The sequence below is a fragment of the Ambystoma mexicanum genome, chromosome 9 (assembly GCF_040938575.1).
Source record: "Ambystoma mexicanum isolate Mex_15411 chromosome 9, UKY_AmexF1_1, whole genome shotgun sequence".
Lineage (NCBI taxonomy): Eukaryota > Metazoa > Chordata > Amphibia > Caudata > Ambystomatidae > Ambystoma > Ambystoma mexicanum.
Genome location: NC_090931.1, coordinates 1252312639 through 1252456817, shown reverse-complemented (window position 1 = coordinate 1252456817; position 144179 = coordinate 1252312639).

Below are 144179 nucleotides of genomic sequence, written 5' to 3'. Positions count from 1 at the left end.
TGCATTCTGTTCTGTCACCATGTGGTGCTTGTTGTGAGTGGGTATGGAGGTAGACTGCATGGGAATGTCGGAGTGACAAGATTGCATGCGTGGTTGGGGTGCACTGCACTCAGGGTTTTGGGGGTGTATTCATGCGCACTTCAACTCTACGTAGCTGTCCTATGGCTATGCTTGTCTATCCCCTGTCATTCATGCACTGCACGTGCAGGGTCATCTAGGCAGCACTACGGTTCAATGGATGTAGGCCTCACTTATGGGTGTATGCAGTTCCTCACACACAATTCATCAGAATTCATTCACTTAGGTTCTGCATGTGTGGTTCTTTCAGCTGCATGCATTCGGGGGTGGGACTCACCTGCAGTTGGATCGATGCCAGTGTCTGCCTTTGCTCCGCCAATGCCCTTGATGGTGCCAACATCTATCAGGGCACACAATTTCTCCTCCCATGGTGTGAGATCGGGTGGGGGCGGTGGTGGCCCGCCTCCAGTGCCCCTGCTTGCACTCCTGTGCTGTGACAGGATGCCATGGACTCGCACGCGCAGGTCGTTCAGGCGCTTGCGGCAATCCTCCCCATCCCAGGGCACGTGCCCCACAGCAGTGACCCGCTGGCTGATGTTGCACCAGTTTGTGCTCTGCGCTGGCCACTTGTTTTGTGCTGCTGCAGCTCCTCATGGTGTGTCTTCGCCTCCTCCACCAGTACAGCTAGCTCCTGGTCAATGAATTTGGGCTTTTCAACCCTGTCCAGGGCAGTCTTGCCCTTAGTGTGCTCCTAAGACATGTGTTGGGGTTGAATGGCGTGGATGGCTTCCTGGGGCTGTGATATCCGACGGATTGTGATTTCCAAGATGGCCGCTGCTTTGTTTCCCGTTCCGGCAGTGACGCGTTTCCTGCGCGCGATATGGCGGCATCGCACGGTGCACAGAATTTAAAGGTTTGCGCTATTTGCGATAACGCCATGGACCGGGGCGCATGCATGATAAGTCGTGATTTGGCGAATTGTCCGCCGGGGACCTTGGCGTTAGCGCTATTTATGTCTGGCGGACAATCCGCCGCATTACCGCCGAAGTTGTGATCAGGCCCAATATGTGGAATACATATTCCACCTTCTCTTTGAAAGTGAACTAGCAACTCTGTGTTACGGAGTTGAACACACATTGAAAACAGATTCCAATGTTCTAAACATCTCTGCTACACAGCTACTTCAAAGGGTGCAAGAGAATGTTTTACGGTCAAGTATTACAAATCTCTTGGCAAACATGCGTGGTACAAAAGAATACTGGTTCTGATGTCACACAGATGTACCGTGTATGTTACACAACCGTGGCCCACCCACATGGTTTTTCACTTTAAGTTGTGCAGAGTATGCTTCCATCATCACTTTATTGCCATGCTGCACTTCATTTGAAATAAAACAATTGTTCTCTTTGGAGAAGTGGAACACTTCTTTTGGAGAAAAGAATATCAAGCGAGAGGAGCACCACACATCCACATGCTTTTGTGGATTAAAAATGCTCCTAAATTTTGTCAGGACAGTGATGCCGCTGTTTTGCAGTTCATTCACAAATATGTCACTTGCGAAATCCCTTCAGAAAGTACACATAGTGACCCACATGCAAACATTTTGCAGATTCAAAGACAAAGTGTGGCAAGTATTGTCGATGCAAATATAAAGAGAAAGGCAAATACTACAACAAATGCCGCTTTGGTTTCCCTAGACTTGTTTCTGAAAAAGGACAAATAAACAACTTCATGTCTTCTGTTAGACACAGTGTGAAAGGCAAATCGCCTAAGAACACATACTACATAAAAAAAACAGAACCATCAAAATGCCTCGATTACAATGCAATCAATGCCCTCCTATGGAATGCAAAGATAGATGTGCAGTACATTGCAGGCAATTCCACTGCAGTTGCATGGTATGTCACAGCCTACTTAACCAAAGAAAAGAAAGCAGAGCTGCAAGACCTCTGGTATGACATATCATCTGACAAAACACTGCCATTAATATTGTACAGTTTTGGCATAAAAATGCTCTCCCATCGAGAATGTGGCTGCTACAAAGCCACAGACCGTTTAACCGGCACCACCTTGTATGGCAAATCTGAAAACATAGTGTGGCTAAGCCTTGGCCCGGCACATCCAGAAAAAGAGTTCTCCAATCATACCAAGATAGAGAAACAATAGCCAAAAACGAAAAACATGCAGAAAAGAAGAAGATTTATTGGACACCCATATCTCCTATGAAGATGCTTTCAAGGCAACTGAAAGCACTATAACAGATACAAACTTTACACAGTACAAAAACATGTTGGATAATGAATGCCAACAACAAGAAGAACTCCAAGCAGAACTAAATGTAGGCACTCCTGAGAGCAGTCAACCTTCTCTGACAGGAAGCCAAGAACCACTTAGACAGCCACTCATAGCAAATGAGACAGAATTATCCATGACTGAAGTAGAAAACACCATGTGTCAGGATGAGCAATCTGCAGAAAACTGTGCTCTACTAAAATCACAACTGAAAAATTAGCAGCGTAGCATTTTCCTAGAAGTAACTTAAGAAATTGAACATGGTATGCAACACCAACTAAAATTTGTACCTTTCAAAACTATAAACCTGTGCTCCTTTATGCAAGTCGTCAAGCTGGTTCAGGCAAAACAATCTTGATACAAATTATCAGCAAGTTCCTCCATCAATTGACAAACAACAAGCTTTCAGCTGTTGTAACTGCCCCCTCAGATTTAGCTGCCTACAACATAGGTGGTGTAACATTACACCGATTGCTACAACTTCCAGTAGTGCACCAAAATACATTAGACTACTACAAACTTTTAGCAGAAGCTGCAATGGGGCTACACAGAGTTTTGAAACAAATGAAAATGCTCCTAATAGATGAGGTGAGCATTGTCTCCACCTAATGTTGGCTTTAATTCACCTCAGAATGCAAGAGATATTTCAAACAGACTACGAAGAACTCTTTGGAGGAAAACACATTATTGTTTTCGAATATCTTCTTCAATTACCACCAGAAAAACATCAACCTATATTTAAAACCTTAGGACACAAACTGTGCCGTAAAACACTTGGCAGCATAGGACATGTAAATCTCTGGCAACATTTCCAATACAGAGAACTAACTGAAAACGTGTGTCAGTCAGCAGACCTCACTTATGCCAACATTTTGAAAAGCATTTGCATTGGTGTGGTTTCTAAGGAAGCACAGTCTGTCTTAAATATCAGTCACATCATGACCTATACACGCATAACACATGTCCTACTGATGTCCTGGAACAATTAGCACACACAAATGTAAACTGTATGCCATTAATGCCAACCCTAGCAACCTGTGCACAATTCAATGAAACAATGTTGAAAAAAGAAATGCAACAACTAGTGCAAATTTAATCCACAGACAAACTGGACATGCACGGTATCAAAGTACCTATCTGTCAGCGAGCCACAGCACGACTAAATACCTTACAGAACTCTATCTCTAACACAGCTGGTTTGGTAACCTTTTTAACATTGTGCTTAAAATGTAGAGTAATGCTAAAGTATTACCTTGACGTCAAACAAGGTTTAGTTAATGGAGCATTTGGTACAGTTGTTGGCTTCCAGACATACCCACATGACAACAGCATTCAGTTTGTCAATATTCAGGTTGCCAAACTTTCAGAAATTAAAAAGATAAGACACCCAACAGCCCGATTCCTTCTTTTCAAAGACATGTATTTGCGCAGAGAACAGTTTTCTCTGTCTCTAGCAGACGCAGTCACTATTCATAAATCACAAGGTCTAACCTTGATCAAGCATTGATTGACATTGGCAGCACAGTCTTCAAAGAAGGCATGAGTTACGTAGCATTGTTACACCTACATACACTTGAAGGAATATGTCTAGTCAATTTTGATGTAAGTAAAGTCAAAGCTGACATTCTTTGCATTATAGAGTACAACAGACTACAAGCACTCTACACACCCCATCTCAAAATGTACACCGTTCTTCAAAAAGGCAAACTTTGTAAAAGAAAACTAGAGCAAACACAATTTATACATGTTCTCCCCACAGTACCACCAAAGAAATTGAAAACAGCTGGTACTCCATCAATTACCACATCCACAGAAGGATGTACTGAAAAGGCAAATACATACACAACTGCACAAAGAGAACTGCCTCTTCAAAGAAAGCACATAGACTTCCATCAAATGACTCGGACACAGAACTGGCTGTTCCATTCAAATTCTCCAATAAAACTGGTGTAAATAGCTATGCAAATGTAGCAATCAACGTTCTTTTACAATAGCCACCAATTGTTGTAAACATTTACTTAAACGGCATGTACCAGTTGTGTTTGCAAATGCTACTCCTTCACGGAAATGCAACAGACAATCCAGAGAACACTAACAGTGTCTTGGGAATAAGGCAAGAATTGGACTACTGTGTGGGAATGGCGAGACTCACTATAAACACACAGGAAGATCCATAAGAATTTCTAATGTACTTACTACAAGTACTGGAAAGCAAAAACATACCTATAAATGTAATCTACCAGATTTCATACATGTGGAAACATACATGCACTCTCTGCAGCCATGTTGTGCAGAAACAAATCCCTAACAAGCGCTTTGTGTATGTATCTATACCTAACTGAGAATCCATTCAATTTAAGCAGCTTGTACAAAATACAAACCATGGCATATTATGTACTACTTGCAATTCTGACAATCGTTCAACCTTACAGATTCAATCACGTAGCCAATACATAATAGTAAATCTGGTACGATACAATGCAGATGGTACCAAAAACACCTGCAAGCTTACTAGCTTCACAAACGAACAAGTATCACTTGGCAAGAAAATCTTTACAACATTAGGCATAATCTACCACACAGGTGCCAGAACCAGTGAAGGTCACTATACTGCGTACATTAAAAAGAAATATGGATGGTTCAAATGCAAGGATAGTTACATTACTCTGAAGCAGAGATTATCAGCAAATCTTGCAAATACCTACTTAATAAAACCAAAATGTACTCACTGATCTACTGCCCAATACCCACCATCATGTATGAGAAACTGTAAACAGTTAGAATATGCCAATTGTTATCTAACTACAACCATAATACTGCAATATTACTTCCAATTAATCCACCAGCAAAAATGAAAGTTCTTCTGAGGAAACCCTTCAAAACTTATTAAGTATAAACAACCAGCTATAAACATACCCTCAACAACTTTCAAACTACCCACATTTAGAATACGCCAACAGGTATCTAACTGACCCCACAATCCTGCAATATTATTCTGCAATACCAGGGTACTTAGAAAACATCAACAGCAAGCAAATGCATAAACACATACTGCTAAAATGAGAAAGTAAATGAACAGTTAGAATATGCCAACTGATATCTAACAGCAACCGTAGTACCACCACTTCCAAAAGGAAAATCATGTACCGTTTCAATTCCTCCTACTGCAACAGTGCCTATAACCACAATACCACATAGATATGCACCTTAAACATTACTGTATGCAGTGCACACGTCACTGAAACAGAGTGTTCCACATAACAAAAAATTAATCTAGAAATGTTTTTTTAATCCTTCATGGATTGTTTTCCCCAAAGACCCAATGATTATGCGAAAAAACACAGGAACAGGGCACACTGCACAGTACACTTGTTCAAAGCATATTACTTGTGAAGAACTAATTATGAGGGTCCACAAAGTGCACAAATGTCTGCAATGCAATGGAAAACGACATTACGAAGTACTTACTTTAACATGTTATGTTTTCTTTTATCACAGACAATGAAAGATTGATTTCTCCTGCATTTCCACATACGACATTAGGAAAATCTGCTATTGGCGCTTGAACAGTATTCTCTAGTGCGTGCAAAAAAGATGCACAGGGCATCAACAATACATGCAGTGAGTATACAATTATTGTGGCATATTTCTTTCTAATCTGCAAATTGCATTCGATACACATCTTTATACAATCCATATGCCACAGTCAAAAAGTTGAGTGCATGGCTGTATTATGCTGCAGCGGTTGTGGCCAGGGCTGTTAGGCAACATTTGTATGCAGTACCCTCTGGGACCACTAAATACAACTATGACTACAGGTGTGTGCAAAATCAACCTTTGGTATAAGTCTGTACCACACAGTTTTTGGTAGCGAGCTGAGCACCCAGGCTTATCTCAAGAGGGAATGTGAGCTTGTAATGAGGTTAGACAGAGGTCTACAATCACAAGTATTTAAATAGACACTTATACTCAAGGTTTCTTGGTAAAACATGTATTTAATTATTACACAGTCAGTTAGAAAAAAATAACTATAGGGGGCAATCAATATTACACAAAGATATACTACAGTACTTTACCCTATCTGGTTCTGAGGCATTTAAACTACTTTAAAGGAGGAGCAAAATGGCATTCAGAGCATTTGAAGTAGGAGCAAAAACGCATAAGTTAATAAAACGAATAATAGGGTTACTCTTAAACAGTGCAAATAGTTTGAGTTCACCAGAGGAGTTGTTCCAATGCAATAGGTAGGCCAAAGTTAATGGGCTAGAGTTTTGTATAAGTAAAAACGGTTCTGGTAGTTAAACGGAAAAGTCTTTGCCACGGTTTTCCGAAGTAATTCAAAGGAGAAAGATTCATATGTCGGGTCACAAGCTGACTAGGACTGCAAGTTGCCAAAGTTTCACGCACTTTTGCAGTTAGAGGTAAGTACTCTCGGTCGGGTTTTCACAGTACCTTAGATTGAAGACAAAAATGCAGCTGAGGACTTCTGTTCCTGGTAGTTCCTGCAGATCTCGCTGTTCCTGAGCCTCAGTCGTTGGGACAAGAGGAAGGATGTCGGTGGACTCCTGCACTGCACGGGGACTTGTCAAAAAGCTGGCAAACTGGCAAATCTTCGATTCCGGTAGCTGTCATCAAGCACACACACTGGTGTCCTTCTCCCTGGCTATTCGGTTTCCTGCAGCACTCTGAGGAAAATACAACTAGCTCAGAGAATGATGTCCAGGTGGCTTATGAGTTGATTGGTCCCACCAACTTAAAGGAAGATGTCGTCCTTGAAGGGCTTCTCTGTCGAGATGAACTTGGCGATTGGGACCTGCAGCAGGGCTTCACCGGGCAAACCAACTGTCCAGAGTTGCAGCAGCCATCCTCTTCCAGCTCATTTTTGGTTCTTTCGTTCCAGTAGTTGACTCTGCCTTCCAAGTCAAGAGACTCGCCTTTTAAACACTTTTCTCCCATTCATTCCAGCCTAGGTGCCACTCACCCAGCAGGGTGGCTGTCCTTGCTGCACAGTCAGACAGCCAATCATGCCAGAGTGCATTTGCATATGTCGGGTCACAGGCTGACTAGGCCTTCAAGTTGCCAAAGTTGCCAAAGTTGCACACACGTTTGCAGTGAGAGGTAAGTACTCTCAGTCGAGTTTTCACAGTACCTTAGATTGAAGAAAAAGATGCAGCTGAGGACTTCTGTTCCTGGTAGTTCCTCCCGATCTCGCTGTTCCTGTGCCTCAGTGATGGGGACAAGAGGGAGGATGTCAGATAACTCCTGCACAGCACGGGGACTGGTCACAAAGCTGGCATACTGACCAATCTTCGATTCCGGTAGCTCTCATCAAGCACACACACTGGTGTCCTCTCTCTGGCTATTCGGTTTCCTGCAGCACTCTGAGGAATATACAACTAACTCAGAGAATGCTATCCAGGTGGCTTATGAGTTGATAGGTCCCACCAGCTTAAAGGAATAAGTCGTCCTTGATGGGCTTCTCTATCGAGATGAACTTGGCAATTCGGACCTGCAGCAGGGCTTCACCGGGCAAACCAACAGTCCAGGAGTTGCAGCAGCCGTCCTCTTCCAGCTCGTCTTCGGTTCTTTCGTTACAGTGGCTGACTCTGCCTTCCAAGCCAAGACACTCGCCTTTTAAACTCTTTTCTCTCATTCATTCTAGCCTAGGTGCCACTCACCCAGCAGGGTGGCTGTCCTTGCCGCACAGTCAGCCAGCCAATCACGGCAGAGTGCATTTGCGTCTCCTAGGAGACTAAGCACAGGATGTTTCGGGCACCTCCCTCGCTTCCTGCCCACCCCAGACACTGAGGCGCCAGAGGCGGTCTTCAGTCCTGAAGCCCACCAAAGGCGAAGGAACAAAGGGACTAAACCTGGTTTGGCATGCAGAGACAAACTCTAGAAGGACCTGTTCAAAAAGAAAGGGTGAAAAATGAAGACTGGGACCCGTTTAAATAAAGGAGGCTCAGACACCATCTTGAAAAACATGGCACCAGTGATTTGACAGTACCGGTGTTCGCAGTCGGTAAAAATCATGGTAGTTTGTTGTAAAACCACTGCCACCAGCCATTTCAAGAGAAAAGGGTAGCATTTGACTGCTACATGAGTTTATAGACATAGGGGATACTTGGTAACCTCTCCAGCTTTCTATTGTAAGATAGGGTGTGCTGGATCTAGGAATTTGAAAAGACTATTAAGGTCAATTTCACTTTACTTTCTCTTGGAAACACTAATTCATCCCAGAGGAGGTATTTAAACCTTGGGTCAGCCTAAAAGGCTTCCCCTGTATCACTGTACTGAGGATGCTGCGTGACACACATGAAAAGATTATGCCTATGGAGTTGTCTAAAACTCCATAACCAAAAGAAATAAACACAGAAAACAAACAGAATTAAAAAGTTCAAAAGCCCCAAAGTTTAGCAAAAGAACTGGAAGGCTCTAAGGTGGGAGAAATTGGCACATTTTGAGAATGCTCCCTAACAAGGGCCTAGACTCCTGTGTGCATAGCCTATGGCCTACGGCCTTCAGTCATGCAACCGAGAGCCTAGGCCCTGGCCACAACCACTGCAGCATAATAAAGCCATGCATGCAAACATCTGGCCACTTACCACAACCCACCCATAACACAGACACTGGAGTCCATTTCCACTTCAGTTGACATACTATTACAGTACTTCCAGCCAGTGGAAAGACTCTTGTATGCATGGCCTCTGCACCCAAGACTCTTCTAACTGCCCACATCCAATACAGCATAATACAATAAACTACCCAAAAATATGCCCAGTGACCACAACACAAAATCATAAGGCATCCACCTGATGCCCTGTCTGCTTCTGTACACATAGTATTCCAGTACATGCAACCAGTCAGCACACATTTGACTCCAATAAGCCAACCATCAGAGGCCCTGTCCACTTTTCTACACATACCATTACAGTACTTCAACCACCTCTTGGACTCTTGAGTGCATTGCCTCCGGTCATGCACCCACGACTCTACTTGCTAATCACAATCACCACAGCAGAATAGAACCATGCACCCAACAATCTATACACTGGCCACAACCCACACACATAAACTAGCCACCTGATGTCCTTTCCACTTCTTTACACATAGTATTCTAGCACGGGGTACCACTCAGCACACTCTTGTCTTCAATAAGCCAGCCACCAGAGGCCATGTCCACTTTTCTACACATACCATTACAGTACTTCAACTAGTGGGTGCACTCTTGACTCTTGAGTGCATAAATGAAACCTGCCTGCAGTCACTACATAAGCCACTCGTCTGAAGACCTACCCACGAAGTACCACAGAGTACTTGCAAGCATTCACATTCCACTCCCCTACCCTAAACCACCTGCAGTCCTGTACACTTCTCTACACATACTATTATAGCACTTCAACCAGTAGGCAGACATGCACCCAAGATTCTAGTAGCTGGCCACAAACACCACAGCATAATACAGCCTATACAAATACCACAGCACAAAACAGCCTTTACAAACATCCTCATATCATCTATATTCCACTCCCCTACCCTAATGAAGCTTGCCTGCAGTCAGCACATAAGCTGCTCGCCTGAGGATCTGTCTGCGAACTGCCACAACACAATCTTCTTTCACCTAAACAAAAACATCATATGAGCCATCTTTCACTCCCCCACCCTTTCCAGCCCCTCTTCCAAACACCAGATACCCCAAAACATGCTTTCAAGTACTGTTCGCCGCTGAGCTATCTGCGAATATCTGGGTATACAATGTGGCAGCCGTTTTTTGAAAAATATGATGCTCATCACGCTTCTATCCACCCAATCAGCGGGCACGTTGTATGTCCGTGGATATCACGCCGCCCTTCAGGCCAATCAGAGTCTGGTCCGTGGAGTAAACACGGAAATGAGTCCGCGGTGCAGAAGTAGATATCACACATTGTTTTCCACCTACATTTTGCCTATTTAAAAAAAAAAAAAAAAACACTGGATGGATTTTCACCAAATTTACAAAAGCAAACCTTCGGGACCAAGCTGCCGCTCCTGCCACACATTTGGTGAAAATCCATCCAGCGGTTTGGGCTGTAGGCGAGAGGAAAGTTTTTTTTTTACATTCAGTCTATGGAAAAGAAAAAAAAAGTGGCACACCTGTATAACTTTGCCCCCCACCCCCATTGATGACACCTCACCAAACTTACAAGAAATATTCAAAGTGGGCCATATACTTTTTTTGCAAAGTTTGGTAAGGATTCGTCCAGGGGGGAGCGGAGTTATAAGCCGCCCAAAAAGTGGTCTTCCTATGGGTTTAGCAACTAACCATGACTACATGGCTGCTACCGCAGGCCGTGTCATTACCTGTAATAACATAATACATTACCAACGTGATAACAGCTGTGCAATGTCTACCTCCAGTGCTCTTGGTCAAATGGCAAACAGATATTCTAGAGGGAGGAGTGTCAGCGTGTTTTTGGAGTATGCTTATTGATCGACATTGATTGAATAGGCATGAATTTAAGACTTAAATACCCAAACACCAGGAAATACAGGCAATGCTAGACTGTCATGTGGGTATTAATTGTGCTCATTCTTGGATTCTCCTAGCTCTAGGACACACAGAACAAATCATTCAATAACACAATTGCACCTAAAGAAAATAAAATGAGGTGCTGCAAAATTCTTACTTAAGTTTACTGAAGGTTTGGAGATTTTATGGGTATTGTGATCTGCCAGCACATAGAGATAGTTTAGATGTTCTTGAATACAATTGGGACATGACACAGAGCTATCGCTGTGCTCCAAGGACTTGAGGCATGCTGTCTGCTGGTTATTCTAGACTGACTAGAGGACCGGTCTGTAAGCAGATGGTAATGTACACTGTACCAAGAGGTGGGCTAGCCTGTGAAAACATGCGCTGCTCCATTTCAGTATGTTAAATATGGAAAGGTGACTGCATTAAGGCGATGAATATGCACCAGAATGACTAGTGAATCCCTTTTCCGATCCGTTTTAAACATGCATTTTAAGCCGCGGTTAAACCTTCCAGAGTTAAGAGTGTTAGCTGTTCAATGAACACGATGACGACATTGAAGCTATGCTACTGTGCTGATTCACCCAGAAAGAATTAATTTGTGTTTGTCGCAATTACACTTTGCATTCAATTTGCATTAATATTTCCTCAGAGTTCATCAGTGGCTGAATTCTGTCAACAGCAATTCCATGCAGCTTATGATGATCAAACTGCTCAAGTGGCTTTTCAAATGGCATGACATTTCTCTTCACTGATTAGGGTCAATAGTTCAAGGGAAAATCAGCACTGAAATTGACATGTCCTTCTTGGAATTGGGGGCACGCATACCGTATTCACTTTGTTCTTTACAGGATTGCCCATTAAAAGTAAAATTAGTCTTACACTTGATATACTTTCAAATCCCAAGTTAGCATGTGGCTTTATGAAAAACATTATTCCTAAAATCAGTTGAAGCAAATATTTTCCATAGATGTTAAACTTTTGGCGAATATGAACTCTAATCTGAAAGGAATATTAAATGATTTAGCGCAAAACACTTTACAGTATGTTTTTTTGAAATCTGTGAAACACAAAGAAAAATTGTCTGTGAAAAAAAATGGAAATGGAAAAAAGTAAGTTAAAAACATAATTTGATTCAAAGAATGGATGTCTCCATATTGCAAAGTAATTGGTTAATATCAACTAGCTGCATATGCTATTAGTGATAACCCAAATTCTGAATTTATTTAAATCTGGCTTTTGACCCAGACATGGAACTGAGACTTTCTTTGTCGCAGTCTGGGATGATTTGCTGAATCATTCTGTTCAGGTCCATCTTCCCCTTCTGGTCATTTTGGATTTACCTACTGCTTTTGATTCGGTGTACTATGTAAGTTTACTATGCAAGCTCTCCGAACGAGTAAGAGTCACTGACCCTGTCCTAAACTGTTTCCAGAGCTTTCTCTCAGACAGAACTCAGAGTGTAAGATTAGGATCTATCACCTCTTCCCCCTCTCTTGTCCCATGTGGAGTGCTGCAAAGATCATCCCTCTCCCCCCACTCTTTAATATTAACATTTTACCTCTGCTGTCTCTTATTGAGAAATGTGGCGTCTCCTATCACTCACATGCCAATGACATGCAAATATTTCTTAAGGTATCAATCCCTTCTGATAAGTTTGATCAGCTCCAGCTCTGTCCTGAGGACATAAAAGGCCTGATTTTCAATAGAACTTTGCCATGTTAAAGCATTTTTGTAAATCAGGCCCACTGAGGGCTAGCTAATAATAAACTGCAGCTCAATCTAGCAAAAACATAGGTTATCCCATTGCATCCTAAACATCTAATGAATGACCCTGCTCGCCATCCACCTTCTCTCCTACTATTCGGTCTTCCTACAACCTTTTGGATGCTGGTAAAACATATTGGTACCACCTGGGACCCTGAACTCACACTTATCACACAAAAAAACGTGGTAGACAAATCATCCTTTTTTTGCCTTTGTCTCTTACTCCTGACCCTTCCTTTCTTTCCTAAATCAGGTCATGCTACTGCAGTTGCTGTGTCGGAATAGAAAATATATCGTGCCTCCTACTGTGGAAAATATATTTAATATTGGCCTATGCCAAGCTGCTCGAAAGTCGCTTGCGAGAACATCTGCGTTGCAAGGTCCTGACCTTTAATCCATGTAGGTCGCCATTTAAGGTCAAACCGTCATTTTAGGATTTGTGTGGAAAAGTCACCCTGTGAGCTAAAATTAAAGTTAATGCATACGCTTATTGTTACATGTAATAAAAACAAACCAGTTAGATGCGGTTATTTGGGATTCGGCAACGAACACTAGAATTGGTGATGTATAAAATGGAATATTAACCCGAAGTGGGGCTGGACATAGTGCCCACAAAATGTATAAAAAGCGAATGCATTCTAATGTACAGCGTCTCTCACTGAACACACTGAACCACGCTGGAGTTCATTGTGTTGTACTGAGGGCCGATAGCTATCTGATTTTGAACTGTTTTTGTAATTGAATTCAGTAGCGAATAAAGTACTTTGTACGTTCCTTTGTAACCCGTGTTCGGTGTATTTCCTTTTGGGGTACTCAGCCTCGATATTTTGTTTCTGTTTTCACAGCTGCTTTGATTAACTCTTTGTTGGACTATGCTAATGCTTTATATGTAGGTCTGCCAAACATTCTTATACACCATTCGCAAATACTACAAATGCAGCCAGTTATCTTATCTTCCATCTTCCAAGACACTCCTTTATTTCGTCCCCCAGGTGTTCCCTTTACTTGCTGCCTGTCAATCAGTGCAGTACGTTTAAGGTAATTTGCCTTGTATACAAATGCATCCATGGTTTAACACCACAATGTCTTGCACACAAAATCACCCTACATCACCCTTCACATCCTCTTTGGTCAGCTCAGCTTCAGCTGTTACCTTATCTAGGTATGTTACTTTAGGGGATCAACACTTTTCTGTCTCTGGCCCCCACCTCTGGAATAATATGCCACTTCAATTTCAGTCCTCCATCTCCTTGATGGCCTTCAGAATTTATTTTAACACCTTTCTGTTTACATGTTTGTCTCCTTTATGTCTCCTTTATGTATGAGCTGTGCCTAGATACGGGATAATCCTTCTCGGTACACCTATGGTGTTTTGCACATTATAAAATCCCCAAATAAATCAAATCATGGTGTAATGTATGATCAATATTATTTAAGACAGCATGCAATCCAGGATGATCTTTACTCTATGATGTGGGTAACATTTATGAAAAACCTAGGGGTCTTTCCCAAACAACTCCCCATGGATCATCTACACAGGTGACTAGGGGCTGGAAAATCACTTTTGGATCCCAACCCTGGGAGGACAAGAGAGGGAGAATCCCCTGGGTTGAGGGTCCTCCAAGATTGTGGAGCAAAGACCCAAAGGCGAGACATGGTATATCCCCCCTTTATTGATAAGGACCTACACTCCCCCCTCTCAGCCTTCACATGAATTATTCAATTACTTTCTTCTCTTCCCCTAAAAACAACTCAAGTAATGGGACGAAGAAGAGGAGATCAAGAGGAGTAGAGATTTCATATGGGAGCCACAATCATAGTACTGAGAGGAAGAAGATGCAAATCAAAGCAAACAACCTCTCCCTTTTCTATGTCCCATTAACGAGGCTAGGCAAAGTCAGGCAATTGACTTTAAACATGCCAACACATGTGGAACCAGTATGGGGTCAGATGAAAGTCGCAGCGGAACCAGAGTATCCCAGGAGCAGAAGTCAGAGAACAGGGCGCTGACACACGGGATGCTGATACACTTGCCCCTGCAGAGCAAGGCAGGGAGGAGGAAGCATGGTGAGGGAGAAGTGTATCCAAGTAGCCAAAGTCAAAGAGTGAGAGGGGAGGCAATTCCTGCAATACCCAGAAGAGCGCTTGTTCCCCTGGGCGGCATGAGAGGTAACCCAGGAGTGTCTTAGGGACAGGCGGCGAGACCTTGACCTCAGCCGTAGAAGCAGAAGCAGCTGAAGCAACCCCATGACCAGTAAGTTTCATTGCATGAGAGAAACCAAGAACGCGAGTAAAGGTTGCTAACATTACAATGTGTCCGGGCTAACAGCACGCTAATGGAAAAACTCTTAGTTCAAGTGAAGCAAATTAATGAAGAGTTGGACAAGTGAAGTGGGAAACAAAGTAAAAGAGTGGTTGTGGGCAGGGGTGTATGTAATCGAAATACACTTTCATTAAAGTGGAAGTTCCTGTGAGAAAAGGAGAGCTGTATGCAGGGCTGAAAACTGAGCAAAATATAGTGATCCCAAAAAGGAGAGCTGTACGAAAACCGAAGTGGAAGCAAACTCACGAAAGTAAAGAAAAAAGAGGCTTTCCATAAATATGAGAGTATTGAGAAGCATTGGGGTGGCCCTTCAGGCAGGGGACATATCCAGGAGGGCTGCAGAAACCCCACCAAGAGAACAGAAGAAATGCTAACAAAGTAAGGCACCTGGTTGCATGACCTGTAGTGGGTGGACCGTGCGGTCTGACAACTGCACCACAACCAAGGGAGTGTTATGTGTGAAAGAAAGCTGCCGGAAATACAAAGGTGACAAACCTCAAAAAGGACTTGGTTCAGAGTGGGGAAGGGAGTCCCACCAAGAACCAAGGGGAAGAGTGACACCCTGCTAATAAGACTGTTTGAATTGAACATTTGTTTTTACCAAGGAACAACCTAAAAGCAATTGAGTATTTTTGAACAGTCCAGAGGGTCTAACTCTGAGCAAGGGAAGCCCAAGGATCCAGTTGCTGAGGATTACATCAACCAAAGAAGGTATCACAAACTCATTTCAATGAAGCACTTGAGGATGTGTGGAACGTAAGGGCCACTAGGGTTGGTTTGACAGTTGATCCAGATGCTTGTGACTGGACACACAGTGCAGGTTGAGTGGCTCAATGTGGAGTCCAATTGTTGCAGTTGAATGGGCCACCAGGGTCAATTCAACTGGTAATGAAGATTGGCAATAAAGATGCTGGTAGGTCGAAGGGCGGTTTGAATGTGGCAAATGCAAACAATAGCTCTGAGTTCGAGCAGAGGCAATGATCCTCTCAGCTAGCCTGTTGTGTGAAGACTGGTTTGAACATGGGGTTCTGATGTTTATAGAAAGGATGAGAGCCAAAGGCAGCTGCAGAGGGTCCTGCTCGTTCAATGTGGTCAAATAGGATAAGTTCTCTCACCCATGCCACCCAACAGCACCACTAGTGGGTCCAATGGTTGCTCTAATGTTGTGATAGCCCTGATGTGAGCGGGGATATCTTTCCAAAAGTATTGCACTTTCTGACATGTCCACCACATATGAAACAAGGTTCCTGCCTCAGGGCAGCCTCTCCAACAGGATATTGGGTACAGGTGATTCATTTTATTGAGCCTATCTGGGGATAGTTACCACCTGTAGCACATTTTTAGGTAGTGTTTTTTGTGTTGTGTGTGGTACAGTGAGAGGCCCAGTGGTTATGTTCCCATAAATGCCTTTAGGAATCTTCCTCAATTTGTCGACCCAGATGACATTCTCAACTCAAATTATATGAAAGCTGTTCCTGGGGTTCAAAACAATTGGGTAATTTGTAGAGTCAAGACTTTAGCCTTAGTTAGATCCACAAGGAATGTGAGTTCCAATGTATATAGATCTCTTCTTGACCTCTGAATTTGAGGCTCAATGAAGCATGACATAATTTGGTATATCTAAATCTCTTGCTTGCTGGCAACTTGAACACTTCCTTACAATCCTCGAACATTTGCGGGATAGCCTCATTAAATGGTTGCCTTCATTCTGTTAAACCACAATTTAACCTCCTGGCAAAATCCTGTTTTCGAAGTACTGGAGTGAACTCTGGTTTGGCAAAAATGGGGGAAAGAGTACCCAAACCCAGAGAAACCCCCCAAATTCCAATTGCTTTGTTCCAGCATGTTGGAGAAAGTTATGTAGATGATAAAAGAGGGATGCTTGATGAGTATTGAGCTATATTTATGAAGAGCTGTTTAGAGAGTGGAACTCAAGTTGAATCTTTTTCTATCTGAAGCCATCTGTGACCAGGGGACGGCTGACCCCAAGTGAGTACTTGTGCTAACTGTGAGGCCAGGAAGTAGCAATATATATCCGTGACTCCCAGCCTCACAATCCTCGGTTTATTAGTAACACTTTCCTTGTATAACAAGCTCTTTGCCTTTCCAAATAAATGCCAGCATTTTGAATTGCAGTTTATTAAACTTGCTAACCAGGATGTGATCAGGTAGTTCCTGGAAGGATAGAGCAGTCTGGGCACTGTGTTCATTTGAACGGATGCTATTCTTCTCAACCAAGAGATTTCCTGAATGGTCCATTCTCTAGTGAGTTCTCTAGATCTGAAATTAGAGGGGGAAAGTTAACTTTGTAAAGAGCCCTAATATCTGAAGGTATTTTAACTCACAAACAGCTAATCACATTGTGATTTCAATGTATTGGGCACACAGTAGAGATTCCATCTTTCTCGTTTGGGAGAGTGAGATCACTAACCCCTGTGATTTTGAGTAATTCACAGAGAAAACCAATACCTGCTTAAAGCTTTTCAGCTCCTTCGTAAGGGCTATGATTGAATTACCTACTTCCGTTAAAGTGACAAGGACATCATCTGTATATAGTGAAACATTATATTCCTGTTCCTCATCTGGTAGCCCCATAACATATCTATTATTGCTAATCTGGGATGCAAAGGGTTCTATAGCTAGAGCAAATAGTAAGGGGGGATAATGGCCTTTTTCTCATTCCTCTGGTGACCATAACTGGGTGTGTGGGTTTAACATTCATCCAGAATTTAATTATAGGATTCACATAAATTGCTAATATATATTTCTGAAAAGTGGGGCTTACTCCACGTGACTGCAAGAGCAACTTGAGAAAGGACCAGTCAAGTTGATTGAAAGCTTTGTGGACATCCACTGCAATAATCCCTGATCCTTGTTCCTTCTTCCCCGCTGTCTCCACCAAATTAATGACTGTTCTAATGCCATCTTGTGTGCTTCTCTGGACAATGAAACTAGTTTGATCTGACTCAACTAGAATCAGCAGTCCCCTCATCAATCTGGTGGCCAAGATTTTCTAATAGATCTTAGCATCATTGTTCATTAGAGTTACAGGGCGATGAGAGGTGAAAAAGCTAGGGTCTTTGTTTGGTTTTAAGATCCAAATGGTTGCTGATTCCTCCATCGATGCTGTAGTTCTCCCAGTTCCTGGGAACAAATTATAACACTTGGTTAAATGTGGAACCAGTAGGGAGTAAAAATGTTTTAAAAATTGGGAGGTGAACTCATCTGGACCCGGTTTCGAGTATTTTCAGGGATTACATCATTACCTCTATCTGCTCTTCTAGGATAGGTTGATCCAGTTGGTTTACTACCTGCTGTGGGAGGACTGGAATCTTCATGCCCCACAAGTATACCCCCAAGGAGCCTAGAGTCTAAGGGCCGAAAAGCCACAGTTTCTGAGTAATATTGGTGAACCAAATCAATTTTACTGGCCACATCCTGTTGCAACACACCCGCAACATCCTTCAGCGCTAGTATATTGTTATGAATTTTTATTTGAGCTAATTTCAATGTCAGGAGTTTATTCCCTTTTATTTCACTTGGTGTAATAATATTGTTTGGTTTTTAAGAGCGTCTTTGAGGTTATCTCAGCTAAGTGGCCTTTTAAAAGCGACCTCGCCTTTGTAAGTCACTGCATGTCTTTTACCATACCCGAGGATTTGTATGCTTTTTCCCCATTTTTGACCTCCTCCTCCAAGTTCAACTTGATATTTTCCAAATTTATAGAGTAGGTTGACGTAAGCTTTATTATTTCCGCCCCGATAACCGCTTTCATCGCATCCTAAACCCAGCACAGACGTAAACCATCATTAAGGTTAATCTCAAAACACCATGTGATGACTAGTTTTAGCTCCTGGCATATAACCTTATCTTTTAATATTGGATCATATAGCCTCCATGGTCAATTGACCAGAGTCTCAAGCCCATAGACAAGGAGAGTAAGAATAACTAGAGTGTAAGGCAAGTCCCGATCCAAGTATCAAAAATCAATCCAAAAGAGCCAAAAATGAATTAATAAAATATGAGAAGAAAAACATTTATTATAACTGCCTAAGCAAGGGAAACATCTACAAAAGACATTTCATTTTATTCTGAAAAATGGCTGGTTTCATACATGATTAAATGTGCTTAGCACTGTGCCTCTAAAGTCAGCACTTTCTGTGATAAGAATAATCTGGGAGTGCCAACCACATGCAGGATAAGCCCACATATATAGCATGACTCATTTACTTTCACATTGCTGATTGTTTTCCTGAGGTTTTAGCACACATTGCTACCCTCTGAATGAATATGCTAGTTACTTCCTCATTCAGCTGTCATGTATGCATTCTAAATGCAAGTACAATCTCTATCATTGTACTATTCTGCTTGGTACCTCTAGATCCTAACTTCAGCAGTTCCATCAAAGAAAAGGAAAGAAGAAGAGAGGAAAACAGACAACATATGCCTAAAACATATTCATAACATTTCCACAATTCGTTTCTTTAGTTTTTGCAAATTGATTGCTGCACTTGTTCTGTTGTGCCCAAATAGCTTCATTATAACTTTGTACTTGTTTCACAATTTAAAAGTATTGATCAACTTTCGCTGTTGCTCCTTTGTGTGAGTCCCAATGCCTGTTGATCCTCAATGTTGAAGTTCTGTGCTTGTGTTATTGTGTAGCTCGGTGAGGTGAATCGAGGCGCAATGATTTTTTCAGCTTGGCTGCAGTCAATATATTGCCTTTTCTACCTCCTGGGAATTTGTGAACTTGGGTTAATTCCATTTTTTGATGTGCTGTGTGGCCTAGACTCAGTCTCCTGGTTGTATTTGAAGAGGTTCTCTGTTGTGATGTTGTATTGATCAGTTGGGGCCAGATGGTGCTCTTTGATTACTATCTCTGAAGAAATAAACTTTGCACAGGTTTACATATTCTTAAGATAGACATTGAACTTTTCTCCCGAAAAACTCTGAACCCCTGTGGGAATTAGACACTGTTTGTGGGGACACTGCATTCTCCTTCCTGTCACTACCTCCAGACCTCCAGGGGCGTAAGGTAGTGGTCCTTATCAGGCTGATTACATTAAATGAACAGGGCCATAGGTAGGTAGTGTAGCCAGCTACTTTTAAGAGTATTGCAGAGTTTAGCTAATTTTATTTTTATAAAGCAATTCATCCTTTCCACCACCCCATGCCTCATTCCTAACAGTCAGGGAACCTCGCCTAGAAACTCATTTACAAAGTGGGGCCCAATATCAGACTTCAAAGTGTTGCATATCCCCATCTGGGGAATACCTGCCTTACTAAGAACTTGGCTGCAGATTTAGCATCTGCATTGATGCATGGTCCGGCCTCTATCCAATGGGAGTAAGGGTACACTACTACTAGTACCTACCTGTAGGTGTTGTATCAATACACAATATTGATATAATCAATAAGGAGTTCATTGAATGGCTCTGTGGGTCAAGGCAATGTTGCCTTCAATGTCTTCAGTGTTTGTTCAGGATGAAATGTGTGGCATGCGATGCAATTTGCCATGAAGTTGTCGGCTTGCTCGGCCAAATTATGCATGAACCAGTCCTCACTTATGTCAGAAGGAATATGCTGCTTAGGTGCATGTGTAGTAAAATGGAGCAGCTCTAGTGCAATGCTCAGTAGCTCTACAGGTATTGCTACTTTACCTGTAATATTTTGTTTCCAAATGATATCTGTGGGAGACTGTGTACAACCTCTTTTGACCATAATGCTTTTTCCTCTGTTTGGGCTCTTTCCTGAAACTCAAGTATGTTTTCCTTTGATAGTGTATTGTAAGCTTCTGGTAGTCTTCCATATAAGCTGCCTGGTTGGCAGCTGCATCTGCAGCTGTCTTTCTGTGAGAAACTAAATATTTCACTTTGGAGTGTGCTGTGCACTTCACTATGGCCACAGGCAAGGGACTTTTCAATGCTTCATTTAGTCTAGCTAACAAGACTGCATGCTGAACTGGTGACCCATCTCCTCGTCTGTAACCTCTTCTCTTCCACCTTGATAAACCAAGGGCACTGTGGAGGACATATAGGCTAATTAAGTATATATGATGACCTCTTCACAAACTGAGACTTATAGGGCTTCTATAATGCTACACCTTCTGCCGCTTGTGCTGAATAGTGTGAGGGTAGTCTTTGTTGCATCACTACTTGGAACTCTTCCTCTTGATTCTTTACATATTTTGCAACTTCTGCTCCTGCACATCTCTGACCACTTTCTTGGTCTATGCTTGATTCCCCATCTACACAGTACACTTCTCCTACATCTTAAGCATATTCGCTGATTCTACTGTATTTATATGGCTCTCCTTCATATACTGTACAGTCATGGACATTCTCCTGAGGCTCAGCCGGTGTGTCAATGTATTCCGCTGGGTTAACTTTGTGACACCTCATTATGGTAATGGCTGGATTTGTTAAAAGTATCCCATAACCACATATTTTCTTTCTGGTGAGTGTTGATGTGTGCCTCTCTAAAATAGAGAATACTGCATGTTCAACATACAAAGTAAATGGACACCCCATAACTATTGTGGCACATTTCTGTACAGCAAATTATGTGGCTGTTAATACTTGCTCACATAGAAAATAGCCTTGCATTACTGGGTCCAAGAGACCACGATAGTATGTTAAAGGCTTGTGTTTTTGTGATGATCGCTGTGTGAGAACTGTTGTCATGACTTGTCCATTTGAATGTGAAAATAGAAACAATTACTTATTGTAATCTGGGGTTACTAGCAGTAGTATGCTGCTGATTGTTATTTTTAGGTCTTCAAAATGTTCTGCCATATCTTCTGCCCATACAAGTGTTCCTTTAATTTGTTGTGCTTCCTTTAGCACCTGCAGTAAGGGTCTGACACACGTTGAGTAATCATATGCTTGACAGAAATTGTATAGGCCTAGGAATTGCTGGAAGGTTTTGGGCTGTAGTGTGTTCCTCACTGTTGTGGCTCTGTCTAGGAGTATCTTTCTCCCCTCCGATGTTATGATTTGTCCTAAATACACCACTTCTTTCTGACAGTATTGTAGTTTGTCTCTGTCCACGGTGTAGCCTTTGTCTGCAATTAATGTCAGGAGTTGTGCTGTGTTGCCTATTGGACCCCTCCCCTGCCTTGTCAGTTATTGTCTAGCATGTTCACCCAGTATTTGGAGGGTCCTGATTGTTGTTGCACATCTGTAGGGTTAGTTACTACTGCTCACTCCACACTGATTTTCGCTAGCTTCTTTTGTACTAGTTTAGCTTCTGCATTCTGCAGCTTTTCTTCCACTGCCTTTCCATCCGTGCTTGTATTTACAAAAATGCACGTTGTGTGTCTGTATCTCACCCCACCCTTTCACTTCCATGCCCACAATTCTATCTAATTCCACTTGCACTTCAATAGGAAGACCTTTTCGAAGCACATGGTAGAAAAATGGTGCATTATTTTCCCAGGTTTCCCCTGTTTCCTCTTGCTGCATTTCTTGAATGGACTGGATATGCTGGATCTTCATCATATTTCATTATGCACATCATTATAGCACCTACAGCAGGTCTATCTGCGACCATTCTTCTCAATGCATCCCTTAAACGGGCCCAGCAATTATTACATGGAGCAACATCATGTGCATCACTTTGTAATCATACTCCAGGGTACCTTGCTCATTCCCAAATTGTGTTTGTCTGAGCTCCAATTATGCTGGCTAATTGACTTTTCATGTCCCCAATTGCTAAGGCAGCCCTGTCGTATGTTTTCTACTTTACTGATCCACTTATCTGGTCCTGCTGTAGGAAGTGACAACATTTTGATTACATTATTCTTATCCATATGTGGCCATGGTATATATTGTGATCTGCCCACATCCTTCTCTATCAATGGGAACTGCCATTCTCATTTCTGTCTATACTGCTTTCTAGCCTTTTTCCTCCCTTTGACCTGGGATGAGTCCTTAACCATCTTTCCCAAGAAGTCTTCCCTTAGTTATCATCTTCAGTTTCCCGATTCTCCTCACTCTCTTCTTTCTTCAATCACCTCCAATTCATAGTCTACATCCTCATGTGCTGGCTCTTCAGTTTCTACTTTTACATCTTTAGTTACTGTTTTGTGCAATTTCAATAATATTTCTACTGCTGTCCATGTTTCTGCATCTACCGTATTGCAGGGCCCCTCCCTTTTCCTTATCGCTCTTCACAATTCTTCCTCTGTTTTACATATCGTTGCTTCTTAATCTTTGCATTCTTTATTTTCTAATTTCACTATTGCCGGGTATCGTTAATCGCTTGTTGTAGGTTATGTTCGGAATATGCTTTGGGTTCATATCAGAGGTTTGTATATCCTGCAGCTGGTTTTAAGGGATAATGGCCCATTGTGAGCAGGCACTTGAACCTGTGCCAACTGGGTACCTTTCTCTGCACCCGTCTGAGGTATCGACTGCACAGGCATTGAAGCCTCTGTCATATTTACGCTACCTGACAAGAGTGGGGTACATACACCCTCAGCATTCTCCTTTCCTTTATTATTGTTTTCATCTTCCTTATACAGCTTCCAGAGTTCTAATATACTTTGCAATCTTTATAGGTGGATAATGAATAGGTATACATGTACTCTATGATACTCTTGTCAAGCTTGCCGTTAGCTAGCCAAGCTGTAAACATGTTTCCTTCCATTCATACAACCCACTCTGGGTTATGTATATATATTTTTTAACCTTTACAAAATGTCTGCATTGAGTTTTAAGAGCAGAGGAGAAGAAACAAAAGCAAGCTAACCAAGTTAACAAAGTTAAAAATGAACATAAAAAATATAGATCACTTTAAACTACTCAATAAAAAAGAAAATTAAAATCGCTAAAATGTATATAATATAATATTCAATTACTTGTACATCGAAATGAAAAACATACAGTTTTTGTTAAAAAACACATAATAAATAGTGATTTCATACTACAATACTGCAGTATCTAGCACAGTATTAGTGTTGAGATAACCAATGTTTAGATTCAAATATTTAAAGAAGGAAGCTACAGCTAGAGTTTCAGAAGTGTTGCATCCACTCAAACACCGGTGCCATATTTGTTCTTCATTAGCCCATTGGTGATTAGGATACATTTTTGCCAAGTAGGATTCCCGTTCTATGTTCAATTCCTTGCAAAAGGAGAAAAAGTGTCTTGTTGACTGAAACGATCCGTCTTGTTGGCAAAATCGACAAACCAATTCTTTAGGCTCGATTAGACCGCGTTGTGCAAGAATTTGTTTCGTATACAATAGATTCCAATGCAATTGCATGAAAGTTCGCCTGTAATGTTTGTCAAGTTTGTCAAGGAACTTAGCAAGGTATGGAGCAATCACACCTCATTTTTTATATTCATGGCTTATATGCGACATGGAGGGATAACTATGTAATTTCTCTAGGTTTTCAATCCAATCAAAATCTAATAGTTTTCCTTTATCTGGATTTGAGATTAAAGTCTCAATATTCAGATTAATTTGACCACGGATTTGTGCACAATGCGTCCCATTTGACATTACAAAGTTAGGTTTTTTCCTGTCACATGTGATCGGCATAGTTTTATGCAAATTCACATAGAAATAATCACCGGAAGACAAAAGTATTTTCCTGAATAAAGAAAGCAAGTCCACTCCACCCTAACAGCAATGGAAGATAGGCCCAGTGCAAATTTTATAGCCCCGAGCGGCACACATTTGGAACTCCTAGTACTGCCCTCCACAGCTTTGCTTCCCATACTTTTAAGCATTTCAGATTTAAGTTGTAGAACAGTTCCTGGCCATAAATTAGTTTTGGAACTGCCTTGCCTAAGTAAAATTGTAGGACATTATATTTATTAATCCTTTCCCTATAGGTTAGTAGCTCCTTACACAGGTGCTCTAATGGAGTACTCCTTTCCTTCGACACAGTAAAGCACAATTGATCCTAACAACTCTTTTGCACACAAATCGAAATTAAAACAATGCCTTCAAAAAATCTCATAGCTCCGCCCCTATATGGGGCCCCCTAACTCACTTGAAAAGCCAAAAAGCATAAATGTCAATTCAAAACCAACCTCTGAACACAAAAACACAGTGCGCCCATGCATATAAACAGAAATGTTCAAAAACCACACCCCCTCCCAAACACAATCTCCACCCCCATATTTTCCCCACTAAAAATCTAACCAACACATGCATCTGATCATTCACCAATATGTAAAAATATATACAATGCAAGAAAGAAATCAGAGTTCTACAATTTCTACTGTTTTATGCCTCCCACCCCTTACCACAGTTGGAGGGTACACTCCTTGTTAATGCAGGACCTCACACTCTTATTTCTAAAGCAGTGCTCTCCCTCTCTCTTCTACTGAGGGGATGTGTACACCTCACTTACAAGGTTTTAATGTACATGGCGCCACTGCTACTCGCTACAGGAGCCCTCTTCAATTTCTACTAAGAAAGAAAAACAAAACAAAACAACCCATGTGGCTCACACTGTCATTCACTCAACTTCCGCATTTCCCGGCTGGAGTTCTCAGATCAGGTGCACTGGCTCATTATGGTCATCTGAAGTCCTCCGGGGACGCCTCTCAACACAATGGCCTGCACTCAAGGGGCGGCCCTGGGGCGTAGACTGATCAGGGATGCCTTTTGGGTAAACTGAGTGCCTGCTACCTCCTCATAGTTTTGCACAGTCTTCTGCTCTCTCCAGGCGGGCCTTGTTTCTCCCCAAAGTGCGGCAGAGGAGCACACAGCTTTCTGAAAAAACCTGGATCCCTGCATTCGGGCCACCAAATATGTAAGGCAAGTCCCAATCCAAGTATCAAAAATCAATTCAAAAAGGCCAAAAATGAATGCACAAGATATGAGAAAAACAACATTTATTATAACTGCTTAGGCCAGGAAACATCTACAAAAGACATGTATTTCTTTTCTGAGAAATGGGCAGTTTTATAGCGTGTTATAGAAAGCAAAAGACAACAAATGTTACAAGTTAAATACATTTTCCAGGCTTCTGATTCAACCGGGTGGATTGCTCTATAGATATTTCCGTACATGTGCTAACTCTATTGGTTTACTGTCTTCGTGATTATGTTAAATTATTAAAAAGCTTAACTTATTTGGATTGAGCTCAGCTTCTTTCTCACACTTTATAATTGGATGGCTCTTGTATAAACAAGTATCAACTAAACACAACAAGCAATTGGTTGCTTCACAAGAGGCGTGAGTGGAGTGAATGATTATGTACATTTCAACCAATCCCTATGTGAGATGGTACAGTGTGATATTGAGATTGTAACTTGACATCCTTTCCAAGCGGTTTGGCAACATCATACCATTCCCATCATTGTGTACATTTATCTCTGATATACTTTGCGACTCGTCATTGGAAACATTGCTTGCTTGGCTTCCTTTTCTCATGATTTCATTAATCCTGTCTCTGACATTTCATGCTTGTACTTAGCTTGCTTGCCAACTTCATTCTCTTACAATTACAAGGATATGTTTATATATTAACATGCTTATATGTGTGTGCATCTATATAATTTGTGATGTCGTGAAAGTGTCTTTATTTCTATTATATACATACAGTGAGGTTTATGTGCGAGCATCTAGGGAACACAACAATTATTCCTAATCAATTCCACTTCACGTGTAATTGCATTCTGCATGACTTCTCCTTTAACAAATGGCACCTTCTTGGTGTGCTTTATCTTGCAGAGGGCAGTGCTGTGCCTTATCCACCCTGTCTCAGAAGACGTATCTTCCACTAGTTATTTCTGTGCTTTCACTGGTTTTGACCTCATTGAATTACATTCAGGAACATAATGTACATATGCCTTCCGAATGGTTGCCTGGGAACTCAACTAGACCACTATATTTTGTCCTTTTAGCACTGAGGTCTGCAATCTCTTTGTTGCTCTCTCATGGCCTCACTATCACATTTCAAGCATGGGAACTGGTTTGCCTCCCTTGTCTTGGCCAATCACTGCGTGGCATGTAACTGTGCACTCTGTAAAGGTTACAGTTGAGATGGGTGTGTACTCCCTTGCAAAGGTTTTGGCTGATATTTTCTACTGTGTGGTGAGGGTTTTCATTTCTATGAGGTAGCTAACTAGATTTCGAGGACTACATGTACTGCATGCTCAGTGTAATGTAACGCTCAACTGTCATTCATTATTATTGTTAATGCGTCTTATCTTTCCTGAATTCATGTTAAATGCAGCTATTTTCAATATGGCACAGAGTTATGTTCAGCTATAGGTTGATTATGTTATGGTTCACTGAAACGGCTGCTCGTGTTTTGTTGGGCCCACACAAGAGGATATTATTTGGGTGTGTGTATGCAGCTGCTGACTACTGTGTTGTGTGTTCCTTTTACAAGGACTTGCACAGCTTGTATTATGGTGCATGTTTAGGGCACTGGATGGACTCTCCAATGCAGCTGTAATCCGCTATATTATGATACACCCCAACATGAACATGGTCTGAGAGGGTTATCATTTCTAAAGTTACATCAGGAATTGAAGCGACTACAAGTGATGATCCTAAAGGCACATCTATTCTAGTGAAACCTCTAAGTAGATGTGGGAAAGGTGTGAATTCTCTATTTGTTTGGCATGCCGGAATCGCCAGATAGCTATGAGTTCCATCTCCTTAAGTATTTGCGCAAAAGGCGAGAGAATTTCTAAAGTCAACTCCCAAGGCCAGGAATGTTTTGTCCATTGAGGGGTGCAGAGCTACATTGAAATCCCCCCACCCCGCATAGCCACAGATCCCTCAAAAATGGTTTGTATCTGAAGTAGAAAATCCGCAAGAAAGCAGTATTGTCTTTCATTAAGGGCATACGAAACAAATGTGAATGCGTGTCCCACGAAGTTACCCTTAATGCATATGAATCACCTATCAGGGTAATTCAAAAGTCCTGCATTTACAAATGAAATCGATTTAGCAAATAGAATAGCTACCCCACTTTTTTCAACCTGCTTGAAGCAAAAAAGCCTTTAGAATAATTCCTGTGTGAAAGCATTCTTACATCCACCTTAAGCAAGTGAGTCTCTTGCAAGAATGCTACTGAAGGCACCAATTCACAAATCTTTCTCTGGACAGATTTTCTATTGAATGGAGAGTTCAGACCTTGAATGTTCTAGGTCAACATCCAAAGTGAGTCTTCTACCTTAATTTCAGGGGGTCTGCATTAGTTATCCATCCAGTGCTAAATAAAGTTAGATAGTTGCACCTGAGAGCAGTCCAGCCTGTAACTACATGATACACCGGCAAGGTAGAATTGGGAACAAATAAACTTTCAGGGTAATTCATAGAATTTCGCACAAAAGTGGCGCACGCGGCTGGCGCACAGTGTGCGTGTGCGAATGTCTGCGCCAGCCGCGTGTGCTAAAATCGATTTCCGCGCACAGCGTATTCATGGATTTTTGCCTCCAAAACCAGCCGTGGCGCAGAGTGGTGCTGTGACCCTGCAGCAGCACCAGTTACGCCCCCAAGAACGCCCCTAGGGCAAGCAAAAGCCATCAAAATCCCCAATCCAGCGCAAAGGGCTGCGCTAACCCTGGACCAGTTTACAGGGCTGCCAAACAGCAAACGCCAAGCGGGGAACGTGTATAACTGGGGTTTGCGGGAAGTTTCACACGCGAAAGGGCCTGTGCGAGTGGGGTACGTGTATGACTGGGGTACGCAGGAAGTTTCACATGCGATTTCAGCAGGGTACATGTATTACGGGGGTGCGCGTGAAGTCTCACACGTGAAAGGGCCTGTGCGAGTGGGGTACGTCTATAACTGGGGTTTGCGGGAAGTTTCACACGCGATTTCAGCAGGGTATGTGTATTACGGGGGTTCGCAGGAAGTCTCACACACAATTGGATCTGGGTACGTGTATTTCGGGGGTGCGCGGGAAGTTTCACACGCAAAAGGGCCTGTGCGAGTGGGGTACGTGTATAACTGGGGTTCGCGGTAAGTTTCACACGCGATTGGAGCAGGGTACGTGTATTACGTGGTTCGTGGAAAGTTTCATACGCGAAAGGGCCCTGTACGAGCAGGGTACGTGTATTACGGGGTTCGTGGAAAGTTTCACACGCGAAAGGGCCCTGTACGAGCAGGGTACGTGTATAACTGGGGTTCGAGGGAAGTCTCACATGCGATTTCAGCAGGGTACGTGTATTACGAGGTTTGCGGGAAGTTTCACATGCGAAAGGGCCCTGTGCAAGCGGGGTATGTGTATAACTGGGGTTCGCGTGAAGTTTCACACGCGAAAGGGCCTGTGTGAGTGGGGTACGTGCATAACTGGGGTTCGCGTGAAGTTTCACACGCGATTGGAGCAGGGTATGCGTATTACGGGGTTCGCATAAAGTTTCACACGCGAAAGGGCCTGTGCGAGTGGGGTACGTGTATAACTGGGGTTCGCGTGAAGTTTCACACGCGATTGGAGCAGGGTACGTGTATTACGGGGTTCGCATGAAGTTTCACACGCGAAAGGGCCTGTGCGAGCGGGGTACGTGTATAACTGGGGTTTGCGTGAAGCCTCACACGCGATTGGATCCGGGTACGTGTATTTTGGGGGTGCGTGGGAAGTCTCACACGCGAAAGGGCCTGTGCGAGTGGGGTACATGTATAACTGGGATTCGTGGGAAGTTTCACACGCGATTTCAGCAGGGTACGTGTATTACGGGGGTTCGCGTGAAGTTTGACACGTGAAAGGGTAACTCCCGTGCGCGATACATCACAGACGCGCTTACGCGCTAAGGGCCTTTGGTCCAATGAAATCGTGTACGTGTGCTGACCCGCTTACGCACTAAGGGCCTTTCCTCGAATTACACGCTGACGTGCACATTTTTCACATGCCAAATCACTCCGTATCAAACTGGCCACGCATACACACACGGAAGACCACGCTCCTTCTCTGAAGGCCATTTTCCTGCCCCCCCAGGGCCCCGAGCATGCTCCCACCTGCCATCTGCTGCTGCCTGACTGTCTGCTGCCCACGTGCCCTGCTATTTGGTGCCTGAACATCATCCATCTGCAGGGGTCCAGTTGCTGTGTCCACCCCTGCTGGAACAGAAGACTCTCGACTGGGATACCATTACTCCACAGCCCAGCCCCAGGACCCAGTTGCCCACCCACTCCTGCCTCTGGGGTTGCCATGTCGGGCACATCTCCATCTGGCACCACTGGCAACCCCCAGCCAGAGAGGCAGAGGGCCACCAGCTTCACTGCCACCCGAAGTTGGTGTCCTGGTGTAGCATGTCCTGGGGCATTATGATGCCCTCTCCGGAACATCACGCGCCAACAAGGAAGGGAGAGGATCTGGGATGACGTAGTGGTTGCCATCAACGCGGAGGGGGTGGCAACCCACGACATCAAGCACGTCAAGAAGCGCTGGGAGGACTTCAGGTCCAGGACCCTCCACAAGGCCCGGTGCCTCACGGAGGGGGGCCGGGCACGCATGAGTAACATCCAGATGAGGGTCCTGGAATGCCTAGGCCCAGCGCTCCATGCCCAGATCATTCGGAGGCAGACCCGTCCGGAGTTGAGCGGTAAGTGGCCAAGCATTGCTGTGTGAGACAGGGCATGTTGCAGTGTGCTGGTAGTCTGATGCTTGCCTGTATGTGTGACATAGGCCATGTATGGATGTGTGTGTGCAGGGACATCATGGTCATGGACCAGTTATGTGTGAACCACATGGTTGGTGCATGTGTTTTAATGCAACATGAGGAGCTCTATGCGGAATGCACACATGAAAGCATGGCTGTCTCTGTTCCTGGACATGAAGGGGGGGTGAGGAATGGGTGCTGATATTATGTACATGTATGGTGCACATGTGTGTGTGTGTGCCAGAGAAGTGTGTGTGTGACTTTGAAACGCCATGGCTGCATGTGACTTTGAAGGCAACATCTTGGTTTACAGGGGCCCTTCTACATGGATGTTGATTGCAGGCGCCAGGACTGTTTCTGCTTGTGTGTTGTGTGCATTCACCCATGTGTTGTGGAATGACAGGATGGAAGTGACATTTGACAGTGCCACTCATGTGTTATTGCTTCCTGTCTAGGGTATTTTGTACTGTACCCTGATGCTTGTGTTCTATGTCTCCCTCTACGCAGCGTCAAGTGAAGAAGAGGGCGGAGACGGCGCTGTGGAGCCAAGCGGCGGGGATGCCTCCACTGGGCGGCGACGCAAGGCCCAGCCACCCTCCCAGGAATTACCATCATCCAGGACCGAGGGGGCTGGTGCTGCGTCTGCCACAACGGCTGTGGTGGAAGGGCTGGGTGAGCCCCCACAGGGGCTTCCAATGGCGGAAGACGGTGTGGAGACATCCAGGTTGGTGGTCTCCACAGAGGAGGAGGAGCCCGCTACTGAGCCGCACATGGGGCCTGGTGGGGGTATTACCACTGATGCAAGTGGTGCAGTCCAGGGCCAGGGTCAGGAGGCAGCACAGGTCACCGCGGAGGGGCCTGTGCATGTCGCTGTCCCTGATCCTGTGAGTGCACCACCATGCACCAGCAGGGAAGCCCCGTACCAGGCCCGTCCGCAGGTAGGGGAGAGGCCAGAGGGCAGGAGGACCCAGGACTGGAAGTGTCTTCCGTGTGGCAGCGGTTAGGCCATGTTATAGATGCGGAGCGGCAGCGGGCAGAAGAGGCACGGCTCACGATGGTCAGGGCGGAGAAAATTCGCAGGGAGTTGGAGGAGAACATGTCGTCGTCCCTGCGAACCCTCTGGGCCATGGAAGAGGACCGCCACCAGGACATTGAGCAGGAGTTTGATGATGCCCTGGCCCAGGACATCCAAAAGTGAACCGTCAGACTAGCCCGCTGCCCTTGTAAATAGTTTTTAGTGTTAGGTTTCCTTTACGTTATCCTTTTATTTGTGGTCAATGTATATAGTTTCATCATGTATTCATTTTTTTTTTTTGTGCATTATGGACATGGAGCAATGGATTTATTTTTTCAGGACAATGGATTGTAAATAGTTGGACTATGGATTGATTTCTCTTTTTTTTTATTATGAACATGAAACAATGGATTTTTTTTTTTACATTTCCTTTGGATTTGCGTTGTTGGGGGTGACTTTGGACTTTTTTTCTTTCAAATTTATATGGATTGGTCATCATTTTCATTCAATCATATTTTTCACATGCTTTTCATTTCATGTTTCATATTTTGGTATGCTTTCATTTTATTTTTGATTTCATGTACATAATACATTTTCATTTATTAGTTCCATGTGTGGGATTCGCTCATTGGGTTGATGCATTTGAAAATGTGGGTTTACACAAGCAATGCCAACCAGTGTATGTGTGTGACGGACATGTGTTGATGTACATAGTTGACTTTTGGTTTGTGTCATGAGATCAGCATTTCACTGCTGGGGGGTGGGGTGCAGGGGGACATTAGTGGGACATGAGTGGGGGCCTGCTGGCAGGTGCCCTGCACTGCTGGGGGTGGGGATGCAGGGGGACATGAGTGGGACATGAGTGGGGGCCTGCTGGCAGGTGCCCTGCACTGCTGAGGGGTGGGGGTTCAGGGGGACATGAGTGGGACATGAGTGGGGGCCTGCTGGCAGGTGCCCTGCACTGCTGGGGGGTGGGGTGCAGGGGGACATGAGTGGGACATGAGTGGGGGCCTGCTGGCTGGTGCCCTGCTCTGCTGGGAGGTGGGGTGCAGGGGGTCATGCGTTGGTGATCAGTAGTTCAAGGTGACATGTGGCTTGGCTGGGGGGCATGCCATGGTGGATGGGCTGCCTGCGGGACATGACCAGGGATGCAGGGTAGTCCCCTGTGGTGTGGGCTGCCTGCAGGGGCCGTGGAGGGTGTAGAGGGAACACCTGGGAGGACCCACACTGCCAATTCACGTGTAGGACTCCCCTGCACCCCCGAAAAACAAGTACTCTGCTGAAATTTCATGTGAGACTTCCCCCAAACCCCAGTAATACACGTACCCCACTCGCACAGGGCCCTTTCGCGTGTCTACCGTACCTCTTCTGCACGCTGCCGCTCCGCATCTATAGCATGGCCTAACTGCTGCAACACGGAAGACACTTCCAGTCCTGGGTCCTCCTGCCCTCTGGCCGATGCCTGCCCCTCCGATGTTGATGGCCCCGAGCCATCATTGCTCCCACCTAGAGCCTGCTCCTGCTGCTGCTGTCCATGTGCCATGTCTGATGGTGCCTGCACATCCTCCATCAGCTGGTCTCCAGTTGTGGTGTCCATCCCAGCTGGGCCAATGAAGGTCGACTGTGGCAGGGATGTGTCCTCCACCAGCCTGGCCGCAGGGTCAGAGGCAGCTCCACAGGGTACCCAGGTGATACATGGGTGGGAGGATGGCATGGAGGATGACTGGGGCATAGGGGGTTCAGTTGAGGAGGGGGTCGGAACAAGGTCCAGAAAATGGAGGAATCCGGCCCTGGTGAGCTGTCCCAGTAGGTCAACGTGGTCAACGAGCCATCTGAGAAGATGTGCAGTCTCCTCATGAAAAGACTGCAGGTCACCTCGCATGGCCTGTTGACGCAACGCCATCCCACCCAGGAAAGGCTCAACCAGGTCCCGGATAGCCACGTCCGCAGGGAGAGGAAGGCCAGTTGTTGTAAGCGGATCCCCTACCTGAAAACGTGTCTGGACGTTTGCACCCCTGCTGGTGCCTGATGATGCAATCACAGGATCGGGGACAGGATTACACACAGGCACCTCTGCGGTGGCCTGTGCTGCCTCCTGTCCCTGCCCCTGCACTGTACCACTAGCACCAGTGGAGTCCCCACCTCCAGACCCCGTCTCTGTCCCTTGAGGGCCTCCTCCTCCACCAAACCCCCAACCAACCTGGATGACTCCGTGCCATCTTCCTCCGTCAAACCCTGTGGGGTCTCAGCTGCCCCTTCTGCTGCCGAGGAGTCCAACTCCGACCTCCGCCTCTTGGACCTACCCTCGGCAGCTGTGGCCTGGGACGTGGCACCGGACTCCTCACTTCCCGACGAGATCACAACCTGGGAGGGGAGCCGGGCCTTGTGTCTCCGGCTGGCGGTGCGATCCCTGCCGCTGTGCTCCACAGCACCCTCTCCGCCCTCTTCATCAGTTGACACTGCAGACAGGGAGAGATAGGAGACAGGCATCAGGGCACTGTACAATGGACTGATACACACATGACAGTTCCACATGAGTGGCAGTGTCAAACTTCAGACATGGCATCACAATCCCCAACACACATGTCATTTCAACTCACACACATGAGCTATTCCACAGCCATATCACAACGGCCAGCACCATCCATACACATACAACAGCATGAGCAGCCAAAGGTGAGCCAGAAATCACATGAAACACAGGGTGTGCACTAGACATGCACACACGCCACCACACTTACATGCATGTCTACATCTCCTGCAACTGTTTCAGTGAATAGATCGCCATACATGTCACATCTGCCATTCATCCTTCTCCATATCAGTGTCACATGCATCCATGATGCATCACATTTGCACACTTGTCAAATACACATACATGCACATGTACACAGTGCAGATACATGAATTATGAACCACCATCCGTGCCACAACCATGCCAATGTACATACGGAGAGATAGATTGAAACCTGTGTGCTCACACACCTGCATATGCCCAGCATGCTTACCAACACATACACCATCAATGTGTCTCACACCTGAGAGGACTCACACATGGCAGCCACACGCCCATGTTCATACACATCCCTACATGGCCCTACATAAACACATGTGCAACCTGCACACTACTGGCACAACACGACACGCACAGCATACCATCAACATGCATGTACACTTACTGCTCGACTCCAGATGGGTCTGCCTCTCAAGGATCTGGACGTAGAGCGCTGGGCATATGCGTTCCAGGACCCTCATTTGATGGTCTGACAGCTGGCCCCGGCACCCCTTGGCATCCGCTGCCTTAGCGAGGCGCCAGGCCCTGTTGAGGGTCCTGGACCTGAAGTCCTCCCAGCGCTTCTTGACGTGTTGTAAGTCGCGGACTGCCACCTCCTCCGCATTGATGGCAGTAACGATGTCCATCCAGATCCTGGTCCGTCCTTCCTTGTCGGCGTGCAAACTTCCAAAGAGGGCATCATACTGCCCCAGGACTTGCTCCACCAGGACACCAACTTCGGTGGCACTGAAGCTGGTGGCCCTCTGCCTCTCTGGCTGGGGGTTGCCAGTGCGGCCAGATGGTGTAGTGCTGGACATGGCAACCCCAGAGGCAGGAGTGGGTGGGCAACTGGGTCCTGGGGCTGGGCTGTGGAGCGAAGGAATCCCAGTCGGGAGTCTTAGGTTACAGCAGGGGTGGTCACAGCAACAGCACCCCTGGCTGACGTGCAGCAAATGACAGGGCACGTGGGCAGCAGGCAGTCAGGCAGCAGCAGATGGCAGGTGGGAACGTGTTCGGGGCTCTGAGGGGCAGTAATTCGGCTTGATACGGAGTGATTTGGCATGTGAAAAATTGCACGTCAGCGTGTAATTTGAGGAAAGGGCCTTAGCGCGTAGGTGCGTCAGCATACGCACGCGATTCCATTGGACCAAAGGCCCTTAGCGCGTAAGCGCGTAAGTTACATTACGCGTGAGGGCGTTTCCCTCATAGCACTTGATGACAGAGCACACGTGGAAAAACTGCACGTCCGAGTGTCATCGTGTGTAATTGGAGGAAAGCGCCCGTGTACACGCGTATCTGACGTGTACGTGTGGGCCGGTTTAAAAGCGACGTATAGGATGCCATTTCCTTGTATGTGCTTTTCGTGGAGAGCGAGTGGGTGAAATCTGTACTTCTTGTCGGTTCACACGCGATTACTTCCCAGCGTTTCTAGTTCGTACTCCCTGTTACCTCTGACAGCTCTTTTCTGATTTTTTGTTGGGCCTGTTTCCTCAAACAGAGTTCACTTCTCCTTTTGTCCTGTCTTCTCAGACAGCGTACAATTTTTCTTTTGGCGGGGGTGTTGCCAACGCGCACACGCGCGTATTTTTCACATTCCTTTTCCAGGCAGACGGTGAGTTCTGCACGTACTTAGCAACTGTGCTTGCGCCGTGTGTCGCGTTCCCCTTCAGAGGTCATTGTAGGCTGTGTGTATTACGCGTACGCTTATTTTTGTGTTTCTGGGTGCCACAGCGTAGTGCGGGTTCATTTTTTCATGCACGTGGTCTACGAGGGGTTGCGTGCACGTTAATTTTTGATTTTGGGCTGCCTGTGCGTTGCGTGACCCGTCATCTTCCCGCAGGGGTCACAGACAGCCTTGTTAGAGCACTAGGGTACAAATTCCATATGGTATCCTACCACTTTGACCCCCAATTGCCCAGGACAATAGTTTACTGCAACTCCCATACGCACAACAACAACAGTGCCATGGTTGGGATGCAACCAAGCGGTATGGGAGGCAAAGGTGGCCGACCCTCTAAAGGTGGGCGTGGTGGGCGTGGTAGGGGACGTGGCCGGGATTTGCAGGGTGCCCCTATACCCCCATGTGTGGAGGAACAATCAGGGACACCCATGCCCCCCCCATGGTTGAGGGAAATGTGGCTGACACCATCCAAGCTCAGCCCCTGTTGGACCAGCCCATTGTGGCACCTGACCTGGCACAGGATGACTCCCTGGTTGACTTCCAGGTCAGCAAGTCTAGGCCACGTGTGGCGGTGCAAGTTGTTGTCACCAATCCACGTGGATCTGGGGCAGCTATGTCATCTGCTGCCCTAAGTATGCAGGGTGGGGAGGCTGCAGGGGCAGCTGCAGCTCCATCTGCCCCAGGTCTGACTCTCCCAGCCAGGACAGTGTCAGTCCCGGTCCATCAAACTGACGTTTCCCCTGCCAACATTACCCTGCAACCAATGCCTGCATCAAGACCTATGGTCATTGTGCATTCCCACACTCCTACTACCCAGTCCACCGGTGATTCTGCTCCTACTGACCAGAGCGACGTAAGCCACTCTGGCTCTGCTCCACCTTTAAAGAAGCGGAAGAAGGGTGCTCTGGAATGACAGGCTGAGACCCCAGATACGGCTACACACTCTGGTACCTCAAGGAAGCCTTGCTTTAATGATCCAGAACTTGATGCACTTGTGGACTATGTGTCGGCTCATAGCCACGAAATGCTGGTGACTGCAGGGTGCAAGACCACACCTGGTCAATGTAAGGCTCACTGGCAGACCATCGCCGACCGCATAAGTGCCCTTGGATTTGTGAGGCGCACAGCTGATGATTGCTACAAGCGGTGGAATGACCTGAAACGCAGAACAAAGAACAAGCTGGCCTCAAATCATGCTGCTACTCTGGAGACTGGTGGTGGGTCTCCACAAGAGGACAACAAACTCACTGAACATGAGTCTGTTTCTGGGGCCTTCGTCACAGAGGAACAGATCAAAGGTGTGGGAGGACTACCTGATTATGATGCATTGTCCGGTGAGTGCCCATGCATGTGTGTGTAATGCATGTGTATGGTGTTTGGGTGACGGGTTCTGATTGAGTGCCAGGTGAGGGTGTGTGTGCCTGAGTGGTATGGGTCACCCATGTGCTTCATCCAAAACATTCAGCGGCCTTGGATTTGGGTGTGACAGTATCCCTTCTGCCCACATTAGTAATTTTGCGCAACATTATGGCAGTTGCCCTTGAAGTGGCATCTTGCAACAACATTGTATTTTTCAGTTTTCGTTCAGGCTGTTTGTTTCAATTCTACCACTTTTGCTACGCATTCCTCTGCCCTATTGTCACATTTGTGAAAAGCTTCTGTCATTGATGAACCCCACATTGGCAAACATGTGTTACCTTGTTAGGTGAATGATTAGACCATTCAGGCTGATTGAGTATTGGCCTGATCACAGAAATTGTTGGGGCCTATTTGAATGTGGAACATGATAGTTGTTTCCTGTCATGTTGAAGTGCACAACCATTGATGTGTACATCGGCCTGCAATCACTGTATTTTTGTGCACTGGATGTGTTGCAGTCTGTGGCACATGCCTATTTTGTCACACTATGTAGCATTTTTCATCTCATCATGTCCATCTCACATGGATGGCTGACAGCATTCATTCACTGACATATGGATGTACTTGTGGAATGTACCATGGCTATGGTACATGCAATCTGTGTGATGGCATGTGTCATGTATGTGTATTGGTCATGCCACTCACAGGCCAATGTGTGATGGCAGTGCTACCCAGCATGCAGCAAATGTGTTGCTCTTCCACCTTGGTGTCATCAGTGTCTGCCTTTTGCCTCCCCTTCCAACTCAGTGCATGCATGGAAGGGTTATAGTCATGTGGGACATGTGTAAATCATTTACTGGTTCTGTAGCTTGTCAGGCCTATTTGTGTGCTATGGTGCTAATGCCTGTTTCCATTTTTTGTCTTTCATGTTTTTGCAGGGGATGACGCACTTGATGCTGTTGAGGTTGTGGAGATGGTGCAGACCCAGAAGGAATCTCAGGCACGACCGGGCACCAGTGGGGGATGTGGTATGGTGGTGAGTGAGAACCCAATCTTGCTGCAGACCATTCTGTCGAGGGGTGCCTCTGGGTGCACCTCTCCAGACCTCTATTCAGGTGCTGATTCGGATGATGAGACCTATGTGCCGTCGCAGGTAAGTGTTTCTGGCAGGGATTCTGTTCTGTCCAAACCACCTGCACCAGGGGTAGAAGCCTCTATGGGGATGTCAGTGTTGGTAAATCCGCCTTTGGCGGTTAAGGATGCAGGGTCACACTCCACAACATCTGATCCTGTTCCTGGGCCAGCAGATCACAGGGGGAATGCAGTCGTGCAGCCTCAGGCAGTGCCGGCACAGCAAGGCACAGATCGCCTTGCCCCAAACAGGTGTGGTGTCTGCCGACGCGGTGGCTGTACGCCACCAGGCAATACCGCATGGGAACAATCCATGTACGGTATGGCAACCCAACAGGCAGCATCAGTTGAGATGATGGCTCAAGCAATGGAGAGGGTGGCCACTTCCATTGTCCCCCTTGAAAGGCAGATGGAGCAACTACAGCAGGCAACAGACTCCATTTGCCAATCACACAAGGAGGACATGTTGGCGTCCAACAGGGACAGATGGGCGGCACTGGAGACTCTACGCCAATTGATCTCAATAGAGTCCCAGGGCCACAGGGAAGCCCTGAGGGTAGAACTCCATCACCTCAGGGAGACTCTTGTTGCCCTTGAGTCTTCCACTAACTTGAGGACAGAACATCAGCTGGAGCGGCTCACACATTCGCTCTCAGCTGAGATGCAGGCAACTCGGGAGGAGATCCGGGCATCACGTCAGGTGCTGCATGGGGATCTCCACACTATAATCCTCCAGAACGAGACCTTTCACACCCAAATGCTTGCTGCCCTGGAGGACCATACCAGGGATTTCCGTGGGCTGCCTCCCATAGCACCACCACCTCCTGTGGCAGCAGCAGAGGGTGATGAGAGCGACAGCAGCAGTTCTCCCACATTGACATAGCCGTGCAGGCCATGAGCCCATGGAGGTTTTTTTCCCAACATCCACACAGTTGGGTGTTGGTGTGCACCCTGTCCTCGGACCTCCTGGGTGGCCCTCCCCCCCGGCCCCCACATGGAAATTTTTGATTTTTGATTTTTGATTTATGATTTTTTAATTTTTTTACAGTGTGTTGCCTTGTGTGGCTCCCGTGGGTATCCACTGTATTCCGGCTGGGCACATGCAGGCTTGTCCTGAGTTTGGGTTAGATGCTTGGGTTCGTGAGGCACACACCCCTCCTGCTTCCCGTTTCCATGGGCTTGCAAAGGGTGTGCCCAAGTGACAGTGACTTACACAGTGACATAGGACTCCCATGAGCTGTGTGGGCAGTCTGTAGTCAATACTGTGTATACATTCCTAGTGGATATTGTTGTTGTATGGTACACTGCATGGTGCATTGCTATGTGCTTGTGCATCCATGTCTTTCTCCTAATTTGCAGGTTAATTCCTCATGTCTTCACAAGGCCATCTACTTTGGAAATGGAGTTCATGTTGTAAGCAGTGCACTTAGACATTTGCGTGGCAGCAGCACTGTACAGTTGGAAGTGGCCGATGTGCTGGCATGATCAGGTTGTAAGACTACCACTACTTTAACTTAGTACTGTCATGTTTATGCTATGTTTGAGGTTTTGTAGCTGCATTTTATTGTTGGCAAGTGTTTGGTCATGTGTGTTGTTAGATCTACATTACTGGGAGCATATTGTGTGTGGGCAGTTTCCATTAGGGACACTGTACTTTGACACTTGTGTCATGTTTTGGGGATTGCTTTGTTTGCTCTCTCATAGCGTGACATGCCATGGTGTGTTGGGTGGCGGTGCTGTGGAGGGGTTGGGTGACATGGCACTGTTGTCATGTTGTATTTTCCAAGGGGTAATGATTTTAGCAGCATAGAAGTGTGTCTTTTGATGACATATCATTGGTGGTGTTTGTGTAGGTAGGGATGCACACAATGTAACACTTCCAGGTGACCAATCTCAGGCTGGTATGGTTGTGACAGTTGACTGTCCCTTATGTCATCATCATTGATTGTCAGCTGGTATGTGCCAGGGCTGTGTGCACTCCACAGGGGTGTGATTGATTTTAGGTGAAGTAATTAGCCACCAGCTGCGTATGGGCTGCCTCACCCCGTGCCCTTTCCCTTCCCATGCGCAGCGGGCGTACATGTGGTTGGGGATGTGGGGGCACCACCAAGTCCACGGGCAGGCCCCGGCGTGTTGCAACGTTGTGCAGGACACATGCTGCCACTATGATCCTGCACACTACTGAGGGAGCGTATATCAGCTGCCCGCCAGATCGGTCAAGGGAGCGAAAGCGTGGCTTGAGCACTCCGAATGTGCGCTCCACTATGCCCCGGGTTGCAATGTGGGCTGTGTTGTATCTTACCTCGGGTGGCGTGGTGGGGTTCCGAATTGTCGTCATCATGTGGGTGCTCAGAGTGTAGGCACTGTTCCCTGGGGAGAAGGTGATGGGTATCATTAGTGGGGTTGTGACATTGCTCAGTATCTGACATGCATGCATGTGCTGTGGCATTTATACTCACCGAGCAGCCATGTATCGCCATGCCGACCAGCTTCTAGGTCCCTGTTTAGGGTTGACATTCTGTAAATAAAACTGTCGTGGGTGGACCCTGGATAGTTGGCATATACTGAGGTGATGATTCCCTTGGCATCACATACTACCTGGACATTGATGGAATGCCAGTGCTTGCGGTTTAAATAGATGTGCTCAGATGCTCTGGGAGGACGTAGAGCCACATGGGTGCAGTCAATGGCACCTAGCACTTTGGAGAAGTGTGCCACCCCGTAAAAATCCTCTACGACAGCCTGCCTTTCTGCAGGTGTTCTGGGCAAGTATATGTGCCTGCGGACTAATGGGCGTGCAGTCATGATGGCCAAGACCTGGTGTAGCCAGCGTGACTGCGTGGCCTGTAACACCCCCCCACTATAGCAGTTGTCAGCTGAAATGATCCAGTGGCCAAAAAGTGCAGTACATTGAGGACCTTATGCAGGGGGCTGAGTGCTTGGGAGCACAGGGTGGGTGATGTGAGGTCATCCTCCCATACACCTGGTCATCAGGCATCCCAAAAAGGCTGGTTCTGGGTGTAAAAATTCTGGGCCTGACTATCCTCCTCCTCCTCCTGCGGTATCCCATGACCACTGCTGCTAGGAACGGTATATTCATCCTGGCGTCTGTGCTTGTTTGTTGTTTGCGCACACTTTTATGCTGCGCGGGTCCACGTACGCCTGCTTCCTGCTGGCGTACGTGTTTCCTGATTAGCGCATCTTTTTTGGCACACGCGTTAGCCCCGTTCGATTCCATGAATACGTGTTTGGAACGTGCGTGTGGGTGTTCCGCGCACTTGCCTCCGATACTTCCCCCGTGACGCCCACATTTTCACGAGTTGTTCCCCATTCCGTGTGTCATGCCCCCTGTTCCTCCTACTTTTGTTGTGTGCACCGCGCTATGTGCGATTTCGCTGTGCACGTAGCGCATGCTGTTTGGAGACGTGTGTGCCAGCGTGCGCCACGCAGAATTTTGGCTCACATCCTGGGATTTACACGCGCACGGACTTCCATGAATTGCTGTGCGCGGGTTTCACTGCGATTTTCGCACTGGCACTGCGAATCGTACGCTTGCACTGAAAATTTCAGCACACACTAATTCCATGAATCGGCCTCTTTATAGGATAGGCCAGCGCATCAAGAGCACTCAAAGCTATAATCGAGTCAGAGTGTGCCTCGTGCCCTGTTGCATCTTTAATTGGTAATTGGGCCAACCCGAATGCTTTCTCTAAGATTTTAGTATGCCTTTAAGAATTAAAAATCACAAAATAAATCAGTGAAGGGAATAAACAATATATTTCAGAAATAAAAGGTATTTTGAAAAGACGAAGAATATATCATTTAATAGCCACCAATATATTAGAGGTATTAATTGGAGCAATGAGAGTAAAAACAGCCTTACCCATCCACAAGGAATTATGTATAGAACCCCAATGAAATTATTTTTATATGAAAGCATTAAAGCATTTGACATTGCAAATATGCTTAGGAAAACATTTTAATGAAAGGATTGTGGCTTACAGTTTAAGGTTACACTTCTGAAAGTAGTTACATTTGAAATCAAAACACACGAGTTACTGGAGCTTGGGTTACTAAAGGAGTATTCTGCTTGAGGTGTCCTAGGATCAGGTCAGCATAGTAAAGGAATGTTGAGTTGAAATAATTTCAAAGCAAGAGCAGACCCTGCTGGCAGGCAAAACAACATGGCTGTCTTTTAATTAACATGGTGGTCTCTGATGATGGTTTACTTGTTCAAGAGAAATCCTGTTTCACAACTGGAATTCCTCAGTAAGCCTGAGTGAACTCATTTGTATGAACACCAATTCACCTGATGTTCCAACGATGCGGCCAGCCGATACTAACCCCTACCTCTTTCATTATTTTCGCCAGGTGGTTGTGGCGAGTTTTGCCTTAACATTTATATAAAGTATGTACACATTGAGCTCTTTGCATTGACTTTGCTGAGGGAGAAGTAGAAAAGTAAAATTAGGTGGGATGATTATTATTTTTTTAAATCTCAATGTTGGAGTCAGGCAGGCAATTACCAGTTAATGCTTGTTAGTGTGTTGCCATCATTTGGAGACACCTAACAGAAACCAAAAAAAAGGAGTAGTTAAAAAAAGAATTGGCTCATGTTAGACATTAAAGTCCCTGTAATTGAAGTCCCGATTCTCGTGTGGGTTAAGTACCAAAAAGGTCGGAAGAAGCGTTACCGGCCTTCTTCGGTAGGACCTATTCTAAAGGTGGCGCATTCTTTCGATCTGAATGCGTCACTTTTGGAATATATATGGCGGTTGCTACATAGGTTCGAAACCAACCTAGCAACCACCACATTTGTTACCTGCCATTTAATACGGGTATTCTTGTGGCACTCCATCACTTTTTAATGTGCGTTAAAGTGGCGCACATATACGGTACCATTTCAGTACCGGTATTGTGAAGGAGTGCCACAGGAAGCCGGTTGCAGTGCAGGTGGGTGGGAAAAGATTAATGGTTGGGGGTGGGATGGGTGGGGGGCTACTTTGTAATATAATATTTGGGTAATTGTGAGTATTGGCATACAGCTGGCACATTGTTTTAGAGCATGTAAATAACAAATATGTCGTTATTTAAGGTGTTCTCTGTGCAGCACTTTTGTAAAAGAACAATTATATTGTTATTTAAGGAAAGTGCTGCCGAGAAGTTCTATTGCCCCCTTTGTCGCCAGAAACAGGCACAATGAAGATGGTGCACTGTCATGCACTATGAGGACGCCTAGGACCACTTGAGAATAGTGGTGGAGCCTGGGCATCCATATTTGATACAGTGATTCGTGCTCTTTAGAACCAGACCCTGAATTTGTAATTCATATGTCATCTTTTTTCTACCTAGTAAGGGATGGAGAAGCCCAGTGACCCACCATCACCTTACATGACATACTCACAGGCAACATGTGTTAAAATGGACCAAATAGCAGTGCTGGTTGGCGGGACAACCCATCTTATTATGTGTCGGGAAGAGAGAGTTCATGTGAATACGCTTTCTTGTGGCATGATTCTGAAGTGTTGGTGAGCTGCAGGAGTATTTAACAAAGCTATTGAGTCCTAAACACGAGATGCAGTTCAACTCACATGCTTAAGCAAGGAAATAATTCATGCAGGATTTTTCATTAGCCTTTGTGTGTTATAAGCCCAAACTAAAGACACTTTATTTTTTTTTATAGTGGTGGAGTAAAATATGTTCCTCAAATGGGTGCGAGCATGCACGCATTATTAGGGGGCCTCAAAATACCCATGAAGTTTAGCGCAAGGCAGGCTTGTACATACATTTGTTTCTATAAGTCATGAGAAATTTACAACTGTATATGTGGGTGAGATTATATAAACGGCATAGGATGTCCAGGTATTTATATAGGGCAATACGTGAAAAAATAAAATGAAAAAAACACTGGATGCAAAGTAGACAGCAATATATATGTGTACCGCATCACTAACATAGTGCCTAAACAGTGTTACACTATGACTGTAGAAACTAAGACTGTTGTTAACATTGTGCCAAGTGATTCATCAATAAATGTAAACCATTTTACACGTTAAATAAATAGATCTTGTATAGTGTCCTTCTGCCACTAACTAATTAATAACATGCAATAAGAACTTCCAGAACATCTGCAAATAGCTGGCCCCACATTCCAGGTTATATGTGAATGTTCAGCTGAATGTGCCAGTGACTCGGTTTATATTTCACATATGTCTATCGGATGTAGTCATATCAACTGGTAACTACAGGACATCAACTCTGAAATATAAGTTACACTTAGGGAAGATAACTTCACAAGTCATATCAAGAGTTGTATGAGAACACTTATCCATCCATAACAGCAGTCTTAACAGTTACCACAACCTTTTGCTAATCAAATACGTTTTATCTGAAGGACGAGGAACAGAGATCGAAATAAATTGAAGATCGAGACAAATGAGGAGCACAGAGAGAAAAGAGAGGTACAGGGGAACATGATAATACTAGAGAAGGAAAAGAACAGCAGCAAAAAAACAAAGAATTGAATTGAATTGATATTTTATTTGTATCACGCACATACAGCAAGTGTTTCAGAGCGCAACAAGGCAAGGGAGGGAAACAGGGGAGAACAAAAAAACGATCTTACTAGGCCCAGTGACATTGAGAACGTGCAAGTGCATGGGGGAGGGGAAAAGTGCAAGGAAGGGGGTGAAGTGGAAAGTGCAGAGCAAAAGGAGAACAGAATTAATAATAAATACATAAATAATAAAAGCAACAATAAAAAAGGTAGTGCAGCCAGAAAGTGGCAAGTACTTAGTTTAAGGCAGCAGACAGGGTAGGTCAGATAACTGCAGGAAGAAGAAAATGGGGTGGGATTTGTATGGGCACAGATACAGACCCCAGTGGAAGGGGTGGCCTGGAGGTAGTGTGGGAGGGTGGCAGGGTGAGCAGAAACCTGGGCCCGGAGGACCGAGGGTGGCCAGGGGCACGGTGCCAAGAGAGAATAGATCAGCGGGCGAGAGGGGGGGCGAAGGCAGAAGCAAAGAGGAAGGTCTTGAGGTGCTTCGGGAATGGGAGATGGTTCGCCTCAAGTTTTAGAGTGGCAGGGAGGATGTTCCAGAGGGAGGCCCCAGCCAAAAACAGAGCTCTCTCCCCAGCTAATTTCTTTGAAAAACGACTGACCCTGGGGGAGTTAGAGGTAGAGGAGGGAAGAGCTCGAGAGGGGAGGTATTTGTGCAGGGATAGCTGAAAGTATTTTGGACCCAGACCCCAGAAAGCCTCGTGGACAATGCAGAAGGTTTTGCATTTAATCCTTGCATCCACTGGGAGCCAATGGAGAGATTTCAGAGCCGGATAGATATGATCCCAAGTTTCAAGGCCAAGGACAAGTCTCGCAGTCCTGTTCTGGATTAGTTGCAGAGGGCGGAGAGTAGAGGCAGGCAGCTTTAGAAAGAGGCTGTTACAATAGTCCAACATAGAGAGAACCAGAGCTTGGGAGACAGTGAGCTTCTGGAGGAAGGAGAGGAAAGGCAGAGCACCTCTGCAGAGGTGCAATAGGAAGTTTGACTTTTTAGACACATCAGAGATGTGAGCGGGGAAGGAAAGTGTGGAGTTGACTCCAAAGTTCCTAGCCTCGCAGGTGGGGGTAGGTGGAGGGCCAAGGGTGGCTGCCCAGAGAGTGAGGGGAAAGGATGGAGAAGGTGTGCCGATGAGGAGGATCTCAGTCTTGCTGGCATTCAGACAAAGATCATTCACAGCACACCATTATTGAATGGCAGTAAGGCAATCGTAGATGAGAGAGGGAGAGTAGGTGGCCGAGGGCAGCCTGAAAATGAGTTGAGTGTTGTCAGCGTAGCACTGGAGATTTGAGCAGAAAATGGCAATGCAGTGGGCAAGAGTTGTCAGGTATTGGTTGAAAAGCCAGGGTGAGAGGTTAGACCCCTGGGGAACATCACAGGTAGAGAGGGGGATAGATGATAGGAAGGACCACAGTATGATCTGGGAGGGTCGATCAGAGAGGAAAGAGGTCAGCCAGGACAGAGCCTGATCAGTGAGACCGAGGTTATGATGGAGACAGTTGAGCAGGATGGTATGGTTGATCATGTCGAAGGCAGAAGAGAGATCGAGTAGTATGAGTACAGAGGGAATGTTAGAGTCAAGGTTGGAGAGCAGATCTTCACAGATTTTCAGGAGAGCAAGTTTCAGTGCTTCTGGCAGCTCTGAAGCCAGACTGGTGGTCATGGAGACAGCCAACAGAATCAGAATGTAGGTTAAGCTGGGAGATGGCCAGCTTTTCCAGGAGTTTGACCAGAAAGGGAGTAATGGAAATTGGGCGATGGTTAGCTGGACAGAAAGGTTCAGCCGTGGCTTTCTTGAGAAGAGGATGCACAAGGGAGTGCTTAAGAGGGGAGCGGAAGGATCCTGAAGCAAAGGAGTGATTGCACAAATCGGTAAGGGCATGAGCGAGGGTGCCAATGTGGTCCTTGATGGTTTTAGAGGAACTGGGATGAACCTGTTTTGACAAGGCATTCATAGATTGGACTTGTCTGGTGACCTCATTGGGGGAGAAAAGAGGAAAGGATGAGAAGGGGTGTGGAGGGTGGCTCAGGGAAGCACAGATGGAGCGGGGGAGGAGGGGAAGGAGTAGAGAGGGTGGAAAGGATGTCCATGGTTTTTTAGATAAAGTGAGAGGCAAGGGCATGGAAGAGCCTGGGAGGCAACAGGAGGGGTAGAGACTGCAGCAAGGTTAGCCAGCTCCTTGCAGATTTTAAAGAGGTCAGCCGAGTTGTTAGATGCCGCCGAGACACGGGCTTGAATGTGGACTCTCTTCTTGTTGAGGACCGAGTCGGTATTGCGACAGGCCAGTTTGTCCGAGGATGAACAAGAAGCCCTCCATTTCCTCTCAGCCACCCTACACTTACCTTTGAATGTGGCTAGGTCAGAGTCATAACAGGAATTGCACTTGGCTTTGGACTTCAAGCGGATTCTCATGACAGGGGCAAGAGCATCAAGAGTATCAGAAATAAAAGAGTAGAGAAGGAATAGGGGTGTCAGGGTGTGAATCAGCCAGAGGAGGAGGGGGAGAGAAGGTGGCAACGAAAGCCTAAACTGACACGCGCTTCATGGGCCGGATGTCCGAGAAGGTAGGTGGCAATGTTGGGGTAGGTTTGGTTTGGGGGTAAGAGGGTGAGAGAAGAGAGGAGAGGAGGCAGTGGTCACACCAGAAGAGAGGAGTGGTCAGAGGGATTGTGAGGGGGAGGCCAAAGGAGATCAAGAGTTCAAGCGTGTGACCTGCAGAATGCATCGGGCCAGAGGGGAAGATAGAGAGAGAGAGAGAGAGAGAGAGAGGGAATTGCAGAGGTTGTGAAAGAGCAGAGATGATGGACAGGGAGAATCGAGATGGATGTTTAGCTCCCCAAAGAGGAGGAGTTGAGTGGTTGAGGCCAGGAGGGAGTAGGAGAGGTCAGCCCACTCAGAGAGAAAAGAGGTGATTTGACCAGGGGGGTGATAGAGGGTAGCAACAGTAAGAGAGTTGCTAGGAGAGATTGAGAGCCTGCAGACAAGGCATTCAAAGAGGGGTAGGTCTGAGTGGGAATGATAGTGGCAGAAATCCACTAAGGAAAGATCAGGGCTACACCAACTCTGGGCTGGGTGGATCTGGGTGCGGAGAGGATCTTGTAGCCATCAGGGAGGAGAGTGTCAAAGCTTATAACAGAGCTGGCCGTGAACCATGTCTCAGTAAGATCGAGGACATCAAGGTCCAGTTCTTCGAGGAGGTGGCAGATGTCAGAGGAGTGTTTGACAGCAGAGCGAGAGTTAAGAGTGGCAAGATGAAGAATGTTGCCAGCCTTAAAGACCTGCCGGGGTGGGGTACAAATCAGAGGTACGCCCTGCGGAGGAGTGGAGGTAGCCAGAAGTGGGGCAGAGGAGGAGGGAGAAGTGGATAAGGTAGCCAAGGAATGAGAGGAAGGGACAGCCGAGATGAAAGGAAGTTGATGAGGCAAGGGAAATGCCTATCGAAGAGGAGGAGATTGGCCTGAGGACCTTGGGTCATCAAGTGCCCTTGAGATAGACATTAAGGATGACGCTGGAGGAGTCGAAGGAAGCCATGAGAACTTCTCAGTGAGTGCCACCATTAATGGGAGAAGAGGAGACAGGACAGAGCACAGAGATCATATGCGGGGTCCATAGATCCGGTGAAGGAAGGACAAAGAGGATGTCGGTGAGGGTGTGTCTGGAAGAGGCATTGAAATAGGTATCAGCAATAGGGAGACCAGGGTTAGAGGCCAATATATCCTTTTTAAACTTCTTCTTTACAGACTTAGTGAGAAGGGAAGGATAGTTAATGGAGAAGCAGTTGGAATAGATGGGAGAAACAGAAAGCGCCATGGGTGGGAAGAGGGAGCAGGCAGAGGGAGGAGTATGAAAGTACAGCGGTAAGGAAACATCACTGGGCTAGCAGGTTACAATCAATGGACAAAGTTTAATGCAAAATACACCCAAGTTTGACTTTCAAGTTAAACGCAAAATACATCCAAGTTTGACTTTCAAGTTAAATGCAAAATCCACCCAAGTTTGACTTTCAAGTTAGATACAAAATACACCCAAGTTTGACTTTCAAGTTAAACGCAAAATACATCCTGGTTTGACTTTTAAGTTAAATGCAAAATACACACAAGTTTGACTTTCAAGTTAAATGCAACATACACCCAAGTTGGACTTTCAAGTTACATGTAAGGCTCTGTTATTAAAGAAATGGAGTGAGAGTAAGATGGTAAATGTAAGTACAAAAACAAATTTAGTACATAGCAGGGAGAGCTGAGAGTAGAGGCAGAGATGAGGGTACGGGGCAGTCAGAAGGAGGTTACTAACTAAACATGCAGAGTGAGATAGTAGACTCATGGTATTCCAGTAGTCCAGGAATTGCAACCTCAAGGAGGGTTGGGCTTTGGTAGAGGTCTCATGTAGCGGCCTGTCAGCGGACAGGGAAGCATACAGGGGCCTTTGTCGTGGGCATTTGTACGTGGTGCCGTCTCCCATCTCCTGGCTTTTCGGATTGGGCTATGAAGGCCCAGACAGCCAATGTGGGGTGGGAGTCAGGCGAAGCAGAGCCACATCAGGCAGTGAAAGAAGGAAAAGCCCATCTTGGCAAGGCCTGGAAATCATTATTTTTATAAAATAAGCGCGCAACAAGCGGGATGTGCAGGAAAGAAGCAGGGCTTGCCCTGTAATTGCCAATGGAGGAAGTCCGGAGATGGAAGAAGGCAGTAAGAAGGACCATGGTGGACGTGAGGCTCCTTCACAGCAGGCCGAGATAGATTGAATGGAGGAGGTCTCCTCGAGGCCCGCGTAGGTGGTGACGGCTCCCGCCTCCCAGTTGTTCCGATGAGACAGCCGGGAGACAAGATGAGACAAGAGAAGAAATGCTCTGGAGCCTAATCTGTCAAAAGGTCATAGACAACATTATAACCTGATGCGCCACAAAACAATTCCGAGTGTAATACAGTATTACAATTCCCATGGCATTTAAATTGCATACTGTTGCTTCTAGCATTTCACTCCCATTTGAAGTCTGATGGAAATAAAACAACGATAATAAGAATCATGCAAGTGAAGTTGCTTGGAAAGTCTTCAAACAGGTACCATGGAGATGGCCTTTACGAAGGGAAATATACCTTATTGGAGAGTTAGCTGAGCAGACTTTTTCCACTTAGATGTAATCATCTTCAAGGCTACCGCAATTAAGTTATGGAAAAAGCCTCCCTTAACTGAAATTCCCATTAAAGCCAGGGTTCACATTGTCACATACAACTGAAAATATTGAACAAGGGAGGGAAATATCACACATTCTTAGAACTATGTAAGATGTTTCTGCCCTTGGAATGTCATGTCCTGGTGTAACCAGTTGATGTTTAAGGCTGAATAATGTGCAACTGGTGAATACAATTGAAGAATGGGCATACACCTTAACCTGCACATGCAGGAATTTTGAATCCTGGTTTTAACATGGGACAGAAATGTCAACCATAGGCATGTCAAATGAAAGTACGTGCCTCCATGGGGGCGACTATAGCACTAGCCCCAGATCCCCTTTACCTATGAAAAGGAAATAAGGCAATGACCTTTATATGAACTGGGGAAGATTAATTGTCCACTGTGAGAAGAATAAAACAACGTACACCATTAAAGTTGCCAACCCTGGCACCGGGTAGCTTTTATACTATAAAACATAAATAAATAAATAAATAAATAAATACGTACATACATACATAAATATGCCAGCACTACCATGTCAATGTTTTGCACAGCGAAGGAATAAATAATACACTATGCTTGTCCAACACTAACTTCAGCAATATCTTAGTTCATACATTATTGTATGGCCATTGCATGCAGTGCCTGACAGGTACAGTAGATAAATATGGTGTTTACAAACATTAGGAAGTGGCCCTGGGAAAATAAACGATTAGTGTCAACGTAGGTAGTACATTCCACGGGGGAATCGTCTTTGGCTTCTTTGAGCTGGGTGTCCTCTGCCTTTCCGAATTCAGAATAATATCAAAAGGACCTACCCCGCCAGGGCGCACCTGTGGGGTGGTTTGGAGCTTGCCGTGTTGCATCTCAAAGGGATTTGGCTGCCGCCTTGGAAGTTTGTGGCTTCTCCAAACTTTCATTAGCTTGCCTTTGTTCCCAAATAGATGTGTGCCGTCAAAGGGCATGTTGAGAAGTCTGGATTGAACGTCTGGGGCAAATCCTGATTTCCACAACCACGCAAATCTGCGTATTACCATACTAACCACCATGGCTCTGCTGTTGCTGTCAACAGAGTCGATACCGGTCTGGAGAGATTCTCACATAGCGTCCTTTCCATCTTTGATAATGTTCAAGAAACCATCTCATTCCTCCTCTTTCGGGATGTGATCAGCCGCCATTGAAATAGGGTCCCAAAGGGTGTGGGTAAACCTCGCCAGCGTGCATGTAGCATTAGCAGATTTTAACGCCATACTACCGACCGAGAAAATGTTCGCCATGGCGTCATACTTTTTGTCATCCCAATCTTGTGGGATTGTTGGACAGGCATTTTGTTTGCCCGAAGCGGTAGCAGCCTGAATGGCGAGGCTTTCAGTTGTTGGATGCTTCGACAGGTATAGAAGGCCAGAGGCTGAAGCTCTGTATTTGGCTGTTAGCCTTTTATTCACTGCCGGGATAACCATGGGTGTTTCCCAGTTAGAAGTTTCCTTCTTTGAATAACCTTGGGAAGAGGGACAATCAGGTCTTCCTGTGGTTCGTTATCTGCAATGTCTGTTAAATCATCCTGTTCAAAAACAGGTGTGGGTCTGGACCATCCCATGTATTCTGGTACCCTAGACATGAGCTGTCTATAGTTGCTTTCACCATTATGCCCTGTATCTGCTCTACCAAACTCAGCCTTGGGGCAAGTGTCAATGCCATGAGTCCTGCAGATTCTTTATTCTAGATTGTTGAGATATGAGTAATTCTGGGACGGTAGGTGTCCCATATTCCAGACCAAATGGTCTCTCCTCGTCAGATGAGTCCTCCGCCTCCTCATAGATGGAAAAAAGAGTTTTGAAGTAATCTGAACGAGGTTATGGTGTGTAAATCCTCTAAAAGGAAGAAGCAGAAGAAGAAGGTGCTATAGCCGCCATGATGGGAGCTGACAGTGTTGAAATCATCAATGATGACGTCGACATCTTCGACAAAATTGTCGATGGCTTTGATTTTTCCGAAGACGTTTATGTCTTCAACACGAATGTCGAGTTCTTTGACAAAAGCATCAAGGGAATTGTCATGTACAGCGTCGAGGAGGTCGATACTCGAGGTATCGATGAACCCTCCTTCGATTTTGGCACCAATGGTGTCAACGACACAGCCTTCGACTTTGTCAAATGGGCTTATTTAGGCATCGATGATGTTGATTTTTTGTGTGTCACAAAGGCTTTCTCTCAACTCGAGGGATTAGATCATTCTCGAGGAGTTTCTTCGGTTGAGGTCGAGGACTCACGGTTTCTGTGCTTCCCAGATGTTTTGTCTGGGGTATCACCTTTAGGTGTTTTCAAAGGGGGGTAAGGCTGCGTTCTCGAAGACCTTTAAACGGGGTACTTTGATTCGTGGGACAGACAAACTTTTGGGTGAACTAGAAGAAGAAGAAGAAGTTGACAGCGCTCTATGGCGTCTCTTTCTGCCATGCCTCGATGACAAGAAATGATGGTATCCACTTTGAGAACGGGAATGTTTAGGTTTTTTTATGATGAGGAGACAAAGGACTCAACTCATTAGATGACTTATGTTTAGAGGGGGTAACAGATTTTTTAGGCCTACCTCTCTCCAACTTTCCTCTGCGCTCCCTCAATGCCTTGGCCATAATCGATATGCATTTTACGCACTCCAAGCACGGATGCTCTGTCCCTGGATACCATAGGCACACACTGTGTGGGTCCGTCATGGAAATTTTTGCCCTGCAGTCTCTGCATTTTTTTCAACCGGACCGGGGAGTAGACGGAGCTGATGAGGAAGCCATTTCGTCGATAACTCTAAGATATTCTCTCAGGAACTGAGCAACTGGCGCAGCGCAAGCTACTTATACCAATGATGATGTCGACATCAGGATGGAAACCTCCGAGCGACATTAAATCAACCGGTCATCGATGCACAGCGCCCTCTACTGAAACAAAAATCTGAAGCAGCAAGCTGGATATTGGCAATATCAAAGATAAGCAATATGTGGGAGTACACAATCCATTCGATGGCATTGCTCTTCAAATAAAATCTAGATAAGTCTATTTCTGCATGAGGGTAGTAAATGCAGTGTGCATATCTAGAGAGCCCGACCCTGCCCTCACATGAGGAACCTTCTGAAACATAAATCAAGACAGCCTGCTATCCAAACCTGGAATAGGAGATTTGGGTTTCCAAGGTGGTTGAGTGCATGGTTAGAAGACCCCCGCTATTCCAAGTGAAGGAAAACCTGTCCAGATGCTCTTCAGACACAGATGCTAAGAACTGAGATAGATTGCACTATCCTAGCAGGCAATAGCATATACCCCTCACCATACTTTTCGGTAGAGACTTAGAATGTGCTTCCTCTCGACCATTGTTCACTTGCAGAAATCTTGGTTTAGCTATATTGGGTGTCCTTCAAAGACCAACTTGACACTCCTTATTCTAACTTCTTCCAACACTTTAGTCACATGAGTGCATCATAAAAACAGGCTATTTGATTTTCTGCCTTTGCCTCCTCTGTTGGCACTGCCAAGTGAATATAATGCACTCAGTGTATCTCCAAGGAGAGAGAGAAAGTGATTTGTAGCTTTCACGTAAGCTGTTTCTTGAGACAGATCACGGGTGCAGTGTTTCAGCCTCCATGGCAATCTCGAACACTCAATTGCTGTTACATCTGTTTCTGTCTTCAAATTGTGTAACAATGGTGTCAAAGAGTCTGCTTTGACGATTCCTTCAACCCTATCGTCCAGAGTAAATATACTCTCCTCTGAATGGCAGAGACGTCCAGTCATTTGATGTATGTCCATACAGAGAGATTTCATCTCATCTTGCACCTCTTGAGTGTGCTGACCTGCTGAGTGCATGGCCTGCTGAATGATGGAGAAGGATGGAGAGTTCAGCCAGGACAGAAAGCAGGTCTATCTGAAAGGATATTTCAATCCTTGGAGGTTTGACTGCGTTGTGAGGAGGGCAGGGTTAAAGACGTCTCTCTGGCGAATAGTAGCACAATTTTAGACATTTAACTTTATGTGCAGGGTAAATTAATGTAAGCCCACTCAAATCAATCTCATCTCATATATACAAGCAGCCGAGCCAGCATATAAGGTTGTAGCCAGTATGTGCTTAATTCTACCCAGAATACTGGAAAATGCCAAAGTACTCTGATAATAACTGCTTCTGCTCTGATTAAAAGTAGCCAGTCAAAGATGACGACTACTGTTGGGGCAGAAGATGTGAAGGTAAACATGCATGGGGGGATTCATGAGATGAAGACTGCCATGCTCCCCATCAAGCACATGGATGATACGCTTGAAGGTCCGAAGGCAGACATGCCTAGGGAGCACGCCAGGACTCACTGCACAGTCTTTAAAAATCCAGGTGATGCTCCTGGAATCCCCCCTCAATTGAATGGCCTCCCAACAGCTCATTCGGGGAACAGTTCACACCACATGTTGGCTCCCCTCCTCTCATCTGGGGCTACAGGTCCATTTTGGCCGCTGCCAGAGCCAACTGTGAAAGGCAGCAGTGTTACTGTAGCCCATTGAGCTGACAGCTCTGCAAAATAGGGTTTTCAATCGTAAAGTAATGGATGTATATTTCTGGGGCTATATTTAGGTGGAACTGGGACACAGAGTGCATGGTTTAAGCACCCATCGCTGCCAATCGCCCCCCCCCCCCGCCCCCGGAGTGTGTCAGTTTAAAAAGCGCCATGCCAATTTACACTTTGACTAGACAATAACAATCTAACAGGGTTAATCACCTATTTCCAGCACCATCCCAATTTCAACAGTATCATGCACACCAGTAGTAGCAAAGTAAAACTGAAGATCATACTGACATCTATATTGTAGAGAGAAATCATAGTAGCAACAAAGCAATGCCACTGTTGGTCCAGTGAAAACGGCATGACCATGCTTTTTTTGTTTTTTACTTTGGTGACAAGGCATTGTTTACATGGGCATCACAAGTCCCAATAGTGCATACACATGTGTAATTCCTAACAAAATAGCAACATTCATCTAAAAAACGACTGTCAATGTACTCCCTGTTGCCTCTGCTTGCTGGTGTCATATTGCCAAAGAAAATTCGGATGCTACTTTCAACAATGCCATGCCTATACCATCTCAGTAGAACACATTCGTATGTGGTTTTCTACATTGCCCGCCAACAAAGTGTTATGATGCCAGTCCCAGCAAAGCCATTCCAGTAAAACACATGATCATGCTAGCATCTTTTTATTTATCGTAAGGAATGGCCTGCACATTGTCATATGAATTATTCATGTCACACCCCATTCTTGCAAGAGCTCCCCTCTGTTACTTCCATTGCAAGCACTGCCCAACGCTACTTCCCATTTTAGTCTGAATGTAACTAAGACACCCACATGTCCTTGGCACTACTCCATACCATTTGTAATGTCCTTACACACCTATGCATGTCACTTTTACCACTATGAGAACCACCCAAGCCACATTCCATTGCCTCTGGTATTGCTACATGGCATTGGCATTGGCATTGCACTTTAACTGCGCTGCGTCAGATCCTGTTGCTCCATGACTTCCCCAGAGTTGTTTCGCGGGCCCATATGACAGCCAATTGCCCTCTCTTTTTCTGCGTGAAGTTCCCCTTTCCTAATAAACATCTATTTCACATTCCATTGCCCCTAAAGGTCTCTAGTAAATTCCTCATGACACACCACACCACATGCCCTTCATCCACACACGCCATTGAAACCGGTCGACCCCAGAGGTCATGAGGGCTCTCATGACCCATAACAAATATCCCCAATAAGAGGAAAAGGATAATGCTATACACAACTGCTCTCACGCACACTTATGGTGAAAGTGTGTAATTTTATAAGAGCCTTTTTTACACCGCATGGCCCCATGGCCCTTTTATTTTTACCTGTTTCCAGGCTTTTCCAACTTTTGAACTGCAAGTAGTTCCTCCTCATGCAACCTATGGGCAAATATAAAAGACTGACACAGAAGGAATACATACAGCTGACCTGCTCCCAGGTCTTTTCAACTGCATCCAGCTAGCCACAGAATCTAATCCACAGTTCTGCACATTGCTGAGCAAAAAAACGGAATTGGAACTGCCTACAATATTGAAGATTGCCTACAATATTGAAGATTGAATAAAAATGTTAGCTCTTTGTGCGTTTGGTGGTGCTTTGATTGAATACGTAGGTCATCTGTATAGAAGACTAGGGCTAGCCCTCTCCTCTATCACTCTTAGACAGGCGTCACCAAACACGCTACCTAGGGGTAGGCACCCCCGTTAAGGACAGGGTGTTTTTCCTTTGGGACAGGTACGTTGAGTTGGGCTATCCTCCCCGGCCCAACACCCCCACCCCTCCACTCTGTTTGAGTGTTCTAGACAATTGTTCTCTCATTCACAGAACCATTTGAATCACCCTTTTCCTACAAAACCGTTGTTTTTTTTATACAGCGTTCATCCTGTTAACGGTTAAAAGGATTTCAACAGCTTGTCCGTGTTTTTTTGTTTCACACTCAGCCTACTCTCTTTGTTTTATATGTCCTTTGCGTATACTGTCCCATGTCCTGGGTACGATTAATTCTAATCCAATTAGAGGAATGCACACCCTGCCATTATTACTTGTTTATTTAACCATAGATTGTTCCTTTTCTCATCATCCCTCCTTTCCCCTCCTTTCCTATTCTTCACCTGGCCAAACGGCTGACGGCCATTTCCTCGCCTTTGCCGAAGAACTGGTCGATGAAATTCTAGCGAACCCCTCACTATTAGGACTTGACCTCACCCCAGAGAATATCAGCAATAATGATGAATGGAATGAGATTGAAATTCTGAGAAAGAAAATCATTCGCACAGAACTTCATGGAGCTCTTATGACTGAGTACCTAAGGGCACACGCAGCGCCTAACAGTCTCATAATTCGAATAGAACCACGCATCTTTTTGGACAATCTGAAATTTAGAAAGGACTGGTCCTTCATCGCCAATAAGTGTACACGAGATTGGCTTGTAATCATTATCAACACCACCAAAACAGTTACAGATGATCTACTATGAGAACTGAACGAAAAAAGCGAGGCCTTAAAAATCAAAACAGCCGTTGACATCTACACAGCAAAACTCAGCCTTCTAGAAACCACTCTGAAAAAGTTCAAGGACAACAACCTCAGCAGAAAAATTACCAAGCTTAAAAAAGATCTTACAGCCTTCACCTACGTGAAAGTGTACCCGTATGTAGGTGAGGAATATTTTACAGAAGAGGCTAAACAATCCAGACGGCACGCGGCCCAGTTGCGCTTTCGGAACCTCCAACAAGGTAGCATCAACCGTTCCTGTTATAGTTCTAGCAGCAATTCTAGTAACAGCTTGGGCAACACCAACTGGCAGAAGAGACGCGTGCAATTCAGTGGTCCTAACCAAGGTACCCCTCCTGCCGTTCCTTTTTTAGGCCAACGCGGGAGAGGCCAGAACCGGTCACAATGGCAGAACCACCTGCAACCGACGGTGGTCACCCTCAGCAGAGGACAAGGAACCATACCAGCACTCCTCCCTCACTGATTGTCAATCAGTCAGCACACCTCCTGACTAAAGCAGAACAAGAAATCCTACAAAAGTGACTTTCATTCATCCCCACAGGACGGTACAACCCCTTCCAAACACGGGTCGGATGCACACAACTGATGTGCAAAATAAGACTCAAACAGTACTTTGCAAACGAGACAATTGAGAAGAAGGATGCGACAGTTTACGCCCCCCCCTCGCAGATTTTTCCTCCACATTGCACGAACACTCCGGAATCACTAACTTTCGAGCAAGCATTACTCAAAAAGATCTCAGAATTCGAAACCAGTATCCCATTCATTAACAACAATTGCACCAAACTCCAACTCAATGCACTGACTAATCTTTCAAAAAATTCAGCCATCACCATCAAACCAGCTTATAAGGGGGGAGCAATTGTCATCATGGACACCGCTAACTACATCACCATGGTCAACAACCGTCTGAGCGACAATATTAGTTACCAGATACTCCGAACAGACCCTACATCATCTATTCAGGACATCATAGCTCCCGTCATCAATGAGGCCGATGCTGAGGCTGAGGCCGGCCTTTTTATCCCCACCCCACCCTCGCATCCCGGCAATGTAGGCCCTACCCAAAATCCATAAGGGCATTGTTCCCCCACCTGGGCGACCTATTGTGTCTGGAATCAGCTCAATCCTGGAACCCCTATCCCAGTTTGCAGATTTCTTCATCAAGGATCAGATTCCCAAAATGACCAGTTACGTCAAGGACTCCTGATCCTCGTTGACACTCTCCAATACAACCCGGAAGAAGAATGGCTAGTGACAATAGACATAGAGTCCCTCTACACCCGGATTCCTCAACAAGAGACACTGGAAATGCTGAACAGTCTACTCCACTCAGGCATCGAACTTCATGGAGTACCACCGGATTTCATTCACCAACTGGCAGAAATCACACTAACTAGGAACTACTTCCTGTTTGAAAACACTTTTATCAACAAACTTCAGGCCCTGCGATGGGGGCAACCTTTGCCCCCAGTCTCGCTAACCTCTATGTCGATTTCTTCGAACAGAAACACATCTACCCCAATACCAACCCATACCTTACCAGTTTGGTCGTATGGCGACGGTATATAGATGACACTTTTGTGATCTTCAAAGGGACGGAACAAGAACTAGTAGCATTCCATGCTTGGCTCAATTCACTCAACCCTCATCTACAGTTCACTTTGGACAAAGACAAGCACAACACCCATTTCCTTGATCTAGCTATCTCGGCCGGCGATGGGAAATTGTTTTCATGTGTCTACAAAAAAAGTACAGACAGAAACTCCCTCCTCTGCTATTCCAGTTACAATCCTAAAGCACTGCGAGACAACCTCCCATTCGACAGTTCTTGCGATATCGGAGGTTGTGTACCCAGACCCCAGCTTACACTACACAATCCAGACACCTGCAAAAGCAGCTGGCAGACAGGGGGTACCCCCAAAGGATTATCAAAGACACCTACAAAAGAGCCAGAAACATCCCTAGGTCTGTCACCCTACAGCAGAATACCAAACAAGACAACACCACAGGGCTCACAGCAGTATTCAGCTATTCGCCTCTTAAAATAAAAAAAGAAGTGAAGAGTCTATGGCCGATCCTGAATACAGGGAATACCGATATACCAGTCCTGCGGTTCGTCCTAAAAAGATGATACAACTTAAGAGACAAAATAGTCAAAACTTTGACACAGAACACACCCATAGCAGGACCTAGCCAACGGACCCTTTGGAATACATCACCTGCTACAGGCCATTCCCCTTGTGACAACTGCTAAATGTGCGGCCAGACAGCAAGAACCACTGAGATAGATATAGGATGGCAGACTCCGTGGAGGCAGACTACATTTACTAATTGCAACTCCAAGGGAGTCATCTACATGACCACATGCCCGTGCAATCTCAGATACATAGGCATGACGATGAGGGCAGTCCACACACGCATGATTGAACATCGTTCTTGCATACGCACCAACAAGCTGATGGCCCCCACTCCATTAATTTACTAGAGGTGATTATAATTTCCATGACAACTACCCATGCTACATTAATTTCCCTCAGAGTTACCCCATGTCTTTCTAATATTGCCAGAACTGGGAGATTTCACATAACATCACCCCTCGTGTTTTATTTTTCTTCGACACATTGTGCTTCTAGAACTTTCCCATGCCATGTTCCTTTTCTTTCGTAATTATAATTTGGTACGCATACGTCATGATTTTCTCGTCATGGCACACTTATCGCTCCTGATCTTCACAATTTGTCAGCTCCTGAATTGCCCAAACGTGCCCCATTCGTTCTCCCTGCAGGTGCCCATTGCCATCCAAATCCCGACACAGCAGTCCCATAGCCTCCACATAGCTCAATTCACTTTCCCCAAATCACTCTCATTGACCCCGAAATTGGCACTTGCTGCACGCTAACGCCCCCAAATTGCACAATTTCACTAGAATTTCCCATATAACCTCATATTCCCCTGAGTTATCCCATGGCACCCACTTCACCACTGAATCCCCAAATCCTGTACATTCAGATGCACTGTACACACACGCACAATCTCACTCTCCTGCAGTATCCCTCTCTCTCTCACGCACATACACACATTCACACATTGCAATTTGTGTTTTAAGACATACCCTATTCACTGCCTTTACTCGTCAAGCAGAAACCTGAAGAAGAGAGAAGCCAAGACGTTGTATGTCGAGGGCAGGACAACATCTGAATGTGCCCTTGGAAGCAGTAACCCTGTGGTTTCTAATTTGTACATGGGTGAGAGTTGCACCCGACCACACATGGGCCTTAGCTGCATTCACTATGTTGCTTTCTGAAACAGACTGATTGATATGTTGCAGAGAGTTTGGGTCATCCACATTGATAGCTGCTGAGTTCAGCAGCTGACAGGACAGATGATAGACGGCGCTGCTGTCCCCTCCCAGTTCCGACATGATGGGAGTTCAGAATAGTTCATACAACATTTTAAAAATCCAGCAGACTACATTAAATTAACAGGCCGATTCATGTAATTAATGTGCGCTGAAATTTTCAGCGCAAGCGTGCAAAAGCGCACGAAACCGTGTCAATCACAGTGCCAGTGCGAAAATTGCAGCGAAACCCGCACACAGCGATTCATGGAAGTCTGTGCGCGTGTAAATCCCAGGATGTGCACCAAAATTCTGCGTGGCGCACGCTGGCGCACACGTCTCCAAACAGCGTGCGCTACGCGCACAGCGAAATCGCACATAGCGCGGCACACACAACAAAAGTAAGAGGAACACGGGGTGTGATACGCAGAATGGGGAGCAACGCGTGAAAATGTGGGCGTCACTGGGGAAGTACTGGAGGCAAGAGCGCGGAACGCCCACACAATCGAGATCAACACGTATTCATGGAATCGAACAGGGCTAACGCGTGCGCCAAAAAAGACACGCTAATCCGGAAACACATACGCCAGCAGGAAGCAGGCGTACGTGGACCCGCGCAGCATAACAGTGCGTGCAAACAACAAACAAGCTCAGACGCCAGGATGAATATACCATTCCTAGCAGCAGTGGTCGTGGGATACCGCAGGAGGAGGATAGTCAGGCCCAGAATTTTCACACCCAGAACCAGCCTTTTAGGGATGCCTGATGACCAGGTGTATGGGAGGTACAGCTTTCCACTTCACATAATACTCGACCTGATCAGTGAGTGGGAGGATGACCTCACATCACCCACCCTGTGATCCCAAGCACGCAGCCCCCTGGAGAAGGTCCTCAATCTACTGCACTTCTTTGCCACTGTTGCGTAGTGACTACACAAGTGTTACGCATGCGCGAACGGGATTGAGGCTCACGCATGCGCTGTCATGAATAAAGACGGTCCTCCGGCAAATCGAGCCGGGGACCCGAGCAGAGCAGACACGTCCTGCGTGGTTCCTGGTCTGTGTGTGTCCGTGTGCGTGCAAGTGCAGTTGGGGGCCCTGGGAAGCCCCCACCATCTAACACTGGCGACGAGGAGGCTCAGGAGCGTCCCGTACCCACTCCGATTGCATCGAAGTGTGAGTTGATGCTCCGTGTCGTCTCGGACTCACACGTGCAGCTGGCGCCCATTTTGTGCTATCAGAGATTGCAGCGGTTGCGGCCCGAGAGGGTGCTCGTGCGCCGGTTGCGATCTCCAGTGCAGCATTTACAATTTTTGGACCCTCCCGCTGCCCTAGGGCTGTGGTTTTGATAAAGAAGGAGAAGAAAGTTGGCTTTGGTGCCGAGATCACGCCTTCACCATCAAATGTCATTGTGAGTACGTGGCCTGCTCGCCAGCATGAGTGAAGAAGGAGAGAATCAGGGTGCCCTTGCGCCTGTGGGTGCCCTTGCGCGCATCCCATACAGAATGCAAAGCACACTAGCCCCCAAGCCCGAATTTGACACCACGGGCCCACCCTCCAAGCTGGGGCCGAAATGGCTCCTGTGGGTCAAGAAACTGGAAACATTTTTCAGGGCCTCTGGGGAAGAGGATGACAACGCCAAAATTGCCACCATGGTGTATTCTGCAGGCACAGAGCTGCACAGAATTTATGACTCTCTCAACATCCCGGTGGTCACGTATGATGCGGTGAAGCAAGCCCTAAGAGATCACTTCCTGCCCATGGCCAACGTGGACTTTGATGGATTCGTCATGGGCACGGAACGGCAACATGATGAGGAGTCGCTGGACCAGTTCTGTGCGCGGCTGAGACACCTGGCAACCTCCTTCAGGTGGGTGAATGAAGAGGAGATGGTCCGTAACCAACTGCTGCAAGGGTGCAGTTCTGGGAAACTAAGAAGGCAAGTACTGAGAGAGCCTGGTCTAACTCTGCAGCAAATCCTGGACACGGGAAGAGCGTACGAACTGGCGGAGGCCAGGGGGGCGAAAATGGACGCAGCCACGCACTCTAGCAAGGGCAAAGAGGCGTATGCCATTGGACGCTCTGCCCTAGGGAGGGCGAGATGGACACCAAAGAAGGGAGATGGCCCTCCAGTGCCTGGGGCTGCTCTGTCTTGCCCCTACTGTGGAGATGACTTGCCACACATGGTGGAGTGCCCGGCAAAGTCTTGGGTCTGCGGCCGGTGTGACACACCAGGACATTAAGCGAGGGTGTGCAGGGCTAATGCACCGGTAGCAGCCTCAAGAGGACCAGCAATAGTTGGTGGGAGCAACACTCGGAGGGTGAGGGGCGTGTTGGCTGTCGAGGAAGGCATGCAGGACCAGAACATTGCAGAGGAGGAGGAGGAAGAGGAAGAAGTCTTCTTCATCTCAAGCATCGCCAAGGGCCCAGGAAGCCAACAACCGACATGTATGGTAAACATCGGGGAAGTCCCCACCCCAGTCCTCATAGACACAGGGGCGTCGGTCTGTGTGTTAGCAACGGACCACTATGAAGCACTCCCGGGCCCACCTGAGTTGGCACAATCCACAGCGCGGATATATGCATTTGGAGGTGACTCGCCACTCCCCATTCAGGAGGTGTTCGTGGCGCCGGTTTCCCACGGGCAGAGCAAGATATAAGCGAGGTTCTTCGTCACCAGCGTGAGCCCACACTCCTTATTAAGCTGTGCTACCTTGGAGGAACTGAACTTATCGCGTGTGAACCGACAAGAAGTACAGATTTCACCCACTCGCTGTCCACGAATAGCACGTACAAGGAAATGGCATCCTACACGTAGCTTTTAAACCGGCCCACACGTACACGTCACATATGCGTGTACGCGGGCCATTTCCTCCAATTACATGCGATGAGACTCGAACGTGCAGTTTTTCCACGTGTGCTCTGTCATCTCGTGCTATGAGGGAAATGCCTGCGCGCGTAATTTAACTTACGCGCTTACGCGCTAAGGGCCTTTGGTCCAATGAAATTGCATACGTGTGCTGACCTGCTTACGCGCTAAGGGCCTTTCCTCGAATTACACACTGACGTGCACTTTTTTCACGTGCCAAATCACTCCGTACCAAGCTGGCCACGCGAAAACACACGGAAGACCACGCTCCTGCCCTGAAGGCCATTTTCCTGCCCCCCAGAGCCCCGAGCACGCTCCCACCTGCCATCTGCTGCTGCCTGACTGCCAGCTGCCCACATGCCCTGCTATCTGGTGCCTGGACATCAACCATCTGCAGGGGTCCAGTTGCTGTGTCCACCGGCTGGAACAGAAGACTCCCGACTGGGATACCATCGCTCCACAGCCCAGCCCCAGGACCCAGTTGCCCACCCACGCCTGCCTCGGGGGTCGACATGTCGGGTCAAACACCATCTGAGACCACTGGTGACCCCCAGCCAAAGAGGCAGAGGGCCACCAGCTTCAGTCAGAAGGAAGTTGGTGTCTTGGTGGAGCATGTCCTGGGGCATTATGATGCCCTCTTCGGAACATCACGCGCCAACAAGGAAGGATGGGAGAGGATCTGGGACAAAGTAGTGGTTGCCATCAACGCAAAGGGGGTGGCAACCCGTGACATCAAGCATGTTAAGAAGCGCTGGGAGGACTTCAGGTCCAGGACCCTCATAAATGCCCGGCACCTCGCGGAGGGGGACCGTGCACGCATGAGTAACATCCAGATGAGGGTCCTGGAACGCATAGGCCCAGCGCTCATCGCCCAGATCCGGAAGAGGCAGACCTGTCTGGAGTTGAGCGGTAAGTGGCCAAGCATTGGTTTGTGAGACAGGGCATGTTGCAGTGTGCTGGTAGTCTGATGCTTGCCTGTATGTGTGACATAGGCCGTGTATGGATGTGTGTGTGCAGGGACATCATGATCCTGCATGGAGGCCACTAATGTGTGAACCACATGGTTGGTGCATGAGTTACAATGCTACATGGAGAGATGTATGTGTAATGCACACATGAAAGCAAGGCAGTCTCTGTTCTTGGACATGGAGGGGCGTGAGGGATGGGTGCTGATGTCATGAACATGTATGGTGCACATGTGTGTGTGTCTGAGAAGTGTGTGTGTGTGACTTTGAAACGCCATGGATGCATGTGACTGTGAAGGCAACCTCTTGGTTGACAGAGTCCCTTGTACATGGATGCTGATGTTGATTGCAGGCGGCGCAACTGTTTCTGCATGTGTGTTGCGTGCATTCAACCATGTGTTGTGGAGGGACAGGATGGAAGTGACATTTTACAGTGCCACTCATGTGTTATTGCTTCCTGTCTAGGGTATTTTGTACTGTACCCTGATGCTTGTGTTCTATGTCTCCCTCTACGTAGCGTCAAGTGAAGATGAGGGCGGAGACGGTGCTGTGGAGCCAAGCGGCAGGGATGCCTCCACTGGACGGCGACGCAAGGCCCAGCCACCCTCCCAGGAATTAACATCATCCGGGACCGAGGGGGCTGGTGCTGCGTCTGCCACAACGGCTGTGGCGGAAGGGCTGGGTCAGCCCCCACAGGGGCTTCCAATGGCAGAAGACAGTGTGGAGACATCCAGGTTGGTGGTCTCCACAGAGGAGGAGGAGCCCGCTACTGAGCCGCACATGGGGCCTGGTGGGGGTAGTACCACTGGTGCAAGTGGTGCAGTCCAGGGCCAGGGTCAGGAGGCAGCACAGGTCACCGCGGAGGGGCCTGTGCATGTCGCTGTCCCTGACCCTGTGACTGCACCACCATGCACCAGCAGGGAAGCCCCGTCCCAGGCCCGTCCGCAGGTAGGGGAGAGTGCCATGTCATCTGCCTCTCCACTACCTGCAGATGAGGGGTCCCACGAACGTATGGGCTCCGTCCTGGTTGGTGGGTCCCTACATGTGTCGCACACTCTGGCGGACCTCTCCTCCTCTGTGGAGACTATGCGCCTGTCGTTCTCCACACCGTCTTCTGGCCCAGATTCCACCAGGGCCCCCTGTGGACCTGGCCCGACCAACACAGCCAGCTTGGTGGAGCTCACATTTCTGTGTAGGAAAATTATGTACTGTACCCTGATGCTTGTGTTCTATGTCTCCCTCTACGCAGCGTCAAGTGAAGAAGAGGGCGGAGACGGCGCTGTGGAGCCAAGCGGCGGGGATGCCTCCACCGGGCGGCGACGCAAGGCCCAGCCACCCTCCCAGGAAGTTCCATCATCCGGGAGCGAGGGGGCTGGTGCCGCGTCTGCCACTATGGCTGTAGCGGAAGGGCCGGGTGAGCCCCCACAGGGACTTTCAATGGCGGAAGACAGTGCGAAGACATCCAGGTTGGTGGTCTCCACAGAGGAGGAGGAGCCCGCTACTGAGCCGGACATGGGGCCTGGTGGGGGTAGTACCGCTGGTGCAAGTGGTGCAGTCCAGGGCCAGGGTCAGGAGGCAGCACAGGTCACCGCGGAGGGGCCTGTGCATGTCGCTGTCCTTGACCCTGTGACTGCACCTCCATGCACCAGCAGGGATGCCCCGTCCCTGGCCCGTCCGCAGGTAGGGGAGAGTGCCATGTCATGTGCCTCTCCACTACCTGCGGACGAGGTGTCCAACGACCGTATGGGCTCCGTCCTGGTTGGTGTTGCATTGCGCACGCGTGTCATTCATGATGACATGCGTTCTTCATGGGTGGAGAATGCACAACATCACGAAGAGCAGCGTCGTGCCGTGACACTGCTGGGAGGGGCCCTGGTCAGTGGGTTCCTACATGTGTCGCGCACTCTGGCGGACCTCTGCTCCTCTGTGGAGACTATACACCAGTCGTTCTCCACACCGTCTTCCGGCTCAGATTCCACCAGGGCCCCCTGTGGACCTGGCCCGACCAACACAGCCAGCTTGGTGGAGCTCACATCCCTGCCACAGTCGGGAGTCGGCGGTCCAGCAGGGGTGGACACCACAACTGGAGACCAGCTCATGGAGGATGTGCAGGCACTATCAGACGGGGCACATGGACAGCAGCAGGAGCAGGATCTAGGTGGGAGCAATGATGGCTCGGGGCAGGCATCGGCCAGAGGGCAGGAGGACCCAGGAATGGGAGTGTCTTCCGTGTGGCAGCGGTTGGGCCAGCGAATAGATGCAGAGTGGCGACGGGCGGAAGAGGCACGGCTCATCATGGTCAGGGCGGACTTCTCCATGCATCAGGGGTTGAGGCTGTCAGAGTGCCTCGAGGCAACTCGCAGGGAGTTGGAACAGGCCATGAGTGCCTCCCTGCGAGACCTCGGGGCCAGGGAGTGGCCCGCCTCCGGGACATTGACATGGAGTTCGATGATGCCCTGGCCCGGGACACCACAGAGTGAGCCGCAGGACTTGCCCGCCGCCATTGTATATAGTTAGATAGTGTTAGGTTTCCTTTCTGTTTTGTTTATTTTGGAGCGCTTGGACAATGCACCACGTTTTTGTATATAGTTTTTTATTAGGTAGTCTTTTTTGTAGGTTTCATTTCATTAGTTGAGCTCATGGACCCTGGATTGTTGATTTGTACATAGTTCACCAGTGGATTAATCTCTTTTTTTTATTTTCACCATGGAGCAATGGATTTCACTTTCTTGTATCCCTTGGATTTGCTTTGTTGGACTGAGACTTTGGACACCATTTCTTTTGGATTTCTATGGATTATGATTTTTTGTTTTTTTATTATTTTACAGACAAGCAGCGTTTCTTTTCTTATTCTCATTGTTGTGTGTTGTTTTTTAATTACATTCATGTTGTGTTTAATACATTTTTTTCATCATACTTCCATGTGTGGTATTATCTCATTGGTTTCATGCATGTCATGATATGGGTTTTCACATTCACTTGCACCCATTGTGTGTGTGTGACGGACATGTGTTCATTAACATACTTGCCATTGGGGTTGTATCATGTAATTGGCATTTCTATGTGGGTGGATGCAATACTTGGTTGGGTCTTTGGGCTGTGGAGGCTGGCCATAAGGCCCATGATTGAGGATCATCATGTCGTGGGGGCAGGGGGACAGGAATGGGGGCCTTCTGGCAGGTGCCCCTGACTGCTGGGGGGTGCGGGTGCAAGGGGACATGAGTGGGGGCCTGCTGGCAGGTGCCCCTGACTGCTGGGGGGTGGGGGTGCAGGGAGACATGAGTGGAACATGAGTGGAGGCCTGCTGGAAGGTGCCCCTGACTGCTGGGGGGTGGGGGTGTTGGGGGACATGAGTGGGGTCCTGCTGGCAGGTGCCCCTGACTGCTGGGGGTGGGGGTGCTGGGGACATGAGTGGCGGCCTGCTGGCAGGTGCCCCTGACTGCTGGGGGGTGGGGGTGCAGGGAGACATGAGTGGGACATGAGTGGGAGCCTTCTGGCAGGTGCCCCTAACTGCTGGGGGGTGGGGGTGCAAGGGGACATGAGTGGGGGCCTGCTGGCAGGCGCCCCTGACTGCTGGGGTGCGGGGGTGGAGGGGGACATGAGTGGGACATGAGTGGGGGCCTGCTGGCAGGTGCCCCTGACTGCTGGGGGTGTGGGTGCATGGGGGCATGAGTGGGGGCCTGCTGGCAGGTGCCCCTGACTGCTCGGGTGGGGGTGATGGGGGATATGAATGGGGGCCTGCTGGCAGGTGCCCCTGACTGCTGGGGGGTGGGGGTGCAAGGGTACATGAGTGGGGGCCTGCTGGCAGGCGCCCCTGACTGCTGGGGGGCAGGGGTGGAGGGGGACATGAGTGGGACATGAGTGGGGGCCTGCTGGCAGGTGCCCCTGACTGCTGGGGGTGTGGGTGCAGGGGGACATGAGTGGGGGCCTGCTGGCAGGTGCCCCTGACTGCTGGGGGGTGGGGGTGCAGGGAGACATGAGTGGAACATGAGTGGAGGCCTGCTGGAAGGTGCCCCTGACTGCTGGGGGGTGGAGGTGCAGGGGGAATGAATGGGGGCCTGCTGGTGGCAGGTGTCCCTGACTGCTGGGGGTGGGGGTGCTGGGGGACATGAGTGGGGGCCTGCTGGCAGGTGCCCCTGACTGCTGGGGGTGGGGGTGCTGGGGACATGAGTGGCGGCCTGCTGGCAGGTGCCCCTGACTGCTGGGGGGTGGGGGTGCAGGGAGACATGAGTGGGACATGAGTGGGAGCCTCCTGGCAGGTGCCCCTAACTGCTGGGGGGTGGGGGTGAGAGGGGACATGAGTGGGGGCCTGCTGGCAGGCGCCCCTGACTGCTGGGCGGCGGGGGTGGAGGGGGACATGAGTGGGACATGAGTGGGGGCCTGCTGGCAGGTGCCCCTGACTGCTGGGGGTGTGGGTGCAGGGGGGCATGAGTGGGGGCCTGCTGGCAGGTGCCCCTGACTGCTGGGGGTGGGGGTGATGGGGGATATGAATGGGGGCCTGCTGGCAGGTGCCCCTGACTGCTGGGGGGTGGGGGTGCAAGGGTACATGAGTGGGGGCCTGCTGGCAGGCGCCCCTGACTGCTGGGGGGCAGGGGTAGAGGGGGACATGGATGGGACATGAGTGGAGGCCTGCTGGCAGGTGCCCCTGACTGCTGGGGGTGTGGGTGCAGGGGGACATGAGTGGGGGCCTGCTGGCAGGTGCCCCTGACTGCTGGGGGGTGGGGGTGATGGCGGATATGAATGGGGGCCTGCTGGCAGGTGCCCCTGACTGCTTGGGGGTGGGGGTGCTGGGAGACATGAGTGGGGGCCTGCTGGCAGGTGCCCCTTACTGCTGGGGGTGGGGGTGCAGGGAGACATGAGTGGGACATGAGTGGGGGCCTGCTGGCAGGTGCCCCTGACTGCTGGGGGTGGAGGTGCTGGGGGACATGAGTGGGGGGCCTGCTGGCAGGTACCCCTGACTGCTGGGGGGCGGGGGTGCTGCGGGACATGAGTGGGGGCCTGGTGGCAGGTGCCCCTGACTGCTGGGGGGTGGGGGCGCTGGAGGACATGTGTGGGGGCCTGCTGGCAGGTGCCTCTGACTGCTGGGGGGTGGGGTTGCTGGGGGACATGAGTGGGACATGAGTGGGGGCCTGCTGGCCGGTGCCCCTGACTGCTGGGGTTGTGGGTGCAGGAGGACATGAGTGGGGGCCTGCTGGCAGGTGCCCCTGACTGCTGGGGGGTGGGGGTGCAGGGGGACATGAGTAGGACATGAGTGGGGGCCTGCTGGCAGGTGCCCCTGACTGCTGGGATGGGGGTGCTGGGGGACATGAGTGGGGGCCTGCTGCCAGGTGACCCTGACTGCTGGGGGGTGAGGGTGCAGGGAGACATGAGTGGGACATGAGTGGGGGCCGGCTGGCAGGTGCCCCTGACTGCCAGGGGGTGGGGGTGCTGGGGGACATGAGTGTGGGCCTGCTGGCAGGTGCCCCTGACTGCTCGGGGGTGGGGGTGCTGGGGGACATGAGTGGGGGCCTGCTGGCAGGTGCCCCTGACTGCTGGGGGCGGGGGTGCAGGTAGACATGAGTGGGACATGAGTGGGGGCCTGCTGGCAGGTGCCCCTGACTGCTGGGGGTGGGGTGCTGGGAGACATGAGTGGGGGCCTGCTGGCAGGTGCCCCTGACTCCTGGGGGGGTGTGGGTGCTGGGGGACATGAGTGGGGGCCTGCTGGCAGGTGCCCCTGACTGCCAGGGGGTGGGGGTGCTGGGGGACATGAGTGTGGGCCTGCTGGCAGGTGCCCCTGACTGCTCGGGGGTGGGGGTGCTGGGGGACATGAGTGGGGGCCTGCTGGCAGGTGCCCCTGACTGCTGGGGGCGGCGGGCAGGTAGACATGAGTGGGACATGAGTGGGGGCCTGCTGGCAGGTGCCCCTGACTGCTGGGGGGTGGGCGTGCAGGGGGACATGAGTGGGGGCCTGCCGGCAGGTGCCCCTAACTGCTGGGGGGTGGGGTGCAGGGAGACATGAGTGGGACATGAGTGGGGGCTTGCTGGCAGGTTCCCCTGACTCCTGGGGGGGTGTGGGTGCAGGGGGACATGAGTGGGGCCTGCTGGCAGGTGCCCCTGACTGCTAGGGGGTGGGGGTGCTGGGGGACATGAGTGGGGGCCTGCTGGCAGGTGCCCCTGACTGCTGGGAGGTGGGGATGCTGGGGGGCATGAGTGGGGGCCTGCTGGCAGGTGCCCCTGACTGCTGAGGGGTGGGTGTGCTGGGGGACATGAGTGGGACATGAGTGGGGGCCTGCTGGCAGGTGCCCCTGACTGCTGGGGGTGTGGGTGCACAGGGACATGAGTGGGGGCCTGCTGGCAGGTGCCCCTGACTGCTGGGGGGTGGTGGTGCAGCGGGACATGAGTGGGACATGAGTGGGGGCCTACTGGCAGGTGCCCCTGACTGCTGGGAGTGTGGGGGCACGGGGACATGAGTGGGGGCCTGTTGGAAGGTGCCCCTGACTGCTGGAGGGTGGGGGTGCAGGGGGACATGAGTGGGACATGAGTGGGGGCCTGCTGGCAGGTGCCCCTGACTGCTGGTGGGTGGGGGTGCTGGGGGACATGAGTGGGTCCTGCTGGCAGGTGCCCCTGACTGCTGGGGGATGGGGGGGCAGGGAGACATGAGTGGGACATGAGTGGGAGCCTGCTGGCAGGTGCCCCTGACTGCTGGGGGGTGGTGGTGCTGGGGGACATGAGGGAGGGCCGGCTGGCAGGTGCCCCTGACTGCCGGGGGGGTGGGGGTGCTGGGGGACATGAGTGGGGGCCTGCTGGCAGGTGCCCCTGACTGCTGGGGGGTGGGGGTGCAGGGGGACATGAGTGGGACATGAGGTGGGCCCTGCTGGCAGGTGCCCCAGACTGCTGGGGGGTGCGGGTGCTGAGGGACATCAGTGGGGGCCTGCTGGCAGGTGCCCTTGACTGCTGGGGGGTGGGGGTGCAAGGGGACATGAGTTGGTGATCAGTGGTGCAAGCTGACATGTGGCTTGACTGGGGGGCATGCCCATGGTGGATGGGCTGCCTGCGGGACATGACCAGCGGTGCGGGTTAGTCCCCTGTGGTGTGCGATGCCTGCAGGGGCCGTGGAGGGTGTAGAGGGAACACCTGGGAGGACCCACACTGCCAATTCATGTGTAGGACTCCCCGCGCAGCCCCGAAATTCACGTACCCCGCTCTGACAGCAAAATTGTGTGTGAAACTTCCTGCACACCCCAGCAATACACGTATCCCACTGCACAGGGCCAATCGCGTGTGAAACTTCCTGCGCACCCCTGAAATACAACTACCCGGATCCAATCACATGTGAAACTTCCCGCAAACCCCAGTAATACACGTACCCCACTCGCACAGGGCCTATCGCCTGTGAAACTTCACACAAACCCCAGAAATACACGTACCCCACTCGCCCAGGGCCCATCCCGTGTGAAACTTCACGTGAACCCCATAAATACACGTAACCTGCTCAAACCACATGTGAAACTTTCTGCAAACCCCAGTTATACCCTTACCCCACTCGCACAGGGCCAATCGCGTGTGAAACTTCACACGCACCCTAGTAATACACGTACCCCACTTGCACAGGGCCTATCGCGTGTGAAACTTCACACGAACCCCAGAAACATACGTACCCTGCTCGCCCAGGGCCCATCGCGTGTGAAACTTCACGCGAACCCAGAAATACACGTAACCTTCTCAAATCGCATGTGAAACTTCCCGCGAACCCAAGTTATACATGTACCCCACTCGCACAGGGCCAATCGCATGTGAAACTTCATGCACACCCCAGTAATACACGTACCCCACTCGCCCAGGGCCTATTACGTGTGAAACTTCACGTGAACCCCAGAAATACACGTACCCCACTCGCACAGGGCCCATCGTGTGTGAAACTTTACGCGAACCCCAGAAATACACGTAACCTGCTCAAATCGCGTGTGAAAATTCCCGCGAACACCAGTTATACACGTACCCCACTCGCACAGGGCCAATCGCGTGTGAAACTTCACGCGCACCCCCGAAATACACATACTCGGATCCAATCACATGTGAAACTTTCCGCGAACCCCAGTAATACATGTACCCCACTAGCACAGGGCCTATCGCGTGTGAAACATCCCGCGCACCCCTGAAATACACGTACCCCACTCGCACAGGGCCTATCACGTGTGAAACTTCCTGCGCACCCCTGAAATACACGTACCCGGATCCAATCACGTGTGAAACTTCCCACGAAACCCAGTAATACACGTACCCCACTCGCACAGGGCCTATCGCATGTGAAACTTCACGCGAACCACAGAAATACACATATCCCAGTCGCACAGGGCCTATCGCGTGTGAAACTTCACGCGCACCCCCGAAATACACGTACCCCGCTCGCCGAAGGCCTATCGTGTGTGAAACCTCACGCGAACCTCAGGAATACATGTACCCCGCTCGCGCAGGGCCTATCGCGTGTGAAACTTCACGCAAATCCCAGAGATACACGTACCCCGCTCGCCCAGGGCCCATCGCTTGTGAAACTTCACGTGAACCCCAGAAATACACGTTCCCCGCTCGGCGTTTGCTGTATGGCGGCCCTGTAAATTGGTACAGGGTTAGCGCAGCCCTTTGCGCTGGATTGGGGACTTTGATGGCTTTTCCTTTCGCGAGGGCGTTCTTGGGGGCGCAACTGGCACTGCTGCAGGGTCACTCTGCGCCACGGCTGGTTTTGGATACTGAAATCCATGAATACACTGTGCGCGGAAATGGATTTTAGCGCACGCGGCTGGCGCAGAGATTCAGACGCGCACACTGTGCGCCAGCCGCGTGCGCCACTTGTGCGCACATTTCTATGAATTACCGTGGTAATCTCACCATTCTTTATATACATAATCAATAAAACTGCAGAATCTCAGTCTTCTAACGGTAATGATTTCTCGTACCCAATCAAGTAATGTCAGTTCGTCACATTATATCCAATACACCAGCCACAAAGATCATACAATATGAGCTAAGCCACTGTGTTTACAAATATTGAACTTCTGAGCCATGCTCCAAACAAAAAGTTATAAGTCACGAGTACAGATGGAATTTTTGAAGTGGGCATAGAAAACTCAGAGAATTTGAAACAGAATACATTTGTTCAGCAAGTTATTATAGAATAAGAAATGTACTTGTTCAGTCTTTGCACAGAGGGCAAAACATGCGCAGTGAAAATGCATGCCTCTATGGCACAGAATGACTTCATTGGGTAATGAAAATATGTCCAGGTAGGAATTTCAGTGACATTGCAAGTGCTTCTGAGTGCTGGCATATGGCTTTCATCAGAATGTCAAGGCCAGTGTAAGTGCTTCTGAGTGCTGGCATATGGATTTCATCAGAAAGGTTTCACAGATCCAGCATAGCTGCAACAGCTCCAAAAGGATGATGGTAAAAACAAGAATACACCTTTCTCTTTCTGGAAGCTATTGTACCTTTCACAAGAACACTTTCATCTAGAAATCTATTATCTCTGAAGGGGCTTTGTGCCCTCATAAGGGTCTGTATTTATGGTCTCAAATCGGGTTCGTTATAGGTGAACACGTCTGGGATTTAAGGATCTGTGCTTAGTGTGACATAAAGACAGCCAAGAAATAGCGTATGGTCCTTTCCTTCTTCATTATATAGAACAATTATGACATATATATTGACAACCTTTGACTCTAACCCTTTTATACTAGTTAGTGTCACCATGCTTTGATACTTAAGTGTCCCAATGCAAATCAAAGATTCTGAAATCACCCGATTTCAGCTGAGAGAATGCATCCCCATTTTTGGTCATGAAATGCAGATAATGAATATGTTTTCCATTTTGATGAGTGCACTGACCCCACGTGAAGACGCAGACAAGAGCATTGCTGACGCGTGTTGGAAGTGTCCTTCGGAAGACAGTAGCAAGGATGAGAAGATGGTAGCTCTTCAGACTGCTTAAGTGCCGAGATACAAACAGACAGCGGCTCATTGATAAGAACTAGCCTGATCTGCAAAGTGCTTTGGAGAATATGCCAGAAACAGGAGACAAAGGCAAGAAAATGCAAGCTTGTGGTCATGATAATATGACTACCAAGAACTGGGATTGAGTGAGAGAATCCATTCCTGCAATACCTTGAATCTAGAAGATGTGACTGACAGAGAACCCCCAAAACAAATCTCTTTCAGAGACAGTGCAGGAAGGCTTAGAAGTCCACAGGTATTTTGAAGGATTAAAGTGTGCAGAACTGAAGCGCAGAAGGTAACAAAGATTCACAAGGAGAGCATAAATACCATACCAGGAGATGCCAGGAGAATAGATGCATTGTGGGAGTTGTGGTTCAATCACTACAAAGACCTATTGTAGTGGCACTCTCAAAATAAAGTGAATCAAAGAAGGCTTTTATTGTGGGAGTGTCAGAATTCTAAACACTATGCCACTTGTTCATACAATTCTTACCCTATCCCTCCTGCAGTAGTATTTTAACAAGCTCCCACTTACCAATGACGTCATTGAAAAGATGTAGAGGCAAGAGGCAGCAATCCAACAACCAGGATGCAGAAGAAACCATTGATTAGGACAATGGTTATATCAAAACAGTCTGTATACAAAAGATACCTCACAAGGGCAGACATATGACAATTGTTGTTGTGCAGGATAATATCCCCTAAAAGAACGCAGGGTCTCTGGAAGACTTATCCATAGTAGGAAGGGATCCAAATGGAACGATACCAGTCTCCAAGAAGCGGCTGAGGGAGGCAATGGCATATGACATGAGAACCTATAGACCACAATCTAGTGGCACAGGCCCAAAGAAGAAGCTCAGACACCTCGGCGTCCTCAAGTGAAGAGAATTGTAAGATCCGAGAGATATCAAGAATTACATCGTAACAGTACCAATGGGTAGTCCCCTGGAGAATCCTACAGGGGAATGGTTCAAGTACCGAAATCGGTCCAGATGATGCAACCAAAGCAGGAGGGGTGAGCAAAGACAGAGTTCAGTTACAGCAAAAAATGATCACAGCACAAACAAAGCCAAAGTAACTAAAGAAGCATGGTGTATTAGGAGTTGTGGCTCTGATGCTCTAAATGCCTAGTGCTGTGGTCCTGGCCAAGTCTAATTAATCAGAGGAGCATTGCTTATTGATTGTTTGAAGTCTAGCACTTCAACGGTACAGCACATGATTGCCCTTTAAGCTAATAGAACAAAGGAAGAGTGTGATCCTGGGATCTGGGGTTTTGACGTTCCAACAGCTCAGGGCAGGAAACCTGATGAAACCAAGAGAACCAGGTAATGCATACTCACTGTGGGTACTGGCTCACATATCCCAAGAATCAAATCCAGGCCCGTGAACAGTTTATGGAAAGTCCAAATTAGCAAATGAATTGAAGCGGGGAATAATATGCCAGATAACAGTGACAAAATGCAAAGGTAATTGTTTATTTATAATGCGCATAACACCCAGAGGAGCATGACCCAGGGATCAAACCTGTGTTGTTCTGCGTTATCTTGCTTTCAAGACGAGCGCAGTTGCCCCCGAGCCATCTTCCCGAGTCAAATGTGGCCTCGATCAAGGTAGTTGGTAAAGTTGATACAGAGAAATCAAAATGAAACAAGAGGTTAATTGATCCATACGCACTATGAAGGCACTGGCAGAGTGGGGCAGATTCAGAAGAGACCAACTTTAAGAAACCATGGCATGTGTCCTTGTATTCCCTCTCAGAGAACACACAGAGAGACTGATCCTGAAACACTCTTAAACTGGAGGTAGAGCTTGAAGTTCACCCAATAAATCAGTGTACAAGAAAAATAACATTTATGGTACACTTTTAAAGAGTTGATGTCACTGAATGCAAAACATGTGGCTGCTTATAAATATTTTTTATACAAATACCAATCAACGTTTGCATAAAGATGAAAAACAGAACACGCAATTTAAGAAAATGTTCTGTCAACACCGTAGGATTTTCAAAGTATGGTGTGTGGGATTAAATATGCCCCGAATATTTATATTTGAGACAAGGTGCTTAACAGTCTTTCCTGTGTGAGATAGTTTCCCTTTCACAAGTGCAGAACATGTTTGCTGATAGGCCTTAAACAGATGTCGCACATGACTGGGCCGTAATGGAGCGGATTTCATGGAAATGTAACCGGGCTCCATAAACATGCTTAGGAGTGAGTTTGCTTAACTCACCAATTCTGAAATGATGAAACATTTTAGGAATGTGCTCTGGCACTTTGTCATTTGTTCACAAACTGAAATCCATGTTCTTTGCTAAGCCACCGTTTTCACAGCTCCCCTAAATATATGTAGATATGTTGTCTTCGTGACTCGTTAGATTAGTTCACTTTCTGTCCCAGCCTGTTGATCAGTTTGCTCTCAGATACATGGAACTTTGCCATAGGTTTTCATTTTTTTCTGGTAGTAAGATATGTTGTATGGCCTGTACCTTGCACGCCAGCGGCTTTACCAATCCATTTCCAACGTGTCATATTATATGCTGTACTGTTGTTTAAGTGAGGGTATTCTTGAGGGGGTAAAAAGTGAGACCACAAATCTCAGAGTGGAACATTCAAGTCTCTGATGTTTTAAGTGGTATTCTCATGATGGTTCAATTGTTGATCAATCAGTCAGTATAGGGTAACAGTGCATGTCACCTTTGCACATTGCACAAATCATGCTTCAAAGATTTTAAAACACATACGACCACATTGCTCTGGGGTAAAGTAATGCGACGCATTAGGTATTGATTTGGAAAAGAGTTTTCACGGCATCTATTATTTTAGACATAAATGGGGCATCATGGTCTCTTAGAATTTCAGGAGCATACTCATGAGAAATAAGGAAGTAGGGCTTGCACAATGTTCTGGTTGATATGGCCTGCAGCGAAAACGGCATAATCCAAGATGACTAATACATAACAAACCCGCCCTTTTAAATGGATCCCCAGATTCTATGGCGCCCATTGTAACCCTCTGAAAACGCATGCAGATGACAAACAGCAGTTGTAATGGTGCCTTTAGATTGCCTTCTTTGGTAATCTTCTGATACCATTTGCAGGACTGGCAGTACATGTCCATACAGCAGCATCCATCTGGCTTGTAGAACATGATTCAAATAAGGTCTTTTATCTTGGCCATGCTTACATATTTAGTTGTAAGATAGGCATGTTGATCGATGGCAGCATTTTTGAATGGTTGTGGGACAAATAGTTGAAGAGGCTTGTTGTACATGCCCTTTTCTATCTGTTCCACTCAGCATAACAATTCTGCCTTTTTGATATAAAATGCCCATATCCTTTCTTTGCCTCGGTTTTAGTTGGCGCTTCAGTCAAAGACATGATCTAAGAGAGCAGTGTCTCTTTGGGGAGTAGCATATTCAGGGCAAACGGATATCTCCAGATGTACAGAGGTATTAGTGGGTAAGGAATGGGATTGGTTTTGATGACTTAATTTTAATTTCATAAGCTTAACTCGACACATGTCATAAAGGGATTAGAAAATCAAATCAGACAATCAAAAGTGCAAGTGCAATACATACTATACATACACAAATACCACACATCATAATTAGTAGCACATACAGGATAGAGTTATAATTTCGTTATAGTACAGATCAATAGCAACAAAACATGAAGTATTAAGAGAATGTCCATGGTTTTGTTGCTTTAAGTTCTCACCTCAATGTCCCTCCAACTAAAGTTCTTTCCCTGAATTAAACTGTTGGTTTTTCAAATGTATTACTGACCTTAACTTCCCAGCAACTTAAGTTTTTTCGTTGAATTTCAAGTTTTTTTTTTTTTTTACAATGTATTTCTCACCTTAATGTCCCTGCAACAAACGTTTTCTCCTTGAATTTCAAGTTTTTTTTTTACAATGTATACTCACCTTACCTTCCCACCAAAGTAAAGTTATTTCCTGCAATTTCAATGGGTTTGTTATTCCACACATTATGGACATTAATGATGCAAACAATTGGGCTACTGAAAATGATGCACCATTTGTGGAAAGTAAAATAAAAAGACATTGTGCAACCACACCCCCCCAAATAAACATGTTCTTAAAAATCTTTGCATAATTATTTCACTTTTTAGAGTGTTTACATTTATATGTACTGTTGATGACTAGAAAGTTATTAAAGTGTTGCAGTAACTTTGTTCAAACACTGCACTCAATATATCCTAAAATAAATCTTTACAGACTACTGTTCACAAATATATGTAGATATGTTTTTTTGTTTTGTTTTATTAAGCAGTGTTTAGCCACGGCTACCAAGGATGCACGCGCTTCTGAATGCAACAGCGTAAGGGGGGTAGTTTTACCACGCGGCTTTCACAGAGAATATCCGCGGGCATTATGAAATACATAAGGATATGTAATATTTTTAAACATACTGCATTGAAAGGATCAATTAAAGGTCTTTCATCCATATATAGAGTATGTGTTTTTATTGTCTATTTTTATAACTAAAAAGTTGGCCCTCAATAGAACCATTTTGGGGGATTAGGAAAAAAGAGGTTGGAACTGGGAAGGGAAAAACACTAGGATTCATACATATAACAAAAGGTTAAAAAAAGAAAATTATTTTTCTCGTAGTTTGTATTTTATACATTATTTTGTGTTTTCTTCTCTAAGGAATGGAAGAAAATAAATATTAAAAAATATACCTAGCATTGGCAGTTGGCTGTATGTTCTTCAAGAGACTTTCGCCAAGTGTCTAGGTTGCCACCTTCCACCTTGATCAAGCTGTGATAGGTTTTGCGCATCACAATAAAGTTTAGAAAGATTGTGTGCAGGGTATGGTGGACTGAGGTTGGTTCTTAGTTGGTGGAAAATAGCTACGGATGGTATTGGAGGTCTCTGGCGCAGATGATAAATACTGCTTTGCTGCTCTTGCTCTATCCACTTTCAACTTATGCGTCACATGAGACTTCCAATATGATTCATCCACTTGATCCCAAAGAACACTGACACAATGTTGAATTAACATGGATGTCCCCCAAGCTTTGCAGCAGCTTTTGAGAAGGGCCCCTGCACAATACCTTACCACAGAAATTACACATGAGCTCCTTGATCTCCTTTTTGCTGTGTTGGTCCTTTACATAGAAATATTGCCAATTTACAGCTACGTTTATTTGTGCACATTGCATCTTCCATTGCGGTAAAGATGAACTTACCCACACCACGTCATCATCACTGCTGGTTGTAGTCATTTTCAAATGCAGGACAGTGGAGGAAAAATAAAAACTGTAAAAATACACAACACAAAAAGGGCTCTGCCACTTAATATCAAAAAACCTTTTTAATACAAATAACAAGCTAAAATAATAAAAACGGACAAACTACAAATCACAAGAGAAAGAAAGGAATAGGAACAAGAAAGGTAAAATAATGAATCAATGAAAGGAGATACTGCTTTTGAAAAGTTCCTGAAGGCTCACAATGAAGTTCACCCACCAAGAGACAAAAGCAATGACAGAAAACAGAAAAGAGGTGCCTGGGAGAGGGTATAATCGCAATTACGTGATATAGCCAACCTCAATGTGTTTTCCGTATGCGCAGGTATGCCCAAATGCAATGACATATTTGCGCCTAAATTATTGACCAATCTCATGAGTGAATGAGATGACATGCCTACACGTGGCCGTTGCCACATCAAGGGAAGGCTCAATCACTTTAAAAGCTGTGTTTATACAGCTATGTGGCCTCGTGCCTGTTTTTCACAGTCAATCGGATCACAGACTGCGCTCACCCGCCTATATAAGCCCAACCAACCCTGCTCCACTAATGGGAGAAATCACAAATTAGGCTCCAGACTCACCAACCAGACCTCAGATCCTAAGCCCTGAACCACCAAACGCAAAACCAAACCCACTCAGGTACCCGATCATCCACCACCCCAGCAAAAAAAACATACCAACAAAATGACTAAGGGAACCCACAAAATTAGCGGTGCACTGATCAATGCCAGATCTTTCGTAGTCCACGCCACTGAAATCGCTGACATCATCACTACTAACCAGCTAGATTTCCTTGCCGTCACAGAGACTTGGCTCTCGCCCTAGCTGTCCCAGATAATTTCACCATTATCAGAGAAGACAGAGAAACCTCTAAGGGAGGAGGCATAGCATTCATATTCAAATCCAGCCTTGAGATGAGAGAAACTGAATCCACCCCTCTACACTTCACTGAATTGCTATCAGTTAAACTACGTTTATCCGCTTCCCGCAGTGTTTCCATGATTCTGATATACCACCCCCCAGGCCCACTAGGACATTCGAAGAAGAAATAACAACCCTCCTTAATACCAACACCAAACTCAGCTCCCAAAAGATCTTAATTAGAGACTTTAATCTAGGTCTCAATGACCTGAACAACACAAATGCCACCATCCTTGCTAGTGCCATCACAGAAGCAGGACTCACCCTCAGGAACAATGGACCCACTCATACAAAAGGCTGCATCTTGGATTTGATAGCAGATATCAACTGCCTGTCCTCCATTACAAATACTGAACCATGCGTGTGGACAGATCACAACCTGATCTCATTCACCATCCAAGATAGCCCTCAAACCAACTTGACTAGACCCATGGCCCCACCGGCTCTAACCAAGAATAGAAAAAATATCTCAGTCCCCAACTTCCTGCCCCTGATACAACCAATCACCAACTCTGCAAACCTACCAACCAAACCCACAGATCTGGTTGACCTGTACAATAATACCATTAACTCAGCTGTTGATTCCATTGCACCACTTAAACTCAGCAAAGAGAAACCTCCAGCTCACCTAAACACGTGGTTTACTCCCAGCCTAAAAGCTCTGCGCATCGAAAAAAGACTCACTGAGACCCAAGGGAAAAACAACCCGGCTGACCAGAACAAGCTCCTTCTCACCTCCCTGTCCATTAAGTATAAAAAATAAATCATCCAAACAAAAAAAGGTAGAATAGAAAAAGCCAGCTTTAGCACCAGAGAAATCTTCTCTATCCCAAAGGAACTGGAAACCCCAGTCACTCCCAGGGACTCTTGCATCAAAAACAAATATTGGTGTACAGACATCCAAACGCCGTCTGCAATAAAATAACCTTACTCCAAAATAAAATGAATGTTAAAAAAACCACCCTACACAAGATTGTCTTAGAAACTCAAGAGGCCATACTGCAAGAATCCTCCGCCAAACAAACCAGACCCAGTCACCAATTTAAATTAAACCCTATCTCTACCGCAGAGGCTGAAAAGATAATTTCTTCCTTAAAACCTTCGAAATGCCTAGGGGACACATGCCTAGCACCTATCATCAAAGAAGCCACTAAAAACTTGGCTCCATTCATCTCCACATGTATCAACTCCTCTTTCAAATCTTACTCAGTACCTGGCAATCTCAAAGATGCCTGGGTACTCCCCCTACTAAAAAAAAAACAACCTAGACCCCAACATTCCCACCAATTATAGCCCAATCACAACCATAGCTTTTCTGCTCAAAATCCTTGATAAAGCTGCCTATCTCCAGATTCAAGCTTGCCTGGAGATCAACAACCTATTGAGCACTCACCAATCAGGCTTCAGGCCAAGACATGAGACCGAGACAACCCTTATTGACCTGAAGAATCAAGTAGATGACCGGAAACACAAAGGTGATGCATTCATCCTTCTCCTGATAGACTTATCCGCCGCATTCAACCTTGTCGACCATAATGTCTTGTGTAATCACCTTAAAACAGACACCCATTTCTCTAAAGAAGCCACCACCTGGATAAACTCATTCTTGGACAAAAGATCCATGAGAGTATTTTCACCCTCATCCGCAGCGGACCCAGTACCTATTACATGCAGAGTACCACAGGGCTCCTGCGTATCCCCTACCCTGTGTAATATATTTACAAAGCCTCTGTTTGACATACTTGACAATCTGTGTGCCTCATATACCAATTATGCTGATGACACCAAGATTCTCAACCCTACCCTAGGTGATTATGACAAAGACGTAACCATGATCAACAAAATCTATCTAATTATACAAACTTGGATGGCCACCCACGGCCTATGCCTTAACGATGAAAAAACGATGTTCCTAATTGTTGGGTCCCCTAATAGACTGACTAAACTCTCTACCCTAAACAACTCCGTCCTCATTGATGGAATCAAGATTAAAGTATCCAAGGAGGTCAAGACCTTAGGCTTCTACCTAGACTCGGCTCTCAACTTCAAGAAACAAATGAACACCACTGCTTCTGCCACCAACTACACATGTAAACTGATTTATGCTTGCAAACCATTCCTGTTCATGATAAGCTGCATCACAAATGCAAGAGCCTTAATCCTATCCAAAGTGGACTATTGCAACACCTTATACCTAGGCTATCTAAAACCACTAAACTACAGACAGTCCAAAACAATGCCCTAAGAGCGGCCCTAGGGAGTCCCAAAACCCAACACATATCTCAAGTGAGACGTGTCACCAACTGGCTCTGCACAAACGACAGAATCAAGCTCAAATCACTCAACCTCACTCATAAATGTCTGTCCAACAAGGGTCCCCTATACTTCACCGAAAGATTTACCAAACACACCTCCACATGACCTATCAGAGTAGGACAATCCAACAGTCTCAGAATTCCCAAGTTCAAGCTAAAAAAAACAGGAGGTGCCAGCTTCCCAGTCCTGGTTGTGCAACTATGGAACTCTATCCCTGTCTCAATAAGAACCATATCTCCCTTCAATTGCTTTAAGACTAACGCCAAGAATTGGCTACAATCTCTAGACCGATGACCCCTGGGCTGTTTCCTGGTACTTTCCTAGTTCCCAAACTACTCCGATATTTGAAACAGTAACCTAGGAATCTATTCCATTGTATATATGCACATTGATGCTACATGATCCTGTACATATCTGTATATATTTGCTTATTGTATATTCCTGTATCTTGATGTCCTGTCATATGTAACATTGTAACCTGCTCTGCGCCCAGATGCCACGGGCCAGGTGCGCAATATAACTGAATAAACAATTACAATTACAACAATGCGTGTCAACAAACGACCCAATCACATGCTGCTGTACATTGATGCAGCTACACCCACGCCCTATGATGAAATCTGCATGTGCAATATGCACGAAATAACTTTGCAGAATATGTACCTGGTTGCAAGGTAAAAGGCATGATCACCTATAACAAGAAACCACCTAAACATCGCAAGATGATTCAAGCCATAGACCAACTTGTGTCAGAAAATGACATGATAATCCATTAGAGAAAAATATGTGGTCATTTAAAAACCCCAGGTGAGGACAAAGAGGGGAATGACAAGGTAGATCAGTTGGCCAAAATTGGAGCTGTGATGAGGGAGTTATTTCCTATTGAACACCTTCTTGGTGAAATACAGGTGAAATACAGGTAGATGCAATAATATGCTCCAAGATTCCAAAGGCAGTTGAGCAGCCTGTGGTGCAATGGAGTTTTGATACTCCAGATTAGGATCTGATCAAAGCTCAAAAAGGACAACCTAATTTTAGAAACATTTTATAACCATTTGTTAGATGCAGAACAAAATCCTCTGACTGAAGACGACTCCAAAGAGGAGTTCAGAGTAAAAAAAACAAAAAGAGAATTAGATTACAAGACGGACTGATGATTAGAGAATCTGTGACAGGCCAAATACAATGGGTAGTGCCCTTGTCATTTTGGTGTTTAATGCTGCATCATGCCCACCATGCCATAACTGCAGGGCACAGAGGTTCAAAAAAAACTTTGGACATTTTAAAAGATTATGCTATTGGCCATACATGTCCCAAGATGTTGAACACTACACCAGAGGGTGTTTAGTATGTGCAGTTTCAAACTGCATTACCTACCCGTAGAGCACCATTAATAAAAAGGGGTTTGACCCTGCCATGGTCTGATTTACAAATTGACTATGTCGGGCTCGTAAAACAAATCAGCAAGGGAAAACATGTGCATGTTAACAGTAACTTGTCTTATGTCCCAATGGGTGGAGTGCATTCCAGCCCCGGATAGCAGTGAGCAAACTGTAGCCACATTGCTTGTAAATCATATTTTTTCAAGATTTGGTTTACCTTAAAGAACAGAGTCAGGCCGAGGAAATCATTTCGCTAGTGCATTGATGACCAAGATATGGCAGATTTTGGGTGTGAAGAGGAAACTACACATTTCTTACTGGCCCTCCTCTTCAGGGCTGTAGAACAGTGTAACAGAACAATAGTTGACAAGGTAAAAAAATGTGTAGCCGAAGCCGGGTCTAGTTGGGATTTACGGGTTCTATTGGTACTAATGGCTATCAGGTTGACGCCTGCTAAATCAACACATCTCAGCCCTCATGAAATATTGACAGGAAGCAAAATGGTTTTGCCACAACACTTTACAAAACAAATGAACGAGTCCTTGTAAATGCACCCACAATTGATGAGTATGTGGAAGAGTTGAGGAAGCACTTACATCATGAATTTGCATTTGTGCAGCGGAATTTGGAAATGGCCACTGGCACTGCAAAAACATATTATGATAGGAAAGCATCTGTGAAAGAATATGAAATAGGAGACCAGGTGTATGAATTTAATTTTGGGGAAGGGAAGCACAAAAACTCTGTATTCCTTGCAGTGTGGCAAGGGCCATATAAAATTACAGACAAGGTTTCACCTGTGATCTACAGAATTGCTAAAAAGGAGGGTGAATTGACAGTGGAAGAGTTTGTCCATGTTAATCAAATCAAACCTTTTCATCCAAAACATGAAGTGAAGAACCTCGAGCGAGTTGAGACTAACAAGGAGTAAATAAAGAAAAAATGAGTGTTGCCATAGCAAGTGATTAGGTGTAAATAGTGCAAGTGCAGACAAGTACAAAGGGCCTATCGTCTGAAAGTAACATGTGGGTGTGGTGTATTCATTGAGAAATGCCTTGTTTGAATGGCATATGATTTCTACAATGTGTATTTGTGTGCATAGTCAAATTTGGTTTCAGATGATCCAGGGGAAAAGGAAATGAAAGGTTTATTGTGCTTGATACTTAATGTGTCTTTTCTTTTTACTCTACAAAAATAATTGTTTTCCTCGTCAGTGCTGGATCCTTGGAGCACTATTCACCTGGAGGATAAACCCTGGAGTGGAGTCCCTGGAAAGCCCCCTGGACCGAAGAAGGGGGTGAAGATGAGGACCCCAAAAGAGATGGAGATGATGACCCCACAGGAGGTCCCATGGAGTCCTGGATTGGAGGAGTTCCGCTAACAACAGTTTTCTGTGTGATTGTAACACAAACTCCTATTGACAGGGTCTACTTGAATTACAGACTGTTTCACTATTTCTGTCATGAACTATTTTACTACCAGAGGTATTTAAAAAAACTCTTATTTCATCATGAACTGATTTTATTTTTACTGGTTTTTGCAGTTGATTGAATGACACAGATGTATTGGCTGGATATTTCAAATGCTTTCTAAAACTGTTTGCTTAAAGAAATTTGGATCACCGATTAAAAAAATCAAAAGACTCACAAGTGATCAAAAATCAGAAAAAAATGTTTTTAAAAAAAAACAATTTAGGGGAAGATAAGAAAAACAGATCACCAGTAAAATCCCAAAGATAAGAAATCAAGATTAAGGTGATCAAGAAAAAAAAACATTTTTTGTTGTATTCCTTTTCAAAGATATTGCTGTAAATTCTTCTGATTAAGAGTCAAAATTAATCTATTCAAGTCTTGAAATGTATACATAATGTTTATCATATCTGAATTTCCATTTATGTGTTATTTATTTTCAAATGCATTGTTTCATTTTCTCCTGCAGTGATTTTGGGTTGTATCCCAGCAGTAAAAAAAGGAGGTAGTATAGGAAAGGGGCATTGAATTACAGGGGCATATTAGTTTAGCATGCACATGTAGTTTTAGTGTGGGTTTTAATGTGGGTCTAAGACAGAGACAGAAATGCATAAATGTTCCAAGCATATGGTTGCCAATGAATGGGGTGTGAAATAGGAAATGCACAGGACACAGAAAATGCAGAGCACATGCTCAAAATTGCATATTATTTCAGGATGGTATTTCCAGTGAGTGATTTGTATTTAAACTAATACTAACATATTAGCATACTAATATCTCCCCAGTAACATGTAACATGCCCTTACTAACAGTTATTGCAAATCAGTCTCTGTGGAAATGGTCTGAAAACTATTTTGGAAAATAAATTGACATACAGACTGAACTTGGTGAAGTTGAACAAGTATGAAATTCCGCTCTGCTGTAGCGCAGGAAGCAGAAAACATGAATGTAACATTTAGATTTAGAAATGCAGTCGGTGAAGGCAGTAAAAGCAAAATGGGATCATGTGGTTTTCAGTGGTATGATCTGCTAGGGGCAGGACTTTCTTTGAGTGACAGGGGGAGCTATGAAAAGGGGTTTGAGTGGGTGTAGCTGGGTCAGACATTTTGGAATACTGCTGAGAAGGATGGTGAATTGCAGTGAGCTGACTGGAGGACAGAGTTCAGCTGCCTGGTGCCGTAGCATCCTTATCTGTGGCCGACCCTGGGGGGATTCCCATGTTCAGCTGAGTCAGGAATATCGCCAACTTCTGGGTAAATACAAGTCGAAATTGAGCAGTGTGGATTGCCTCTAGGGCAGTTAGTCAGGTAAATAGGTAATTTCACATGTAGTGTTGTCAATGTTAAAAATGCATGCAATTCTGAATTTACATGAAGGCTTTTGCAGTTTTTTTTTTTTAATCAAAGTGCAACTCTTGCCAACTTTCTCGTTTCTAAGGTCGGATGGTAAGATTGGGCACATCTTATTCTATTTTTGAAATGTGCCATACAGTCGCACTGTAAAACCTGTCATATGCATACCTATTGCCATGTTTCAATTGTGAGTTTATCTGTTATAATAAAGCAAAACATTCTAATATCACTTGGTATTCTGGTGCATTTTGACAGCAGTCGGTCCTGGTATTTGATCTGCAAAAAGAGTGATGATAAATGTTTCCATGTGAAGTATCTGCTGTGAACTCCTTAGCTTGAAAGTGAATGAGTGTGTGGTATTACAATTTGCCTGTATACAGTTGTGCAGATCAGCCAAAAGGGCATATTGGTGGCATTGTACATAAGATTCCACAAGGAGATCCAAACAGTTGGCTTGGGTGTACTAAGTCCAGTATTTTGTTATAGGAGGTAACCCTGATAAAAACAGATGTCAGGCAATATTCTGAAGTTACTCTCACCAATGTAAAAAGAGATACCCCAATGAATTACCAAGGGAGATTCTACCAGTATAAAATACCACTTTTACCACCATAGTAAAAATACCACAAAGTTAGGTATAATCCCAAAATATATCCCACAGGCCTAACTCACCCTTTAAAGCTAATAATTAACATTGACAGAAACATGCAATGCACATAAATAAAAAAAACAAATGTCAAAAAAATGGTTTGATTTAATATGGCACGGAAATGTAATTACATTTGCATTCATAATGTTGCAGTGACTTCCTAGGTTGATTAAAACATGAAAACAGATTCAAATTAAGCAATGTCTTCCTCATTTTATAAATACAAACACAATATACTAATGTGTGAATTATGAATACATGTACATCTTTCAATAGCATTGTCATATTACAAGTCATTTGCACATGTGGGATAGCTGCAGATTCAGAAGTATCTTGTGATTTCAAATACGGTTGGCATTAATAATGTTATTTTAACCTCAAAAAAGTTATGAGAGAACAAATGATCAATTTCAATTGTCAAGGGCAAAAAACATTGGACCAATTAAAATGAAGTGAGGGTGATAGGGAGTGTTACTATCTGAACAGAATCATTGAAAGGTCACGGCCAATTTGAAAACACTGAATAAATGGATTACGCATTGGAGGGTTGTAGCTAATGTTTAAGGCCAAATACACAGGAAATACCTGAGTACTGTACAGATGAAAGGAGCTTATCTGACAGGAGAAGTCCTGATTGATATTCCATTTTGGATTTAGCTGTTGGTAACCTTCATTAGAAGGCCATTTTTAGAGGGACCCAGGTGTAACATCCTTTTCAAACACAGAACCAGAATGCATGAGAGTGATTTTGAAAGCAGTGGACAGACTGGGAACAGAGCCAATAATGAGAGACAGACACAAAGTTGCATTTGTCTCAATGTTTGCCATATTAATTGAAATAATGGAAATTCAATGGGGGTGTGATAAATGCCTATCTCACCCTATCCTAAAGAGAATGTTCATACTTTACAAAAAAAGATGACCATGTGTCCAAACTATCCTGACTCTCACACCACTTACATATAGAACTAGAGTGCCTAAGGACAATGTATTTATTTTCAGTTCAACAAACATGTGCAAAATATCAAACTTACAGTTCCCACAAAGTAATATTTCCATTGAGGGTTTGACTCCCTTCCCCTGAGTCAAGTCAGGAAGACTTTTGTAAGAGTTTTGCTTCACCAATGTTCTATTCAGTTCAAAGTATAATGGCTTTTTTATCCAACAGTAGCTTGATGGATTGGCATTAAGTTTCATCATCATCCTTCACATCTGCGCCTAAATGCAGCTTGCTGCCAGGTTCCCTTAGGATATGCGCTCATATAAATGCCAAAATCAAATCAAATCAACAAGTCTTTCAATTTGGTAAAGTAAATGTCTCTTTCACAAAACACTTGTTCAAAAACCAAAGCAACTGTTTCTTCCACTAAGTATTCTTACCAAGATCTAAAGTGATTATTTAGAAGGATATACCAACCATTCTTTCTATAGAATACTTTTGTCAAGATAGCACAGAAATTGTCTTTTGTTATTCAATAGTTTGTCAGGATGATAACATTAATAGCTTCTTTCCACAACACTTTTTACCACAACCATGGTTTCTTCAAGGCAACTATTCCTGTCCTGGTTTACTCATCTACCAGGATTAATCTGTACTTTACACAACTTGATCCTTTCCTGGTTTACTCGCATGCCAGGAATAACTTCTATTTTCATTCAACCTGCTACTCTCTGCGTTTACTCAGCTGCCAGGTAGGATTGCAACTTTATACAACTGAAAATAATTTTTCTGTGGTTGCCAATGTTTGTTCCAAGTTTCTCCACATCAATATCTCATATGAAGAGATTTGTACAATGTTTGCCTGGTTGTGTTGTTCTCTTGCCTAATGGCAATGTGGGTTACAGACGTCCACAAACTGATATTGCATGTAAGGAATATTTCGTCCTCTTTGCCCCTCTTTTCCTTCTCTATAATCTCTTGATTTATGGCAATGCGGGTTACAAACTTCCCCAAACTGATACCCCATGTAAGGAGAATTGTGCCCTCTTTCCCCCTTTTTTCCTTCTTTATAGTCTCTTGACTGATGGCAATGCAGATTACAGACTTCCCCAAACTGATATCCCATGTAAGGAGAATTACGCCCTCTTTGGCCCTCTCTTCTGCTTGGTTGGTATTCAAAAATGTCTTTTGACTTCAACTGTTTATTTCAGAGCACCCGGGCGTTACCGTTTCCAATAGGCCAACTCACTGGCTCCTTTCAGCATCTCCATATCAATTCTTGATGCTGTGGTGCTGTATCGATATGCACAGTACTATGGTACACTTTCAGGCCCTCTGGGGTCCAGCAACCATGTTGACAGCTCTCCGTTGGCTGTCGTTGACTGCACGTCACTTTCCGGGAGCTCACCAGGCTGTGTCGCGTCTCCTGGTACTCTGGCAAACGGAGCAACTCTCTATGGCTGGGTAGCACCTCTCCCTTCCAGCTGGGCTTCTCTCCCAGCTATCATCCTTCGAGACTTTGCTTTAAGGTGCGCATACTCTGCAATGTTGTGCGACTTCTCCTTCAGCGTTGGCTGCGGCTGTCACTTCCACTTCTGCTTCTGCTTCATCTGCTGCTTCAATTTCCGTTACAACTAGGGGGTTGTCCTACCCTCTGTGAATCAAAGGAATGCAATATAATTAAAGTGCAAACTGATTTTTAGACCATTATGGGTGCCCATGCAACTGGGGCAACCATTGTTAGAAACAACACTTTTGCTACCGATAAACACAAATCTCTTACTCATGCAGAAATGCCAGCTTTTTATTATTAGTAAACTGGTGCTTTTTCTTTTTTGCAAAATATTTAAGTATTTATATATACATGATGACCATTGTGGTGAACAGACACATTGTTATGTTGAAAATTCAATGCAACATGTTTACAGATGTCCTAAGGTGTAAACCAACCACTTATACATTAATCAGGTAGCTTGCTAGTAAGTGGAATGTGCCTTGTGGTTAGGTACAGAAAACACAGGATGGAAGTGCAGATTGGAGGAGACATTGATTTTAGGTCTCCTATGCCTGGCTAAAGTCTGACCTCATATTTGGTTAATTTCCGTGGCTTTCCCAGCATTTTTGGTTTCTCTGCTTCCTCTTTCATCACCTGCAGCTGATCGTCCGGGAGGATAGCTCAGCTGCAACGTGCTCGCCTTGCACGCAAGATGGCATGAAGCAACACGGGTTCGATCCCTGGGTCCGCGCTTAGAAACCACTGGATATTAAGCGCGTTATAAATAACCTATCATTAACAAGTTTAAATGTCCTGCGCTCTGGTTTGGAATTGTAACAACTAAACTGTGCCGTCTCCTTCGAGCTCTATTGATCATTATTAGCTCTTTGCCCCTCTTCCTCATCCCAATACCATAAGCATTATTGGCCGTGAAGTCTGTAATATTTTTAGAGTTTCCAAGACTATTTTGTTTCCACTGCTTATTGAACTTTAGGTTATTAGAAACAGAAGGTGTTATGTGAATGGTATGATGGTATGTGGATTGATACTGGGGTTATGACTTGTACCTAATACAGAACCATTAAAGTCAGGGGACATCATATGAGACCCATAGATTCCTAAGGTGGACATGGTTTTCTGTTTAGGTAATTTCTCATCTACTGTTCTTTGGGTTTTAACCTGGGAGGTGACCATGCCATTAGATATTTGGGAATTATACGATGTTTATCCTCACAAAAGGATGAATACTGCTTTTCTCCTGAGGGAGTCACCACTTTTCCCTTACAGTCATCACCTCCCATGTGATCCTCCCTTCTAAGACCAACCACAGGTGAGGCGACAGGTGGAGACAGAGCACAGAAGGTCCTAGTAAGCAGCAGGACACCAACTCTTGCCTCCCCTCAACATCTGCTCTGTGGTATGTCAGCCAGCCACACACGCCCATTCTCGGTGCAGTTTACTTCAGGGTGCAAAGGATATCAAGTGATAATCGAATCAGAACAGCAGCCTACATGATCAGTGTTAACATGTCTGTCTACAGATCCCATTCGGACAATGGGCACTTCTGCTGGTCTTACATAAAACAGAATATACAGCCTGTTTTCTTTCCCATAATTTTGAAGTGGGGTTGTTGTCATAAGAGGTGTTAAACAGTCCACAGGACCAATAAGAAGTGCACATTTGCAAGAAAAAACAAGTTTTATTGCATGCAAATACGGCCGGCAGGGTCACCCAGCTCTGCAGAACTGGAAAACTGAAAACATCTTGACATGCCCATTTCATTTACTTGGCTAGCCCCTATACAAAATTCTTAACATCATCTATATTTTACTACCCCGTTACTCAATAAACTGTCTGTGGCAACTATGAGTACAACCCCTGCAATTGACCTAAAGGTGTAGTAAGCAGAAAACGGATTGTTCTTATTGGTCAATACAAATTTAGCCAACATGTGATGTGCATACCCCTGACAGAACCCAATCATAGAGTGAATGTGAACAGTGAAGTCCATCACCTTGTTGCAATACAATAGGCACACTACTTTACCACGGGACCAGTCAACTTGGCAAACCCAAACAGCTCTTTCGACCTTGCAGCTATACCTTTTGGCAACACCTCTTACGACTCCTATCTTGAAATATGTTGCTTTCCTAGCATGCATCCTTCCCTATCTCTCTTAGGTGTCTTATAAAAAGCACAGGCGAGGCACTGCTCTTGGGGATTAACTTCTCAGATGTATTAGCTCACTTTGGCATGTCCCATGAAAATATCTCTAAATACAATGAGCAATATTGTTGCTACTCCACTCTTCATTGTGTAATGCTCTCTAAAGTATTTTAAATATGGCTGCAAACAACACATGTGCAGAAATGCTAGACTAATTGGCAACAATGCTGACATTAAATGACCAGCTCTCCTTGCACACTTCACTGCAAAAACCCAAAACATCCTTTCCTCTCTCACTTCCAAACCACATCATACACCAACACCTCTGGAGCCTCCCTTGGTCCCTCCACCACTTCCCCTCTCTTCTCTCACTCCCATCACACCTGATGTGGTTGCCAGACAAGTCCTGTCTCTGAAGGCCTCATCCAAACAGGTGGACCTCTGCCCCTCCAAAACCATTAAGGACAACATTGACTCTCTTGCTCCAGCCTTGGCTGATCACTGCAATCTCCCTTTTGCCACTGGAGTTTTACCAACTTCTCTTAAGCACTTCCTTGTGCACCCTCTCCTTAAGAAACGCTCGGTTGACCCTTCCATTCTGGCAAACTACTGCCCCATCTAGATCACCCCTTGCCTGGGCAACCTCTTGGAGAAGCTGGTTATCTCTCCGCTCATCCCCCACACTTAATCTGCTGGTTGCATTCACAACCATCATTCTGCCTTTAGAGCATCCAGAGGCACAGAAATTGTTCTTCTGAACACCAGTGAAGACCTGCTCTCAAATTTTGACACTAACACTCCCTCTGTCCTCATTCTTCTTGACCTCGCCTCTACCTTTGACATAGTAAACCACCACATCCTGACTACACGTCTCCGCAACACCCAGGGAATCACAGGTCAGGCTCTGGAGTGGTTAACTTCCTTCCTTTCTGACGCCCATCGCAGTCTCTCAACTATCACTCTTTCAACCTGTGCTGTTCCCCAGGGTTCTAGCCTATGCCCCTTGTTCTTCAATGTTTGCATGACTGCCCTGGCACATGTGATAGCCACTTTTATCTCTAACTTCCAGTGTTATGTGGATGACATGCAACTCTCCTTCAAGCTACCCTCAGCCACCTCTTCTACCTCATTCTTATCTGTCTGTTTGTGCACAATTCAGTCATGGTTTGCTGCACATGACCTGTGTCTCAACGCTAGTTCGACTGAGATCGTTCGCATTGGTACTTATGCTCCCGCTTTCCCACTCTCACTCTGGTCTGCCTCCCTTGGCCCTGCACCCGCACCCACTTGTGAGGCATAAAACCTTGGGGTCATCTTCGACTCCACTCTCTCCTTGTCCACTCAGATTTTGGACATTTAAAAAAAGTCTAACTACGAGTTGTACCTCCTCAGAGGTACTCTCTCTTTTTTCACCTTCCCCCAGTGGCTCACTGTCTCCAGAGCCCTAGTTCTCTCACGGCTGAATTACTGCAACAGCATCTTTCTCAACCTCCCTGCCTCTGCTTTGTACCCTCTGCAACTCATCCAGAACAGAACCACAAGACTTATCCTCTGCCTCAAGCCGAGGGACCACATCTCTCCAGCACTGAAATCCCTCCACTGGCTCCCTGTGCCTTTAAGGATCAATCTGAAGACCCTCTGCTTTGTCCACAGCGTTTTCTGGGGCTGGGACCTACCTATCTGTAATAATGGCTACCTAAATAGTGTCCTTCCCGAGCCCTCTGCTCATCTACCTCCAACCTTCTGCGAGCCGGTTCTCCAAGCAGAGATTTGGAGGGAGATTGTTAACCTCAGCAAGAGCCTCCATCTGGAATAGCCTCCCTGCTGCCCTCCATCTTCAGCCTGATCTCCTTAAGTTCGGGAAACTGCGATTCAAGACTGGTGTGCCGCCAATGATCTTTGTCTGAATGCCAGCAAGACAGAGATCCTCCTCATTGGTACACCGTCACCATCCTTTCCCCTATTCTCTCTGGCCATCCTCCTTTGGCCCTTCTCCTACCCCACCTGCGAGGGTAAGAACCTTAGGGTCATCTTTGACTCCGCACTTTCCTTCTCCGCCCACATCTCTGAGGTCTCTAAAAAGTCAAACTTCCTACTACACCTACTGAGGGGTACTCTCCTTCCCCCAGAAGCTCACTATCTCCCAAGCTCTGGTTCTCTCTAGGTTGGACTATTGTAACAGCCTCTTTCTAAATCTACCTGCCTCTACTCTCCGCCCTCTGCAACTAATCCAGAACAGGACTGCGAGACTTTTCCTTGGCCTCAAGCCCTGGGATCATATCTCTCCAGCTCTGAAATCATTCCATTGGCTCCCAGCGGATGCAAGGATTACATTCAAAACCCTCTGCATTGTGCACAAGACTTTCTGGGACCTGGATCCAAAATACCTTCAGCTATCCCTCCGCAAATACCTACCCTCTCGAGCCCTTCACTCCTCGACCTCAAACTCCCTCAGGGTCAGCCATTTTTCAAAGAAACAAGCTGGGGGTAGATCTCTGTCTGGGGCTGGGGCCTCCGTCTGGAACAGCATCCCTGCCACTCTAAAACTCGTCGAGAACCATCTCCGGTTCCAGAAGCTCCTCAAGACCATCCTCTTTGCTACTGCCTTCGCTCCCCCTCTCCCCTGCTGATTTGTTCTCTCTTGGCACTGTGCACCTGGCCACCATCTATCCTCTGCACCCAGGTACCTGCTCACCTTGCAACCCTCCCGCACTGCCCCTGGGCCACCCCTTTCACTGGGTCTGTATCTGTACCCAGACATTCGCACCTTTCTTATCCCTGCACTTATCAGACTTACCCTGTCTGCTGCCTTAAACCTAGCACTTGCCACTTGCTGGCTGCACTACGACTGTTGCCTCTTATTTATTTATTTTATTATTATTTATTCTGTTTCTCCTTTGCTCCGCACTTTCCACTTCTCCCCCATTCCAAGCACTTTTCCCCTCCCTCTCTCCCATGCACGTACGCATACTCAATGTCACTGGGCCTAGTAAGAGCTTTGGTTTTATTTTTAATTTTTTTTGGTTCTCCCCTGTTCCGCTCCCTTGCCTTGTCGTGCTCTGAAAGACCTGTGTATGATCGCAATATAAATAAAATATCAATTCAATTCAATTCCTTAACAAATTCCTCTTCTCCTCTTCCTTCTCTCTCCCTCTACCCTGCTAACCTCTCCCTCCGCCCTATCCCTCTCTCCCTCATTTTCCACACAGATTGCTGACTGGCCACCAGGTGTACCTCAGAGTCACACAGGTCCCTGGCACCCTCGCCAGATCTCTTGCACTGCCCATGGACCTGCACTTGCCTCATCGCTACTGCACTTGGTCAACGACCCATGAGAGTGGCATTTCTCAGCACTTACCCCAGTTTCTGATGGGCTGGGCAGTCTTGGACGCCCCTGCCCCTCTCCTGTACCATCTGTGCACTTCCACAATCTGAACATAACTTGTCTTGAAGATCGTCGATCTATTTTCCCTGTCTGCCCTCCTTGCATGGTGGCGCCTCAATGCACTTGGAAAAACTGCAGAATCATTGTCAGACCTATTTGCTGCTATCTACACTGTTAATTGTACTACATGTACTTACTCTGCCTGTGAAGGCTTGTATCGTTCATAAATTCAAGGGCTCTGAATGACTGTTGTTTTTTCCCATTGTTCCCTCCCTCCTTTAACACTTTGAAACAGCTGCCTTGCTTATAAGCGCTTTAAAAATAAACATTACCATACCATAAAAGGATTTACGCATTATGAACCTTCTCCAATGGATGGGACTTAGCACTTGCATCCCAACGTAAGTTATAACCTCTGTTATTAGGCCAGCCTGCAAAAACCTCTGTGAATACTGGTATGGCAGGCTCAGCCATTCATCCATCTGAGGTCAATACATTAATCAGTATTACACTGGTAATAATAATAATCATAGCTATATATACTAGACTTAGAAAAGAGAAGACTATGGGCCTCATTACGCGATAGGAGGTAGCCATGGTGCTATTAGCACCATGGCTACCCCCTTACTGCCTACCGGTTCCGGGTTCTCAGAATGGGTATTTACCGGGTCATTCAAACCTTGGAGGAGCAGGTAAATCCCCATTCTGAGAACCATTCGCCATTCCCATTTGAGCCCCCATAGAGCTCAATGGGAATGGGGAGGTAGCTAATAACGGTACCGCAATTTGCGGTACCGTTATTAGCTCTGAAGTCCCTTAGCGGGTCCCGTCCTTAACACCTGGTCAGACCAGGCGTTAAGGAAGGGACCCGCTAAGGGACCTCGGAATATAGAGGTAAGGGATTACCGGCACCGGCACCCTTACCGGTGCCGGTAATCCCTTACCTCCTACCTCGTAATGAGGCCCGATTTATTGAGAATCATTAAAAACACCTTAGATTGCGGTTATTATTATTGATATTATTATCATTATTAATTATTGACTAGCATCTCAAATGTTCAATATTACCAAACTGTTTGCTCAATCCTGCAAAAAATACTCCAACCTTCCATATATTTTGTCCCTGACTCAGATTCTATTTCAAATAAAATTAACTTGTTCTCATATGGAAAAAAGGTATATCATTGGCAGCATATTTAAAACAAAAAAAACCCTTAGCACAAACCTATTCCATGCTATAACAGTCAACTCCTTCCTGGACAACATTTCTTCAAATCAACCATCCAACTACAGTAAACATTATGGACTCATTTAATCTCTCATTATACATTAATGTCCAAGTCCCAAATGGCTACAGATCTCTGCACAGTAAGCAAGCCAATTTGCTACAAGGTTCCAGACAAAATGAAAGTAGCTTAATTTTCACTGCTGCTGAAAAAAAAAGACTTTGATTTTTTTAACCTATGAAGCATGCACTCATTTTCTAATGTAATCGTCATGGGTATGGTCCTTCCATTTCAAACAGACAACTGCAATTTGTTGTACTAATTATGATTCTCATACTCCTTAATGGAAGCACACGATGCTCAGCAGCCTTCCAAAATCACCTGTAGCCCAATGGAAGCCAATCCTATTTGCCGTTGGCCTTGATCTCAGGAATCAAATAGAATGATCATATCTCTCCACAATGAAGTAGTCTACACAGGGTTGACTGGGAAGCAAGAACTAACTTTAAATTCTGCAAAATCATCTAATGGGCACTCCATACAATGCATTGAGATCATACCAATGGTGAAAGGTGCTATACAAATGCCAGATAAGATATCCAGTAACCTATAAGACTTCATCAAATACCCCTCATAGTATGTATCGCTTGATCGACGAGAAGAAAACCCAGGCCCACCCTGAAAACTTACACATTCACACATTGTGTGAATCATTCTCATGCTTTTCCTGCAAAATATTTAAGTGTCTAATTAAAAACATATTTCTGTCTCACTTGTCCCCCGCCTACAGGTAGTTGCCCATCTCTAGTCCGTAATATAATATGACACAAGCTCTTAACTTTTGTAATATAGAGTGATTGGATCACTCCTAGTGTTAGTCCAATAGCCAAATGTGCATTTGCTGATTGTTAATACACGATTTCCTTTTGCAAAATAGCTAGTATACATACATTTAAATAAAAGTGTAATATGGCTTCTGTCAGAATCTCTAAACAGTTCAAACAGATCCATAAAATATCTTTGCCCCCCTAATGACATGGGCAGAGGTGACTGAACCCAGGGAATGTTTATCAAAGTGTCCACCTTGACATCACACAAGCAAATTTAGCAAACAAGGCAAACTCTTCAAAGCAGAGCTTGGGGGCGAGGGGGGATGTGGATGGGGTATTCTCCACTCAAAAAAAAATGGTAAATAGAGGCCCAAAAAGAAAAAGTCTCCCTGTATAGTGATTAAACAGTAGTTTAAAGGAATAGTGCGCTCAAAAATGTTATTGCCCCGATTGATCGGGCAATTCGTTATAAGCATACGTTGATCGATTGTAAAAAAAAAATCCTATGCATCTAACCTTAGTTTTCCTCACTTTTACACATGCGAAATCAGGCAGAAGGGTGCGGTCATCTTGTGCTAATCTTATCAGTTGCTGCATCACCCTGAGGTGAATTACACCTCGCGGCACTAAATCATATCCCCACCCCTGAAGCTGACATCACCCCTGAAGCTGACATCACTTGACGCGTACTGCCCATTTCACAATGCAAATGCACGTCTCGTGTCAACGTTCTCTGTGCGCCTGCTAATGACTTGTCTCCATGGAAATAGCAGGACGCCTCTTTCCTCAATAAGTATAGACAGACCACTTCTCATCAGACAACATCAGAGTTGCTTTTTCAATTGTTTCACTGTCTTTTTTTGTGTATCCTGTGACTCGTTTCTGCTCTGTTTAGCAATCTTCGTTGCTCGTAGACTGTGCTAGAACAGGTACTAGTACTAGCATTGCTATTGATTTTAATTTTGTTGTATTATGGCAACAATACAGTACTACCAGTGCGAGTCGCAGTATTCCGATGCGGAATTAGTTGAAATAGAAAGCTGTGGAAACAATGGTGCATTGGATGACAGTCGGGAGGATGAATCACCGGATCATGAGCCTGAGCCTAGTCGCATGGAAGATGTTTCCAAATGATGTACCTGAAATCGGTTCGAGGTCATGCCAACCGAGGAGGAGACCTGTTGGATGCTTGGCCTACATATCGGAAGAAGACACAATACCGCTATGCGTTACCGAGCTGCATGACTTCAGGGAAGCCTGCCTCACAAGGTCCGTGTTGAGGATTATGATGGTGCTTATGCACGAACTTCCCACAACAGTTCGCCCTTGCAATCCAAGTAACAAGTAATTGTACTCTAGATGTGATGTCACTTAGGCCACTAACATTTCATGTTTGTCTCCTATATTGTCGTAACTTTGATCTATCACTGCCAAATGAATGTAGGCTGGCAAATCAATACATCTCTCACAATTTGGGGAAATGATAGTGGTCATCTTATGTGTGTTTCACCTACAACCAAGAAACAATATTTCTCTGTGTCCCAAACGTTATGGATTGCATGGTTGTTCACTTTTGTGATGTATCCACACTTTAAAGCCCACTGACAACTATGCCATAAGATACAAGATTGCATTTTCAGCTAAGGTTTGTACACTTATCATGATTATTTAAATACAGGTTGTATGTTTCTCTTCCACAGGTGGTACAGGCTGGTGGCCTATTGTGCGTTTACATGGTGGCTCCGTGGGAGGCTTGGATACCGCGTTCGATGAGTAATAACCGCCTGTGTCATTGGAGCCATTCGCGCCAAATTCCGGAGTGACAGCAGACAGTACAGGGAATTTTTCCACACTGTGCTGCAACCCAAAGTATACAATGTGAAGTACATTTGTGACATCAACATCAGCAACAAAATAAGATACAAATCAACTTTTATCAATAGTCGTTTCAATTTTTCAGTGAATCAAGTACACACTCACTTGTCTTGGCAAGGCTGGCAGGGTGGGAACGGCCAAGGTGCCAAACACCATGTACACTTCAAAGGTATCTTCCACGCAGGGGCCATTGCTCACCAGGCCTAGCCAGACACAGTGTGTCCTGGCTCCCTTGATTCAGAACGTGCCCCTGCAATCCACATAAGTGTGTCTCCATTCAGCAGTGTTCTGGGCCCTTTTCTGCATGCCTCTTGCCCATCCATCCCCCCTCCACAATCAATGGCAGTTTGCACCAGTGGCCATGCCCCCACAAGGGGGCTGGCAGGATGGGAATGGCTGAGGTGTCAAACACCATGTACACTTCAACGGTATCTTCCGTGCAGGGGCCATTGTTCACATGGCCTAGCCAGACCCAGTGTCCCCAGGCTCCCCAGAATCAGACCGCCCAGAAACATGTCACTCATTCACATAAACACCCACTTTTTTTATTCTTTATAAACCCCTTGATATTTATCCTGAGAACATCTGTGAGCACTGGACCTTAACTTGTGATCATGCTACCTATTCTCCTGCTACTAACTACGCTGCTTGCTGAATCTAATTGATAGTTGGTCAAGGTAAGGGCAGGTCACCAAATCATCTCTTTCTGATCCCAAAATTGCTATCTATTTTGAACAAATGCACCTGGTAGTGTAAGGTTCATTCATCTCAATGACTTCACCATTGGCTACTGTTTAAAGTGTTCTGATCTTGATATATCGCACATTTCATCAGTGTCAATTGTGATAGAATTGAATCTTTCTCTGACCATGTCTATAAGCATCTTTCATTTTGATGCATGAACATTCATTCAACGGACGCGTAACAAGTTGCAATTTCTGTTTCATCAATCAATTCTGTATGAAAGTCATCCCAGTGTATATTCGACTGCTCTGCACAGATTTTGCTTTGTTGAACAAAATAAACATTGCATAGAAAACTTTGATATAATTCCATCAATCTCATGCATTCAGTAGAATTTATTTGTAATTTTGTGTACTTTTTTATACAGATTTTTCAAGAATGCCTGGTTTGGTTTTTGGTTGCCGTTCTAAGAGCCATGACAAAAGTAAGGGCACAATCATGCATACATTCCAGAGGAATATTGATCTAATAAGAGAATGGGTTCAACATTATGGATTTCCCGTGGACGAGCTTGAAAGTAGAGCCCAAGATGTCTTGGGAGACATGAGGGCCAATCGATTCTGCATCTGCAGCCTGTACTTTACCCCGGATATGTACGACCAATCGCAGTACACCAAAAAGCATCGAGTCAGAACGTCTCGTAAATTGCTTCCAAATGCAATTCCAACTCTATCCATGCACACGCGGCCTCAGGTGAGTTCCGGATGATTAATTAGCTGTAGGAAGTGGGGTACTGAACAGGTAACTACATGAACGGATTGGTGCTTTCGGTGTAAATGTGTCTTACTAAAGTTTGCATATTTACCACATTGTATTACTTTTTAACTATACCACATTTCACTACACATCTGTCCCTGGTTTATGGAGCATCATAGAAAGTAATTATCACCATAGAAAACTATGCCATAGTGCCCTTCAAAAGAAGCATAATCTTTTCGTAATCGGTTGCTTCACATGTCCATTTTTTTAGGAGAGCATACTGACGGAAGCACAGACCCTCGCAAGTGACGACAACACCAACACATCCAGTATACCAATGGTGAGCCCTACAGATTTGCAGAAGTTCATATTATCGAGAGCTGGATCTTCCCACATAGCTAATGCAAATCTAATTTTCCTTTTTACCACTTTGTGACAATACACTGAAAAAGAAGGAGCAATATTCTGCATCCATTTCTTTTCCTGAGTCAACAACAACTTTGAGTGCCTATCAGGTAATTTTATTTCACTTTTCAATTACGAGAATGTATTATGCCTGGAATTAAAAATATTATTAAATTGTTTATGTATCCTGTCTGTTGTTTGCACTATGGGCGTCATTAAGACCCTGGCGGCCGCGGAATGAACGGTGCTGGTAAGGGACCGGCAACGTTCATTCCGGGCCACCACATTATGAGGACTGCTCGCTGGTGCCGCTAAGGACGTCTGGTCAGACCAGACATCCTTAGCGGCACCTGCGAGCAAACCAGGATGCTAACAATGGGCCTGTCATTAACGGGCCCGTTGTTAGCATCCTCCCCATTCCCATTGAGCCCTATGGGGGCTCAAATGGGAATGGGGATGTACCGGAATGGGAATTACCAGACCCGCCAAAGTCGGCATGGCCCGGTAATTCCCTATTTTCGGGACCCAGACCCGGTACCCGGTTTGGGGGTAGCCATGGCGCTAAAAGCGGCATGAGTACCTTCAAACTCGTAATGAGGCCCAATGTGTCATTTATGGGTTTCTCTCTATGTGTACCATTGTCTGCATCCTATTGTCTCTGTTTCATTTAGCTGTATTGATCCATATTAAAACAAGTACTGCGATTTTTATTTCTAATACGTTTGACTTTTGTTTTTTTTCAATGAATATTCTATTCAAGGAATGTATACAAGTTTGGGAATTAGAAGAGGAGGCACATGGATCAGAGGTGGTGGACCAGCTTGCTGGTGCATTCGTTACAGAGAGGACCAAGGTTTCACAGAAAATCAAGAAAACAAGGGTAACTAACAAACAATTTCGTTTACTAAAAGTGTTTTGGGCTGGTGTTTTCTTCATAACATGTGTATTTATCTAAAGTGCTATCTACTGTATGTGTGATTTACATTGAACATGTTTTCACAACCCCTCTCCTAGAGGCCCAGAAGGAAAAGAAGTATAAAGACACAGACAATAAATGAAACCAAAGATGCAGCTTGCCAAACAGATTTCACCCTGGAGCAACTACTATTTCAGGCACAGCATGGCCAGTCAATAAGCAGACTCGAGATGCTTATGTCCAATGGCCAGAAAATGAATTGAATGCGACCGGCAAAGCCAGAAAAATGTTGTTGGACCATTGCTACAATTTGAGAACTCGACAAGATGAAGATGAAACTAAATATAATGAAGATGCCTTTGATTTTTTTTTTTTTTTTTATTTATTTATTTACAAGTATATACAAAAAAATAATACCAAAGTACAGAGGAACAACAAGGAATATAAAAACGGATCAAATAAAATCATTGAACATGTTCCAAATCTTTTCATATGTGGACAACTTACATTTCAATCTGTAGATCATCTTTTCTGTACTAGACAGGCTATGCATTTCTTGAATCCACTCCTCAAATGACGGGCGGATCTGACCTTTCCATCCTCGAAGGATCAACCTTTTAGCAACAATGGTTGCTCTGAAAAGCCATTTCTTAAGGGAAGAGCTGACTTCAGCCAGCTCAGAATCTTCCCCTAGGATCATTGTCTTAAAGTCCAGAACACACCCTTCACCCAAAATTCTGACACACACATCACAAATGTCTATCCAGAAAGCCCTGACCCTCTCGCAGGCCCACAGCATGTGTTCTAATGTACCCACTTCCTGAGCACAACCCCAACAATCAGCATTGTCAGTCATGCCCCTCTTATGTAAAGTTTCCGGACACCAATACACACGGTTCAGGATCTTAATTTGTCTAGACCTTTCGCCCAGATTCAGTGAACATAATGAGACATTTCCGCAAATATTCTGCCAGGCCTCAAGATCAATAACAGACCCAATTCTCTCACTCCAGACCTCCCGTAAATTGTCATTGTTCCGAAAATACGACATGAAAAGTTTGTATAACCTACTGGCCAAACCACCTCCCCGTCCATTAGGATCCGTCAGAAAAATAGTCAAGTCAAAGGAGTCAGACCAGTCCACCTCACCGATAGACCTCTTGAGTCGTCTATAAGCCGAGTCCGACAAGTCCTCAAAACTCCATCTCTCTCTCAGCTCGGCTGCAGTCAGCCACCGTTCATCGTTCCCCAAGTCGGAGACCTTTTTAACATTCATTAGGAACCAATCGGGCCAAAAAATTGTCCTGGAGTTATCTCTAATCCTAGGATTCAGCCATATAGAGGCATTCTTACACTTAAAAGCGTCCCTCCCCATCAAAGTCAAGACCTCAATCCAAGACTTGCGCAAAAAGGACGTGGTTAACAGACTCCCCCCCGTGATCTTTGTGTTAGTGGTCAACAATGCTTCCGGGCCCAATGGCCCATATGCATTCGACTCCGCCACCGCCCATCTATCCAGTTTACCATCTAAAAACGGAACAAAAGAATGAGCAGAAAACGCTAAATGGTAGGCCTTAAAGTTTGGAACTCCTAGACCACCCAAATAAATTGGACGCTGCAATTTCCATAGACTAAGTCTGGGCGGCTTCTTATCCCATAAAAATTCCTGCATAAGGCGGTCTAGATCTTTCCAATAACTACACTTTATTCTCAGTGGAAGCATGCTGGTTATAAAGTTAATCCTGGGAGCCAAATTCATTTTCAAGGCATTGACTTTACCCCATAGTGAAAGTTTAAGTAAAGACCACCTTTCCAAAATCAATTTGCAATCTCGTACTACCACACTCATGTTTTCATCAACCATACGGGAGACTGGAGCTGTCAACCACACCCCTAGGTAGCGCAAGCGCCTATCACACCAAGTAAACCCCAGTCCCTCAACCAGGGATTTATCACATCTATTGGACAGAGGCAACACTTCTGACTTCTGGTGGTTAACCTTGTATCCAGAACAATCATGAAAATTCGACAAAATCCTCATCAGACATGGCAGGGATATGTCCAAACTCTGCAACACCAACAAGAGGTCATCAGCATAAAGCCAAGCCTTTTGCACCATACCCCAACATTCAATGCCCTGTAAATTCGGTTCATTCCTTATGTAAATAGCAAGGGGTTCAATCGCCAAAATAAATAACAGAGGAGAAAACGGGCAACCCTGTCTCGTGCCCCGCTTCAAACAAAACGATTCCGACACTACTCCATTAGTCTTGACGTCAGCCGTCGGACTGGCATATAAAAGAGCTACCCAGGAAATAAAATCCTCCCCCAGATTCATTGCCCTCAATACCGAGTATAAATAATTCCAATTAACTCTGTCAAATGCTTTTTCAGCATCCAAGGACAGGATGGCTGCATCACCTACCAATCTGTCCGCCATTTCCATGGTTAATAACAATTTCCTGATATTGCTGGACGTACTTCGACTCTTCATGAAACCAGATTGTTCTTCCCCTATCAAGATCGGCATGAACTATCCCAAGCGTAAAGCAAGAACCTTGGCCAAGATCTTGTTATCTGTATTGATAAGGCTGATTGGACGATAACTAGCTGGCTGATTGCAATCCTTATCCTTTTTCAAAAAGACCGAAATCGACGCATGATTGGTACTCTTAGGTAACAACCCAACAATTCTACTTGACACAAACATATCTCTCAGGAGTTCCAATGCCGAGTCCGGAAGGACCCTGTAAAATTCACATGGAAGGCCATCCGGCCCCGGGGATTTACCTACATTCAGCCCGGAAATTGCGCCTTTAATCTCCTCAATAGTTATCATTTCACCAAGACCATCACGTTCAGCATTCTGGATCCTGGGCACATTCAAATTACCAAAAAAGCACTCACCTCTACCTGTAATACCAGCTTCATCACCATACAGATTCTCATAAAAATCGCGGAAGATTGAGTTAATTCTAATTGGATCAAAAGTGATCCTACCCTCCTTGTCAATCATAGAAGCAATAGCCGATTCTGAGATCCTTTTCCGCAGCCGGTATGCCAACCATCTATCACAACGCTCTCCTTTCTCAAAATATGTACACCGAGAGTAGAACAAACTACGCTCGGACCTCATTGTCAAAAAATCTTCCATTTCTTTTTTGAGCTTTTTCAATTCAGAAAGTTTCAATGAATCTGTTGGATCGAACATCAGATCCCGAGAAATTTCGCCAATACGTAAGTCAAGCTCACGCCTCTTACCTTCTTCTCTCTTCCGTTTACCACTAGACAGCCCTAAACACACACCACGCATACAGCATTTAAAGGCCTCCCATGTATTTGCCACACTGACCTCTTCAGATCGATTCTCCTTAACAAAATAATCAGCTTCGGTAACTATCTTATTCAAAATATCATCATCTAATAGAATAGAGGTGTTCATTTTCCATGAGAAGCTTCTTTTACACTGAAATTTAAGTCTCAATTGCAACATAACAGGGGCATGATCACTCAGTACAATGTTACCAATATCGGAAGAAACCCAACTGTCTGAAACTGTCCCACCAGTGAAAAACATGTCCAGTCTAGAAAACACTGTATGTGCACTGGAATAAAAACTGTATTGCCTCTTGTCCAGATGCTCAAGACGCCATTTGTCCTTCAAACCATGTTCCTCTAAAAGCAGTCTAAGTGCCCGGTGATGATAATCACAACGAAGAACACGGCCGTTCTGACTTCTATCCAATTTTGGATCAATCACAGTATTAAAATCACCACCAAGCAGAACATTAGTATTATTCAACTCTAAAATAGTCTGTGCCACCATTCTGAAAAAGGACCCATCATCCACAGTAGGAGCATACACATTGCAGAGAGTTAATAATTCCCCTTGAATCTCGATCAACAACGCAACCATTCGACCTTCTTGATCAGCAATTTTGCGTATAACTTTTATAGGCAATTTTTTTCGAAACAAAATGACCACCCCCCTTGATCTGGAAGTAAAAGAAGAGCCAACAGCTACACCAACCCATTCCCTCTCCAAACCAGATATTTCATCCTCCAATATATGAGTCTCCTGTAAAAAACAGATGTCTGCATGCATGTCCTGCATCATTTGAAACACTTTCTTTTTCTTGAGCAGGTTATTGATCCCATTCACATTCCAGGATATAATACGTAGGTCATCCGAAGTCCCACCTGAGTGGGAAGTCATTATTACACTACAAATATCAAAAAAGTCAAAATGAAAAGGAACACAAAAAAAAAATGACAAACAATAAGCAGAAAATAAAAAGAACGGACCAGGCAATGAAGTCTATTCAGCCCAAAAAGAAAATTGAAAAACATTGAGAACCATCCCCAGGACCCCTCCCTATGATGTGATAAAAGACAACTATGTGGTCAGAAAACCCTGCCAATAAAGAGAACAACATTTGGTAATGAATGAACAACCCGAACCCCCGTCATCCCCCCAAGAAGAAACCCCACCATCAAGAGTCACATTAAAAAACACAAAAAATTATAGTAAACAAACACTACTTAAAAACCGACCCCACCCCACACCAAATTGCACCTATCCACTAACATCGAAAGAACCGTGCAAAAACCAGATGCCTTTGAATTACTCGCTGACCACTTGACACAATCTACACCCGCAAAAAAAGGTCCACCCAATAAACAATAGAATTTGATGGTTTCTCCAATTCATGTGCAAACAACACTAGCTGAACTCACAGAGACTGAAGCCTCAATGCAATTGACTGTGGAACTTGCCAAAGGTCTCAGCTACAGTATGTCTAGTTTGCTCGATTTGTCCACCACCAAAGCAGAGAGTCACAAACCACATTCATGCCGGACGATTGGCTAATTAAGGAGCAGAAATACATTGTATTCGACAGCTGCCTGGTAGAGATTATACTGATGCTGAAATGTGTCCATCCAGTGAAGGGAAAATATGTGGGGAGCCATTGGAGAATGTGACTCGTTTATTACAAAGCACTAACCTGAAAATCCAAGCCACCTGTGCCCACCTTCATGATACATTTTCATGGTCCGCTCAACTGATGCTGGGCAAAGTGCCAGCTGGAAATCTACTGTGTTCAGCAGCTTTACTTTTCAGTGGCTTGACTTTTAGTAACTTGTCCAGTTTATGTCGATTTGTGGGAGTTCAGTTCATTTCTGAAATGCAGTACTTCAAATATCAAAGAGAGTGGTATTCCCCGTTATTAGTCAAGCCTGGAAAATTGAACAAATGTCAATTGAAAGGGCATTCTCTCGCAAATGGTTCAGGCTAGCTGGCGATGGACAGTGTGACAGCCCCGGATTTTCAGCAAAGTACTGCACATACCATATTCTCGACAAGGAAACTAAAAATATTGTTAGTTTGGAGGTCATGTAGGTGTCCCAATGTAAATCCTCAGTGGCCATGGAGAAACTTGGTTTAACAAAATCTCTCGAACATCTTCAGTCGAGGGGAATGCAAATTGACATGATAGCCACTGACCGATATGTTTCAATAGCCAAGACCATGCGAGAGCACTTTCCAAACATTCGCCATCAATTTGATGTATGGCCTGTTGCCAAATCAATCAATAAAATAATTACAGCTGCAGGTATAAAAAAGGGTTCTGAAAATATTTTACATTGGTCCCAGTCTTTCAGCAACCATATTTGGGGGTTCTCTAAAACCTGTGATGGGTCTGTGGAAATTCTACTAGAAAAATGGTGCTCATTGATGCTCCTCTGTTCCAACGTCCATTCATGGACAGAAAACTAAAATGTTTACCAATGTGCACATGGACCTTTATTGGAGGAACAGGAACGCAAGATGAAGTGGTTTGTTCCATCATCAACTCAATATAAAGCAATTGAGAAGATTGTGTTTGATAAAACTCTTTCAAGAGACCTGAAGGGACTCACAGAGTTCTGTCACACCGGAGATTTTAAGGTGTTCCACAATATGTGCCTAAAGTACAGGCCCAAGAGGTTGCATTTCGGCATAGATGGAATGCAATATCATACATTACTAGCTGTATTAGCGCATAACAATTATCTAGGCAGAGAACAAATGAGAACTGCAGGAAACTTTGGAATGCTTTGGTACACAATGGCCTTTTCAAAACAAAGCAAAAAATGGGTTGCAAAGCCGATATACCAGGAAATGGTATTCGATTTTGTGAAAGATCTTACTTTTACTGTATTGGCCATGCATACTCATGAAATCAATCCTGATTTTGTTCCTAGGACACATGCATTGCCACAAAACATTGCAAACGAGCCCTGTCCACCAAAAGCAGAACTCGTTGAACAGTTGACTTCTCGGTTTGAATGATTAGCAGCAGTGTGTATGTTCCACAATGTTTGTACATTGTACATGCCCAATGGAAATCTATTTAACTTGAATTTCAAAGTTAATAAAAGTTTTTAGAAGTATTAAGCATCCAAATTGTCTTTTCAAATATATCTTCTTTGTCAATGAATTTTTCAAGAAGTGCCTGTTAAGGGGATACCATACAGTGTCCTTCCCGCTTTCGGCAAACACTTGTGGGTCCTTCACTTATCATGGCACAGGAGGGTCAGATGGGTATCAACATGAAAGCAACAGCGGGGTCTTCTATTGCCTTAGCATGCATGTGTCCAAATAGACAGACTAAATACGTGTCCCACTAGGGAAAGAGACCTAAGCTAAATAACAAACTTGGCATCTAAGAACAAATGACTATAAGCAAAACGCTGCATGAAAGGGGGCTGTTTGTGTGAAATAGGTGCATTCTGACCTATATTTTTATGGGGGCATCTGTTACGGTCGTTCCTTTCAGATGCCTCATCAGAAGGGAAGATCTTTGATTTGCGGCCTTTGGAGTCTTACCATTTCAAACACAGTGGGGATAGGTGTTAGTGTTACTAAGATATATGACCACTCTAAATTATTAGTTATATGGTAGGTGAATTGGAAGTGGTGTGGGGGCAGGGTCCAATGAGGAATAGAGGGCATGGGTTCAGGTGACCACGGCCTGGCAGGGAGGGGGTGGAGATGGCATGAGTCAGCATAGATGGACGCAGCAATAAGGTTGGAGCAGGTCTTGGTATCACATTCTTGGATGAGCACATGTTGTCAGAGCTAGATGCTCGCAAATAATGAATAGCTGCATTTCAGTGAGAACAGGAGACGCTATGAGCTATGAGCTAACATAGGACAGAGGTGGTGGGAGCTGGCTGTGAATGGTGCTGGCAGAGGGAGAGTGAACATTTCGATAGAGGGGTGGAGGGCCTTGAAAAAAATGACGTTTAGAAGGATTCAAAATGGAGGTCAAAGTATACACATTAGCACAGCGGTAATACACTTATACGAAACATTGGTGATGCAAATAGGCACAGGAGCGGTGGAGATGTCTCCCACCTTAGCTTATACGTCATTTGCCCGGTACGAGAATGTTGCAGGGGAGCGGGATATACGCCTCTCCTCCAACATTGGTTAGTGCACGGGAAGTTCAGTGCAGATGGAAGGGCACTTGGATTTATGACTTGTCAGATTCTCATGTTATCCGTAGAGCACATTCCTCCCCGAAAACAGGGCGCACACAGACATGACAATGGGGAGGATTCCAACGGAGTCAAGGAGTTCCCATGGAGTCAAGGTCACTCACTGTCATGATGCCTACTCCCAGGCATCCGGACCAAGCCCATCAGCCCCGGGTGCAGGCATCTAGACATTTGGTAAAACCTCAGCAGCCCCGGCTAGGGGCTATCTGGTTTCAGTCCTGGTGCCTTAGGTGCCAGGCTCATAGTAGGAATCAGTCCTGGCGCCTAAGGCGCCAGGCTCATAGTCATTACTTACCTCAGCCAGACCATGCTGCAAATGACTCCAATCCAACATGAAGCCTGAAAGGGACTATTTTTCTACAGGGACTATTTTTTACTCGGGTGTGGTTCTAGGGACTTCTTACCTGGGACTACTTTTGAGGCTATTTAAACCACGCCCGACCAGCAACACATGCTTCAGGTTATTCTGCATCCAGCAGCGTAACACTCTCCGTGCCTGCAGCCTGCATCCAGTCTTCTGCCACGCCGGCCTTGAATCCGGAGCTCCTAAAACTAAGAGGAAAGAAAGGGCCAAGGTTAGAAAACTAACTTATTTCTATTCCACACCTGATTCTGGATCCATCTTGTCTCCGGACCTGTAAAGAACATCATTTCTGCATGCGCCGCACCTCCAGCTGCAGCGCCGCGCCATACTCACCAGTCTTCACAGCATCCTTCGGGTCGGCGCTGCCTCCATCATTTTTTCGCCGAACTTCAGCACCTAAGAGACAAAAGAAAACCACAAGTTGAGCAGAGGGAACCAACAAATATAATTCTTACCACCATAGACTTACCTGATTTACCACTGGAGGCATCCTTTTGTGACTCTCCATATTTTCACGTGCCGCATCTGTAAAGAGAGACAAAACAACATGTTTTCGTCGTGCAACATTTACCGGACAACGCCGGGTAATACAGACTCTTACCTGAGCGCCACCAGCTGCCACAAGAGCATCTTTTCACGAGCCAGCTACAAGACAAGAAAGGAAGGGGGGGAACAAGAGTGAACATCGGACATATTGAACTCTATGAACTTAATACTTACTGGTCCTCACCAGGAACCTCAGAGTCAATACTCTCCGGAACTCTCCCGAGCCTTCAAACCAGTGAAGTAACTGGAATCGACGTGCCCCTGCAAATCCACGCAGGATGGAGAGCTCATCTTTCAAGAATATAAGGTGAGATTGCTGTGAGGGCATTTCGGAGGTGATTAGTTGGGGAGGACTGTGGTGGTGCTATCACTTGAATCCACAAGTGGCTAAATCCGTCTCTCCACTTGCAGGAGAATATTTCTACAGGTTAAGCAGACAAGATTAGGAGGGCAGATCCAGTCAGTCATCGCTGCACTACGCATCACATGGGTGGAGACCGCAGCTGTCTGGGAGCCAGGTGAGCGTAACAGAATGCGAAGCCTATCTACAAATCCCCACCTGGGCGTTATGGAAACCTCAGAAACCAATCAACTAGCCCTATTGTTAGGGGAACTTAGGGCAGAAGTGCACTCCGCGCGCCAAGAGACTAATACCCTCAGGAGAGAACTGATTGTGTCAAAGGAGCTCACTGATGATCTTGCTAGACAATTATTGCAAAACCAAGCTGGGCAAACACCATTACCTGGACTCGGGGGGAATCCGAGTGCTGTTTCAGCGAGCAATCCTGTGCAAGTGGTTCTACCAGGGAGCATTCCTGGCTCCACCCGAACGTTTTGCTGGTGACCCAAAAAAGTTTGCCGTGTTTATGAACCAATGCCGCTTGCACTTTTTATGCAGACCTGGATCTTTTCCGAACGACCAAACCAAAGTAGCCTTTGTACTATTATATCTTAGTGGCAGCGCAGCGGATTGGTCAATTCCATTAGTTAACCAGGATGACCCTCTTCTTCGGGATTTTCAAGGTTTTAAATTGAGCATGGAAAGACTATTTGCCAGACATTCACAGGGACAGGCCCTGGATAACAAACTTTTATCATTACGACAAGGTAACCAGGATCTACTAACCTATATTGCCACTTTCAATAGGTTAGTGGTGGAAACCGGATGGCCAGAGGTAAAACGAATTACATTATTTCATCGTGGACTTCGGGGTGAACTCAAAGACATTTTGGCGCAAGTTGTGAACCCACCTCAGGGTTGTGCAGAATATATAGACTTAGTGGTCCAGTTAGACCAACGACTTCAGAATAGAAAGGCTGATCGAGCTAAGTTTGAGAATCGGGTATTGGTTAAACCCAATGTTACCCTCAAAGGAACAGATGTATCAGAACCGATGCAGATCAGGGGGGTCAAGGGACCCTTAACTCACAAGGAAAGAGAAAGAAGACGGCAGATGCAATTGTGTCTGTACTGTTGGGCCTGTAAGATTATTTAGGGTTTGATGCATTGCTATAATGCGGTACAGCAAGGCATGTGTTGCCAGTGTGACATGGACATGTAAATGAAAACAGGCTATTCAGTCAAAAACGATTTCTACATCTAAAATGCAAATAATTTTTTTCACAGTTAAAAGCATATATATATATGTTTTTTTTTTTTCACCTGAAATTCCTCTGTTGCAGGAGACACATTTGAGGATTAATGAACTAACTCCATTAACAATACTAACATGATTCTAACTCATTAATAATATAATGTGTTCTCCAGTGCAAAATGAGATGGAAAAGACAGGCTCTGAAAGTCATTTTAAACGTGCATCCAGATTTTTTTCTCTTTGCTTCTATCTGTGCTCTGTCCACAGTATTTGCAGGAAGCAAAGACTCGAATAAGCAGGAAATCAGTTTTGTTACAGTTGCAACTGTATAAGCCAAGCCATTGTTGAAAGTAGGAGTATAGGACATGATGGATTTTTATTGGATGCAAGTCACATTAAGGGAGGTAACAAGAGTTTTCCTGTAGAATCTCGGGGAAGAAGAGAGTGAGAAGACATTTTTACACAGCTCGGAGAAAGACCTGGCTGGTGGCTGGGGAGTTTCCTGATTGAAGAAGCAGATCCCAGTGCACTGCTGCAGAGATTGGAAATTTCAGTCAATAAGCCCCGGTTTGAGTGACGGCAGATGCTCGTCCTTGCTGGGGTGCTTTAAGAGGGAGCATTGAGCCACTTCCAGAAGGCGACCAGCTGAAGAATTTCATATGCTGGATAGGCTTGGTAATTATATTGCAGAGTGCGGGGGCAGTGTATATGTGTGCGAAACTATTCAGTCAGAGTAGAAGTGGGAATTCTGGTGTTTTATCAACATGTTTAATGTTGCAAATTGAATATGTTCTTGCCGCTCTCTTCTCATTTTGTTACAGATAATGTTGTTACTGTGCAATTTCCATTTATTTCTGTAAAAAGAGTAAGATCATGTTGAAATGCAAATTTTTATAATACACAAAAATATCTGAAAGCAGACGGGTAGTGTGTTTTATTTTTCTCTTTTCTTTGTGCATCTACCATTATAGCACTGATAATATGGGAGATGTTTAGACAGTGCAATTGTCATTTTTAAGGTAGCTAAAAATAAGACTTGGCGGTAGCTGTGTGCACGATTCCATTCAGTATATAAGTGTGTGTGTTTTTTGAATGGAACATAAAAATAACATAATGAAATAGCCTGCTGCTGGAGGTACATGAGTCAGCAGGAAGAGAGGCTCTGGACATAGTTCACTGATGTAGATAAATTGGTGATGAATACCACATGTTAGCTCACTGTCGTAGATAAGTCAGTGAGAACAGCCCATGGTGGCACTCCAAATGAAAATGTGGTGTTCCTGAAATGTAAGCCTGAGGCCTCTCTAGTGATCACACGAACAAACTAAACAAAAATAAGGGGTTCTGGATATTGGGGCCACATATAAAAGAAAGGAATTATGCTCACCAGTAATACCATCAATAACGCCTACCAACATAATGTATACCACTAAATGTATCTGTGTGCTGAAATAATGTATGTATACTGTAGTACTATATACCAAATCTAATCTGAATGCAAAGAGTGATTATTACTGAATTATTTTCATTTTGGCGGTAAGAAAATACAACAATGCCCCAAATCTATACAAAATACCCAACATATTTATGGTGCGTTGCAGGCCGGGAAAGTGATCATAGAGCACCTACTGGGCGTGGCAAGTGTGTCTCACACTGCCATCTGTACATTAAAGGGAACCCATTTTATAATAACAGTGTGTCACCAAAAACGAATTTCAGAATGTCACAAAGGGAAACCACATTCTCAGAACTAGTGCAATATTTAGAGGCAAAGTTTTTTGCACATGGGACGTGGTCATCAAACAGTACCTCAGAATGGCATGACCGCATTCAGAGTGAGGTGCAGAAAGAAAAACTAGACAATGGCCCTCATTACGACCCAGGCGGTAAGTATCGAACATTACCGCCATGGCGTAATTTACGTTTACGCCCTGGCCCCATGTCGTAAAGTGCGGCACATTCCGACCCATCGCGCACGAGCATTACGCCATGGTGGTAATGTAAAGTACGCGATGCCGTAAATTACCCCAAAACGGCCCCTACCGGCATCGTACGCCGCGCAAGGTGCACTTCCGCCACCCATCATAGCGGTCACCGTAATTAGCGGTAACCGTAATTAGCGGTGACCGTAAATAAGCGGAACCGGAAGTAGCGTCATCGCGGCGGAACGGGAAAGAGCACAGCGGCCATCTTTAAAAACACAATCTATTGCCATCCTCCCCAACCACTCCACATCCGACCCTGAGACCTGTCATAACCCAGTACCCACCCATTTACAAACTTGGAAATGCCAAAAGCAGTCAAAAAAGCCTGCGATCGGCAGTGCCAGGACCGCTTCTCCCGTGAGGAACTCACCATGCTTGCGGAGACCCTCCAGGACAATGCTGCGGTGGTCTTCTCCACGCAAATGACCAGGCCGGCAATTGTCAAGAAGAAGGCCATATGGGCCCTGATGGCAGAGTGTGTCAGTGCGGTGGGAACCGTACCCCGCAACGCACAGCAGTGTAGAAAGTGGTGGGACGACCTGAGGCTCCGCGTCAGGAGCATCCTCTCGGCGAATAGGAACCTGGCCACGGCAACCGGGGGAGGGTCTGATTCACCCATAAAATTGCAAGCATGGGAGGAAATCTGTGCCTCCACTATTGGAATGGAGAGCATAGAAGGAGTAGGAGGGATGGAGAGAGGAGCCCCGACATCAGGAGATGCAGGTAGGTGGCTCAAATCAAGCCATGCAAAATTCACCAAAGTCCAATCATGTGAAGTACAATGTTGCCCCATAGTGCAAATGCAACACAGCAGCAGGAGACTGCACACAGACACATCCGAACTCCACCCTGTACACATGCAGAATGCACACCCTAACTGCCAGCACCCACATACCTCCATGCTACTTCCACACAAAAGGCAGACAACCTGTATGCCCCTGCCTCAAATGTGCTGCATGTACTAACTGACAAGATGCCATTCGTCACAATGCAGGCCCAATGTCCGCTGACCCATCAATAACACTATGCCTCCTTTGCTCCACCACAGGCTCAGATTCAGACCCTCAGGATGAGGACACCACTGCCTTCACAGCCACCAAGAGGGCCAGGACAACTGTGCCAAGACCACAAGCCTCCACCTCTGCCGTCCTGATGAAAACACCACAGCAGCCACAATCCCTGCCAGGGAAAGAGGACAGGGCACTGACAGCCACCACAACTGTCACCACAGAATCAGCAGCAGCAGCGCACATAACACAAATCGTGCCCACCGAAGGGACAGGCTCTGCTGCAAGCAGCACTCTTGGCGAAATCGCAGCCATTGCAGCCTCCTCCGATAGTGAAGCTGGGATCATTGAGGAGATTGAGTATGCAAGCCCCACTGCCCACCTACATTCCCCCTACATATCCCCAAGCAGCCTGCATGCGGATGCCACACAGGGGCAGTTATAGGACGAGGATTGGCCAGCCACCCCATCCCCGCTGCCAGAGATGAGCAGCCCAATGGGTATGCCAATGCCATCAGTCATGAGCCAGGTGAATGAACAGACCCTGGATGAGATAGTCACCCAGAAGTGTTTGGGTGTTCAGGGGGGAGAGGGGAGTGGGTGTGTTGGGGTGTGTTAGGGAGAATTCTCTGTTTAGGCTGAATTTCCTAACCTAGTGAGTCCCCCAGCAGCTTTGCTGGATTTCTGGAGTTTGTTTTTTTCCATCCTGCCAAGAGTGAGACTCTTTTCCCCCCACTCTTGGACATGAATGTGTGTAATTCCTTTGAATGTCAATGTGTTCTATGGGCTATGGGGTCTTTTACTCCATAGGGTCTCATATGTTTTTCTATGTGTGTTACACCGCACCATACGTGCCGTAACACTGGGGCGTCCTAGCGGACCTCCACCATAGACTGCATACTCGGGCACTAACTACTGTCTCCCCGGGCATGTAAAGTCACCTTTGGCTTTACTAGACCTAAATTTACTAACAGAACTAGTACAAACCACCTTATTGTGGATGTACTAGTAGGGGTAATTTGATTACTCCTGGATCTGTTACTCGAGGGGGCACTGTCCCGTCCCTCCTCATCGAGTTTTGGCTGGTGGCAGTGGAAACTACTTGTTATGTTCGACCCCGAACATAACCCTATGGGATTCGTCCCATTGTTGGAGATTGATACTTTTTCTCGTTAATCTCTAACGAACCACCGATCTACTTATCTTAAATAGGTTTATCGGATGGTATTTTCTGCCAGAACTCGGTTTGTAAAATGGCGTCTGTGTTCGTCTCTGTGACTCCTAAACCAAAGGTCGAGCCCTTTGTTCCACTTTTGGCAGGCTCTGTACAGAGACCCTCCAAAGTGGTGCCATTCTGTCTGGGTTACCACAGGGGTGTGGGAGGGGGTTTAGGCACCCTGGACCGAGTTGCCTTGCCAACTCCGGTCGCACTCTGGAGTGATTGGCCCAAGTGGTGAGCCTTCCCGCTCACCACTTAGCATGTGTTGATTGACAGCTAGGCTGAATGAATGGGGTTTTTTTGCATAAAAGCAGGGCTTTTGGGACTGGATCTTCAGAAGTCGCCACAGGACCTAAGAATCCGACGAGGGTAACGCTGAGCCGACCTGCATGACGACACCTCCGGTGGAGCCCTGAGGAACCGACTCACCACTTCCCGACGACAGAGGAGATCTCCCTGCCGGAGAGTCTCTTCCCCTGACTGGTGGGAACAACCAGTCCCCTTTGCTTTTTATTCGCCTCAGGACGCAGTGGTCGAATTGCCCGTGCAGAGCACCGCGGCAACCGGATAGCCACTACCCCTGTACTGCGACCAAAAGGTGGTGCCTTGTGACGGAGCACTCCACGGCTGGTCTCTTCCCTGGTGGTGCACCGGACTTCACTTTTCTTCGACGATGAGATCCTCTCTACTCTTGGCAAAGACCCGACGTGCATCCACCACCTGGAACAACTGCCCCCGCCGGAGCTGCCCTCCACAACAAGGTACCGTGTCCGCCTGGCTTCCCTTTCGATCGGTCCGAGTGAGGTGTCTTAATCCTCTCCTTTCCGTTGGGTCGCCTCCAAGCTTTTCTCATTTTATTTTTCTGAACTGGTTCAATCTGCCGAAACAATTTGCTACAAAATCTTGAATGCATTTCCACTAGAGACCTTTTGGGACATATCGCCTTGCCTCTCTCCGAGTGGGCCTGGCTTCTGAACTTTATGATCTATTGTGGTTCTTGCCTTCGTACCGTACATTTTGCCCGTGAAGTATTGAACTGTGTTAATTTCGTAACCTGCCTATCTTTTTCTCTCCCTTCCTAACTAATATTAGAGTGTCATCTAGGTTGAGGTATACACCTCTGTCTGTAAATAAGTGGTGCCGGTAGAACCTAGACTTGTCGAAATTTCTGCTAGGGCGATTGTTCATTTCTTCTTCGTAGAGTAATTGTGTTTGATTTGTTTGCTGTGAATTCGCCATAGTGTTTTTCATAGATGTTTCGTTATAAATAAATACCTTAATATCTTTAGACTAAGCCTCGTTGCGTGTTTGCTTGTCTTGCTGGGAAGAATTGCCCTATTTTGTATACTGCACATACTGCTCAACTCTTCTTGAGGGAAGTCTGACTGCTCAGCCATGGCTACCAAGTGAATCCGTGTGGTACAGACTGCTTCCAAGTGGGTTCACCGCCAAACACCTGTAGTCCTAAATCTTTTGCAATGGTCCCAGAGGGAACTGCACAGGTTTCCGCCTAACAGGGTGTTCAGGGGGGTGGGGGGAGTGGGTGTGTTGGGGTTTTCAGGGGGAGGGGAGAGTGGGTGTGTTGGGGTGTTCAGGGGGTAGGGGGGAGTGGGTGTGTTGGGGTGTTCAGGGGTGAGGGGGGAGTGGGTGTGTCATACCTTTTCACAATCTTAATACACTTTTTCGTTTAGCACAAATCAAATGTGTGGACATTGCTCATTGCGTATGTGTGCTTTATTGTTGTACAGTCCACAGTGTGCAGGTCCCAGACACACACAGTGCCCCAAGTGCCGTTACCATGTTACATGCACACGCCGTGTGTGCTAGAAGCATTGGTCAATGAGATTCTGACGCATTTCACGCCCCTCCAGTGCATCGCTGCCTCCTTGAGGTGCTGCCCCATCCCCACCCTCATCATCCTCATCGTCAGGTGGCTGTAGTTCGGCGTCAGGGGCACATTTTGTCTGACGCACATATTGTGTAGCATGACACATGCCATGACGATCTTCGCAACCTTCTCATGACGGTACAGGAGTGCCCCGCCAGACCTGCTGAGGCAGCGGAAACGTGCCTTCAGTAGGCCAAATGCCTGCTCAATCACTACACGGGTACGTGCATGGGCACGGTTGAAGTCCTCCTCATGCTGGTTCTGTGGGTTCCGGACTGGTGTAAGGAGCCACCTCTTCAGGGGATAGCCTGCATCACCTGTAAGTGGGCAACAATGTATGTGTCAGGGATGAGATTGATTTCTGTACATGACGTGCCACCATGCCTTGCATTCAACTGTTACTTTGCACCACTTTTAGTTGCGCAAATGGGTTCCCACTATGCAACCGGTATATGTTCATGGCTCTCATGTACAGTTTTGCATGCCAAGACACAATGCAGGGGGGACAAGTGCCTTGTGAGTGCCCATCCACTGTGTCTGTTCAGGCTGTTTCTTTAGGTGACCTGGCACGTGTCCTGTGAGGTCAACGCTCACATGATTGTAACATTGCTGTCTGCCTCATTATGACCCCAGTGAACAATACTGATGTCAATAGGGACAGTTTGTGGGCCTTGCTGTCTGTGTTGTGGTGTATTGATGTTCCTGTCCATCATGTGCCTCATTGGTGCGCAGTTATGGGGGAAAGGCCTTTCAGTTGATGGTGTTTGGTGACGTGCATGTAGGTGCTTTTCGTTGGAGTCACTGCGGTCACATTTTGTACAATGCACTTGCAGATGGTTGTGTCATGGTTGGGAGACACCTTCATTCCCATGTTAGGGCTGCTTAGGTCAGGCCTCATGTATACAGTTGTCAGATGACGAAGTGTTGCCTCAGGGTATGATCTGGCTACTGCTAGTCGCAGCCAGGTGAAGTATGCATCATCCCCCCCCTTTCTACCAGGTGAAGTATGCATCATCCCCCCCCTTTCTGCCAGGTGAAGTATGCATCATCCCCCCCCCTTTCTGCCAGGTGAAGTATGCATCACCACCCCCTTTCTGCCAGGTGAAGTATGCATCATCCCCCCCTTTCTGCCAGGTGAAGTATGCATTGGTACGTCGATCACCTACCCACTTCACATTTCCATGCTCATGACATTAGACTCACCGAGTAGCCAGGATCTTGGGCCTGCATGTCGCACCATGTAGCGTGGCATTGTGGAGTTCCTCAGGACCATTGAATCATGGGTTGATCCGGGGAATCGGGCACAACAATGTGTGAAGATCCTATTGGAGTCACAGACCATTTGCACGTTGATTGAGTGAAATAGTTTACGGTTGCGGTACGCTACCTCCATGGCATGTGGGACCACCAATTCCACATGGGTGCAGTCGATGGCACCAATGCAACCAGGTATGCCAGCTAGTGCATGGAAACCCACTTTGGTGTTAGCAATCTCCTGGGCAGACCGTGGCAATGAGATGTGGTCGTCTGTGTGCTTGAGGAGGGCATCGAGCACACTTGGATCAGTGTACGTGAGAATAATGGTTGTGATATGCCATGCAAGTGCCCCACTGTGTGCTGGTAGGTGCCTGTGGCCAGGAAGTGGAGCACGGACACTACCTTCAGTAGGGGGGGTGGCGGTGGGTGTTTCAATCATGCTGACGATGTTGTTGTGTATCATGTCCACAATGGTGGTGATAGTGTCCCGGTCCAGTCGGTACAGGGTGTGGATCTGCTCAGCGGTGAGGTTGAATGGACTGGCTCTGATGCGTGGGATTGGGGGCTGCCTGTGTGGTGCCACTGGCTGTGCTAGTGGGGCTTGCTGGCCCTGCCTTGCCCTCCTTCTCCTCCTGCGTCTCCTCTGTGCAGCATGTTGTTGTTGTTGTTGTTGTTGTTGTTGTAGTTGAAGTTGTAGCACTTGCATTGCTATCAGGTCCTCCAGCCCCAACATTGCTAGTCCTATTGGTATCATTGTGGAGTGTGACTGGGTCTCGGAAGGGGTTGGGTGTGCTCTTTTTCTACTTCCTGAGTCTGTATTGCTTCCACCTGTGCTGATTTTGTGCACCTGTGGCAGCTGGATTGACTGCACAAGGCCCTTTACGGTTGGTTCGCGATGGCGTAATTAGCACCATGGCCGTAAGGTACTTAACGGGCTGGGTGATGGCGTTAGGTGCATGTCCACTTGGGTCGGCATTCGCGTACCTTTGCGCCATGCCGGTAACTACGGTGTGGGTGGGGGCGTGCGCGCGTCCTTGGTGCAGTTAGCGGCAGCGTTAACTATGATGCCGCTAATGGCATCGTAGTTAACGGTCACGGGTCATGATCGGACCTAGCGGAAAACGATGGCGGTAAAAATTTACCGCCATCGTTTTCCACTTAGCGCCAGGGTTGTAATGAGGCCCAATATTTTTGCAGAAGGCAGCATAATTCAGGTCTGCCTTACAAGATTATTGAATGCAGCCGATAAAAGTGCAGAGAAAGACTGTTTAATACGGCTATGCGCCAAAATATGGTTTATTTTGAATAGGTCCCTGCGAATGCAAGAAAATGATACCCAGCTAATTAACAGGTTAAAGACTGACTTAGATGGGGCAAGTAAAAAAGAGGAGATGTTAAGAACAGAATTAGAAGGATGCCAAAAAGACATGCAATTAAAATGCAGAGATTTTGATATTCAGTTGTCCAAACGCAAGAAACTGTTTGAAGACAGTGAGCAGGAAGTGGTACACTTAAAAGCCTTAGTGGACCACATTAGACAGGATAAAGATGAGATTGTTTCAGATATGCCGATTTTACAAAAAGAACATTTTGAAAAAGAAAGTGATCTCCAAGGTGCAGAGCAAGAAATGGTTAAAATGATTCAAGAAAGAGACAAGCGAAACAAAGAATTCAATGAATGCCAAATGCAAATGTGCGACATGCAGGAGGTAATAAATAAAATGAGTGATGAAAACAACTATCTGCAAAATGAAGCAGACAGGCTCCTTAAAAAGTGTAAGGACTTAGAACAGCAAATGTGCATTCCTAGGTCCCAGGAGAGGCAGCAGGGTACTACATTCAATGGAGTGGAGGTGAATTCTAGTTCTGCCCAAAGAGCTAATGCTCCAGTGACTGGGCCGGTGACTGAACTTGGTTGCATCGCCCTTGGGGGATTTGATACTCCCATTGGGGGCTGCCACCAATCCCATACACCTGGAACCAGGATTGAGTCACCAAGTAGTGCAGTTCCATGCATTGCAACAAGTAGCCCCATAAAAATAATGAAATCTATTAAAGCTCTGATCAAACCATTTAAAAAAGGAGTGGAATGCTGCATTGAGGATCACTTAGAAGCAGTTCATGACATTTTTAAAGCACTCTCGATACCTAAGGAACAGTACAGACAATATTTTCATTTAACTTTAGATGCTCCGACGGCCAGCATCATAAGGGGATTAAATGAACAGCAGAATATGGCATGGGTGGAGTTTGAAAAAGAAATTAGGCATAATTTTTCTCCTTTCCAGTCATTACAGGAGGCAAAGAAAGTTGCTTACACACTTACTGCTGGGCCTAAAACATCCCCTCGCCAGTTTTTACAAGACTTAAAAAGAGCATTTTCTCGCTTTGATGTGTTTTTTGACCCCAATTCTAATGAATTTAAAACCGCCTACTTATATGGGCTACAGAAAGACATTATATCCCAATTGGTCCGTGAATTTGATCGTGACAAGTCCCTTGAGTGGATTGTGCATCAAAGCACAAAACTATATGAGTTTCTCTATTGTCAGGGTAAATAAAGTGATACAATGAAAGATACTAGACCTAAATCTAAAGAACCCTCAGCAACAGTGATGGAAATCAGGTCAGCCAAGATGTCCCTTGAGTCTGCTCAAAGTCCAGGTAAAAATAATTTGGCACCTGGACAAAGGGTTAATCAACAAAGGTCATCACACTCTGCACCAATGTTTCAATCACATGATCCTAGTAATAGGGAGAGCTACATCAGTCCTAGGTATTTAGGAGATAGGCCCCGGGCAGGCTATCGGCCTGATATGTCAGGTATGAACCATAATCAGAGACAAAATCAAGATCAAAGAAATGATGGTCCCTACCAGACATTGGGGACACAGAGCAAATTTGATCCCAACACCATGATATATGGTAATCAGGATAGACCCCGATATGTGGATCGAGTTGCTGATAATGGGAATCAACATAGGGGCCAGTACCCACAACATGAGAGACAGGACATGAGACAGAACATGAATTATACTGCACGTCAGTACAATGATTCCCCACCAGGGGACTACAACCAAAGGATGGGTGCACCCCGCTCCCCTCCACAAATGAATCAAGAGTTCAGAAACTATCCCAATAGAAATCACTCACCTGAGAGGTATCAGAATAGATCCAATCAGGGAGAAAGCAACCAATATCGATCTAGGCCACAGAGAGAGGACTCTAGAGAGATGGAAAGGTTCCAGTGCCTTGAGGCCCAAGTGAAAATGTTAGCAGAACAAATAGGGAAGCTTTGTACAGCACAAAAACAGTCATCAAAGGAGGGGGCTGATGCCCATAGCAATGACCGGGGGGCTTCTTCTTCATGATACCTGCAGTACCAAAAAGACAGATTGCTCTGATGTAATTTCGCATAATGACTCTGAGATGTCTAATGATTTAAAAGTAAAGATGCCAGTAAATGAACATGTAACAAAAAGTGCAAATACTTGTAAAAGAGAGGTATGATTTAACCTAGAACTAAATCAAACATTGAAGATTTGTACAAATGAAATAAGAAAACCTGAAAACCCAAAAGAACAAAGAGACAGATCTAAGAAAAATGAGTCATGCATGGGGAATACCAATAAACAGGAAGTAAGTGGGGATACTATAATTCCTTCCCTGGGCAGTCAAAACAATGACCAAACACAGGCAGAAAAAGGAAATACTTCAAAGGAGGGTACATGCCAATCACCTGAAGTATTCTTTGAGCCACATATTTTTGAAGAGGCTGAAAGGGCAGGTACCACACTAAATGATCACAAATGCACAGAATTAAATAATGACCAATTGCTGAATGATGTTGTTACACATGTTCAGTTGGAAGATTGTAATGTCGTCCTGGATGATACCTGGATGGATAGGCGAACCGTGGCCACACTCCAAAAAACCTCTGAACATGGAGAAATGAATAAAGTCTCTCGCGCAGAAATGGGTAAAAAGGAGGGAAAAATGTCTTTCCATTTACCAATGTGCTTAGCCAAAAGTGAAAAAGGCCTGAGAAAGGTGAGTCCTGAAATCAGTAAGAATTCACACTTCTTATGTGTATTAGAGGAAGTTGAGGGCAGGTATTATGCTCCCATCACTGTAGAAGAAAAATGCCAAACATTTGCAATGATTGACACTGGCGCACAGGCCACAATTATGTCCAAGGAGCTGGTAAAGAGTATCAATGAAGGGAGATCCCCACAGAATCAGATCACAGTGAAGGAAAATCAAGGTCCAGTGCATAACTTTAATGGGGAGGAGGTGCCCATCATAGGTGTAACTGAGGTTGACATAAAAATAGGAAAGCGCAGAATGAAACAAGAGGTATTGTTCACATCTATTTGTGAAATTCCATTTCTGATGGGGACAGATTGCCTGAAAAGATTGTCTCCTCTCATAGATGGGGTGAATGGAGTGCTGTGGTCCTTAAACAAAAAACCATTGAGACCTAAGAAAATAAAATCACAAAACAGCAACATAAATGAATGTCACACCGTTGCCAAAACAAATGATGCTGTGGAGGTATATCTCCAGAATAGTTGCATACCTAGTGTCACTGTTATATTAATGTGTCAAGACAAAATGCAGAGCAACAATGGAAAACCACCTGTACAAATATACTTGGACCCAAGGAAAAAATGGCAGACTGCCATAGATGAGCACACTTTACGTTTTTATTTAAAAGAGAAGACATGCAAACAGAATATTGCTCCTTAAACAGATTCAGAAAACACATTACCACTCTTTCTGAAATACACATGGAAGATAAGCAACCATGGGTTCATGTTGGTATAAATGAATGTTTTAAAACAATAAAAGCCACTTTAGCGCTTGAACAGGAGAGGAGCTTCATTAATGAGAAATTGTTGCAAAAAATAATGGAGAGGGAGGAGATCCCGAAATTTAGGATTAAAAACCAATATGTTTCTGGGTTGGACAGTCTAGACTTTGAAAACCGAATTGCAGGCAGATGCAAGCTGAAAATCAGTATTGGGCAGAAAACAATTTACCATAATGTATGGATAGTGAGTGGAGCACAAAATGATTTTTACATGGGCAATGACATCATGCACAGAATGTGTATGGTGTTAGATTTCCTTAATCAAAAAATATGGTCACGCCTAGGTGGGCCGGCACCTGAATTTGAAGACAAAAGAAGGGCTTATCATTGTGCACAACTGGTTCCTTATGCAATCGAACTACAAATGAGGAAATATACTATTATTCCTGCATTTACAAAACAGTTTGCAATAACACTGAAATGCAAAAATGGACAGCAGATGAAAGACTCTGATGCATTTGTATGCCTGAATGAATCCATAAAACAGCAAGGCCTGGATTATGAATACATTCCATTGGTAGATATTGGTGAAGGGTCTGTAAGAATTATGGTAAATAATAAGGGTTGTTAAGATATTCATTTAGAGGAAAACTCCCCATTAGGAATGGCCATACAAAACTCACATTATACTGCAGATCTAAATAACATGGTGATTGGAAATATCCCTGAAAAGTATGTAGATGCCAAGGGTGAGTTGCCAGAATACCTGGACTCTCAGCCCAAAGGAATATTTAAAATTCATTCTGTGCACCCTTATGATTCAAGTGAGACAGTGTGCTGTTATCAAGAGAGTTGTATACCATTTGATTTAAGTGAAAATGAAATGGAAAATCAGCCCATTGAAATGGAAGCTGACATGCCAAAACATTTAAAAGTGGCAGCTTTACAAAGAGACACAGCCACACAGCTAGAGGAAAGCGCCGAGATTCCACTGCCGGAACATTTTCCGGAATTTTCCAAAATGGTAGAAGAGCAGATCTTATTAGCGGATGTGTGTGACAACGATGAGGATAGAAACTAATTGAGGAAGATATTTATGGAATTTAAAGATGTATTTGCCAGTGACGGTTATGATTGCGGGCTAACTAATTTACATGTGGCCACACTTCCGGAAGGGTATAGCAGAAGTCCAGTATTTGTACGCCAGTATAGACTACCGCTGGCATGTTTAGAATCATTGGCAGAGATTATTAAAAATTTAGAATCGCGAGGAATCATCAGGCCTATCCATAGCACATCCAACACGCCCATTTTAGGTGTGTGAAAGCCAAATGGTCAATGGCGGCTATGTTCAGATTTGAGGGAGTTAAATAAAAGAGTACCAGTGTCGAGATGGCCACTGCCATTCATTGATCAGGGCCTAGCTCAGGTACATGGTTCAAAGGTGTTTGCCACATTAGATCTCACCTCTGGATATTGGTGCGTCCCATTGGCAGAGGAGATACAGAATTTATTTTCCTTTACATTTGACAGAACTCAATACGCATGGGTCAGAACTCCATTCGGGTACGTTAATAGTGGGAGTGAATTTGGAATATTTTTGAGGAAGGCCATGCCTGATGCGGCAGAAAGAGGAACCATAGTTTATGTGGATGATGTCCTGATAAAAAATGAAAGTTTAAAAAACCATTTTGATGAAATAAGACATGTGCTTGGCCAATTGCAGAAAGCAGGCGCCAAAGTGTATTTACAAAAAGCACAATGGTGCAAGACAAAAGTGAATTTTCTAGGCCATGAGGTAACTGAATATGGGCTAAATCCCCAAAAGAAGAAACTAGAGGCAATACAAAAACTAAAAGAACCTAAAAATGTGAAAGGGGTGAAAAGTTTATTAGGAATGACAGGCTATAACAGAAAGCTAATTGAAAATTATGCTGAAATCACTCAACCATTGACTAAACTGCTAAAACTAAATACACCCTGGAAATGGGAGAAAGAGCAGGCTAAGGCAGTAGCCAAATTGAAGGAATGTCTTGTAAAGGCACCATGTTTAGCATACCCCATAAAGGATAGGGATTTCCTGATAGAAATAGGTTTCTCTGAACATTGTATGTCAGCAGTGTTATCACAAAAACATGATGCGAATCACAAAACCATTGCCTATGCAAGTAAAGCATTTTCCCAAGTTGAAATGAAATTCAATGAATGTGAAAAGGCCCTATTAACCACTGTGTGGGCGCTACAACATTTCTGACCCATTGTTCAGGGAGAAAAGGTGATTATTGAAACAAATCATCAACTTTTGCAATTCTTAGAGAGTAAAAGAATTAGGTCAGGTAATCTAGCACAGTCCAGAATCACTTCATGGATGCTAGCATTACAAGGTTTTCCTGTAGAAGTGAGATATGGCCAAAATAAAAAGAGCCCAATTGCTCAAGGTTTAGCAGATTTACATGACTGTGCAGCTGAACAAGCATCAAACGAAATGGAAATAGAACCTAATTTACAGGAGTTTGAACAATCACCACACAAAGCTTTTGATGAAAAAACATGCAAGGACTTGCCAACTGTATATGTTGATGGTTGTGCTTTTCACATTGAAAATGACAGTAATAAACAATTACAGGGTAATTCATAGAAATTCGCACAAAAGTGGCGCACGCGACTGGCGCACAGCGTGCCCGTGCGAATGTCTGCACCAGCCGCATGCGCTAAAATCGATTTCCGCGCACAGCGTATTCATGGATTTTTGCATCCAAAACCATCCGTGGCACAGCGTGGCGCAGCGACCCTGCAGCAGCACCAGTTATGCTCCCAAGAATGCCCTCGCGCAAGGAAAAGCCCTCAAAATCCCCAAATAATCGCAAAGGGCTGCGCTAACCCTGGACCAGTTCACAGGGCTGGCAAACAGCAAACGCCAAGCGGGGAACGTGTATTTCAGTGGTTCGCGGGAAGTTCCACACGCGATTGTCCTGTGTACGTGTGCATTAGGGGTGCGCGGGAAGTATCACACGCAAAATCAGCAGGGTACGTGTATCTCAGGTGCGCTCCGGAAGTATCACAAGCGATTCCTGCAGGGTACGCGTATTTCAGGGGTGCGCGGGAAGTATCACACACGATTCCAGCAGGGTACGTGTATTACAGGGGTGCGCGTGAAGTACCACACAGGTTTTTCGCAGGGTACGTGTATTTCAGGGGTGCGCGGGAAGTTCCACACGTGATTGGCCCCGTGCGAGTAGGGTACGTGTATTTCAGGGGTGCACGGAAGTTCCACATGCGATTGGCCCGTGCGAGCAGGGTACGTGTATTCCAGGGGTGCGCGGGAAGTTCCACATGTGATTTCAGCAGGGTACGTGTATTTCAGGGGTCAACGGGAAGTTCCACACGCGATTGGCCCCGTGCGAGCAGGGTACGTGTATTTCAGGGGTGCGCGGGAAGTTCCACACGTGATTTCAGCAGGGTACGTGTATTTCAGGGGTGCGCGGGAAGTTCCACACGCGATTCCATCAGGGTACGTGTATTTCAGGGGTGCGTGGGAAGTTCCACACGCGATTGGCCCCGTGCGAGCAAGGTACGTGTATTCCAGGGGTGCGCGGGAAGTTCCACACGCGATTTCAGCAGGGTACGTGTATTTCAGGGGTGCGTGGGAAGTTCCACACGCGATTTCAGCAGGGTACGTGTATTTCAGGGGTGCGCGGGAAGTTCCACACGCGATTGGCCCTGTGCGAGCAGGGTACGTGTATTTCAGGGGTGCGCGGGAAGTTCCACACGCATTGGCCCCGTGCAAGCAGGGTACGTGTATTCCAGGGGTGCGCGGGAAGTTCCACACGCGATTTCAGCAGGGTACGTGTATTTCAGGGGTGCGCGGGAAGTTCCACACGTGATTTCAGCAGGGTACGTGTATTTCAGGGGTTCTGGGGAGTACTACACGTGAATTGGCTGTGTGGGTCCTCCCAGGTGTTCGCTCTACAACCTCCATGGCCCCTGCAGGCAGCCCACACCACGGGGGACTACCCTGCACCCCTGCTCATGTCCCGCAGGCAGCCCATCCACCATGGGCAGCCTCCACCAGGCCCCCACTCATGTCCCCTATTACCCCCACCCCCAGCAGTGCAGGGGCAGCCTCCACCAGGCCCCCACCCATGTCTTCCACCACCCCCACCCCCCAGCCACCAGGGGCAGCCTCCACCAGGCCCCCACTCATGTCCCCCACCACCCCCACCCCCCAGCAGTGCAGGGGCAGCCTACACCAGGCCCCCACTCATGTCTACCACCACCCCACCCCCCAGCAGTGCAGGGGCAGCCTCCACCAGGCCCCCACTCCTGTCTCCCTGCACCCCCACCCCCCAGCAGTCAGGGGCACCCTCCACCAGGCCCCCACCCATGTCTACCACCACCCCCACCCCCCAGCAGTGCAGGGGCAGCCTCCACCAGGCCCCCACTCATGTCTCCCACCACCCCCACCCCCCAGCCACCAGGGGCAGCCTCCACCAGGCCCCCACTCATGTCTCCCACCACCCCCACCCCCCAGCAGTGCAGGGGCAGCCTCCACCAGGGCCCCACCCATGTCTACCACCACCCCCACCCCCCAGCAGTGCAGGGGCAGCCTCCACCAGGCCCCCACCCATGTCTACCACCACCCCCACCCCCCAGCAGTGCAGGGACAGCCTCCACCAGGCCCCCACTCATGTCCCCTATTACCCCCACCCCCCAGCAGTGCAGGGCAGCCTCCACCAGGCCCCCACCCATGTCTCCCACCACCCCCACCCCCAGCCACCAGGGGCAGCCTCCACCAGGCCCCCACTCATGTCCCCCACCACCCTCACCCCCCAGCTACCAGGGGCAGCCTCCACCAGGCCCCCACTCATGTCTCCCACCACCCCCACCCCCCAGCCACCAGGGGCAGCCCCCACCAGCCCCCTACTAATGTCTCCCACCACCCCCACCCCCCAGCAGTGCAGGGGCGGCCTCCACCAGGCCCCCACTCATGTCTACCACCACCCCCACCCCCCAGCAGTGCAAGGGCAGCCTCCACCAGGCCCCCACTCCTGTCTCCCTGCACCCCCACCCCCCAGCAGTGCAGGGGCGGCCTCCACCAGGCCCCCACTCATGTCTACCACCACCCCCACCCCCCAGCAATGCAAGGGCAGCCTCCACCAGGCCCCCACTCCTGTCTCCCTGCACCCCCACCCCCCAGCACTCAGGGGCACCCTCCACCAGGCCCCCACCCATGTCTACCACCACCCCCACCCCCCAGCAGTGCAGGGGCAGTCTCCACCAGGCCCCCACTCATGTCTACCACCACCCCCACCCCCCAGCCACCAGGGGCAGCCTTCACCAGGCCCCCACTCATGTCCAACTCATGTTCCCCTGCACCCCCACCCCCCAGCACTGTGGGGCACCTGCCAGCAGGCCCCCACTCATGTCCAACTCATGTTCCCCTGCATCCCCACCCCCCAGCACTGTGGGGCACCTGGCAGCAGGCCCCCACTCATGTCCAACTCATGTTCCCCTGCACCCCCACCCCCCAGCACTGTGGGGCACCTGCCAGCAGGCCCCCACTCATGTCCAACTCATGTTCCCCTGCACCCCCACCCCCCAGCACTGTGGGGAACCTGCCAGCAGGCCCCCACTCATGTCCAACTCATGTTCCTCTGCACCCCCACCCCCCAGCACTTTGGGGCACCTGCCAGCAGGCCCCCACTCATGTCCAACTCATGTTCCCCTGCACCCCCACCCCCCAGCACTTTGGGGCACCTGCCAGCAGGCCCCCACTCATGTCCAACTCATGTTCCCCAGCCAACATGTCATCACAATCTAGATCCCTGGTCCCTATGGTCAGCCTCCAAATGCAAAACACCCACCCGAGTATTGCATCCACCCACTCAGAAATGGCAATAATATGATAGAACAGCAATTGCAAGTTTGGAAACGAACGCATGTCCCTCACATACACCCAATGGGTGTCAGTGAATCTCAAAACCCATATCATGATATGCATGAAACCAATGAGATGATAGTACACATTGAAGTTTGATCAAAAAATATGTATTAAAGGAAACATGAATTGAATCAAAAATAAACTAACAGAAATGGGAATGTAAAAAAAGTAAAAAGAAGCATGTCCGTGAAAAAATGCAAAACCAAAAATCACAGTCCACAAAAGAAAATCCAATGGGAAATTATAATTGAAAGCCATTGCTCCATGGGTAAATTGTAAAAAGAAAAGAAAATCCAACAGTGAACTATGTACAGGTGAACAAGCCAGGGTCCATGATCCCAACAAATGAAATGAGACCTATAGAACAACACTACCTAATAAAAAATAACTATATACAAAAATGTGGCCCATTGTCCAAAAGGTCCAAAGAAAATGCAAAAACAAAGGAAACCTAACACTAACTACATAACTATTGACATGGGCAGCGGGCTAGTCCAACTGCTCACTGGATGTTTTCATGGGCCAGGGCATCATCAAACTCCTGTTCAATGGCTTGGAGGTGGGCATGTTCCCTGGCCCCGAGGTCTCGCAGGGATAAAGCAGTGTCCAGCTCCAACTCCCTGCGAAGACCCTCGAGGCACTCAGCCCGCCTCAGCGCCCTCCGCTTGGAGTTCTCTGCCCTGACCATTGTGAGCCGTTCCTCCTCTGCCCGCTGCCGCTCCACACCTATCTGCTGGCCCAACCGCTCCCACACGGAAGCCACTCCCATTCCAGGGTTCTCCTGCCCTCCGGCCGATGCCTGCACACCTGATGTTGATGGCCCCGAGCCATGATGCCTCCCACGTCGAGCCTGCCGCTGCCTCCGACGCAACTGCCTGTGCCAGCACGACAGCATCCAGACTGATGGAATCCACCGACGCCGTTGTGCATGTGCCCTGCCCGATGATGCCGTCAAATCCTCCATCTGCTGGGGTCCAGTTGCTGGTGTGTCCACCCCTGCTGGACCTCCGACTCCCGACTGTGGCAGGGATGGGATCCCCACCGAGCCGGCTGCATTGGTCGGGGCAGGTCCACAGGGGGCCCTGGTGGCATCTGGGTCGGAAGACGGCATGGAGAACGACTGGTGCATAGTCTCCACAGAGGAGGAGAGGGTCGCCAGATTGGCCGACACATGTAGGAAACCCCAGACCATGGCCGATCCCAACTGGGCCATGTCGGCACGGTGCTCTCCGTGATGACGTGCATGCTCCTCCCGGGAAGCACGCACCTCATCACGAATTGCACCTGTGCGCAACGCAACACCAATCAGGACCTTCTCCATACGGCCAGGGGTCCCCTCGTCCGCAGGTGGAGGGGAGTCAGATGACATGGACATCCCCCCTACCTGCGGACGGGCCTGGGATGGGGCACCCCTGCTGGTGCATGGTGGTGCAGGCACAGTGTCAGGGACAGTGACATGCACAGGCCCCTCCACGGCGACCTGTGCTGCCTCCTGTCCCTGCCCCTGGACTGCAACACTTGCACCAGCAGGGATGCCCCCACCAGGCACCATGTGCGCCTCAGTAGCGGCCTCCTCCTCCTCTGTGGAAACCTCCAACCTGGATGGCTCCACCCCGTCCTCCGCCGTTGCAAGCCCCTGTGGGGGCTCACCCACCCCTTCCGCTGCAGCCGTGGGGGCATCCCCGCCGCTTTGCTCCACAGAGCCGTCTCCTCCCTCTTCTTCACATGGCGCTGTGTAGAGGGAGACATAGAACACAAGCATCAGGGTACTGTACAATGGTCCCCTAGATAGGAAGCAATAGCAGATGAGTGGCACTGTTAAAGATCACTTCCATCATGTCCCTCCACAACACATGGCTCAGTGCAGGTAAAACACATGCGGTAACAGGCATGGCGCATGCTATGGACATTAGCATACATGTCCAAGTGATTCTTGAAACATACACTGTTGTTTTGGAACTCACATGCATCATGGGCCATGCCTATCACATGCACACACTTCACCCTAGTTTCATCCATCTGGCCTCATACACCACAGACACAGTGGATACAAGGATGACTAGGCTGCATCAGTGAACCTGAACATTGCGACAGACATGTGTCATGCATCCCTGGCATTCACGAGTCACAGACACGCAGGTCAGACACACAGACATGGACAGCATACATGTACATGGCATCAGCACCCATCCCTCACCCATGTCCTGGAACAGAGACTGGCATGCTTTCATGTGGCCATTCCGCATAGGGCAACCCATGTTGCATTTGAACACATGCACCAACCGTGTGGTTCACACATTACTGGTCTCACATGCATGACGTCCCTGCACACACACATGCATACATGGCCTATGTCACACATACAGGCAAGTATTAGACAACCAGCACACTGCGACATGCCCTGTCTCACACAGCAATGCTTGGCCATTTACCGCTCAACTCCAGACGGGTCTGCCTCTCAAGGATCTGGGCGTGGAGCGCTGAGCCTATGCGTTCCAGGACCCTCATCTGGATGGTACTCATGCGGCCCCGGCCCCCCTCCACGAGGCGCTGGGCCTTCAGGAGGGTCCTGGACCTGTAGTCATCCCAGCGCTTCTTGACATGTTGGTAGTCGCGGACTGCCACCCCCTCCGCGTTGATGGCAGTCACGATGTCCGTCCAGATCCGAGTCCGTCCTTCCTTGTTGGCACGCTTACTTCCGAAGAGGGCATCATACTGCCCCAGGACTTGCTCCACCAGGACACCAACTTCGGTGGCAGTGAAGCTGGTGCCCCTCTGCCTCTCTGGCCGGGGGTTGCCAGTGGTGCCAGATGTTGCAGTGCCCGACATGGCAACCCCAGAGGCAGGAGTGGGTGGGCAACTGGGTCCTGGGGCTGGGCTGTGGAGCGATGGTATCCCAGTCGGGAGTCTTCTGTTCCAGCAGGGGTGGACACAGCAAATGGACCCCTGCAGATGGCTGATGTGCAGGCACCAAATGGCAGGGCACGGTGGCAGCAGGCAGGCAGGCAGCAGCAGATGGCTCGTGGGAGGCTGCTCGGGGCTCTGGGGGGCAGTAATTCGGCCTTTTGGGCAGGAGCGTGGTCTTCCGTGTGCTTATGCGTGGCCAGCTTGATACGGAGTGATTTGGCACGTGAAAATCCTGCACGTCTGCGTGTAAATCGAGGAAAGGCCCTTAGCGCGTATGCACGTCAGCACGCATATGCGATTTCATTGGACCAAAGGCCCTTAGCGCGTGAGCGCGTCTGTGACGTGAGGCGCGCGGGTGTTTCCCTCATTACACGTGATGACAGAGCACACGTGGATTTCCACCAATCGCGTGTGGAACTTCCTGCGCACCCCAGAAATACACGTACCCAGGCTAATCGCGTGTGGAAGTTCTCACGCACCCCGAAGTACACGTACCCAGGCCAATTGCGTGTGGGACTTCCCGTGCACCCCGTGGTACACGTACCCATGCCAATCATGTCTGGAACTTCCCGCGCATCCCGAAGTACACGTACCCAGGCAAAACGCACGGCTGGGGGGTGGGGGTGCAGGGGGACATGAGTGGGGGCCTGGTGGAGGCTGCCCCTGCACTGCTGGAGGGTGGGGGTAATAGGGGACATGAGTGGGGGCCTGGTGGAGGCTGCCCCTGCACTGCTGGGGGGTGGGAGTGGTGGGAGACATGAGTGGGGGCCTGGTGGAAGCTGCCCCTGGTGGCTGGCGGGTGGGGGTGGTGGGAGACATGAGTGGGGGCCTGGTGGAGGCTGCCCCTGCACTGCTGGGGGTGGGGGTGCATGGGGACATGAGTGGGGGCCTGGTGGAGGCTGCCCCTGCACTGCTGGGGGGTGGGGGTAATAGGAGACATGAGTGGGGGCCTGGTGGAGGCTGCCCCTGCACTGCTGGGGGGTGGGGGTAATAGGGGACATGATTGGGGGCCTGGTGGAGGCTGCCCCTGCACTGCTGGGGGGTGGGGGTGGTGGGAGACATGTGTGGGGGCCTGGTGGAGTCTGCCCCTGGTGGCTGGGGGGTGGGGGTGGTGGGAGACATGAGTGGGGGCCTGGTGGAGGCTGCCCCTGCACTGCTGGGGGTGGGGGTGCATGGGGACATGAGTGGGGGCCTGGTGGAGGCTGCCCCTGCACTGCTGGGGGGTGGGGGTAATAGGGGACATGAGTGGGGGCCTGGTGGAGGCTGCCCCTGCACTGCTGGGGGGTGGGGGTGGTGGTAGACATGAGTGGGGGCCTGGGGGGTGGGGGTGGTGGTAGACATGGGTGGGGGCCTGGTGGAGGCTGCCCCTGCACTGCTGGGGGGTGGGGGTGGTGGGAGACATGAGTGGGGGCCTGGTGGAGGCTGCCCCTGCACTGCTGGGGGTGGGGGTGGTGGGAGACAGTAGTGGGGGCCTGGTGGAGCCTGCCCCTGGTGGCTGGGGGGTGGGGGTGGTGGGAGACATGAGTGGGGGCCTGGTGGAGGCTGCCCCTGGTGGCTGGGGGCTGGGGGTGGTGGGAGACATGAGTGGGGGCCTGGTGGAGGCTGCCCTTGCACTGCTGGGGGGTGGGGGTGCATGGGGACATGAGTGGGGGCTTGGTGGAGGCTGCCCCTGCACTGCTGGGGGGTGGGGGTGCATGGGGACATGAGTGGGGGCCTGGTGGAGGCTCCCCCTGCACTGCTGGGGGGTGGGGGTGGTGGGAGACATGAGTGGGGGCCTGGTGGAGGCTGCTCCTGCAATGCTGGGGGGTGGGGGTGGTGGGAGACATGAGTGGGGGCCTGGTGGAGGCTGCCCCTGGTGGCTGGGGGGAGGGGGTGGTGGGAGACATGTGTTGGTGATCAGTAGTGCAAGGTGACATGTGGGTTGGCTGGTGGGCATGGCCATGGTGGATGGGTTGCCTGTGGGACATGAGCAGGGGTGCAGGGTAGTACCCTGTGGTGTGGGCTGCCTGCAGGGGCCGTGGAGGGTGTAGAGGGAACACCTGGGGGGACCCACATGGCCAAATCACGTGTAGCATTCCCCGGCACCACCGAAATACACGTACCCTGCAGAAATCGCGTGTGAATCTTCCGCGCATCTCGGAATACACGTACCCAGGACAATCGCATGTGGAACTTCCCGCGCACCCCGTAGTACACGTACCCAGGCCAATCGCGTGTGGAACTTTCCATTGCCATCCTTCCGAACAACACCAGATCCAACCCTGACACCTGTCCCAACCCATCACTCACCCATTCAACCACCCATTCAACCACCCATTCAACCACCCAAAAATGCCTAAAGTTGTTAAGAAGGCATGTGACCGCCAGCGCCAGGAAAGATTTACCCGGGAGGAACTCTGCATGCTTGCGGAGACCCTGCAAGACAATGCAGCTGTTGTTTTCTCGCCGGAAATGACCAGGCCGGCGATAGCAAAAAAGAAGGCCATATGGGCCCTGGTGGCCGAGCGCGTCAGCGCGGTGGGGACCGTACCCCGCACCCCACAGCAGTGCAGGAAGCGTTGGGATGACCTTCGCATACGGGTCAGAGCCGTCATCTCTGCGAACCGCAACCTTGCCCTGGGTACCGGTGGAGGTTCGGAATCCCCACTGAAACTCCAACCGTGGGAGGAAATATTTGCAACCACGATTGGCATGGAAGACATTGAAGGCGTCGGAGGGATGGAAAGGGGAGTTCCGACATCAGGCGATGAAGGTAGGTGCCTCGAACAAGACATGCCATAGTCACTGCAGTCCATTCATGTGTAGCACAATGTTGCCCTAGAGTGTAAATGCAACACATTAGCTGGACACTGCCCACAGCCACATGCGAGCTCCACCCTGTATACACTGCTGGCACCCACATACCTCCATCCACATTCCACACAAAAAGGAGACAACCTGCATGGCCCTGCCTGAAATCTGCCTCATCTACTGACCAGAATCATGTCAATCATTGTCATTCCAAAGTCTGCAGACCCATCAATAACGCCCTCCCTCCTTTGCTCCACCACAGGCACAGAATCACACCCCGAGGACCAGGACACCCCTGCGACGAAAAGAGCGAAGAAGGCCAATAATACCATCCCGCACCCTCAACCTCAGCTGCAGTGAGGCAGACCCCACAACAAGCAGAATCCACTGCAAGCAAACCGGACTGCCCACCGGCAAGCACCCCAGTAGGCAGCAGGCCAGCAGCAGCAGCACCACCTGTACCAACATTGCCTGCCACAGAAGGCACCGGGTCTGCGGCCAGCAGCAACATGGGTGGAACAGCTGCAATTGCTGCATGTTCAGACTCTGACATTGAGGAGCACGAAGTCAGAAGCCCCACTGACCTTCTACATTTCCCCTGTTTGTCAAATGCCAGCCCCCATGAGGATCACACACAGGGGCACACAGAGGAAGAGGAGTGGCCTTCTAGCCCATGCCCAGTTCTCATTCCACAGGAGGGGAGCAGCCCCTCCATCACACCACCAGCACTGGGCATGGCCCAGCAGGGGCAGCAGTCCCTCGAGGACATCATACAACGGCAGCAACAACTGTCCACGATGCTGACTGAGCATGCTGTGGAATGTGTGGGGGCTAGGGCAACCATTGAACAGGCCACGGAGACCCTAAGGGCCGAAATTGCGCAGAGCACTGCCACCCTGAGGGATGCTATGCAGGCCATGTCAAGGGACATTTGTGGCAAACTTGCCGGGTTGCGTCGTGCGCTCACTGAGCTCTCCCACACCCTACAGGACGTGCATGCACGGGAGCAGGCAGGGACATCCTCCGCTGCCAGTTCTGCACAGAGCAGCCCCGTCCGACGTTCTGGACGGAACCTGCGCTCCACAGCCAGGGGTGCCCCAGGGGCCGGGAGAGGGGGCTCGTAACAGCCTATGGCCACTGTCACAGGCATCTGTAGACACTTACATGGGGTGTGTTGGGGTGTACAGGGGGGAGGGGGGAGGTGGGAGGGGGTGTTGGGGTGTGCAGGGGGGAGGGGGGAGGTGGGAGGGGGTGTGTTGGGGTGTGCAGGGGGAGGGGGGAGGTGGGAGGGGGTGTGTTGGGGTGTGCAGGAGGGAGGGGGGAGGCGGGAGGGGGTGTGTCACGACGTTTCATGATTGAAATACACTTTTTCCTTTTCCGAAATGAAATGTGTGGACATTTTCATTGCATATGTGTGCTTTATTGGTGTACAGTCCACAGTGTGCATGTCCCAGAGACACACAGTGCCCCAAGTGCAGTCTCCATGTGATACACACCAGCCGTGTGTGCTAGAAGCAGTAGTCAATGATATTTTGATGCATTTCACGCCCCTCCTGTGCATCGCCTCCCCCATGAGGTGCCGCCCCATCTGCACCCTCCTCATCCTCATCGTCAGGTGGTTGCAGTTCTGCGTCAGGGGGCAGGGGCACATTCCGTCTGACGCACATATTGTGTAGCATGACACATGCCATGACGATCTTTGCCACCTTCTCATGGCGGTACAGGAGTGCCCCACCAGACCTGCTGAGGCATCGGAACCGTGCCTTCAATAGGCCGAATGTCTGCTCTATGACCACACGGGTACGTGTATGTGCACGGTTGAAGTCCTCCTCGTGCTGGTTCTGCGGGTTCCGGACTGGTGTAAGGAGCCACCTCTTCAGGGGATAGTCTGCATCACCTGTATGTAGGCGAGAATGTATGTGTCAGTCATGACGTCTGATCAAGAACATGATGTGCCACCATGGCTTGCATACAACTGTTACTTTGGCTCACTTCTACATGCACTAATTGATTCACACAATGCAACCAGTATATGCTCATCGCTCTCATGGCCTGTTTTGCATGCCATTACCCAATGTATGCAGAGGGGTGGAGTGCATTGTGAGTGCCCATCCACTGTGTCCGTTCATGCCGTTTGGTTAGTTGGCCTGGCACATGTCCTGTGATGGCAATGTGCACATCATTGCAACATTGCTGTGGGCCTCATCATGACCCCAGTAAGCAATGCTGATGTAGACAGGGACATTTTGGGGGCCCTGCTGTCTGTGTAATGGTGTGTTGATGTTTCTGTCCGTCATGTGCCTTCTTCGTGGGCAGTTATGGGGGACAGGCCTATCGGTTGATGGTGTTTGGTGACGTGCATGTAGGTGCATTTCATTGTTGACAATGTGGTCTGAATTGGTAGAATGCACTTGCAGATTGTTGTGTCATGGTTGGGACACAACCTCATTCACATGGTAGGGCTGCATACATTGGGTATTGGCTTTACTGGTGTTGGGTGGAGTTTGGGTTGCTTTAGGGTATCATCTGTCTCCATTCTCTTTGCTACTCACAGCCAATTGGAGTATGCATCATCCCCCCCCCCCTTTTTAGCCAGGTGGAGTATGCATCATTCCCCCCCCCCTTTCAGCCAGGTGAAGTATGCATCATTCCCCCCCCCTTTCAGCCAGGTGGAGTATGCATCATTCCCCCCCCTTTCAGCCAGGTGGAGTATGCATCGTCCCCCCCCCCTTCAGCCAGGTGGAGTATGCATCATTCCCCCCCTTTCAGCCAGGTGGAGTATGCATTGGTACGTCATTCACCTACCCACTTCACATTTCCATGGTCATGACATTGGACTCACCGAGTAGCCAGGATCTTGGGCCTGCATGTCGCTCCATGTAGCGTGGTATTGTGGAGTTCCTCAGGACCATAGAATCATGGGTTGATCCGGGGAATCGGGCACAACAATGTGTGATGATCTTGTTGGAGTCACAGACCATTTGCATGTTGATTGAGTGGAACTGTTTCCGGTTGCGGTACAGTACCTCCATGGCACGTGGAAACACCAATTCCACATGGGTGCAGTCGATGGCACCAATCAACCAGGTATGCCGGCTGGTGCATGGAAACCCACTTTGGTGTTTGCAATCTCCTGGGCAGTCCGTGGTAATGAGATGTGGTCGTCTGTGTGCTTGAGGAGGGCATCAAGCACTTGGATGAGTGTTCGTGAGAATAATGGTTGTGAAATGCCATGCAAGTGCCCCACTGTGTGCTGGTAGGTGCCTGTGGCCAGGAAGTGGAGTACAGACACTACCTTCAGTCGGGGTGGGATGGCGGTTGGAGTTTCTATCATGCTGACGATGTCGTTGTGTGTCATGTCTACGATGGCGGTGATGGTGTCCCGGTCCAAACGGTACAGGGTGTGGATCTGCTCAGCAGTGAGGTTGAATGGATTGGCTCTGATGCGTGGGATTGGGGGCTGCCTGCGTGGTGGCACTGGCTGTGCTGGTGGGGCTTGCTGGGCCTGCCTTGCCCTCCTTCTCCTCTTGCGTCTCCTCTGTGCTGCCTGTTGTTGTTGTTTCTGTTGTAGCACTTGCATTGCTATCAGGTCCTCCAGCCCCAACATTGCTAGTCGTATTGGTATCATTGTGGAGTGTGACTGGGTGTGGGAAGGGGTGGGGTGTGCTCTTTTTGTACTTCCTGAGTCTGTATTGCCTTCATCTGTGCTGTTTCTGTGCACCTGTGGCAGCTGTATTCACTTTACATGGCCATTTACGGTTGGTTCGCGATGGCGTAATTAGCACCATGGCGGTAAGGTACTTAACGGGCTGGGTGATGGCGTTAGGTGCATGTCCACTTGGGTCGGCATTCGCGTACCTTTCCGCCATTGCGCTAAGTACGGTGTGGGAGGTCGTGTGCGCGCGCCCTTGGCGCAGTTAGTGGCAGCGTTAACTACGATGCCGCTAATGGCATCGTAGTTAACGGTCACGGGTCTTGATCGGACCTAGCGGAAAACAATGGCGGTAACCATTTACCGCCATCGTTTTTCACTTAGCGCCAGGGTCGTAATGAGGCCCAAGTCAACAGTAAAGGAATATTGTGTAGGGGATCAGATGTATAAATTTCATTTTAGAAAAAGTAAACAGAAAAATTCCAAATTCCTAGCAGCCTGGCAGGGGCCATTCCGAATTATAGATAAAGTCTCTCCTGTAGTTTATAAAATTTTAAAGACTGAAGGTGAAACAGCAACAGAACAGTTTGTGCATGTAAACCAAATCAAGCCATGTCATCCAAGACATGAGATAAAAAATCTGGAGCGTGTAGAAACAGATAAAGTCCCTTGAACACAAAAAGGTAAAATAAATGGGTACAGTCAGGAGGCAGTGACAGAGAAGTTAAATAAAGATGGTTGATTATAATGGCACATAAACACTGTAATATATGTAAATATATATATAATATAAAAATATAGAAGCTGAAGTTATGGAGTTGGTGTGCAGAATGAAAATGCATTAAGTATTGAATGTTGTTGTATGTATGCTTGTTCTCTATAACCTGTGCTTAATTTCAGAAGGCGAAAGAAAAAGGGCGAAATGTTTTACAAAGCATGTTTTATTTTTGGCAAAAGGGTGAAGTTAGTATTGTGCTATATACTTAATCTGTTTCTTTTCTATTTGATTTAGAATATTAACATATTTGTACCAGAGGTCACGGGAGACGATGGAGTCCTGGAGTCCCCTGGATGAAGATCGAATGATGCCTGCCTCCGGGTGGAGGTGAAGACAAAATAACCGGAATGCCAAAGAAAAGATGACTTCTATAGAAAAGGATCCAAGAGTACCAAGATGGAAGAACACCCGAATGAACCAAATGATGTGACATTGCTGGTCGGGACATATCAGAGGCAGACAAGTGTCCTGGCGTATGGAGTTCCACATATTTATTATTTTAATTAATTATTTTAATCTGTTATGTTAATTCTTTGTTTTAGTTATTTGTTTTATCTTATTGTTTTTGATTGACTTCAAGTATAAAATTGAAGCACTGGACTCTGGACACTTCCATTGGGAAGGAACATATGGACCCAAAGATGAATTTTGATATTATGTTGATTGGACAGTGGTTTTTCAACTTTTTCGTTTTTGCATGTGAATATTCATTTTGTTGGATTGCTACATTTTAAAAGAAGGAAGGGAGAAAGTTGATTTTCCTCTAATTATGGCTTGGACTGCCAAATTCTCAGGAAAAAAGGAGGGAATATGTAAGATTATTTAGCATTTTTTTTCATGCCGCACCACTGCATGGGTTTGGTGCATTGCTATAATGCGGTACAGCAGGGCATGTGTTTCCAGTGTGACATGGACATGTAAATGAAAACAGGCTATTCAGTCAAAAACGATTTCTACATCTAAAATGCAAATCATTTTTTTCACAGTTAAAAGCATATTTTTTTTTTCACCTGAAATTCCTCTGTTGCAGGAGACACATTTGAGGATTAATGAACTATCCTCATTAACAATACTAACATGATTCTAACTCATTAATATATAATGTGTTCTCCAGTGCAAAATGAGATGGAAAAGACAGGCTCTGAAAGTCATTTTAAACGTGCATCCAGATTTTTTTCTCTTTGCTTCTATCTGTGCTCTGTCCATAGTATTTGCAGGAAGCAAAGACTCGAATAAGCAGGAAATCAGTTTTGTTACAGTTGCAACTGTATAAGCCAAGCCATTGTTGAAAGTAGGAGTATAGGACATGATGGATTTTTATTTGATGCACGTCACATTAAGGGAGGTAACAAGAGTTTTCCTGTAGAACCTCGGGGACGAAGAGAGTGAGAAGACATTTTTACACAGCTCGGAGAAAGACCTGGCTGGTGGCTGGGGAGATTTTCCCGATTGAAGAAGCAGATCCCAGTGCACTGCGGCAGAGACTGGGAATTCCAGTCAATAAGCCCCGGTTTGAGTGACGGCAGATGCTCGTCCTTGCTGGGGTGCTTTAAGAGGGAGCATTGAGCCACTTCCAGAAGGCGACCAGCCGAAGAATTTCACATGCTGGACAGGCTTGGTAATTATATTGCAGAGTGCGGGGGCAGTGTGTATGTGTGCGAAACTATTCAGTCAGAGTAGAAGAGGGAATTCCAGTGTTTTATCAACATGTTTAATGTTGCAAATTGAATATGTTCCCGCCGCTCTCTTCTCATTTTGTTACAGATAATGTTGTTGCTGTGCAATTTCCATTTATTTCTGTAAAAAGAGTAAGATTGTGTTGAAATGCAAATTTTTATAATACACAAAAATATCTGAAAGCAGACAGGTAGTGTGTTTTATTTTTCTCTTTTCTATGTGCATCTACCATTATAGCACTGATAATATGGGAAGATGTTTAGACAGTGCAATTGTCATTTTTAAGGTAGCTAAAAATAAGACTTGGCGGTAGCTGTATGCACGATTCCATTCAGTATATAAGTGTGTGTGTTTTTTTAACGGAACATAAAAATAACATAATGAAAATGCCTGCTGCTGGAGGTACATGAGTCAGCAGAAAGAGAGGCCCTGGACATAGTTCACTGATGTAGATAAATTGGTGATGAATACTACATGTTAGCTCGCTGTCGTAGATAAGTCAGTGAGAACAGCCCATGGTGGCACTCCAAATGAAAATGTGGTGTTCCTGAAATGTAAGCATGAGGCCTCTCTAGTGATCACACGAACAAACTAAACAAAAATAAGGGGTTCTGGATATTGGGGCCACATATAAAACAAAGGAATTATGCTCACCAGAAATACCACCAATAACGCCTACCAACATAATGTATACCACTAAATGTATCTGTGTGCTGAAATAATGTATGTATACTGTAGTACTATATACCAAATCTAATCTGAATGCAAAGAGTGATTATTACTGAATTATTTTCATTTTGGCAGTAAGAAAATACTGCTAGGCCCCAAATCTATCCAAAGTACCCAACAGCCTCAGGACATTTTCTACAGGATTGCCCTAAAAAAACATCTAAAAATGTAGTCGGAGTTGCTGATAAAAATCAAACAGAGCCTGATTTGGGAAACAATGACGCCCGACAAGCGTAGAGGTCCGCTTGCCGAGCTTGAAGAAGGATACTCAGACCTTGCACTTCATCATACCAATGGTCCTTATAGATCCAAGGCAGCCATCACGTATGCACGCAGTGAGGGCATAGATTGATAGCGGGTCCATAGGAAACTATGTGGACCACGAGTTGGCTTCTAGGATGAATCTATCTCTCTGCAAAAAGACCACTTCGGATGTCATCACCACAGTCGATAGAACTGAAATTGCCTCTGGGCCTGTAACTCATTCCACCGCAGAGATGACACTATTGGGTCAGGATGGGCATTGCGAGACTATTGTGTTTGATTTAATCAAAGCCCCGCAGTTCCAAATAATACTGGGGATACCTTGGTTGGAAACACATAATCCTTGTATTGATTGGCGAGAGAAGAGAATAACCTTCCCGGATTGTGCACATACTTGTTACCCAAAAAAAAACTTGAACCAAGGCCTGGCCACAGTCGCTACTCCAGTTGTGCAGTTACCTCAGGAATATCAAGAATTCCAGGATGTTTTCCAAAAGGAACAGGCAAACACCCTACCACCTCACAGATCATACGATTGTCAAATCGATCTCATACCCGGTGCACAACCTCCATGTAGTAGGATCTACGCCCTTACGGAACCCAAAAACCTTCACCTACGACAATACTTGGACCAATACCTTGCTAATGGCTTCATTCGTCCATCCAAGTCCCCTGCATCTTCAGCTTTGTTCTTCGTGCCTAAAAAGGAAGGTGACCTCAGAACGTGCATAGACTACCACGTATTAAATCAGATCACGGTTAAGAACCGATACCCA